The sequence below is a fragment of the Marmota flaviventris genome, chromosome X (assembly GCF_047511675.1).
Source record: "Marmota flaviventris isolate mMarFla1 chromosome X, mMarFla1.hap1, whole genome shotgun sequence".
NCBI classification, from domain to species: domain Eukaryota; kingdom Metazoa; phylum Chordata; class Mammalia; order Rodentia; family Sciuridae; genus Marmota; species Marmota flaviventris.
Window position 1 is genome coordinate 38,557,597 of NC_092518.1, and position 144,179 is coordinate 38,701,775.

The window sequence follows — 144,179 nt, forward strand, 5'->3', positions numbered from 1 at the left end:
GCTTCCTCCTCTTGATCCTCATTCTGAGTCTTTGTCCTCAGCCTGGGCGGGCTTATCTGGTGACTGGGAAGGCAAGAACAGGCCAATGGCATGGCTTAGCCTTTGTATTAGACCGCCTTGGGCCAGCTCGAGAACAGGCCAATGGCATGGCTTAGCCTTTGTATTAGACCGCCTTGGGCCAGCTCGGGTTGACTCCATGCCTAAGGCTAATGAGTGAAGCTCAGAGTCAAGGGATCTTAATTCTTTTAAGAGTTGGATCTGGGGCTGGGGATGTGGCTCAAGCGGTAGTGCTCTTGCCTGGCATGCGTGCGGCCCGGGTTCGATCCTCAGCACCACATACAAACAAAGATGTTGTGTCCGCCGAAAACTAAAAAAAAAAATAAATATTAAAATTTATAAAAAAAAAAAAAAAAGAGTTGGATCTGTTCCCGTCTATGTTGGAGAGACTCTCGCAAGGGAACCAGGTTAGGCAGGGGAAGTGGGGAAAAAATATCTGAGGCAAAAGGCAGGAGGGATATAGGAGGGAGGTGGATGTGTAAGTCCTATAGGCTGTGGCAGGGTCCTGAGAGGTGGTGGGTCTTGTGAATGGTAGCCTCCTCCCCAGGGGTCAATGTGTCTCTGGGATTTAAAACTAGATAAAGGCGGTTGGTAACCATTGGAGCCTTATTCATTAGGGTGGGATTTTGAGGGGGACCAGGAAGGTTCCCAGGGTCCTGGGGAGACTGGGAAGGGTCTATGTCTATACTAACTGAAGGGCATGCCGAGGGGGGATGAGAGGTCTTTTGCATAGCCTCTTCCCCAATCCTGACAAGTTTTAAGGTACCATTGTCAAAGGGTGAACTTTTAAGAATTTCATTAATTAAGTTCTAGTAAGAAAAGGTGCTAACAGGCACCTTTTCTGGGCCAAAGGATTCATAATAATCTTTTAAACAGTCTCCTACTCTAAGCCATCTTTTACCATCAATGGTCCCTTCAAGGGGAAACCATGGACACAATTCTCCTGTGTATGAAAAGAATAATTTTAAGTACTTTTTCTTAACACGCCCCCCCCCTCCGTATCTTGAGGGCCTCCTTGAGGCCTGACAAAAACAAATCATGTGACGAAACTGCTTGTCCCATGGTGGGTCACTCACCTTGCGTCGTCCTCACTCTCCTCCTGGATCTGTCTCTCGGTTGTGTCTGCCGAGGCAATCGCGAGCTCCACTTGGCCAAGTCTTCCTGGAGGACAGCGTTCCTTCTCAGTCAAAGGCTCAAGCACACAACGTTGGGCGCCAAATGTCCTGTCCGGCAGGACACATCAACGTGGGCAGTGAACCTAGATGGGCAAGAATGAAGGGACAAGAGACAGGAAAGGTGACAGCAAGACAGGAATTCTGATCAAGCTGCAAACTTTTATTGTTCACACAGGGGTATTTATATGCTGGGGATGGGGAAGCTCTCTAATCAGCAATTGCTGGATGTGGGTGGTAAAACTGCCAGCTGCAAGATGTCTGATGATCCTGATAAAGATGTCTGATGATCCTGATAACCTGAGGATGTTCCAGGGAGATAGGTGGCTGCAGGATGCCTCCCAGGCAGGATGTCTCCCAGGGGGCTGTCAGGCTATTTTTTGAAGGAGAATTTCCTTCTAGTCCCTGACAGCTGGAAACCCCCAAATCATGTCTCTCACTCTTGAGATGACCCACATTCTCCCTTGAATATGTATCTGCTTTCCTAAATAAACCCCTGTCTATATCTCCGACTGGCATGTGCCAAAATTCTTTTCCATCATTATATGCCAAGAACACTGCTGGTCTTGAGTCCAGTTCCCCCTTCTTTATGGGAACACCTTGGACCTTTATTTGGACAAACCTCTTCCCCTGTGATATGCCTCTTTCAGATGGAAGTGCCAGAAACCCAACTTAAATGAACTCAAGGGAAATAGAGTAGTGGGGAGAGAGTACTGAGTCAGTTTCCTAAGCAGACGTGGGCTGGCTTCAGAGACAACTGTTGCCTCTACCCTCTGCTTTTCTCAGATCTTGTCTTTGGGCCTCTCTTATTATAAGTAGACTTAGTTTCTGCACCAGAGAACATGGCTTTTGACAGTTCTGGAATCAAACATTAATGACTTCATCCCTGGAGAGGAAAGGGGGTCATCACTATCCAGGAAGTAAGATGCTCATGGTAAGAAAATTGGATTGCATGCCCATCCGTGGTTCACTGTATCCTTCCTCCTGCCGCCTCACCATTGTGAGGGCAATGGCATCTGAAACAACAAACATGGCAAGGAGAGCCCATACCATGGCCATGGGGAATCATCATAAACCAGAGATCTTTCTAATTTATATCACTTACAGTAACCTTGAGCAAGCAGCCTCTGAAATCTCAGTATTTTTTTCTCCTTCCTCTTGCCTTTGGTGAGATTTTAGTACTCAAGAAATATTTTGGGAGGGCTGGGGTTGTGGTTCAGCAGTAGAGTGCTCACCTAGCACGTGCGAGGCCCTGGGTTTAATCCTCACCACCACATAAAGATAAGTAAATAAAATAAAGGTATTGTGTCCAACTACAACTAAAAAAATAAATATTTTTTGAACACATATGTAGGAGAGGCTAAAGATCATCTTTAACTTTGTTCTTTTTTAAATTTTTTTTTTACTTGTAGTTGGACACAATACATTTACTTTTATTTATTTATTTTGATGTGGTGCTGAGGCTCAAACCCAGTGCCTCACACATGCTAGGCGAGCACTCTACCACTGAGCCCCAATCCCAGCCCTCTAACTTCATTCTTAATTGACATCTTTGGTTGGATTTAGGAACCAAATTGACAGATTAAGAGGAGAAAAGCATACATATTTTTATTTTTACATGTTTATAGTGACCCTTGCAAGAGACTGAGACCCAAATAAATGACCAAAGCAGAAAGCTTTTATACTTTCTGGCATTCATTCTCAGTCTACAGTGATAAGGGTTATCTTCTCTTGATAAAGAGAAGGCATCTTTTTCATGGAAGTTTTTATGGCTTGCTATAAGAAAGAAAGGGCAGTTTAGATACCCTTTCTGCATCTGCTGCTTCTCAAATGCTTTCAGCTCAGAATAATCAATTGGCCAAATAGGCATAATTTGGGATGGCACATTCTCAACTCCTTCACATACTATGTGCCAGGTACTATACTAGGTACTAGGAACTGTGGATTTAATATGAAGAAGATAAAAATGTCCCTGCCTTCCTTTAACTTGCTACAAGTAAACCTTGCAAAACCCAGAACAACCAGCCCTGATTTTTGGTCCCAATGGACTGATAATCATAGCACAAGGTATGTCGCCCTGCAAAGTAGTCTCCATTTACTGTCTTCATTTCTTGTTCCCTCATCATCTCTATCCTGCAGAATTTTCCCCATCATTCCACTGAAGCCACTCTGGATGTAGTCAACAAAGACCCTCTTACCACCAAAACAAATGCACCGATTTAGTCCTTATTTGTTTTGAACTTGGGAACATTTGATGTTGCTGTCTACTGTCTGTGTTCTAAAACACTATCCTTTTTTTTTTAAACAAACTTTTATTATTCTTGCTGTCTTTCTTTTGGGAATCTAACTTTGGTTCTGATATTTTTATGTTATTTTGTCTTTGTCTTTCTTTCTTTCTTTTTTCTTCCTTTATTTCTTTTCTTTCTTTATTTCTTTTCTTTCTTTTCTTTCGTAGTAGGGATTGAACCCAGGGCCTTGTGCTTGCATGGCAAGCACTCTATCAACTGAGCTATATCCCCAGCCTGTATTTATTTTAGTTTTTTTTAAACATTTTTATGTTTTGGGTTGTAGTAGACACGATGCCTTTCTTTAATTTTTATGTGGTGCTGAGGATTGAACCCAGTGCCTCACGCATGCTAGGTGAACCCTCTTTCTCTGAGCCACAACCCCAGTCCCCCAGCCTGTATTTCTTAATTAAACGTTCTCATAGTCATTTCCCATTCCTCTGGGGATAAAAGGAAAGTGAACCAGATAAAAGGAGGAAAGTAGTCAAGTCATCAGGATACTAGAATGTCTGATTGTTAAAAAAAAATAATAATATATATATATATATATATATATATATATATATATATATATACACTTATACACTAGTGGAACAATATTAACACTCCTTGGACTGGCAGAGTATATGAGAAAGCCTTTTAAAACATTGTCCATTCTTACCTCTAGTGACTTTGGTGACATGTACTCTCCTGGTTCTCCTCTTAGATATCTGGATGAGAGGAAAGTTAATTCTACTTTTAAAGTTTTACTCATGCTTTTTATAAGTAGAAAGTGATGTTGAAAATTGAATTTTTCAAAATATATTAAATAAGGTTAAAAAGAAAATAGTCTAGGATTCAAAAAAGAAGGGATATTAATCTAGCTTTAATAGTGTCTAGTTTTCAAAATAATCTCTACATTTCAATGACCTCTGAGAGAAAGAGGGTATATTGCGAGGATTGATTTATTAAGTATAGTCTGTACATTCTCAGAGAAAGAGAGAGGAAATATATTTACAGTCAGGTGTTGTACAATATGGACATATTCTGATAAATGTGCCATTAGATGATTTCATCTTTGTGCATACATCATATAATATACAAACTAAGCTAGCTCCAATGTTACCATAAGACCCAATCTTATGGGACCACAACTGACATTGAAATGCTATGTGTGTATCTAACAGTAGTCTACCTCATGCATCAAATATAGTCATTCTGCTCTGCCACTGAGGCTTATTTTTAAGTGGTCACGTTTTCTTTTCCTCTTTTCCCTCTCCCACTTCCCAACCTGGGATGAGGGGTGGGTGGAAGAGGAATCTATTTCCCATTCTAGGCTGAGTTACTTGTCTTTGAGCACACAACCACCACAGGAACCAAGTAATTCAGACTTTGGGCAAGGCACCAGAAGATCTAAGAAATAGCTATCTCCCAGATTAACAAATAGATGTCCCAGGTGGAACCCTAGAGCAGCCCTGCTCTGACTTTCTTGGGCAGGCCTGGCATTCCAAGTAACCCCACTTACATGCTGAGGATGTAAAGGCAAACTTGTTGAGATCTGACTGCTGAGAGTTAGGAAACGGGTAAGTTTGTCTCAGGTCCAAACAGAAGCTATTCCTATGAGTAAAGGGAGGAACTAAGGGACTGTTTCAGCCACTGCTAAAACTCCTTTTGCTTCAGGGAACTCCCACCTTCTCTCCCCAAACTGTATGGTTTGCTCTACCATGGTCTACTTTAAGAAAAAGGAAACTGAGCTCAGGAAAGTCACAACACCTTGGCCATCTGGTAAGCTCCCCAGGTGTGTACACCATGACCCTTGATTCTACACATCTGGTTCCCCTTTGTGGGAACCAAACATCTGTTCATGGGACATCTGTGGCACTGTTGGTGTAGAAATCATGGTTAAACAGAAGTTGGGAAAAATAGGGGATTTTCCCCCATCTGGTCTGTTTTAAAGGTTCCTGTCTGTGAGTCATGGTTTTGGGAAAACTCGCTGGTTGTCTCTGTGTTTTTGTTCCTGTTACTGCACCTTTTAAGGTCTGGCCATTACTGCATTGATCCTATAAGTACTTAGGAAGAAAGATCTTAGCTGAATGGACCACCTATAGGTTTAAGCTTATCTAAGAAAAAGATGATGTGTGACTGTAACAATCTAGCCTTTGAATGATTTTCTGAATAATCATACAATTTTGCAGTTGGTGTTGGTTTGTCAGAGATAAAATAAGTGAAAGAAATTCTGTATGTACAGGTATATGTGCTGTTGCATAATCAGGAATCTGAACAGCTAAAAGCTAAGTTGAGGATGCAAAAAGGCACTGCCTCTGGTGTGCAAGGACAGTAGGACACCAGAAGAAAGTGTTACCAAAAGCTCAGTCCTTGTCCCTGATGCCAACCCAATAATGAGGACACAGTTATGAAAAAAGGAAAAAGAAGTTTTATTGCTTTGCTAGCAGAGGAGAAACAGAAAAGACTCCTGTTCCATAGGTAGTGATTCTGCCCATCAAGGGGAAGGGGTGGAGGTAAGGAGATGATTCAAAGGCTACATTCCATGTCCAGAGTTGTAATTCACTTGTTAATTGGGGAGATAGTGATTTCTGAGATCTTCTGGTGCCATCCCCAAAGTCTGGGTTACTTCATTCCTGTAGTGGGTGTGTGCTCAAGGACAGATAACTCAGGCCTAGGATGGGGGGAAAAAAGGTAGTACTGTTTCTCCTGAGATTAGGGAAGGGGAGAGATTAGGGAGGAGGAGGGAGAAAGAAAGCAAGAGAAAGAAACATGGGCCCTTTAAAAATCAATCCATTTAAAAAATAAATTGCAGTGGCAGAGCAGCAAGGGCTACATTCAAAACATAGACCACTATTATAAATCAAGTGCTGGAAGTCCCAGCACTGCTTCTCAGCCTTTTGGCAGCTGAAAATCATCCTGCTGAGAAAATAAAAACCAGGAAAGCTGCTTGGGTTCTACAGAAATGGGCAAAGAGGATCTGGCCTCTGCTCTGCCTTCCAGCCACTTTTCGCCCATGGAAGTAAAACCAGATTTTGAGAACAGAGCTCATTTTTCCACTTCTGCTGATGGGTGGGGTCTGTGTGAGCTACAAGCCTCACTGATTTCTTTCTGGATTCCTGTCTCACAAGTTCAAAGAATGAAATCCATGGATGGTGGCAAAGGGCAAAAATGAAAGGAATAAGATTTGTTTGAGCAAGAGAAGATGGAGCTTCCATGCTGCAGGAGGGAAGCTAATGGAAGGTCTTTCCACTTGGGTGTGCTAGTCCGGGACCTATGGCTTCTGGATAAAAGCATTGATATGAGTCAATGCTGAACCGCTATTAAAATGTATTGGGGTTAATGGTTGGAATCTATGCTGTACAGGTTTTGGAAGGATACCAAGGATATTGGCTTGGCCCATGACTTTTTTTGGGTGTGTGGTACTGGGGATTGAACCCAGGGCCTTGTGCATGCAAGATAAGCACTCTACCAACTGAGCCAGATGCCCAGCCCCTTGGCCTATGACTTTGTAATCAAAAGTACTTGAGTCTGAATTTTTCTGTAACATCCATTTGGTTCAAGCTCCACTTCCATTTTCCTACAACTTCAGGACAAAGGAGTTCATAGAATGTTTAACCTCATAGGGTGGCCTTTATATTTAAAAAAAAAAAAAAAACTTAATTAGGGCCCATTGCTCTCACTGCTTGAATATTAACTTTTTTTTTTTTTTTTTTGGTGGTGAAGGCTGTCAGTCACAAAAGACTGAAAGTAGGTTCCAGCACTGTTAGATTATAACCTGGGGACAAAATGTTCTCCCCTTTTAAGATCTGACTGGATGCCCCGTTGGGCCAGAGGACACTTCTGGGTAGATCCCTGCCTCTTGCCCACAGAGCTAAAATACAAGGGCCTCCTAGAGTCCCCAGTGCCTATATCTTGGCCCTGTTGATTTCTGCAAAGAGAGAAACAGTCTTTGTATGGTCAACATGGCCTTCATTGGACAGAATGCCCTGGATGTTTAAAAAAAAAAAAAAAAAAAAGAAGTCGTCGTCTCTGGGTATAATTCACATTGGAGAACTCACTTAAAGTCGATGCCATTGTAATAATGATAAGGGAGACAGGTCAAGCTCAACAATATTCTGTGCTCCAACCCCCTGAATGTAAACTAGGCAAAAAAGATTAAGGCACAGTTTTTGTCTTATCTCTCTCCTGGAATAAAATTTGTTGTGTAAATGTACAGATAACATTCTCACCCCAAAACAACAACTTCATTTGCAATTGCCTCCCAGGAGAAGGTAGCAAAACCTGCTCTCCTAGAAGTCTACTAAAAGTAAGTAAGGCCATTTGCTAAATGTGAATTTAACCTAGATTTTGTTTAGGAGGAAATAACTTGCCTCAGGAAGAAGGGAAGAAAAAAATACCCCCTTAAGAGAAAATTAATGGGGATCTATTCTCTTCTGGACAAATTTTTAAAGTATGAATTGAGTCAGCTTTACCAGACACCCTAAATAAATGTGACTAGAGATATGTATACATCTGAAAATAAATGTTTGTAAGAGCCTTGACTAAATGTTCTATAAAAGTTTATAAAATTAGGAGTGGGAGGGAAAGGGAGGGGGCAGGGGATTAGCAAGGATGGTGGAATGTGATGGACATCATTATACAAAGTACCTATATGAAGACTTGAATTGGGTGTCAACATACTTTATATACATAAGAGATAAGAAAATTGTGGTATATATGTATATTAAGAATTGTAATTCTTAATTGTAATGCAAGAAAACAAAGTACAGGTATAAAGGCATGAACTGGCGTGAACATACTTTATATACAGAGATATGAAAAATTGTGCTCTATATGTGTAATAAGAATTGTAATGCATTCCACTGCTGTTGTGTATTTAAAAAAATAAAATCAATAAAAGATTTTTTTTTTAATTTATAAAATGAATGTTCATGTAGGTTTACAGCGAAGTAACCAATAAGTGTTCTCTTTTATACATTGTATCTGGCATAAAAGGACCACACTGCCATTGAAAGAACTGGCTTTTATCTCTTTGCTTTGACCAAATCTATTTCTGATCATTAACTCTGTTTCCTAAATGTGTAAGATATTTAAGACCATTATTTGATTTTTGCTAGTGATGCTAAACTATACAGACCTGTAATTATCATTATCATATACTATGGATTCTGAATTTTACTTTAAAAGTTAAACCTAGGGTTGGGGCTGTAACTCAGTGGCAGAGCACTTGCCTAGCATGCATGAGGCACTGGGTTCGATCCTCAGCATCACATAAAAATCAACAAATAAAATAAAGGCATTCTATCCATCTACAACTGCAAATTTTTTAAAAAATTAAACCTAGTTAACATAAAGATGTCTGGGTGATTGTGACATTAACCATTATTGGCTTCTTTGTATATATGTATTCATATTCTTCTGGAATTCAAGTCTTTTAAAATGTAAAATTTAGAAGAGTACTTTAACAAGCTAGTGGTCTCCAAACTAAAGTTGTCTTTAGTGATAATCTCTTTTAGACTTACATAGAAATAAATTTAATTGGGCATTTATTTATGTTATTTAATGTTCAATAACTATCCAAAGGTAACCTCTTATCAATAAGATATATGCAAAATATTTGCTACCTTTTACACTGGGAATTTAAATGTATTTTTAAAAGATAATGACAGCCTTTTTTTTTAAAGGTTGAAATGTAGAACATGGAAACATTCTGCAACTTTTTCTACAAAACAAAGTTAGGAGCTCTCTTAGCTTTTGTCTGGTTCATGTTTCAGAAGTAATGTTGTACTGTATTTTTTTTGTCAAGAGCCCTGCCTCTTACCTCATTCCCTGTCAGGATGGCTCCAAAATATGCTAGCTCATTTAAAGTTATGTTCAAATGATAGATTTTTGTTGTAAAGTTCCCTGTGATATCAAAATAAACAGAAGATATAATACTAAATTAATTTTAGAATTATAAAAATCATGTCTCTTGGTTCATAGTTATTATACAAACTGAATGTTATTGTTCTTGTTAATTTCATTTTGTATTTTCCTGGTATACTTTATAACTGGTGCCTATTGGTGTTTTGCAGAGGTACTGCTTCTAATAAAACAACCTGAGTTAATTTTAAGCCAATAAACTATCATCTACATTACATATGGGATATAACGCTGACTTCCAGTATTAATACTGACCCAATTAAATATAAGGAGTAGCTATAATATTATAGACATTGAAGTTAATACCCATTACTCCCATTTGAAGACTGGTGAACTGGCCTGCTGAATGTTTAAAACCAAGAACATAGACACCAAAGTCAAGAAAGTAAAAGGGCCAAGGAAAAAGCAGCCAATATCTTGGCTCTTGCCCTGTAACATCAGCCAGGACCCAGGGAACAATGGGACCCCTCTAATGTTCCTGCAACTCTGAGTCACCCAACCTCCACATCAGGGAAATCACGAGGACCTAGACAACAGGAAGCCAACCAGTGCACAATCTGCAAAGAGGAGAGTCATTGAAGAAGAAAATGTTCCTGATGCTTCCAAGGGATGTCAAGTATGGTCAGGAAGACTTTGACCCATTCTGCCGATGGCATGACTAGTAGAGGAGAGCTAAAGGAGCCAAGAGACTTCTCACATGTTTGAAAGAGTAATCTCTGAGGCACTCTGCAGAGAGAAAAACAGTCTCTGTATGGTCAATGTGGCAGCCAACCCTAAGAGTAAATAAGAAAAATAAATCATTATCATTTCTTTTATATGTCCATGTATGACTTTGCTTTGGTTATACTCCTCTGCCAGGTATTTAAGACCAAGTTGGTCAAAATTGACCTTGTTCTTATTTTATTATTTGAGACAGGGTCTTGCTAAGTTGCTTACGGACTCACTACATTGACGAGGCTGACATTGAACTTGTGATCCTCCTGCCTCAGCCTTCCAAGCCACTGAGATTATAGGCCTGCATCACCACACCTGTCTTATTTGATCTATTTTTTTAAATATGTGTTATAAAGTAGTAAGCCTCATTCTCTCCTATAAGATGCATCATAGTTATCTATTAACTAATCGGGGTTAAATACCAAGATATATGAATTATTTACTTATGCAGAATCCAAAATTATCCCAATAATAACGTTTTTAGCACTATAGCAGACACCGTTAATTCCCTACCCAAATTCCTATGGCCTTCCCCTCTACATATTAAAAACTGCTTACTAGCCTGTTTTGGTGAAAGCGTACACCTATAGTCCCAGCATTTGGGAGGCTGAGGCAGGAGGGCTCAACTCCTTGAGCTTAGGAGTTCAATATCAGCCTGGGCAACATAGTGAGACACTATCTCAAAAAGTAAAATGAAGGGGTAGGGGATACCTGAGCTCCTCAGATGGTTTTGAGAGGAAGGAAGTAGCAAAGCTGAGATGGCTGCTAAAGAAGAGGAAGTCAAAGGAAAAATATGAAAATATGCCTCATGGCCACCTTTATGGGCACACTACTTATGCAGTCTCAGAGGATGCCATACCTAGAAGGGTCCCGTGTTTGGTTTAAAGCCTTACTATTTCTGTATTGGAATTTTTAATAATTGTATCATTGATTTTATATTTTGTAAGTGAAATTGGATGGGATGAGAGAGTGAGCATAAGCAGAGAGATCTGGGCAACACGTGTGTTCACTAGTCCTTGTCACCCCATTTTCATGTGACATTCATTATACTTCATAAGCCCATAATTCCAGTGGATCCGAGATTCATACAGAGTTCAGTGAGGCTAAAAGGAACTCAAGATAAGTGTGTTTATCTATGACCAAGTAAGCAAGAGGACTGGCAACCCCAAGAAACCACATTTACCATTTGAACCAGAATATGCTAAGGCAGCAATGGTACCCTAAAAAGCACAAACAACCAAGAGACCCTATTATGTCCTTCTTACCATTGACACCTACTCTGAAAATGATGACATAGAAGAAAAGAAAAGGCAACTCATATTTCCTTTTCTTTATTTTTTTGTTTTACATAATACCTTTTTTTTTTTTTGCAGGGTACCAGAGATTGAACTCAGGGGCACTTGACCACTGAGCCACATCCCCAGCCCTATTTTGTATTTCATTTAGAGACAGGGTCTCACTGAGTTGCTTAGCACCTTGCTTTTTGCTTAGGATGGCTTTGAACTCACAATCCTCCTGTCTCAGCCTCCCAAGCTGCTGGCATTACAGGTGTGCACCACTGTGTCCGGCCAATACCTTTATTTTATTTATTTATTTTTTTTTTATGTGGTGCTGAGGATTGAACCTAGTGCCTCACATGTGCCAGGCAAGTACTCTACCACTGAACCACAACCCCAGGCCCAACTTTTCCTTATTAATCAGCAAGCCAAAGGTAAAGCATTGGTAGAATTAGTGCATATTAAAATTCTCTTATATTTTAATTGAAAATAGCACTGGGTTAAATATAAAGGTGAATAGTCAAATTCATACTAAGAATTCAAATTTTTATTTATTTAGAACCACATTAGATAGCAAATTAAAAGCATGTTAAATTCAGAGAGAGATCATAGAAGAAAGGATAAAGCTTTATATTTGAGTATCTTTGATGGTATTTTGTTCCTGCTTTTTGAATAAGGGAAACTGCATTTGTATTTTGTACCTGGTGCTGCAGTACAATTGCTTTGATTATACGCATTTGTGGTTTTTAAGAAGTCTGCCACTACAGAAGCCCACACTTTATATTGAAGTCATTGTGTGGGTGTACACTGTGTGAGTGAGTGTGTTTTAGCAAGGGTAGAGGAAGAAGAGGAAAACACTTGAGATTAGGCCACAGTTTCAAGGCCAAATTAAAGAACCCAGAAGTTTGGATGTGGTGATACACTCCTAAAATTCTACCTAGTCAGAAGGCTAAGGTAGGAGGATCACAAGTTCAAGGCCAGCCTCAGCAACTTAGCAACACTCTGTCTCAAAATTGAAAATACAGGCTAGGGATATAGATTAGTAGAGGAGTGATCATGAGTTTAACCCCCAGTAAATCTCTCTCTCTCTCTCTCTCTCTCTCTCTCTCTCTCTCTCACACACACACACACACACACACATACACACACACACGTATACATGCACACATAAATAACAGACAAGTACATAGAGGTTTCAGAAAAGAAAGTGGTTATTGGATTCTCTGAAGGGCTTATTGTCAGTATTAAAGTCACGGGAAAAATGCCAAGACATATCATCTTAAACTCCAAGTTAAAGGGTGAAGAGAGGAGGGGTGGGGAAAGAAAAGGAGTTTTTGCTTGAGAATGGCAGGAAAAAGGTTTTTAGAAGCCTTAGGGAGGCAATTCACCCTCAGAGCTAAATGCACAGAATGTGAAAGACAACCAGAATTGGTTGTTTGTGAATGTCACTTGTGAAATATAAAGCAATCTAAGCTTTTCCCCATGTTTAACCCTTGGCATTTTTGTGGAAAAGGGTTTCTGTCTTCTATGCCCATGTAGTAAATGTTTTCAAACATCAGCTCTCTCATTGCATAAAATTAGTTTTCTTTTTTTAAAAAATATTTATTCTTAAGTTTTAGGTAGACACAATATCTTTATTTTACATTTATGTGGTACTGAGGATCGAACCCAGCACCTTGTGCATGCTAAGCAAGCACTCTACCACTGAGCCACAACCCCACCCTGCATAAAATTAGTTTTCAATTATTTTATCTCTCTGTCTTAACATCTACTTGAGGAGCTCAGTTATCTAATATAAATTTTCCTGCAATAGGTATAAAAGATTTTTAAAATGCAAATGCAAAAATTGAGCCTCAGTGAAATTGAGTACTCTGCTCAGTGTCACACAAAAAGCTGAAGAAAATAACATACTGGATAAAGTTGGAACATGGTTTACTAATTTGGTGTTGGTTATACAGTTGTATGGTTTTGTAGGCAGGACAGGCTGATTTATTTTTTTTTTCCTTTTTAGTACTGGGGATTGAACCCAGTGGTGCTCTACCACTGAGCTATATCTCCAGCCTTTTTTTAAAATTTTTATTTATTTTTTTTAGTCATACATGACAGTAGAATGCATTTTGACATACAATACATACAAGGAATGTACATACTTCAATCATATTGTCTATTCTATTCTGCTGCCCTTCCTATCCTCCCTACTCCTCCCCTCCTCTCCCATCCTTTCTCTCTATCCAATCTAATGTGACACACTTTTTTTCTTTTTCTCATCACAACATCATATATGTAGTCTGTATAACAATGAGATTCTCCTTCCATCTTCTGTGCAACTCTCCTTCTCCCTCTTTTTCCCTCCCACCTCTCTTCTCTATTTAGTGGTAGTCTTCTTCTCATGCTCTTCCTCCCTATCCCATTTTGAGTCACCCCCCTTATATCAGAGAAGACATTCTGCATTTGTTTTTTAGGGATTGGCTAACTTCACTTAGTATAATCTGCTCTAATGCCATCCATTTGCCTGCAAATGCCATGATTTTATTATTTTTTAGTGCTGAGTAATCCAGCCCTTTTTATTTTTTATTTTGAGGCAGGGTCTCACGGAGTTGTATAGGGCCTCACTAAGTTGTTGAGGCTAGATTTGAATTTGTGATCCTCCTGCCTTAGCTTCCCAAGTTGCTAGGATTATAGATATACACCACTGCACCTGGCCTGATGATTCATTTTTTTTTAATATTAATTTTTCAGTTTTAGGTGGACACAATATCTTTATTTTATTTATATGTGGTGCTGAGAATCAAACCCAGTGCCTCATGCACGATAGGCGAGCCTGCTATCACTTCAGCCACATCCCCAGCTCCTTAATGATTCATTTTTGACCAAGGACTACTTCATATATTGTTAAGGTCAGCTAATTAACCATCTCAATTCCATCTGTAAACTTAATTCTCTTTTGCTATGTGACATAACATATCCACAGATTCTAGGGATTATGGCTTTCAAAAATTAAAAGAATGACAGAAAATCAGCAAGAATATATAAGACTTGCTGGTGTGTGTGTGTGTGTGTGTGTGTGTGTATAAACATATATCAAACAACATACCCTAACTGACATCTCTAGAACACTCCATCAAACATTAATATTATATACAAATACACATTCTTTCTACATTAATATTATATACAAATGCACATTCTTTCTAGTACACATGAAGCTTGCTGCAGACTAGACCACATTCTAAACCTTAAACCTTGAATCAAAAATTGGAAAGAATTGAAATCATGTAAAGAATATTCTGTGAACCACAATGGAAATAAAAATAAAATTCCTGGGCTGGGGATATAGCTAGCTCAGTTGGTAGAGTACTTGCCTTGCATGCACAAGGCTCTGGGTTCAATCCCCAGCATCATAAATAAAATAAAATAAAATAAAATTCCCCAAACTGGAATTATTAAAAACAGAGATATTATAAAATCCACAAATATTCGGTAACTAAATAATTACTTTTCTAAATTACCCTAGGTCAAGGAAGAAATCAAGGGAATTAGAAAGTGTTTTTGAGCTGAATGCACATGAAATCACACTATAATGAAATATATGGGATATTGCTACAAAAGTGCTAAGAGGGAAAATTATATCCATAAGCAGATGTTAGGAAAGAAAGATCTTAAATCACTGTAATAAGTTTCTACTTCATGAATCCCCCAAAATAAGAGCAAATTAAACACAAGGCAAGCAGAAGGACGGAAATGGAAAATATTAGACTGGAAAGAATAAGGTAGAAAACAAACAATTATTAAAGAAAAATCAATCAAACCAAATGTAATTCTCAAAAAAATCATCAGAATGGACAAAGCTTTAGCTAGACTGATCAAGAGAAAAGAAGACATAGATCACCAAAATCAGGAAGAAAAATGGGGGATATTACTATTAACCTTATAGAACCTAGAATAATAAAAAATATCATGAATAACTTTATGACAGCCAATTAGATGATTTAGATGAAATTTACAAATACCTAGGAAGACATGAATTAACAAAAGTCACTGAAAATAGAAAATCTGAAAATAGGGGCTGGAGTTGTGGGTCAGTGGTAGAGCACTCGCCTAGCATGTGTGAAGCACTGGGTTCAATCCTCGGGACCACATAAAAATAAATAAAATAAAGGTATTTTGTCCAACTACACCTAAAAAATAGACATGTTTTAAAAATCTGAAAATAGACCCTATACGTAAAGAAATAGAGTAAGTAATTTAAAATATTCCCACAAAAAAAATCCAGGACCAGATAGATTCACTGGTAAATTCTATGAAAACATTTAAGGAGGAAATAATATAACTTCCTATACAAACTCTTTCAAATAGAGTAGGAGAGAACAGTTCCCAAGTCATTCTGTGAGGCCAGTATTACTATGATGCCAAAGCTACACAAAGCCATCGCAAGAAAACTACAGACCAATATACTTCACGAATATAGACATCATAATCTCAAAAAAATATTAGCAAATATAATCTAATTAGACATAATAAAAGATTATACACCATGACCAAATGGGATTTATCCCAGAAATGCAAGGTTGGTTTAAAGCCAAATTCAATTAATGTAAGAGATACAGAACGGGTATTTCACAAAATCCAATATTTATTCATGGCAAAAATTCTCTACAAACTTGGAATAGAAATGAACTTCCTCAACCTGAGAAAGAATATATGTGAAAAACTTATAACTACCATCATATTTTGTTGTGAAAGACTGAATGTGTTTTCCCTAAGATCAGAAACAAGGAAAGCATGTTCTTCTCACCACTTCTACTCCACTTTGCATTTTAGGTCTGGCCAGTGCGATAATATAAGAAAAAAGAAGTAGAAAACATTCCAGTTGGAAACAAAGAAGTACAACTTCACAAATGATATAATCTTGTAAATATAAAAAGCTTAAGGAATCCTCAAAACATCATTGGAACTGATACAAGTTTAGCAAGGTTGCAGGACACAGTACCAATATCTGAAAATTGGTTGTATTTATACAGATATGAAGAATGAACAATCCAAAAGTGAAATTTAGAAAACAATTCTAAACACATCACCAAAAGGTCAATTTTGGAGGTCTAGGGGTTGAACTGAGGAGCACTTGACCACTGAGCCTCATCCCCAGCCCTATTTTGTATTTCATTTAGAGACAGGGTCTCACTCGGTTGCACTTCACTTTTGCTGAGACTGGCTTTGAACTCGTGATCCTCCTGTCTCAGCCTCCCATGTTGCTGGGGTTACAGGCATGAGCCACTGTGCCTGGCTCAAAAGGTCAAAATTTAGGAATAAATTTAACAAAAGACATACACAATGAAAGCTACAAAAGACATATACAATGAAAATTGCAAGATATTATCTTTATATGGAATGTCCAGAGAAACAAATTTCTAGAGACAGAAAATAGGTAGTTGTCTGGGACTGAAGGTGAGAATTAAAAGTGATTATAATTGAGTATAAGATGTTCTTTCAGGGTGATGAAAATATTGTAAAACTGAGTCTCAGTGATAATTTCACGACTCAGTAAATTTACTAAAAATCATTGAATTTTTCACTTAAAATGTATCAAATTTGTGGTATTATAAATTATGCCTCAGAAAATTAGTAATTCTAATACAGACAATATTTCTCACTTATGTATGGAACACACTTTAGCTACTTTGGAGTCTTGGTTTCTGTTTGTTGCCCATGAGGCAAGGCACATCTCTTTATATAAAGATAAAATCTGTATGTTATAGTATTTATTGAATTCTTACTATAAGTCAGGCATTATCCTTAAGATCTTGAAATGTGTTTTTTCCTATAATGTTCATAATAAGTTAATGAGTTAGGTTAAGTAATTTGACCAAAGTTACATACATGGCCAAATCCTATTCTTATGTTCTTTAAAGAGGTCTAGAAGAGGGACTGGGGTTGTGGCTCAGTGGTAGAGCACTTGCCTAGCATGCGTGAGGCACTGGGTTCAATTGTCAGCAACACATAAAAAATAAATAAATAAAGGTATTTTTAAATATGTCTAGAAGATTTAAATGCTACTCAACAAACTGTCAAAATAGAAATTGTCTTAGTTCATTTTCTGTTGATATAACAGAATACTTGAGACAGGGTAATTTATTTTATTTCATTTTTTTTGCATTACAATCCTTATTACACATATAGAGCACAATTTTTCACATCTCTGTACATACAGTATGTTATACCCACTTATGCCATTATATATGTACTCTTTTTTTTCATTACAATTCTTAATACACATATATACCATAATTTTTCATATATCTGTTTGTATATAAGGTATGTTGGCCCAAATTCAAAATGGGATGGAGTCAAACTAAAAAGTTTTTCTCAGTAAAAGAAATAATCTGTGAGATGAACAGGGAGCCTACATCCTAGGAGCAAATTTTTACCCCTCAGACATCAGATAGAGCACAAATCTCTAGGGTATATAAAGAACTCAGAAAGCTAAGCACCCAAAAAAAAAAAAAACAAATAATCCAATCAATAAATGGGCCAAGGACCTAAACAGACACTTCTCAGAAGAGGATATACAATCAATCAACAAATATATAAAAAAATGCTCATCATCTCTAGCAATCAGAGAAATGCAAATCAAAAGTATTCTAAGATACCATCTCACTCCAGTCAGAATGGCAGCTATTATGAAGACAAGCAATAACAAGTGTTGGCGAGGATGTGGGGGAAAAGGTACACTCATACATTGCTGGTGGGACTGCAAATTGATGTAGCAAATTTGGAAAGCAGTATGGAGATTCCTTGGAAATTTGGGAATGGAACCACCATTTAACCCAGCTATTCCTCTTCTCGGACTATACCTCAAGGACTTAAAAACAGCATACTACAGAGACACAGCCACATCAATGTTTATAGCAGCACAATTCACAATAGCTAAACTGTGGAGCCAACCTAGATGTCCTTCGTCAGATGAATGGATAAAAAAAAAATGGGGCATTTATACACAATGGAATGTTATGCAGCACTAAAAAAGAACAAAATCATGGCATTTGCAGGTAAATGGATGGCGTTGGAGAAGATAATGCTAAGTGAAGTTAGCCAATCCCAAAAAAACAAATGCCCAATGTTTTCTCTGATATAAGGGGGGTGACTCAGTGAGGTAGGAAGGGAGAGCATGGGAATTAATTCTAGATAGGGAAGAGGGGTGGGAGGGAAAGGGAGGGGGAAGGAGATTAACAAGGAAGGTGGAATGTGATGGTCATCCTTATACAAAATACATATATGTAGACAGGGTAATTTATAAAGAAGTTTCTTTAGTTCATGGTTCTGGAAGATAGAAGTTCAAGATTGCATGGCCACATCTGGTGAGGGCCTCATGCTTAAGGACTATATACAACATGGCAGAAAAGTGAACATGTATGGAAGAGGTAAAACATGGAGGGGAAGCCTCACTTTGTAACCACTCACTTCCACAAGAACTCACTTACTACCAGGAGAATTCAATGTCCTTTAAGAAAGGTGTTAATCCCTCTTAAAAATCTGACCACTGCTGGGAGCCATTAGCCAAGTAGGTATGACAATTTCCTTGCCAGTGTACCCCATGTTGCTGACATGTTGCAGCGACATTGAATGTAGGTGACCTTGCTCAAGGACCAAGGCAGATTAGGGTGTTCCCGGTTTTAAGATAATCCTGTTTAGGGCGTTCCCAGTTTAGGTTCCAGGTTTAAGGTTTAAGATTATTCCTGCTGGGAATAGGGCGTATCCTGCTGCCTGAGTTCCCCTTGAGTTCTCACGGGATTCAGACAGTATATTTTGGAGATAGAAGCCCAGTGGAGGTGAATTTGGGCAGAGGACGGGGATTTGGGCAGAGAACGTGGATTTCCCCAGAACGTGATTGTAGACGGCTGGTGTGAGTTCGGGAATAAAGAGTTGCTGTTTGAATCTACAAGCTGTGTGGTGGCTCGTGATTGTGTGCCCAGCCAGACTGCGGCATTTGGCGTCCCGTGCGGGGAACTTCTGAAGCTTAAAGGTAAGTGAAATTTCTCACCCCTGAGGAAGAGCGAAAGAATGGGTGACCAATTCAAAAAACAATGTGTTATTGTTTTGATTTATTTTGTTTTTATTTCAAGTTGCCTGTTCCTAGAACTTTCTCAGGCAAACTGGGAAAAATTGTTGACTCAAGGTTTGAAGTTGTTCGCCTCCGAGCAAGAGAAATTGTTAGAGGAAGAAGGCACCACAGTGAGACCAAGAACAATTAGGGCATATGTTGATACAATACAAAAATGTAGCCCATGGCTTTTTAAAGACGAGTTATTAAGTATATCAATGGGACCATCATGGTATCCTGTAGAAAGATTTTTCTTCAACAAGAAAGAGAGGGCTAGTTCTGTTTGCTACACTTGTCTAAGATCTTGGTTTCTACAAAGTTCTGATTAATTTACAAAGCTAAAATGTTGAAACAACAACCACTCTTTACTTATTAAGTTCCATAAGGTAATATATTTGAACATTATGTGTGTTTTCATAAATTGGTAAATGGAAAAATGTTTAATATTGCTTTGTGTCTGTGTCTTTGCTAAAACAAGGTTACTAAGAGTTAAGATTCTATTATGTGTAATTTATATACAAAGAGTAGAAAAATTTTCAGTTGGGTTTCAATTATAGTATTATAGTATCATAAAAAACATGAAAGTCTTTCATCTTATTAAAGTGGAGTAATTTGTCTAAATCAGAAATTTTATAAGAGTTGTTTCAAAATGTAAATTTATAAAAAGGGTTAACGGTTAAAAAAGAGATAGAAAAAGATTCAAGATGTGGAAATATATTTTAATATAAAAGGTTAAAGGAAAAAGAAATGATTCTAGATGAGATAATCTGTGTGGTAAAGTAAAAAGTTGTAAAATGCCATTTAAAAAGATTTTGAGGAAACTAGACTTAATTTAAAAGCTTGAGAAAGAAAGAAAGAAGAAAAAGGTATTTGTACATGGCAGATTGAGACAAAGCTTCTCAATGGAGTTAAAAAAAAGCCTTTGGTTGAAGGGCAGCCATGTAAACTAACATTGAAGCGATTTAAACAAAATCTAAGCCTCGTTTAAAAGAGTGAAGCTGTAGGTGGTGAAAAAGTACATTTAAAAGTACAGTATAGATGATAATTAAAAGGCTTTAAAAGGTTAAATTGAAGGTGGTCGAGATACCTTCATGGCGGAAAAAAGATTGCTTTATTGCATCATTCGAAGCCTAGTTAATCTTAAAGGCATTACTTTAAAAAAAATGGGAAGATAATAGGATAAAATATACTTAGATAAAGAAGATTAAAAATTTGAAGTGAAAAACTTTAAAGACAGAAGAATAGAAAGTTCAAAAGAAAAAAAGATAAAGAAGATGTAGAAAGATAAAAAAAATGTAGGAAGACAAGAATTTTAAACCCACAAAATAGGAAGAAAAAAAAAAACTAGGAGGAAAATAAGCAACTAAGGGTAAAAATACAAACCTTAAAAAAAAAAAAACTAGAAGATAGAAATAAGATAGAAAATGGTTGAAAATGTCAAGTAAGGTATTACACAGATAGAAAATGCAAAAAGCTAAGACAACTATTAGATACAGACATATACTTATTAAAGCAAAAAGAGGGAATTGGAAAGGGGTATATATCCCCCAAAGATAAACTTAAAATAACGCTTTTTACTCTAAACTTTTTAAATTTGGATTCATCAGGACTTAGTGCTGCGGAAAGGCATATGTATCCAAAAAAGTGTACATAAGCCTAAAGTACTTTGGAAAGATATTCTAACAGGACAATGGAAAGGTCCTGACCCAGTGATTGTCTGGAGTCGGGGGTCTGTTTGTGTTTTTCCACAGGGAGAACAGCAGCCCATTTGGATTCCAGAGAGATTAACTAAAACAGTCTCTACAGATCGAAAAGAAGATGATTTGACTCAAATCCATAACAGCTGATATCCAGAACTCCAGCTTGGCCATTCTTACATCTGCGACAGTGATTAACCAGGATGCTTTTTTCGATAGCTATTTTATTATTGCATTTTTCCACATCATAAGGTTCTATTTTTATTTTTTGAGCTCATACAAACCTAGGTTAATGTTTTTCTGATCAGTTTTATTTTTTGACTGTGGAGTTTTTAAACATTGCAATGGAGATTTCACCCAGGTAAAGCTACAAGGCCTTTACTATTTTCTTATGTGTTGTACGTTTGTGTACACTCTTGTGTTTTGTGTTGTATGTCTGTATGTGCGTATGTCCATATTTCTTATATGAGGAGCGCTCATGAAAAAATGGATCCGAATTATTATTATTATTATTTTTATTCACGTGATTTAAATGGTTTAATTTAAATTAGGTAAACAGCTGTTAAGGATTGTTTTTAAAGTAGGTTAACAGATCTGTTTGTTTACTTTCACCTTTCTTTTTCATTATATTTAATAATTCTTTTCAGGATAATGTCTCTTTAGCATCATTGCCAGAATTCCTATCTTCATCCCAGTGCCGGTGAAGACAAAGATACAACCAGACTACAGCTTCTATGATAGCTATCACAGTAAACTGTATAAACTGATGCATCAATGAATATAACTCAACAAGTAATGCTCAATCAAGGAGTTAACTTACTTTAGGAGGAAACGGATTTTGGGAGGAAATGGACATATTGATAGATTCCTCTGCTTTGAACTGCTTGCAGAACTTGCCTGGACTATGTAACTATCGTTTGGTGCAGCGAATTGTGGTAATGCTGGCATATCTTTGCTGATGGTGTCACTAGTGATGCAATTTTTATTTCCTTGCCAGCGCACCCCATGTTAATTGTGGTAGTGCTGACATATCTTTGCTGATGGTGTCACCAGTGATGCAATTTTTCCCAAGGAGCCGTCAATTGGCTTGGTGTTGTGGCATTTCTGTATCCTCCTCCCTTCTGCTAGTGATGGTCTAAAATTTGGGGGCCAATGGCTTATGCTGGACCGGTAGTCAGTGACGGGTATGATCCAATTGCAGTGGTATCAACCTAAGACAGGAGGCTGACGCCTAAAGGTCAGTTTTCCGATGACGGGTAAGAACCATATGTTGAATTGGACAACCTACCAGGCACGGTCCTTAAGCCACATTGCTTGTTGTTTAATTAATCAGAAGGGGGGAGATGCTGGGAGCCATTAGCCAAGTAGGTATGACAATTTCCTTGCCAGTGTACCCCATGTTGCTGACATGTTGCAGCGACATTGAATGTAGGTGACCTTGCTCAAGGACCAAGGCAGATTAGGGTGTTCCCGGTTTTAAGATAATCCTGTTTAGGGCGTTCCCAGTTTAGGTTCCAGGTTTAAGGTTTAAGATTATTCCTGCTGGGAATAGGGCGTATCCTGCTGCCTGAGTTCCCCTTGAGTTCTCACGGGATTCAGACAGTATATTTTGGAGATAGAAGCCCAGTGGAGGTGAATTTGGGCAGAGGACGGGGATTTGGGCAGAGAACGTGGATTTCCCCAGAACGTGATTGTAGACGGCTGGTGTGAGTTCGGGAATAAAGAGTTGCTGTTTGAATCTACAAGCTGTGTGGTGGCTCGTGATTGTGTGCCCAGCCAGACTGCGGCAGACCACTTCTTCAAGTTCCCCATTATGTTGCAACGTTGTTACACTGGGAATCAAAAATTTCAACATGAGTTTCAAAGGGGACAAACCATAGTAGCAATTATGATCACAGATTTTAAAACAAGGAAAATGTCAGTTTAATGCTGTGTAAAAAATCACTGTGGACTTGGTGTCTTCAAATAACAATAAACATTTATTTTCTTCCAAAATTTCTAAGAGTATGGTTCTAGCTCCATATTTCTCATGTTATACACAAATGTCCTCATGTCATGATTGCTTATTTCCTCCATAGCAAACTGTCCAAGATTGGCAACTGGGTTGTCTTTTATTATCTAACCTTAGAGGTCACACGCCATCATTTTGCAATGTCCTACTCACTTTAGGGAATCTTCATAAGGAATAGAATATAGAGATTATCATGGTCCACATTGGAAGCTGACTAGTACAGCAAATGTTTAGCTCATTCTGGAAGAACTGAAAGAGCTGGAATTGCCAAGCATTGTTCCCAAATCACAAATATTTGGTCCAAAATCATGGACAGCAGCCTGTCCTGTTGGTCTGTCCTGCCCTACTCAGCGCACATGGATGCTTGTGAGAGGTTTTATCATCTTCTGGCAGTCGAGATACTCTTCAGTTTCTTCATACCATACCAAGTTGTTTGAAGCCATACCTTCATGCATTCATTCAGTTGATCAGCCAACCAGCATTTATTGAGTACCCACTATGTACCAAGCACTTTCCTAGGTTATATATAAAGCATGTCTTGGATACTAAAAAGAATACCAGTGAAACATTAGGTCCCACAACTGCAGAGTGTAGAAAGATCAAACATTGAGCTCCTGCCCTAAGGTTCCAAGGGAAGAGAAGAAACATACAGAAGCATTTCCAAGCACAGCACCCTATAATAGACATATATTAACTACTGGAAGTGTAGATTTGTTAGCATCTCACCCTTACCTAGGAAAATTTGTGAGCCAAAGAAAAACCCAAATTAGTTCCTTTAATGCAGCATTTTAACAGTACATTTAAAATACCACCCCCATGAACACTTCAAAAGGTACATTTCTGAACCCTATGAATATGAAAATATAATTCACATCTAAGATTTGATATTCTGCCTAAAATAAGGCAGCTAACAAATGTTTCTTCCTGAATAATTAGATATTACCAGTGCTAAGAGCTACCAGGGCAGGGCACCATGGTTTTAGAAACCAGTCAATTAAAAATATATTACATTTCTGAACAACTTAATTTTTTCCACTAACAAAGGGAAATTGAGAAATGGATCATTTATTCAATCAATAAAAATTCCTCAGTGCCCACTCTGTACAATAACCAACTGCACTGAAACCAGGAATACAAAGGTAGATTATTTAGAGTCCAGCATCATTAAACTTAAAACCAAGCAGAAAAGCATAAATGAAATAAATATTACAGAAATGTATTCACAAGGGCAATGAGTACTAGGAAGGAACAGATAGTCCAAAAATAATTGATGCAACACTGCACTTCAAAAACAGAAAACGTCTTATGACCAGGACTCTACTCCTATTTTAGCATACAGGGAAACAGTATCACATATTCATCTTGACAAGCAAGTTCTAAACTCTGACTACTTAAGTTCAAACTTCAACATTTAGAACCTATAAGAGCAGTTGTACCACTTAGAATCTGCAAGATTTTTGAGTATCATAAATGCTGAGTTCCATTTTCCTCATCTGAAAATAAAGCCTACCATGTGGTGCCCTTGTGATAATTAGGTGAGCTGATACATGAGAAATAGTATGCCACATAGAGGATTTTTCATTTTATCAGCCATGGCTCATTTGAGGTAATATTAAAATGATTTTCCATGAGGACATACTACCATCATGAAAGGAAATTTGGGTTTATATTTCCTCCATATATCTACTCAGTTATTTAAAATTTTTTTTTAAATATTTTTTTAAAAATATTTTTCCCTTAGTTGTTGATAGACCTTTTTTTTAAATTTTTTTTATATGCAGTGCTGAGAATCAAACCCAGTGCCTCACACATGCAAGGCAAGTGCTCTACCACTGAGCCACAGTCCCAGCCCTTATTTATATATTTTTTCCAAACATTTATTTTTTAGTTGTAGTTAGACACAATACCTTTATTTTATTTATTTATTTTTATGTAGTGCTGAGGATGGAACCCAAGGCTTCAAACGTGCTAGGCAAGCAGTCCACAGCTGAGCCACAACCCCAACCCCTTTTATTTATATCTTTGACATCATTCTTAACCAAACTAAGGAGCACATAGGAACCCAACATTTTTTTTTCTGTACTAGGGATTGAATCCAGGAGTACTTTACCTTTGAGCCACATGCCCAGCCCTTTTTATTTTATTCTTTTTTTTTTTTGAGGCAGAGTCTCACTAAATTTTCCAAACTGACCTTGAACTTGGAATCCCCTGGCCTCAGCTTGCCCCAATGCTCTCTTTAAATGCCTTATTTGGCTATACTTGGATTTTGCTCACATCAGATATTTGAAAGTATGTGTCTTCATTCCCACAACTAACCTCCATTTCTCTCTTTTACTCCCCATTTTTTTCTCAAAATCATCCTGGACTAACAAATGAATTCAACTCTTGGTCCCCTTTTTTTGTGGTGCTAAAGATTGAACCCAGGGCCTCATGCAATGCTAGAGAAGCACTCTACCACTCAGCTACATCCCCAACTCTTTTTATTTTGTTTTCTAAATTTTGAGACAGGGTCTCACAAAATTTCCCAGGTGGCAAAATTTGTAGTCTTCCTGCTTCAGCCTCCTGAGTAGCTGGGACTACAGGTGTATCCACTGTGCCCAGCTTAAAAACAACTTTTTGAATGCTATCATAGCAGCCAGAGAGACACAAGTTCTTACACAATAGCACTTGGTCTATTTGTTTTCTGAATGGCTTGGGTATCCATTTTAGAAAGAGAATTTTTGGCTCTGGAAAAATTCCCTATATCTGGCAGAAAAATGATCTTTTGATTTACAGAGTCAGATCTCATCTACCACTCTATATAAAAAAGTCAGTACAAAGCAAATAGCTATTATTCACGTTAGGAGAAAAGGCAAATGTGTGCCATTCTTTCTTTTATTGCAGTTTCTCATGTCAGTGAATAATAATAGCATTTACTCCCTTCATCTTCAGTTCTTTATCCTTCCATTTTAAATTCACCTGGGGGTTGTTCTTAAAAAAAATCTTGCATAACTTAAGCATCTCATATAACTCTTAATAAGTGATTATGTTTGCAGCTTCTCAAGGTTATTATTAACTTGAAATCTATTTCCAGGTTTAGATGGTTTATATGTGCACACTCATTCATGCACATGTGTTTCCTGCTATTGGTAGGCAGTGTAAAATAGTATGTATGGGTTCCCAATTTAGATAAATTAGGGCTTAAATACCAGGTCCACTCCCATACTAGCTGTGTACAATAAATAAATCATCTCCATTCATCAAACCTCAGTTTCCTCACCTATACGTTGGATTTATCACAATGAAGAAATGAGATACATAAGATACTTGGTATGTGTGGTTCATAAACATCAGATGCCTCTTATGGAGGAGGTATAGGAGGGGAATCATGTAATCTAAATTTCCACAGTCTGCACAATTCTTTGTATAAAAACAGTAAAAACTCAAATCCCACTGGTTCATTCCCCTCATCTGCACTAAGATACTTTTCTCTCGAAAGTCTCCCTAATTATTTCTGGGAAGTCCTGGGAGGATTTTGTATGTGTTCATAAAATCTTCCACCACAATCTAGGTTTTTAGAATCCCAGCCCCATAGAGCCCCAACAGGCCTCCCCTCACAACTGTCCAGCTTTCAATATTCTCTAGAAGATCATAAATTTCTATGTCAGGGGGAGCAGTTTGTGCTTCACCCCAAATCTGTGAACCATGAAGTATTTGAACAGAACTGTTTTGAGACCTTACTCTGATATCGCATACTATGTTCTGGGCATTAATGGGGAGAAAGACCTTCCTCCCAGATATGTGCTGCATTTTGTCACCTGGCCCCTAAGAAGCACTATTTGTTCCCCAAATGCTATGTCCCCAAAAGGCCCATATGTTAAAGGTTTAATCCCCATGTTGGTATTATTGGGAGGTGGGGGAAACTTTAAGATGTGGGGCCTAATAGGAGGCCTTTGTATCATTAAGGGTATGCCCTCAAAGGGAATAGTGGGGCCCCAGCCCCTTCTTTTTTAAAATATTTTTTAGTTGTAGATGGGCACAACATCTCTATCCTACTTGTTTTATTTCTATGTGGTGCTCAGGATCAAACCCAGAGCCCCACATATTTGAGGCAAGCACTCTACCACTGAGCCACAACCCCAGTCCCCCCAGCCCCTTCTTTATCCTTTCTTTTGCTTCCGGGTCATGAGGTGAAAACTTTGGCCTCAACACATGCTCCTGCCATGATGTGCTGCCACAGGCCCAAAGCAACAGGCCAAGCAACCATGGACTGGAACCTCCAAAATGTTATTTGATTACTTCAGGTATTTCCTACTAGAACAGAAAGCTAAACAATATGAAAAAACCTCCTTTACTTTATGCTAGAAACTCTCCTTACCCACAAGGCCTCAGACTTTGTCGCTGGGAGAATATAATGTTTTCTTCCTGAATAAACATTCTGCCTGTGCCCTAACCATATCTCTTGGGAAAAATGCTCACATCAGCACCTCTTTGCCTGCATCTTCTACAGGAGTCTGCCTGCCCTGCTTGTGGGTAAGCTTCTTGAACACAGTCTTCAACCAATAACTTACAACAGTATGTGTGGATAACTCTGTTGCTTGTGTTCTCCATCGCCTTCTGGAGTTCCCCAGTACAGTAAAGCTCCAGTTAACCAGTGGTATCTCTCCAGATATCTTTATTGGTTCTTCTTACCTGTCTCACTTTTCCATTCCCTTTTTTGTGTTTCTTAGATTTATCTCCCAAATATAATACTTGTGATAAAAATCTTATTCTTAGGGTCCATTTCTTGGGGAACCCAAATTAAGATGCTTCCTCATCTGCCAGACTTTCTCTACAGGAACAAAGAGCACACAATCTTCTCACAGGTCCTCATCCCCCAAGCAAAATCAACACATACCAGTAGATGCTGGAGGATTTACAGGTTGAGTATCCCTTATCAGAAATGCTTGGGATTGGAGGTATATTGTATTTTGGATGTTTTTTGACTTTGGAATATCTACATAAAAATGATGAGATATCTTGGGTTTAGGACCCAAGTCTAAAAACGAAATTCATTTATGTTTCATATACATCTCATACATATAAACTGAATGTAATTTTACCAACATTTGTAGTACATCTGCATTTTGACTGTGACCCAACACATTAGATCAGGTGTGTAATTTTCTACTTATGGTATCAGACTGGCACTTGATTTTGTTTTTCTTTTTTTTAATCACCTATTTTGTAGTGTGTGATACAAATTAAACCCTCAATGAACATGTCAATTTCAACTAAATTTCTAGGAAATGATAAAGTTTGACACCCCAGGCAGTCTGAAACCAGAGAAAAAAGAATAAGCTCATAAAAATTAATAATACTCACCACTAGCAGAATATCAGCAAATGCCTGGCCCTATGTTAATGGCATTATTCCATTGGACACTCACACTAATCCTGTGAGACAGGTCTACTATTCTCATTTTTATAACAATGAATCTGAAATATAGTGAAGTTCACCTTCTATAGCAAAATTGGAATCAAACTCAAATCAGACTCCAAGAGTTAGCTTATTAAGCACTACACTACTCTGTTGACAGTTTCTCAACACTGCTCTGCTTTGTATGGAGAAAACACCATCACAGGAAAATCACTACTGGTTGGATGATGTTAATAATGAGGATAGTGTAATGACCATTGAAAATGAAGATTGAATGGCAGTCCCCCCAAAAATATGTTCACGTCACTATTCCCAGAATCTATTAAGGTTACTTATTTGGAAAAAGGATCTTTGCAGATGTAATTTAGGTAAGGATCTTGAAATGTGGAGCTCATTCTGGATCATGCAAGTAGGCTCCAAATCCAATGTCAAGTAGCCTTTCAAGAGACACACAGAAGACAGAAGAGAAGGCAGTGTAACCATTGATGCTGAGATTACAGTAATAAATCCCCAAACCAAGGAATGCCTAGAGCCACCAGAAGCTAGAAGAGGCTAGGCACATGCTTCCTAGAGACTTCTGAGGGAGCATGGCCTTATTGACACCCTGAATTCAGACTTTTGGTCTTCAAAATTCTGAGAAAATTAATCTCTGTTGTTTGCCAGTGGAAATCTTTGAATGTTCATAATGTGTTTCTCCTACATGGGATCTGTGTCGTGAAACTTAAAGAGATGAGAGGGTTGTTGAAGATCATGTGGTTCAATCTCCCCCTCAGTGCAGGAATCCAATTTCCAGAGTTCCTGGTGGTTGGCTGTTTAGACTTTTTAAGCATTCCCCTAATGGGTAGAGTATCCCTACCATGCCCTCTTCAATTATAGGAAACTTTCCCTGTATAGTTCTTATCTTTACTATTTTGAACCCTAATTTTCCAATACAGTTTTTTATCCAGTTATCAAAATTCTATCCTGAAGACCCATAGAAATAAGTCCAATTCTTCAACCAGGTGTGTTGGTTAATGCCTGCAATCCCAGCTACTCAGGAGGCTGAGGCAGAAGGATCACAAATTTGAGGCCAGCCTGGGCAACTTAGTGAGATCTTGTCTCAAAAAATAAATAAATAGGGGCTGGGATTGTGGCTCAGCTGTAGAGCGCTCGTCTATCATGTGCGAGGTCCTGGGTTCGATCCTCAGCACCACATAAGAATAAATAAACAAAATAAAGGTATTGGGTCCAACTACTTCTAAAAAATAATAAATAAATAAATGGGCTTGGGTGGCAGGTCAGCGGTAGAGCACTCACCGAGCACGTGCAGGGCCCTGGGTTCAATCCTCAGCACCACATAAAAATAAATAAGTAAAAAGGTATTGTGTCCATCCACAACTAAAAAATAAAAAATAAGAACTGGGGATATAGTTCAGTGCTAGATCACCCCTGAGTTTAATCCTTAGTTCCAGGGGGAAAAATCAATTCTTCTTTCATAGAAGATGCCCTCAAATTATTGAAAACACTTGTTATTTCCCCCAACTATGTTCTCTTACCTATCAAGCAACTAGGCAATTTTTAACTTCCCATTCCTTAGGTGAAACCTCTCATCATGTCATATCCTTCTCTAGACATAGTCTCATTTATCCATTCAATTTTAAACATTTCACTGTGAACAGAATACCATTTACGCAGAACTCAGGTAGGGCAGAGTAAGACCATTATCTCCTTTGTTATGGACTTAATTCATGCATCCTAAGACTGCATTTACATTATGGAGAATGATGTCATATAACTGATTCATTCTGACCTTCCTGTCAACTGAAGCCTAAAAATTGTGTTAAATCTGGTTGCTTTTGGAATCTATGGGTAGTTTTATTTATTTCTGGAAATTGCCTCTTGTTTGTTTCAACTAATTTTTCAGGCTGTCAAAATATCGTTTAATCCTGACTTATCATCTGGCATATTAACTTGCTTTGGATGCCTCTCATTCCCAAGCTCCCTATCCCTGGAATTGAACAATGTCTCCAGGCTCTGGTTTAACTCCTTCCTTGATGGACTCTTAGAACCTATTCACACAAATTTTTTATAAGTCATGACTGTTCTCAACAATCAATTTCTGGGGCTAGGACTTCAATCTGTAAGGTATGCTAAAACTCTGATCTTTTTTCATTCTATTATATTACAAACTTGTAGATAATCAAAATTGTTAAAGCATGATGGGATGCATGTATGTTCAAGGGGCAGCTAGCATCATATGAGACCCAAAAATATAGCTAACATTTTATAAATGGCATCAAAGCAGCATACTGGGGATGCCCCTTGGAATTATGGCATCTTCAACAAGGTTCACAGTAAGCCTTTGGTAGCCTTTTTGAATTCTATTCTCTGAGCTGCAGGTGTGAACCTGAAGAACCCAAAAGTGGGTCTCATGAGCCTGGCATTATCCAAACTGATTCAGTAAGAAGGGCCCAGAGTTCACTAAGACTGTTGGGGCATAACAAACAGTATCTTGTCAACACTTTGAGGTTGCTTCTTATTGAACTAAAAGACATGTTGATAAAACAGGTGAATGGGTAAGATAGGGAGAAATGACATGTTTGGAAGAAAAGAAATGCTATTTTATGCCATCTTTCCTGATGATTTTTCTTCATTTCTTTTCTGAAAATTTGGGTGATGTAAGAAAAATAGAGGGAAAACTACCAGTTAAAAATTGCTCTTGTGCCCAGCAATCTGTGCAAAGGACCCAGGCTTCATTCCCTTTATGCCATCCAGCTCTCTTGAACAGGCAATTTAGTCTGTGGTGAAGCTTCTAGGTGGTGGGTACTATTGAAAACTGCAAGTGGAGGTGTCCCCTTAGGGTCTGAGACTCTGGAATATGGTGGCTGGTGATATACAACAACATGGACTAACCCTAGAAAAGACATCCCCAGGCAGAGATAAGAAAGAGAGCAGTCAGATGTATCTGTTTCTCCTAGAACCTCAAAACATCATTATTCAAGATCATGATCAAGCTCAGGAGAAAGAATGAAAATTAGATAATAAAGGAAGAAAAAACAGGAGCCAAGTAGAAGCAAAAAGGGTGCTAAATGTGCATAGAGACTGAACTGAAGATGCTCCAGACTCAGATAGCAAAATAATAAGCTTACTTTGTGATAATAACCAACTTCTTTTTTTTTTTTTTTTGTGGTGTTGGGGATTAGAACCCAAGGCCTTGTGCATGCAAGGCAAGCACTCTACCAGCTGCGGTATATCTCCAGCCCAAGATCACACTTTTAAAGGTTGGAACTTTGTAGACTTCTTGTTCTGATATCAGGCCCTTGTTCACCAATCAGCCAGCATTTTCACTTGTGTGGGTGTTGCATTGACTTTAATTTACTTTAGTGCAATTTTTATATATATATCAGATTAGTGATACTGCTGTTAGTGTTGTAATCAGGTTAGACTCACTTCCATTACATTTCACAGGAATGCAGAAGGACTTTTTTTTTTTTTTTTTGGTATAGAGGATTGAACCCAGAGGTGCCTGTTGCTGAGGCTGGCCTTGAACTTGAAATCCTCCTATCTCAGCTCTCCTGGGTCAATGGGATTACAGTGGTATGCCACCATGACCCAGATCCCAAGCAGTATTCTTTACTCATGATACAACTATTCTTTCATTTTGAGGGGAGGTACCAGAGATTGAACTCAGGGACACTCGACCACTGAGCCACCTCCCCAGCCATATTTTGTATTTTATTTAGCCACAGGGTCTCACTGAGTTGCTTAGTATCTTGCTTTTTTGCTAAGGCTGGCTTTGAACTCGTGATCCTCCTATCTCAGCCTCCTGAATCGCTGGGATCATAGGTGTGCACCACTGGCACCCAGCCCACATGATACAACTATTCTGAGCAACAACCAAAAAAAAAAAAAAAAGAAAGAAAAAAGAACTAATATTCACTAGCATATCTCCCTTGAAAAACTGATTTTCTTTAGATTCCATACTAAAGGGGTAGACATTCCCTTGGGTTATATATAGATAAAATAAGCTAATAATTCTATACGTCTTCCATTTTCAATTTATCTCAGTCCGTAAAGATGTCTCTAATTACTGCAATTTAACGTAACATGTTTAGGAAATTGATGCAAAGAATGCTGTATTACAAATTACCCCACAACTTTATATTTTAAGACAGCAACCATTTATTATTACCCATGATCACATGGATTGGCTGGGCTCAGTTGGGTAGTGCTTCTTCTCAATTGCCATTCAATAGTCCCAACACTAACACTAGTTTCAATGAGAAGGATTAAAATAGGAAAGAGTCATACAAGTGAGAGTCTAAGAAAGAACATGGAGTTGTGAGGACAGCACTTACTTTTGCCAGCAATGATGTGTAGCAATGTACATGGAATATTGTCAACCAGAGAAGCTAACCTGAGCCTTGGCATCCAGAGGTTTTATAGGGGCTTAGCCACTTAGTCATGGATCCTGAATAACTGACTTTAGCATGCAGCCCCTCCCAAATGAAGTTGATACCATATGGCCCAAAGTATCCACCTAAATCATATATAGCCCAAAGTATCACCAATAACATTATTAGAAAAAAAAAAAAAACATGTGGTATGGCCCATAGAGTCTGAGTTAACAGTCTTATTAAGCAGGACATTTCAAAGGCTTAGAGGTTAATTCTCAAAAGTTGGGCAAAGACAAAACATTTCTTTTGGCCAGGTTAATCCTTTGCTGCATATCCATACAGTGTCTGCTGGGGTGGCAGCAATCTGGAGCCTGATAAGATTGAAACATCCAAAATGAGTTACTCACATGATGGCAGTTGGTGCTGGCTATTGGCTAAGATCACAGCAGGGGCTGTCAATTATTTACACATATCTTCTTCATATAACTTGGCCACCTCATAACATGGGCAGGTAGGTTGCAAGAGGGAACCTTCCAAGCATACAAAAATGGAAGTTGCAGATCTATGAGGGCCCAGCCTCTGAAGTTGCACAATACCACTTTTGCTATATTCTACTGATCAAAGCAAAGTCACAGACGAGGCCATATTGAAGGAGTCCTATGTTCTGATGGGAGGAGTAGAAAATAATTTATAGCCATATTTAATGTACAGAGAAGTAGATATGTTTCTGTCTCAAGGGACAAAGTTCTCCAAACTCTAGTGACAGTGGGAGACCCACTGGTGGACCCTTGTTGGAACAACACAGCTGAAAGGAAATACAGCTTATATTCTGGATTCCACTCGATCTCAGAACTTCAAGAGAGTTGGTGCCAAGAACAGACAACACATCTATGGCAAATTTGTAAGAATCCTACAATCTATATGACATGCTAAAGAGATCATAAGTGTTTTGTGGTCTGCAGTTGTTCTCTATTTCCATTCAGTAGTCCCAATACCAACACCAGTTTCAATGAAAGGATTGAAGTAGGAAAGAGTGAGTCACATAAGTTAGAGTCTAGGAGAGACCATGGAGTTGTGAGATAAATAGATACATATATACACATATATACCTATTAAACAACCACATAAAATCTGCTACCTCTGCAATGTCCTTGACCCAGAGAAGCCCTCTCTATGCTCCCTTGCTGGGACATGAACCAATTGCTAGAAACTTTAAATGGTTGAGTTTTAATTTGGCAATTCTGTACCAATGAATTGGTTCCACTAGTCCTAAATTTAGCCTTGGCCATGGAGAGAAGTCCTTGAAGATTAACTGTGCATGTGACAGCTCCATGAGACAAGATGTTTCAGGATTCCTTTTAACTCTAGAAGGACTTAGTATTCAAGACACTATGTTTTTATTTCTAGTTTTAAGAGTTTTTTTTCATAGCTTTAGTTAGTTGTACCTTACCCCATTGAAAAAAGAAAATAATTTTTCAAAATAAATGAAGAGGACTTTCTAAACATCCTAGCATCAGCGTGTCAAAATCTGATAGATCTGAAAGAAGCTACAGATAAATCCACAATTATAGTTGGAGGTTTTAACATCCCTTTCTAAATAATCAATGGGAAAAAAAAGATGGAAAATCGGTAAGTATATAGATGATAAATTGACCAGCCAGCACATGCCGGTAATCCCAGCAGTTAGGAGACTGAGGCAGGAGGACTGTGAATTCAAAGTCAGCCTCAGAAAAAGTGAAGTGCTAAACAACTGAGTGAGACCCTGCTTCTAAATATAAAATAAAAAATAGGGCTGGAAATGTGGCTCAGTGGTCAAGTGCCTGAGTTCAATCCCCAGTACTACTACTACTACTACTATTACTACTACTACTACTACTACTAATAATAATAATAATAATAATAATAATAACTTGACCAAATAGATATTGAATCCATTTAGTATTAGAGTAGTCTTTCTGTCAAGAGAAGAATACACATTGTTCTCAAGTGCACAGGGAACAGTCACCAAAATAGAGCACATTCAAAGTCATATAATAAACTTTAAAAAATAACAAATATGGGCTGGGGCTGTTGCTCAGTGGCAGAGTGCTTGCCTGGCATGCATGAGGCACTGGGTTCAATCCTCAGCACCACATAAAGGTAAACAAATAAGCTGTCCATCTACAACTACAAAAAAAATTAAAAATAACAAATTGTAAAAAAATAGAAAAGATACATTCTTAGACTATAACAAAATTAAACTTGACATCATTAACAGAAATATATCTGGGAAATAACTGGATATTTGTAATTTAAGCAATATACAAAAGTTATTTGACTCAGTAACCCATTAGTCAAAATAAGAAATCTAAAGGAAATGTTAAAATACATTGAACTGAAATAAAAATACAATAAATAAAAATGTATAGTGTTACAGCAAAAATGAACCTTTAAAGCATTATTTTTAAAATTTTTAGTTGCAGATGGACACAATACCTTTATTTTATTTATTTATTTTTATGTGGTGCTGAGGATCAAACCCAGGGCCTTACACATGCCAGACAAGTGTGCTGCCACTGAGCCACAACCTCAGCCCTAAAGCGTTATATTAAATGCAATGTGCCAGCCACAAAAAGACATATATAATTCCACTTACATGAAGTATCTGTGATAGACACATTTATAACAATATAAATTAGAATAGAAGTTACCAGAGTTAGGGGTAGGAAGGAATGGGTAGTTTAATAGGTATGAGTTTCTGTCTGGGGTGATAAAAATAGTTCTAGAAATAAATGGCAGTGATGGCACAATATTGTGAATGTACTTAATGCCACTGAATCATATACATAAAAATGATTAAAATGGCAAATTCTATGTTACATACATTGTGCCATAATTTTTTAAAGTCTAAAAAATTTTGTGGGATACTGGGCTGGGGATGTGGCTCAAGCGGTAGCGCGCTCGCCTGGCATGCGTGCGGCCTGGGTTCGATCCTCAAGCACCACATACCAACAAAGATGTTGTGTCCACCGAAAACTAAAATAAATAAATAAATATTAAAATTTAAAAAAAATAAAAATAAAAAATTTTGTGGGATACTGATAAAATACCATATGAAGCAAAAATTATAGTACAACATTAAATGCAAATATTAGAAAAGAAGAAATATTGAGCCTTAGGCTCAATCCCCAGCATGACAAAACCATTAAAAAATGGAAAACTAGAGAAAGAAGAGCAAATTAAACTTAAAGCAAGGAGAAGGAAGAAAATAATGAAAAATAGAGAAAAATCAATAAAGCCAAAAGCTGACTCTTTGAACAGTTCAATACATTGGTAAATCTTTAAACAGTATAACCAAGAAAATAAGAAAGACTCAAATTATCAACATAAAGATTAAAAGAGAGATCATGGTCAATCACACAATCATTAAAACATTAGTAAAGGAATATTATGAATATTACTATACTACAAATTCTATAACATATCAACTGGAACATTTTCTTCAAAGACACAAATTACTAAGTAGGAACAGGAGTAAATCAATATCTTTTTAAGAAATGTAACTTGATAGTTTAAATCTTCACTCCACAAAACAACTCCTGGTTCACATGTTTTCACTGGTGAATTCTACCAAACATTTTGGGGAAAAAATAACATGAATACTATACAATCTTTCATGGAAAATAGAAAGGAACACTTCCCAACTCATTTCATGAGGTTAGCATTATTCTAATATCAAAAATAGACAGTGACATTACAAGAAAACTACAGACCACTCATGAATATAAGTATAAAAATCCTTAACAAAATATCGAGTGCATCTATGTGCATATAAAAAAGATAATATATCAAGAATAAATGAGGTTTACAAGTACAGGAATATAAGGCTCCTTCAACACTCAAAAATTAATTTTCATTTTTTGAAGACTAAAAAAGAAAACCCATATGATCATATCAGTAGATACAAAAAGAACTTTCAAAGAAACCGTGTATTCATAATAAAAACTCTTAACAAAGTAGGAATAGAAGGGAACATTCTTAACCAAACCAAGGTTATCACCAATACCCCCATTAACTTGATAAGTAATGATCGAGTGAATAATTTCCTCCTAAAATAAGGCAAGGATGTCTTCTCTCAACATTCCTATTAAAAATTCCACTTGGAACCAAATATGTTGGTGCACACCTGTAATCCCAGTGACCTGGGAGGTTGAGGCAGGAGAATTATAAGTGCAAGGCCAGCCTCACCAATTTAGCGAGGCCCTAAGCAACTTAGCGAGACCCTGTCTCAAAATAAAAAAATAGGAAGGGCTGAGGATATGGCTCAGTGGTCAAGCACCCCTGGGTTCAATCCCTAGTACCAAAAGAAGAATGAGATGGAGAAGGAGGGGGACAGGGAGGAAGAGGAAAGGGGGAGAGGGAAGGAGAAACAAACGGAAAGTTTAGAATTGAGAAATACATGGCCAAAATTAAAAGCTCATCAGAAATCAATAGTAAAATGGACATGACTGAGGAAGTAATCAGTGAATGTCAATATAGAGCAAAAGAACGTACCAAATCTGAAAAACAGAGAGAAAATACATTGGAAGAAAAGGAAAGAGAGCTTATATACAACTCCCCCCACATGTGTGTAACCTGTGGAAAAATAACAAAAGATCCAATATTCTCATCATCAGAATTCCCAAAGAAGAAAAGAAAGATTGTGAAGCTGAAAAAAAACATTAAAAGAAATAATAAAGTGCTTGCCTAGAATGCACGAGGCCTTAGGCTCAATCCCCAGCACAACAAAACCATTAAAAAAAGAAAGAATGGCTGAAATTTCCTCAAATTTGGTGAGATACATAAACCTAAAGATTCAGAGAGATCTGCTTAACTGTCAAGCTGATTGTGGAAAATGAAAGGCAGAAACAAAGATGCAAGGCATGAACCCATGTTCATTCTTATTTGGTTCAAATTGGAATATTTACATTTATCTTTAATATCAAAACAGCATTTAAAACCTATTTTTTATTCATTCATTTATGTCCTGCCTTACTCAAAGAAACATGAGACCAATCACAAAGCAAATACATTCAAATATTTAAGACAGCTATTTTGGTTTCATTAAATCTAGAAAGATCTCAAACATTATGTAGCTGGTATGGGAGGCAGGATAATACACCCCTCAAAAACATCCACTTCCCGATCCCCCAGAACTTGTGATTATGTTATGTCATATGACAAAGGGGAATTAAGATAGCTAATCAGCCATTGTAAAATAGGGAGAATATCCTGGATTATCCAGGCAAGCCCAACATAATCACAAGCAGCTGGCTTTGAAGATGGAGTGTGGGAAACATGAGCCAAGGAATGTGGGAAAGCTCTAGAAGCTGGAAAAAGCAAGGAAATGAACTCTCTCCCAGAGGCTTCAGAAGGAATACAGCCTATCTATACTTTGACTTGAATTCAGTGAGACCACAATGGACTGCTGTGACCTCCAGACCAACAAGGTTACAAACTTAAGTTGTACTACTGAGTTTGTGCTAACCTGTTACAGCAGCAATAGAAACCAATGCAGCTGGGGAAATGATTTTCCAAGATCATATTTGAAGTTAAGAGAAATGTGTTTGTTTTCTGGGCTGGGGCTGGGGCTCAGTGGTGGAGCACTTGTCTAGCACGTGTGGGGCCCTGGGTTCAATCCTCAGCACCACATAAAAATAAATAAATAAAATAAAGGTATTGTGTCCATCTACAACTAAATTTTTTTTAAAAAATAAAACAAATTTGTTCTCCAGTACTTGGGGTTGAGTCCAGGAACACTCTACCACTGAGATAAATCCCCAGTCAAGGCTGCGGATGTGGCTAAAGCGGTAGAGCGCTCGCCTGGCATGCGTGTGGCGGCCCGGGTTCGATCCTCAGCACCACCTAACAAATCCCCAGGCATTTTTTATTTTTTATTTGGAGACAGGGTCTCTTTAAATCCTGAGGCAGGCCTTGAACTTGCAACCCTCCTGCCTCAGTCTCCTGAGTAGCTGGGATTACAGTTGTGCACCATCGCACCCAACTGAAGTTAACAGAAATTTAAGTCAACCTTATCTTTTATGATCGAACATTTTTAGTATCTTATTTCCTTTCCTTGTGACCTAACACATTAGATACATATTTGTTTTGCAAACATAATTTGAATCAGTATTTTTTTCAGGTTAAACTTTTAAGAAAGCATTGTATTACAATTAGCCAACAGGCAGATTTGAATGGTTTTCTTAAAGGTCATCTAGTGTTTAGATATGGAAATAAAGTTTGTAGAAAACATTAAGAAAATGACTTTGTTGTTATAGATGAATATCTTATAGTTGTTGGGAATACCTTTAGACATTCTGAACTAGAAACTTAATGAAAATTATATTACTTTTTGTTTATTTGAATAATGCTAGATATTACTTCTACAAAACTTTCCCAGATATATTTGCAAACTGGGGAATTAGACTAACCAAATCATGTTATATGAATATACAAATATGGCATAAAAAAAATCACACCAGGGGCTGGGGTTGTGGCTCAGTGGTAGAGCACTTGTCTAACACTCGCGAGGCCCTGGGTTCGATCCTCAGCACCACATAAAAATAAAATAAAGGTATTAAAAAAAACTAAAAGCAACTAAAATGAAAAAATAAAACAAAAAAATCACACCATTATATATAATTGTAAAGTACCAATAAAAAATGCCCCCCACCAACAAATCACAGAACAAAGAACTTAACAGCTTACTGAATGGGCTTTGGTCACGTTTAGAGTTTAATACCTTCCCATCCTACAGTTATAAACACACACATAGAAGTCTTCTTCAGGAAAAAAGTCATAAATTTCCGAAGAATTAAAATTGATTATTTTAAATAAATATATTAGGAAATAATAGAATCTCAAGAATCTGCTGTGATAATGATAAAATGGAAATTCACACGGTTCAAAATAACTGATAAGTCTGTAATCTTTAATATTTATTTGTGAAATATGCTATATATAATATTACATATGGAGTATTTTGGCAAAAAAAAAAATATTCCTCAGACTTGAATCTGATCAAGTCTCTATTTCAGTTTCCTCTTTCTTTATTGATTTTATTATTTTTTTAAATACATGACAACAGTGGAATGCATTACAATCCTTATTATACATATAGAGCACAGTTTTTCGTATCTTTGTATATAAAGTATGTTCACACCAATTTATGCCATTATACATGTAGGGGTTTTTTGCATTACAATTCTTAATACACATATATACCACAATTTTTCATATCTCTATTTGTATATAAGGTATGTTGACACCCAATTCAAGTCTTCATACATGTGCTTTGTATAATGATGACAATCACATTCCACCATTCAAGTCTCTATTTCAAATAACATTTTACAGGCAGTACAGAGGACAGAGGAGTGTGTTAAATGATAAGCCAATGCAAGAAGACAGTGAGAGATTCGTAGGTTTAAAGACACCTAAAATCCCATTAACCAATTATAATATATGGCTGATTCTAGTTTTTGCTATTTATGAGAAAATTGTAAATTAGAACACTTATTGGATACCTGATGACATTAAGGAATTTTTATAACCTTTATTTTCTCTTTGTATTGGGAATTGAACGCAGGGCCACTTTACCACTGAGCCACATCCCCAGTGGACCTCCCCTCTTTTATTTTGAGACAGAGTCTTGCTCAGTTGCTTAGGGCCTTAGTAAATTGCTGAGGCTGGCTTCAAATTTGCAATCCTCCTGCCTCAGCCTCCTGAGTCACTAGGATTACAGGCATGCACCATGTTCTACTTTATTAACTGTTTTAAAAGTGCAATAATAGTATTATTCTTATTTTTAATTTTGAGACAGGATCTCACTAAATTGCTGAGGCTGGCCTCAAACTTCTTGCCTTTTAGAGGTACATGCTGAAGTATTGGATAAAATAATGACACTGAGATTTGCTTCAAAAAGCATAAAAACACATGTGCAAAAGAAAAGGGGACCTATTAGAGTTTCAACTCAAAGTTCCCAAGTGGGGGGAGGGAAACATTTGGGAACAGAGGGTCTATGCATGTAGTTCATCCCTCTGAAACTAACATTGAAATTAATCCCATTATAGAATATTAAAAGGTGGGACCTGCAATAGTGATTAGGGTTCTGCCTTCATGGATTTATTAATCCATTCATTCAGTGAGTGGGTTGTCTCCAAATGGGTCTGTTATCTATAAAAAAAAAAAAAAAAGTTTGGCCAGTTCTCTGATATTCCCTGCTTCTTACCATGTGATTCTCTGGGCCACCTTGCTTCAGGACTGGAGCAAGAAGGCCATTACCAGATGTGGGCCCTTGACCTTGAACCAGAACTGTGAGCCAAAATAAACCTCTTTATAACTGTGTGTGGTATTGTGTTACTAGCAGCAGAAAATGTTCTAAGACAGGCTGGATGAAGGGTGTCTGCTAGCAATGACAAGGGTTGTTTGTTTGTTTTGTATTTTCTTCCCTCTGCCCTCACTTTTTTTTTTCCAGGAGAAGAGAAAGGAAATATAATGACTGCAAAAGAAAGAACGAAGCTAAGCTCCTTCTGTCCCATCAGCTCCCTCCACTGCTTACACTGTGTGTGTGTGTGTGTACACGTGTTACTGGGGATTGAGCCAAGGGGTACTCCACCACTGAGCTACATCCCCAGCCCTTTTTAATTTTTTTTAGACAGAGCCTCACTAAATTGCTGAGGCTGGCCTCGAACTTGCAATCCTTGCAATCCTCCTGCCTCAACCTCCCAGATTGCTGGGATTAAAGGTGTGCACTGCTCTGTCTGGTCATGGCCTTAAAGCTATGGTTCTCACAGTGCATCATAATCACAAGCAGAACTTGTCAATACTTGCTGGGCCCCATCTCCAGAGTTTCTGGTCCTGTTGAGCTGGGGTGGAGCCCAAGTTTTGCATTTCTAACAAGTACCTAGTGCTGCTGCTGAACAGCTGCTCTAAATTTGAAGAAAGCCACCTGAAAGCCCCCAGCATTGGTACTTGAAGGTGGAAGACTTTGAGCTTGGGTCCCAAGAGGACTGCCTTGGTGGGGTGGGGTGGGGTGGGGTGAGGGGGATACAGTATCAAAGTCTTAGATTGATGAACAAACCAGGAGCAACTGAAGTAAAGGAGAATTTGGCTGGATTTCAGCTTCCATTGTTATCACAAAGTAAATGCTTTAAAGTGGTGGGTGCTTTTTTTTAAGTTGAAGATAATAAACATTTCTTGAGCATCTGCTATGTGTTATCCCCTGTTCTAGGTTCTCTAATCAAATCTTAATCCTTAATTGGATACAGTGGTGCACATCTGCAATCCCAGCTGCTTGGGAGGCTAAGGTGGGAGGATCACAAGTTTGAGGCCAGCCTCAGCAATTTAGTGAGATCCTGTCTCAAAATTAAAAATAAGAATAAAAAGGGCTGTGGATGTAGGTTAGTGGTGGAATACCCCTAGATCCAATCCTCAACACCACAAAATAAATGAATAATCTTAATTCTTATAAAAATTTTAGGGTTTTTAAAAGTTTTTTTAAATTGGTGCACTATACATAAACATGATGGTGGGATTCATCATCTCATAATGATTTTTTAAATATTATTTTTTAGTTGTAGTTGGACACAATTCTTTATTTTATTTATTTTTATGTGGTGCTAAGGATCAAACCCAGGGCCTCACACGTGCTAAGCAAGCACTCTACGCTGAGCCACAACCCTAACCCTCATAAAGATTTTTAAGGCAGTATTATTGTACTAGTTTTACACAAGAGGAAACTGGTTAATTAATTAGCTGAGAGGTTCATCAAAGTACATCTACTACTGCTGCATCTAATAACATTGAACTATTACAACAGGGCTAGGGTTGTGTCTCAGAGGTAGAGTGCTTGCCAACATGTGTGAGGCACTGGGTTTAATCCTCAGCACTGCATAAAGTAAAATAAAGACATTGTGTCCACCTATAACTGAAAAATAAATATTAATAAAAACTATTACATGGGGCTGGGGCTGGGGCTCAGTGGTAGAGTGATTGCCTGGCACGTGTGAGGCACTGGGTTCGATTCTCAGCACCACATAAAACATAAATAAAATGAAGGCATTGTGTTCATCTACAACTACCAAAAAAAAAAAAACTTAAAAAAAAAAAACTGTTACAACAAATGTTAGTACTAGTCAGGTCATTAGAATCCTGAGATTTGAGGAAGTATCAGGTTGCCTAGTCTAGTTAGCTATTTCCAGGGTGTTCTGTGAGGCTGGGTTCAAGTAAAGTAAGATTTTTCCAAAGCAGATCAAGATCACTAATGTGGCCACTGGATGCTTTTTGGTTAGCATAAAAAGAATTAAAACCGGCCAGGCAGAGTGCATGCCTGTAATCCCAGTGGCTCAGGAGGCTGAGACAGGAGGATTGCAAGTTCAAAGCCAGCCTCACCAATAGCAAGGCACTAAGCAACTCAGTGAGACCCTGTCTGTAAATAAAATATAAAATAGGGCTGGGGATGAGGCTCAGTGGTCGAGTGCCCCTGGGTTCAATCCCTGGTACTCCCCACCCCCACAAAAAAGACTCAGAACCAGAGAAAAGCCAATCTTCTGGGACATTGCAGAAAAGAAGCCTTTGGGTGGAAAGGTGTATGGGCACACCGCCCAAGAATTGAATGAAGGTTTTCTCATTTTTATTGCTATATATGTTGCAAATTTCACCAGGACACAGAAGAGAGTCTTTCCTTTTTAATACACTGGTTATGGAAGAAGAAACAACTTCCAAAGAATTTCATTGATGAGTAGCTTTTAAATCAATCCTAAAAGTCAACCATTCACATTATGATCTTCATTTCCCTAGTTATTGGTTGTCATGAATCAACTTAGGACCCATTCCTTCAAAAATTAAAGGTCATATTGGTTTCCCAACCACCTGATTCCTACATGTTCTATCAGAGCTGCTGGGCTTTTTTTCTATTTGGTTTAGTTACTGCTTTGAGTCAAGTCAAGCAATAGCCATGCTCAGCCTGAGAGGATGTGAGGAAATGCAAATCTTTCTAATCTGGGAAAACAACTACCATAAAGAACACAAGAGCACTGGCACAGTGGTGCTCACCTCTAATTCCAGAGATTCAGGAAGCTGAGGCAGGAGGATCATGAGTTCAAAGCCAGCCTCAGCAATGGCGAGGCCCTAAGCAACTCAGTGAGACCCTGTCTCTAAATAAAATAACAAATAGGGCTGGAGATGTGGCTCAGTGGGCCAGTGCCCCTGAGTTCAATCCCCAGTACCAAAAAAAAAAAAAAAAAAGAACAAAAGATGTGGGAAAACCAAAGCTCAGCATTTGCTCAAGTGAAAGAAATAGAAGGAAATGTAGCAGGTTGACTGTGCTCCTTTGCATGTGCATATGGGCAATGTTTTGTAACTCTGATGAAGACACAGTTGCTTTGCATTTTTCAACCACAACAACCTGCCTTGACTTTGTAGGGTTTTGTGAATCATTAGTGAAGCTGATGTTCATTGGAGCCTAGTGTTTTTCCTCCCTGTTGCAACTGGCATCTGTTCCTCAGGTTGAGGCTGGAGATGTGAGGCATCCACACACCAGTGGCAGTGTCCACACCTGGTGACAGTGCTAGGGACCCCCGCCTCCAACTTCCTTCAGCCACACTGCCTGTCCAAGAAGTAGTGCTGTCTCCAGTTTTTATGCACTATGATGTTTCTTTCTCAAAAGAAAACCTCTAACTCGATTTTGTTGGATAATTTGGAGATTTAAAAATGATCAAATGTCAGCTATTTTGTATGGTTCAAATGAATAACATGGAACAATCTGACTTCAGTGATATAAGGGAAATGGCTTTTAAGAAGAGAGAATTGGTAAAATTGGATTTAGGGCCATTTGAGGGTGTGAGGGAAGATTCCAGATCAATTACACTAGCCCAGAGCAATTTTATCCTAAAAGCTGGAAGTTCCTTGACTCAGCAGTTTCACAGATGCAGTTGCCCCTGTCTAAAAAGTAACTGTGACCCCCAATGCCGCAGTCTGGCTGGGCACAAATGCCGCAGTCTGGCTGGGCACAAAATCACGAGCCACCACACAGCTTGTAGATTCAAACAGCAACTCTTTATTCCCGAACTCACACCAGCCATCTACAATCACGTTCTGGGGAAATCCACGTTCTCTGCCCAAATCCACCTCCACTGGGCTTCTGTCTCCCAAAAAATACTGTCTGAATCCCGTGAGAACTCAAGGGGAACTCAGGCAGCAGGATACGCCCTATTCCCAGCAGGAATAATCTTAAACCTGGAACGCCCTAAACCCAATTATCCTAAACCAGGAACACCCTAATCCGCCCTGGTCCTTGAGCAAGGTCACCTACATGCAATGTCACTGCAAAATGTCCTATTTCCATGAGTCCTTCCACTAAGCAACATGGGGTACACTGGCAAGGAAATTGTCATACCTACTTGGCTAATGGCTCCCAGCATCTCCCCCCTTCTGATTAATTAAACAACAAGCAATGTGGCTTAAGGACCGTGCCTGGTAGGTTATCCAATTCAACATATGGTTCTTACCTGTCATGGGAAAAACTGACCTTTAGGCGTCAGCCTCCTGTCTTAGGTTGATACCACTGCAATTGGATCATACCCGTCACTGACTACCAGTCCAGCATACAGCCATACTTGTGGATAGGTCTATGCACCAGTGGGGGGGTGAGGTTCTTTGCCTCACCTCTGTTGGCCCCCAAATTTGGCCTTGGTGCCAGTGGGGGAGTGAGGTTAATGTGGCTTATGGACCGTGCCTGGTAGGTTGTCCAATTCAACATATGGTTCTTACCCGTCATCGGAAAACTGACCTTTAGGCGTCAGCCTCCTGTCTTAGGTTGATACCACTGCAATTGGATCATACCCGTCACTGACTACCGGTCCAGCATATAGCCATTGGCCCCCAAATTTTAGACCATCAACAGCAGAAGGGAGGAGGATACAGAAATGCCACGACACCAAGCCAATTGACGGCTCCTTGGGAAAAATTGCATCACTGGTGACACCATCAGCAAAGATATGCCAGCACTACCATAATTAACATGGGGTGCGCTGGCAAGGAAATAAAAATTGCATCACTAGTGACACCATCAGCAAAGATATGCCAGCATTACCACAATTCGCTGCACCAAACGATAGTTACATAGTCCAGGCAAGTTCTGCAAGCAGTTCAAAGTGGAGGAATCTATCAATATGTCCATTTCCTCCCAAAATCCGTTTCCTCCCAAAGTAAGTTGACTCCTTGATTGAGCATTACTTGTTGAGTTATATTCATTGATGCATCAGTTTATACAGTTTACTGTGATAGCTATCATAGAAGCTGTAGTTTGGTTTTATCTTTGTCTTCACCGGAACTGGGATGAAGAGAGGAATTCTGGCAATGATGCTAAAAAGACATTATCCTGAAAAGAATTATTAAATATAATGAAAAGGAAAGGTGAAAGTAAACAAACAGATCTGTTAACCTACTTTAAAAACAATCCTTAACAGCTTTTTACCTAATTTAAATTAGTAAACAAACAGATCTGTTAACCATCTTTAAAAACAATCCTTAACAGCTGTTTACCTAATTTAAATTAAACCATTTAAATCACGTGAATAAAAAAAATAATAATAATTCTGATCCATTTTTTCATGAGCGCTTCTCATATAAGAAATATGGACATACGCACATACAGACATACAACACAAAACACAAATGTGCACACAAACGTACAACACATAAGAAAATAGTAAAGGCCTTGTAGCTTTACCTGGGTGAAATCTCCATTGCAATGTTTAAAAACTCCACAGTCAAAAAAATAAAACTGATCAGAAAAACATTAACCTAGGTTTGTATGAGCTCAAAAAATAAAAATAGAACCTTATGATGTGGAGAAATGCAATAATAAATAGCTATTGAAAAAAGCATCCTGGTTAATCACTGTCGCAGATGTAAGAATGGCCAAGCTGGAGTTCTGGATATCAGCTGTTATGGATTTGAGTCAAATCATCTTCTTTTCGATCTGTAGAAATTGTTTTAGTTAATCTCTCTGGAATCCAAATCGGCTGCTGTTCTCCCTGTGGAAAAACACAAACAGAGCCCCGACTCCAGACAATCACTGGGTCAGGACCTTTCCATTGTCCTGTTAGAATATCTTTCCAAAGTACTTTAGGCTTATGTACATTTTTTGGATACATATGCCTTTCCACAGCACTAAGTCCTGATGAATCCAAATTTAAAAAGTTTAGAGTAAAAAGAGTTATTTTAAGTTTATCTTTGGGGGATATATACCCCCTTCCAATTCCCTCTTTTTCTTTAATAAGTATGTTTTAATAGTTTGATGAGCTATTTCAACTATGCCTTGACCCTGTGGATTGTATGGGATTCCTGTTATATGAGTAATACCAAATGATGAGCAAAATTGTTTAAAAGAGGTAGAGGTGTAGCCAGGACCATTATCGTTTTTTAACTGTTTAGGAACGCCCACAGTGGCAAAATTTTGTAAGCAATGAGCTATAACATCTTTAGTTTTTTCTCTGGCATGAAGGGAGCCCATCAAAAATCCAGAAGAAGTATCAACTGTAACGTATAAATATTTTAATTTTCCAAATTCTGGCAAGTGTGTGACGTCCATCTGCCAAATATGGTTAGGTATCAGTCCTCTAGGATTGACTCCAAGATTAACTTGTGGTAAAAATGTCACACAATTTTGACATTGTTTTATTATATGTCTGGCTTGTTCCTTAGTTATTTTAAAATGCTTTTGTAAAGTATTAGCATTAACATGAAACCTTTTATGAAAATTTGTAGCTTCTTCAAATGTAGAGAAAATATGTATGTCATGTGTAGTTTTATCTGCTAAATCGTTGCCTAAACTAAGGGCTCCAGGCAATCCTGTATGTGCCCTAATATGTCCTATAAAGAATGGATCTTTTCTGTCCCAGATTAGACTTTGTATAGTGGAAAACAAAGAGAAAACAGTAGAAGAAGGGGAAATCCTACCAGCATCTTCAAGAGATACTATAGCATTAACTACATACTGACTATCAGAAAATAAATTAAATACAGAATCTTTAAACATCAAAAAAGCTTGTAAAACTGCATTAAGCTCTACCTTTTGAGCTGATTGTTTGGGTACTAAAAATGTAAAAGTTTGATCTGGGGTAACTACTGCTGCTGTACCATTATTAGACCCATCAGTGAATATATTTGGAGCATTCATGATAGGTGTTTTTCTTGTCATTTTAGGAAAAACTACAGGATGCTTAGACCAAAAAGACAACAAAGGATTAGATGGTAAATGATTATCAAATGTAACATTAGATTTACACATGATTATTGCCCAAGTATTTAACTCATTAGCTAACTCATCAATTTGATCCATAGTATATGGAATAATAATTTTATTGGGAGAAATTCCAAACACTCCCTTCGCTGCTTTTATTCCTTTGAGTATTAATTGTCCTACAGCCTCAGGATACCTAGTAAGAATAGTGTTAGGAGAATAAGATAAATGTATCCACAATAATGGACCTTCTTGCCAAAATACTCCTGTAGGAATATTTTTTGTTGGTAGTACAATAAATAATAAAGGCAAACTTATATCAATTCTATCCAAATGTATATTTTCCATATATGTTTCAATAATTTTTAATGCCTTTCTTGCTTTAGGAGTTAACATGCGGGGTGAATTTGGATCTGATGGACCTTTTAGAATATCAAATAAAGGTCCCAACTCTCCTGTTGGTATACCTAGATAAGGCCTTATCCAATATATGTCTCCCAATAACTTTTGAAAGTCGTTAAGTGATTTGAGTTGATCTACTCGTATTTGAATTTTTGGTGGACAGACCATGGTTGAGGATAATAGAACTCCTAAATAATTAATTGGAAAATTTAATTGTACTTTATCTATTGCTATCTCTAGATTATATTTTTTTTAATAAGTTTGTAAGTGTGGCATAACATTCCAGCAATATGTTTTTATCTTTATGTGCCAATAATACATCATCCATATAGTGAAATATTTGTAGTTCAGGATTTTGATTTCTAAGTGGCTGGATTGCTTTGTTAACATATATTTGACACATAGTTGGACTGTTAGCCATCCCTTGAGGGAGTACTTTCCATTCATATCTCTGATCAGGACCTTCATGATTTAATGCAGGGATAGTAAATGCAAAATGTGGACTATCCTCGGGATGAATTGGAATTGAAAAAAAACAATCTTTAATATCTATAGCTAAAACATGCCAGGTTTTTGTCAAAGCAGACAATTGAGGAATCCCTGATTGAGCAGGTCCCATAATGACCATCTCATTATTAATGGCTCTTAAATCTTGCAATAATCTCCATTTACCAGATTTCTTTTTGATGACAAAAATGGGAGTATTATGGGGAGATATGGAAGGTTGTATATGTCCTTCTGCTAATTGTTGTTTGACCAGATCATGGGCTACTTGTATCTTTTCTTTAGTCAGGGGCCACTGAGGAACCCACACTGGTCTTTCTGATTTCCAAGTACTTTTGATTGTCTCAGTGGCCCTTTCTGAAAATCCAACCCATGTCTGTCTGTTCCTTGATCTATTTGTATTGGTGCTGCTATACCTTGCCCTTGTTTTCCTAATCTTTTTTCTTTCCTAAAGCCTTGTCTAGCCCTAGTAGTGGGCGCATTAAGATCAATGTTATTTGTTAACGTCAAACCTAATTGATCTAGGACATCTCGTCCCCATAAATTTATAGGAAGATGATCCAATACATATGGCTGTATAGTTCCTACACATCCTTCAGGATCCTTCCAATCTAATATCATAGAACTTCTATGGGGATTAGTCGCCACTCCTAGGCCTCGAAGCGTTTGAGTGGCTTGTTGTAATGGCCAATGTTTTGGCCATTCTTGACGAGATATGATGCTAAGGTCAGCTCTTGTGTCCAGTAGCCCATTAAACTCATGACCTTGAATATTTAGTTTTAGCATTGGGCGAGAATCTAAATTTAAAGACAACATAGCCCAATCTACACCTGTGGAGCCTAATCCCCTGGAACCTCTTTTTACACTATGACTAGGAAATTCATTATGTAGGCTGGGTATTATTAACAACTGTGCTATTCTATCTCCAGGTGAAATTACTGATATACCTCTTGGAGAACTAGCTATAATTTTTATTTCACCTACATAATCGGGATCAATTACCCCAGGACTTATCATAAGTCCTTTTAATGTAGATGAACTACGTCCCAATAATAAGCCTACTGTTCCTTGGGGAAGAGGTCCTTTTACTCCTGTGGGAATGATTTGAACTCCCATCTCTGGAGTTAATACTGCTCTGGCAGAGGCGCAGATGTCCAACCCTGCGCTCCCTCGGGTTTGTCTGATGAGGGATTTAATGGACAATGTGTCCTGGGCACTACCCTGATGGTGTTGCTGGGTTCCTCCACTGCCCCGTAGATTTGTGGTTGTGGGCCCCGGAGCATTGGGCCCCCCTGTCCGTTTTTTGGCAATGGAGCCTGATGCCTTTCTCCACGATATCGTGGATAAATACCTGGTCTTTGTCCGTTTTTTGATAAGGGAGTACCCTCTATGGTGGTTTGAGAACGGCATTCATTAGCCCAATGTCTCCCTCTACGGCATCGTGGGCAAATACCCGGTATTCTATTCCTTTGATACCTACTTTTGTTAAACCCTCCTCCTATGGGGCAATTCCTTTTAAAATGTCCTGTTTGTTCACAATCATAGCATGTTTTTGGCCTGGCATCTAAAGCCTGTTGTACTGCAGCTGCCAAGACTTGCCCTTGTTCATTAATATCTCTACATAATTTAATATATGTGTTTAAATCTTCATGTCTCCATGGTCTAATAACCTCTCTGCAGCAACGATTTGCTTGGTCATGAGCCAGTTGTTTTATTAATGGCATTGCTTGTTCTGTATCCCTAAAAATTTTGGCAGCCGTTTGAATTAGCCTATCTACAAAGTCAGCGTAAGGTTCATTAGCTCTCTGTATTACCTTAGATAGCTGACCTTGTAAATCTCCATGTCCTTGTAAAGTCTTCAATGCCCTAACTACGTCTGCAGCAATTTGTGCATATATAGCAGGATCATATTCAATTTGTTGCCGTTGACCCTCATAAGGTCCTTTTCCTAACAACATATCTAGATTTCTTTGAGGGTAACCGGCTGCTGCATTTCGCCTAGCTGTCTCCGCGCAAAATTCCTCATTGGCAACCTTCCATAACAAATATTGTCCTCCATTTAGTACAGATTTACACATGCTAGCCCAATCTGCTGGCGTCATGTCCAAGTTAGTAATGGACTCGACCATGCTTACCGTGAAGGGAGCTTGGGGACCATAGGTTGTTACAGCCTCCTTTAACTGCTTCACTGTTTTAAAATCTAAAGTATGGTGAATTCGCTGCCCTCCTACCTGTTCAAGTACAGGGCATGCTAATCTTTGAGGTCCTGTCTCAGGATCCCATTTATCAACTACGGGGTTTGAGGGCCACTCAGCTGTCTCCATCGGTGGGGCTGTTGGTTGAATTACGCCCTCTTGTGATAAAACGGAGTTAGTAACAGCCTCCTGTTGTGGCCTTTTTCCTAACAACCCCTTTTCCTTTAAATTTTCTTCCTCCGTCTGACTAGCTCGAGAGACCTTCTCTTTTGCTTGATCTAAAATGTCTTTCTCCATGGTCTGAACCTCTAACAATTTACTTAACATCTTTTCGGTTTGTTTTTTACTAATTTATAATCTACTATAAAGATAACGCAACCCAATAAGATAACACAAAACAAAACCGAAACTGAATGAAACAAAAACGGAATAAAAAATCGTTGTATCAATTTTCTCTTCCCCAGGGCCGACAAACTTCAAACTTTTAGTCAACCATTTTTTCCAGTTTGCCTGAGAAATTTCTAGGGATAGGCAGCTTGAAACAAAAACAAGATAAATCAAAACAAGAACACACTGTTTTTTTTTGAAATGGTCACCCATTCTTTTGCTCTTCCTCAGGGACGAGCAATTTCACTTACCTCCAAGCTTCAGAAGTTCCCCGCACGGGACGCCAAATGCCGCAGTCTGGCTGGGCACAAATGCCGCAGTCTGGCTGGGCACAAAATCACGAGCCACCACACAGCTTGTAGATTCAAACAGCAACTCTTTATTCCCGAACTCACACCAGCCATCTACAATCACGTTCTGGGGAAATCCACGTTCTCTGCCCAAATCCACCTCCACTGGGCTTCTGTCTCCCAAAAAATACTGTCTGAATCCCGTGAGAACTCAAGGGGAACTCAGGCAGCAGGATACGCCCTATTCCCAGCAGGAATAATCTTAAACCTGGAACGCCCTAAACCCGATTATCCTAAACCGGGAACACCCTAATCCGCCCTGGTCCTTGAGCAAGGTCACCTACATGCAATGTCACTGCAAAATGTCCTATTTCCACGAGTCCTTCCACTAAGCAACATGGGGTACGCTGGCAAGGAAATTGTCATACCTACTTGGCTAATGGCTCCCAGCACCCCAAGGTTAAAAATCCCTCCTATTTTTCTTTGTATGCATAAAACAAGCAGCAACAACTTGCTGCCAGGGGAATTCTTGAACTGTCACATGCTTTTTGGTCTCTCATCTTTTAAGAAAAATGGTAATGTAGAATCTGAAGCTGTGTGCCCTGTGAGCCTGTAGATGAGCCAATAAAATAGTCACAGAAAGAGCTACACTTTCCAAAAGACTCATCCACATGATCACTTGGTAGAAGGGAAAGTTGTGAAGTTACCATGGTAAAGGTAATACATAATCATGTACAAGGCAAATAGAAAAAGATAATGTCAAGGCTTTGACCAGGGATATACAATGACTAGACTGGTGATAGTCTTCATCTCTGAATCCCCCCATATGTCTAGTTTAGGCCTATCTGACTTGGTGCCACTCTTCTAACATTTTCAAAAAGCTAAAAATTACCCTGGTGTGATAGCACATATCTGTAATCTCAGCTACTCAGGAGACTGAGGTAGGAAGATCACAAGTTCAAGGTCAACCTGGGCAATTTAGTGAGACCCTGTCTCAAAATTTTATTTATTTATTTATTTATTTATTTTTATTGGTTGTTCAAAACATTACAAAGCTCTTGACATATCATATTTCTGTCTCAAAATATTAAAAAATGGTTAGGGATATAGCTCAGTGATAGAATGCTTCTGGGTTCAATTCCCAGTATCTCAAGAAGAAGAAAAAATAACTAAAAATTTTAAAGGTAGTTGTAGGCTTCTAGTTTTAACCTTTCTTTTCTTTTTATTTTTTATTTTGGTGTGATACAGGGTTTCAAACCCAGGGCCTCACACATGCTATGCAAATACTCCACTACTAAGCTACACCCTCCTCAACTTTAAATTTTAAAAATAGAAAGAAAACTGCAGTTTTAAAAATGCATTGCTGCTAGGCACGGTGGAACACACCCATAATCCCTGTGATTTGGGAGGCTGAAGCAGGAGGATCACAAGTTTGAGGCCAGCTTTAGCAATTTATTGAGACCTCATCTCAAAATAAAAAGGGACTGGGGATGTAGCTTAGTGGTAATGTGCCCCTAGGTTCAATCCCCAGTACAAAAAAAAAATGCTGTTCCACCACCAAGAAGTTAAGTTTAAATAGCAAAAGATTTCAGGCCTATAAATGATCCAGTTCATGACCAGAGCAGCTCAGCCTCAGGAAGTTTCCCTGGCAATTCTGAGAGGGGGGAAATGGGGAGAACCTCAAGCCCCCAACTTCATTACCACTCCCAAACCTCTGAATAAAATGACTGAGCCATACATAGACTGACACCTGAGAGATAGTGCTGTTTCAAAGCCTTAGAGTCCGAAACTATTGTCTCCCCAACATCAAAGCAAGCACAGCAAGCTATTTTCTCCCCTGCACACTTAGGCTTTATACTATTTTATATATTATTAAGACTATGTTTGGTTGCCTTTTCTGCTGTTGATTTTTTTTTCCAAATTGTTATTCTCCTAGCAAATATAGTTTAGCAAACATTTATTGAGAAACCACTTATACTCTCTGAGTCTGTTTTCTCATTAGCAATGTGGAAATGATAATAATAGATACTACATAGGATTAATGTGAGGATTAAGTAAACATAATGTTTTTATAGTTTGGATCTGGAATGTTCCCCAAAGGTTCGTGTGTTGAAGGCTTGGTCCCCCACTGGTGGCACTATTGGGAGGTGGTAGAAACTTTAAGGTGTGGGGCCTAGTTGGAAGATGGGGGTCACTGAGGGTGTGCCTTTGAAGGGTTAATATTGTCCACAGCCCCTTCCTCCTCAACCTTCCTTCCTGGCCACCATGAGGTTACCACCTCTGCTCCACCCAATATCCCCCCCCCCATGATGTTTTGCCTTGCCAAAGGTCCAATGTGATGAGTCCAAGTGACCATGGACTGAAACCATAAGCCAAAGTAAATCTATAAATCTTTGCTCCTTCAAGTTTTTTCCTTAGGTATTTTATCACAGCAACAGAAAACTAACACAGAAAATGAATACAAATGAATAGAGTGTTTGGAACCATTCCTGAGTCATAGCACTTAATTTTAAATATTCTTGTTGATTGTTTACGCTTCTGCTTATTTCATGTCAGACTTGCAGCCCTTTTGAGGAAGAAATGCTTAGCTTATCCAGGAGACTGTTGTTGCTGTTGTTATTGTTGTTAGTATTAGTATTATGCTTTAGCTACTACTATCATAAATATAGACATCTCTCAATATCTGCAAGGATTGGTTCTAAGACCTCAGGCACTTGCCCAAATTCCAGGATAGAAACTGAAGCAAGTCTCATATAAAAGGGTGTAATATTTGTATATAACATATTCACACTTTCCCATATCCTTTAAATTGTTTCTAGAATATTTATAAAACCTAATATAAGTACCATGTAAATAGTTGTCATATTATTTCATTTAGGGAATAATGACAAGAAAGGAAAGTCTGCACATGTTCAGAACAGTTGCAATTGTTTTTCAAATATTTTCAATCCATGGTCAGTTGAATCCAAGGATGTGGAACCTGCAGATATGGAGGGTCAACTGCTCTACCACTCCCATTATATACCAGACAGTCTCCTAGATAAGATAAGCATTTCTCCCTCAAAAGTCTGACATGAAATAAGCAGGGGCATAAACAATCAATACCAATATCGATTGTGTGATCCCTATTGGACCAAAGGTAACTGGAGTGATTAATCCAGGCCAGTGACAAGAGAGTAAAATCCATGAAATTGGGCCACGGAGGCCTAAGTGTGTCTGCTCATTGTACTTGTTGCAGTGCAGGGTACCATAAAAGGGTATGGACAGTCTTTTGTCATCAGGTTGTTAGGTTTCTCTGAGCTAGAGATGCACAAATTCTATTCACTCTGCCAAACACTTGTAGCGGAGAAGCAAGGCCAATATATTAGGGGTCACTAAAAAAATCTATTTGGGCTCCACAGTCAAGGATACAAACAGCATACTTCACCGGGGAATGCAATGAGACAGAGCTAACCTTCAAATTTCCATAAGAATTCTTATATTTTCCTCCAAATTTCATGAAAATTATGCTTTCACAGAGCAGGAAGTATTCAGCTGTTGCTGTCAAAACACCTTGGGAGAGAAAGTGGGACTTCTGTATAAAGAGTTTGACAAATCATCTTCCCAGAGAAACAGGGATAACACTAGAGAAAACTGTCAAAAACAACTATTTAAAGACATTGGGAATTGACCAAATGGGCACCCAATAAATTGAGAAACATTAGTTCAAGAAAATCTACTAAATCCCATCAAAAACTATGGAAGCCTGCAACACATGAGCTAGAGGCTGTCCCAGCCCCTCTATATCTATGTTATTGCAGATCTGTCCTGGGTGGATGGGGCTACCTATGGAGACCAGCAATTCTCAGCTTCCAGCTCTGTTTCTACAATGTGGTAATTCCACTCTAGGTGAGGTGGAAAAGGAAGACTAGTCCTTCCCCCATTTCACTTCCACCCCACAGCTCTGGCCAGATCTATCGTGCAGAAGGTTGACTCTGGGAAGGAAGAGAAGGCCATGCAGAACAGAAGCTTCTCTGTGTCCCTTTGTAGCTCCAACTCTCTCTATGGTGTGGAGGCATTAGAAACAATGAAGATGGACCGGGCATGGTGGTGCATCCATGTAATCCCAGCGGCTTGGGAGGTTGAGGCAGGAGGATCACGAGTTCAAAGCCAGCCTCAGCAAGGAGGAATAGCAACTCAGTGAGATCCTGTCTCTAAATAAAATACAAAATAGGGTTGGGGATGTATCTCAGTGGTCCAGTGCCTCTGAGTTCAATCCCTAGTACCTACCTCCAAAAAGAAAGAAAGAAAGAAACCATGAAGATGAGTAGATCTGAGACCTTGCCCGAGAGGGATACCTTTATTTGGAACAGAATGTGGAGAAATTTGGGTGCATTGTTGAAAACAGTAGAGATCATACTGGTTAATGATTAGAGAAAGCTATCATCTCTGCAATATTAATAAAGGCAAACAGGATGACAGACCAAATGGAAGTTTAATATGCAGATCTGAGGAGAGACAAAGAAACACCTACTAAGGTCACAGTCATACCTGGTGCTCCAGAAATCTGTGTCGAGGCATGAAACTGTGCACTATTGGGATTAGCCAGAGAAACTACTGGTGAGCTCCCAGTTCCTGAAAACACAAACATACTTGTAAATTTAGAACATACTTGTAAATCCTCTGCACTTTGAAAGTAGTTCCCAAGCCTCACATAGATCTAACAGCAAAGGGACATAAGCATAACCCCTGGCCTATTGCAGACTAACGTATAAATTATTAAGCCAAGCTTAAAATAAGAACAACAACAACAAACAAAAAAAAAACCTGAGCAGTCACATTATAAGCTGCACATTGCAGAAGAAAATATTTCATAGAATTAGCCCAAGTAAGTGACTAAATAAATCAGCAACCAATAAACAAAATATAGCAACATCAACAAGAAGCCTGAATGGGAAAAATGAGGAACAGGGAAATTAAAATTCAGGGAATATATTCCCTGAATGTCCAACTTCCCAAAAATGAACAAAGATCCCACCCTAAGTCGTATTGTTAGACTTTCTACCATGGTCTGCCCTGAACCCAAGCAAAGAAACAGGAAACTGACCCATACACAGGGAAAACCAGGCAATTGGAAATGCCACTGAGGGAGCCAAGATATTGGACTTCACAGAAAAAGACTTTAAACAGCAATTATAACTATGTTCAAAACACCAAACCAGGGGCCGGGGTTGTGGCTCAGTGGTAGAGCGCTCACCTAGCACGTGTGAGGTGTTGGGTTCGATCCTCAGCACCACATAAAAATAAATAAATAAAATAAAGGTATTGGGTCCGTCTACAACTAAAAAAAAATTTTTTTAAATACCAAATCAGCTGGGTGCAGTGGTACACACCTGTCATCCCAGCGACTCAGAAGCTGAGGCAGGAGGATTGCAAGTTCAAAGCCAGCCTCAGCAATTTAGGAGGCCCTAAGCAACTCAGTAAGACCCTGTCTCTAAATAAAAAATAAAAAGGACTGGGAATGTGGCTCAGTGGGAAAGCCTCTCTGAGTTCAATTCCTAGTACCAAACAAAGAAAACCTAACAAAGAAAGCATGCTTAAGGAAATAAAGACTACCAGTAAAGAGACAAAGGTTTTTAAAGGAACCAAAGGGAAAATATAACATGGGGGGCTAGGAATGTGGCTCAGTTATAGGGTACTTGCCTAGTCCCTAGTTTCCATCCCCAGGACAGAAAGAAGTGGGGTAGGGAGAGAGGAAGGAAGGAAGGAAAGAAGGGAGGAAGGAAGGAGAGATGGGAAGGGAGGAAGGAAGGAAGAGAGAAAAGGAGAGAGGGAGGGAGGGAGGAAGAAAAAAGAAAATATAGCATTGAAAAGTACAATAACTAAATTTAAAAAGTTACTTCAAGGACAAAACAGTAAATTTAAGTGATAGAAGTAGGAATCTGGAAGATTGAAGATAGATGAAAAGAGATTATACAATCTAAATAACATAAAGAAAAAGGAAAATGAATACAACCTCAAAGACATGTGAGACACCATTAAGCACACCAAAATATGAAAAATGGCAATGTTAGAAAGGAAGGAGAGGGCTGGGGATGTGGCTCAAGCGGTAGCACGCTCGCCTGGCATGTGTGCAGCCCGGGTTGGATCCTCAGCACCACATACAAACAAAGATGCTGTGTCCGCCGAGAACTAAAAAATAAATATTAAAAAAAATTTAAAAAAAAAGAAAGGAAGGAGAAAAGAGAAAGAGGCACACAAATACTTGAAGAAATGTTTAAAATTTTCCCAAATTTGATGAAAACATCCAATTTTCAATGATGAAACTCATCCAAGAAAGTCAGTGAACTCTGAGTAGGATGCACACCTAAATACATCATAGTCAAAAGCAAAGACAAAGAAAATCTTAAAGGCAACAAGAGAAAATGATTCATGAAGTACAAGGGAATCACAATAGCATTCATAACCAACCTCTCATCACAAATAAAGGAGCCCAAAAGGGGGGAAAGACACAAAGGGCAGAGAGGAAAAGAAATCTGTCAACAAAGAATCCTATATGCAGCAAAACTGTCTTTCAAACACAAAAGTGAAACAAACATCACCAGATAAATAGACACCAAGAGAATTTGTTGCTAGCAGTTTTGCCTTCTAAAAACTGCTAAAGGAAGTTCTTCAGACTAAAAGGAAATGACAGAAGACAGTAATAAAAAAAAAAGCACTGGTAAAGATAATTATGTTGTAATTATTTTAAAGATAATTATATAGCTTCTCCACTTCTCCTTTGTTCTCTGAACATGTTTGAAAAATAATAGCATAAAACAATAATTAAATATTACAATATGCAGAGAGATGATACATAATATGACAATCACAGGACAAAGGAAAGAGAAGGATAAGAAGTTATATAGGAACAAGGAATTCACACCAGAGGATTAACTCAAAGCTACAGGAAGGAATGAAAAGTACCAGGAATGCTGAACAAATAGGCCAATACAAAATGCTTCATAAATATAGACTGTCTTTACTTTTCTGACTTTTATTAAAAGATGAGATTACATGAGCAATAATTATAATACTGAATTATTTGGGTTGTAACTATTGGTGTGTCATGTATAAAAATACAAACAATAGAAAGTAGCCACTGGTACAGTTAGAACAAGTCATACACACAAGAACCACCCTCACTTTTTGGGGGGAGATACCAGGGATTGAACTCAGGGACTCTCGATCACTGAGCCACATCCCCAACCCTATTTTGTATTTTATTAACACAGGGTCTCACTGAGTTGCTTAGCATCTCACTTTTGCTGAAGCTGGCTTTGAACTTGTGATCCTCCTGTCTCAGCCTCCCAAACCGCTGGAATTACAGGCCTCAACTGGAAAGAACCACCCTTACTTCTGACATCGATTGCAAGTTTGGGGGTTTCCCACAAACACTGCCAGGTTTGAAATTCACTACATAGATTCACAGAATTCACCAAATCTGTTATACTTATGGCTTAGTACAAGGAAAGCACACAGATCAAAATTAGCCAAGAAAAGAAGTGCATAGAGCCAGTTTGGAAAGTTTCAAATGCAAACTTCTGTTGTCTTCTTTCTATAGAGCCATGAACAGTGTTACTTCCTCTTCATTGATGTATAACACACACATAAATTAGCACCATCCTGGAAAGCTCACCCTGAAACTTGGTGGCCAGAGTCCTTATTGGGAAATCAATACATAGGCACCATTGAGTGCCCACCTAGCTAATGACAATTTCCAGTACCTCCAGGAGGTCAAACTAATACTGCTTCCACCTTAAAGCACATCACTAGACTTTCTAGCATGACCAGCCCCCAGCCTAAATTTAAAAATTCTCCCAAGCATGACATTCCGTGGATTTAGACATTACCTCCTAGAAGTCAAGGTCAAAGACCAAAAGTCTCTCGGGGAAAAGTTAAATTCTTTCCTGTACCACAATACAAAGAAAAAGGACAGAAAGGAGCTCTGGTATAGAAAAGTTACTATGTTTACTAGAATTAAGTTAGGAGAAATCTGAAATGCAATGTAATAAACTAAGATATGTGTTATAGTTCCTAGATTAACCACTTAAAAAAAAACACCTCTCTGGGCATGGTGGCACACACCTGTTATCCCAGCCACTTGGAGACTGAGGTAGGAGGATCACAAGTTTGAGACCAGCCTCAACAATTTAGCAAGAACTTCTCTCGAAATAAAAATAAAAATTAAAAAGGAATGGGTGCTCACTGATAAAGCACCCCTGGATTCAATCCTCAGTACCAAAAACCAAAATAAGATGAATTTTAAAGATTCAATATAGCTTTTTTTTTTAAAAAAAAAAGGACTTAAGATGGTATATTTGAAAATAGCCACTTAATAGAAAAGCAGGTAGTACAGGGGGAAAAGGATCTAAATGCAGATAGTTTTGCTCAGGAAGATAAACCCTGCTTCTTCTAACACTGAGCCTATCTTTTTGAGTATGTGTGAATACTCTTGGTTTTTATTTATTTGGTGCTGGGGATCAAACCCTGAACCTCATGCATGCTTGCATGAGTACTTTTGAACACATGGCAGGTTTATATTCCTTTGGGTTTTTTTTCTACCTCTGATTACATCTTAATACTATTTGCACCAGAAATGTGGAGAAGTCCAGGTCCCCTGCATGATCATTCTAAACCTTGGCCTTACCCTTTCATAGTTGAGAGGGAGATTATGCGCTCAGTTCTTAGCCTGTGAATCTCTGCATATTCAGGGTCGGTAGAAGCTCCCCATGAGTTATTAATTGAAACCAATGGAAGGAAAATAATACATTAACAATTTTTCTGCTATGTAGGCTGGCTACCATGGTAACCGCCAATTTCTTCCAGATCTGGGCAATTTTAAATGCAAAGTGGATTGAAAAACCCATTTGTATTTACAGGATTCAACGCTCCATGAAGGGTCACAGGTGGCAGATGCTACAGATTAACCACACAGCTAATAGTGATGTCTCCATCTGTGAAATATCCCCCTCTCATTGATTTCATCTTGGTGGAGCAGGCAACCTTTGATTCTCATAACAGACACAAAGCAAGATAAAGCTTCCTTATATACACCTGGAGGTTGTTCCTCCATGACAGGTTTTGCTCAGATTCTGGGGCTCTGATCCATGCTTCAAGTCTCTGTGTGGGCTCTGGCATGGGGCCCTGTGCCATCAACAGGTTGAAGGACTTCATGGGAAATGTGCTCAACCAATCAGACTATTAGCCTGGTGCACCTTGAGAAGGTATATTCTTAAAACCCAGGGTAATGACTATGCGGAATCGGAAATGTCTTCAAATGATTAGGTACAAATTGCATATTTGCTTAAATGCTACATATATGTTGATGATTATGGACCATGGGTACCAAGTTTTACTTTACTCTTGGAATAGTACAAAGATTCTGGAGTCAAACTGCCTATTCAGGCGAGAGTTCTTCTAATACTGCTTATATGAACTTGGACAAGCTACTGGACTGTTTTAGCTTTAGTTTCTACATCTGCACCTACTTCATTGGGTTGTGAGGATTAAACAGAATTAAGATCATAGTACCTGGCATATAGACAAAGATGCAATACATGTCTCAGTAAATGTAAATCCAAGGGGCTATGAGAGGGGCCTGGGGATATATCTCAGTGGTAGAATGCTTGCATTGCCTAGCATATGTACCTGGGTTCCATCCCCAGCACTGCCAAAACATAAATAAATAAATAAACAAACAAACACAGGGCTATGAGAACAAAGAGAATCTCAGATACCTCTGAAAGGCCTCCTGCAAGCCTTGCTGGGACCTCAGTGGTAGAGGACAGACAGAAACCTTGAACCAGTTCAAAGGGACCAATGAAAGAAGGATAAAGGGAGTTAGAGAGAACATTTTGGAAGAAAGTTGCCACTCCATTGTGAGCATCCAGAAAGTAGAAGATGCTTCATGTCTGTGTCCCTTAAACCCATCTGAGGATCTGAGCATATTATGTATTTAATGTCTGTGGAATTGAATAAAACCCTATTGAATAGAAAGGATCTGGAAGCTTCCTGGAACTGGAGTCAATGCAAAGGAAGACAGAACAATTCTGTTGCTTGATCACAAAGTGAAGGAAGGAACAGTTAGTCACCGTCACAGGTGTTGCTGGGGGTCACTTATGAGATGAGTCATAAGTCCTTTGTTAATAATAATAAAGAATGGAAGTTTCTGAATGATGTGCTCTTTCACAGATTAGAGTATGTGTTAGTCAGCTTTCCACCACTGCAACAAAATACCTAAGAAAAACAAAGGAGGAAAGATGTATTTTGGCTCACAGTTTCAGAGGCTTCAGTCAGTGATCAGCTAGCTTCATTGTTTCTGCACCTGTGGTGAGGCAGAGCACCATGGTGAAAGGATGTGGCAGAGCAAAGCTGCTCATGGCATGGTGGCTGGGAATCAGAGAGAAGAAGAAGAAGATATACCCTTCCAGGGCACACCCCCCAGTGACCTACTTCCCCCAAACATGCCTCACCTACAGTTTCTACCACTTCCCAATATCCTGTTCAGCTAGGAATCCATCAATGGATCAATCCATTGATGGGGACAGAGCCCTCATGATCCAATCAATTGCTTCCTAAAAGCCCCAACTCTGGAAATTGCTGCATTGGGACCAAACCTTCAACACATGAGCTTTTTGGGGACAGTCCAGATCCAACCCATAGCATAACAGATTTAAGGTTACTGCTGTAATCCAGTGATGAATTGTTGACTGGGAGTGTGTTGCATATATATGCATGCCCATTGCAGTGTAGATCTAGGCAAATAAGAAAACTTGGGAGGCAGAGCCAAGAGGATCATAAATTCGAGGTCAGCCTGTGCAATTTAGCAAGACCCCATCTCAAAATAAAAATAAAAAGGCTAGGGATGTAGCTCAATGTTAGAGCACCCTGAGTTCAACCCCAATACTGCAAAAACATAAATCAGTAAAAACAAATGAGAAGCCGGGAGCCGTGGTGCACCCCTGTGATCCCAGTACCTCTGGAGGCTGAGGCAGGAGGACTGCAAATTCAAAGCAAGCCTCAACAATTTAGCAAGACCCTAAGTAACTTAGCGAGAATTTGTCTCAAAATTAAAAAGAAAGGGGGGGGGTTGATGTGGCTCAGCGGTTAAGCCCCCCCTGGCTTCAATACCGGTACAAAAAAAAAAAAAAAAGGAAAGAGAAAAACAAATGCGAGTAACATCAGGATCACTTTTGATTTCCACTGTGAACCAGAGAAAGTCTTTTCCCTTACTCCAACTTTCCCCCATGACCCACAGTGAGGAGTGAGGATAGGCAGAGGGAAGGGGGTAGCACTGCCTTTATAGGAAACAGCAGAGAAATCACTTTTGAAAGATTGATCTCAATAACATAAAAACTGAAGTCATATATTATTCATATTTTCTAAGCACTTATGGATTATAAATGCTTTCATATGCATTATCACTTATTATATTATCAACTTGGCTTAAGTGAGCAGCCTGTAATTGAAAGCTAACTATGATAGTAAGCTATATAGATTCTGCAAGGATGTCATCTAAATAGGATATGAGAAGTAGTCTTTATGGAATGTAAATCACTTATGTTGGTGATTTAGTGATCTACACCTTCTCAACAACTCACCCCCACCCAGATATTTCAAAAAAAAAATAAGATTTAAAGTGGAGGGGACCAGAATATGCCACCCCAAAGTATGCCACTTTGGAATAAGGATTATTTTGAGCTAAAAAGCAATTGAGAATCCACAGATGCAGGAAGTTTTCTGCCATCTCCTTATCTGTCAAGAGGCAGGATATAAATTTCTTGTGACAGAGGTGCCCTCTCTCTTTCAGGAAGAGAAAAGCAATTCTTATCACTACAGATGAGCGGTCAACACTAAGACAACTCTGCATAAATATACCTTACTAAAATAATTGTAGTCTTTCATTAGTTTCCCATCTATTTTCTATTGACTTCGCCTCAATTTATTGCCCTTTGTTAGAATGATACATAAGGCCCCTTATTTTCTGTAGACTGCAGTGCATATAAACACACCAAATGCAAATTTTACCTTTTCCTTTGTTAATTTGTCTTTTGTTGTTTAATTCATAAGACCCAAGTATTGAACCTAAGGGGAAAGAGGAAAGCTTTTTCCTTCCTGACAAAAGGAAGGGAAGAAGGAAGGAAGAAAAAGAAGAAAGAAAGAGAAAGTTTTTCTTTTTTAATTTGTTTTGACACTCAAGCTACTTGGAGGTTGTATCTTTTGGGTTGTAGTCTGTCCTCTAGTCTTATAAGATAGGTCATAGGAGGAACGCTTTGGATACTGACCCACCGGAAGAAACCAGAAATACATGGTCAAGGGCATGATCACTCAGTTGAGATAGGCTCAAAATCCTCTGCACCATGGGTTGTTAGTTGTGACAAATAGGTCCCAGGTAGGTCCTGTGACTTTATTTTTTTTAATTGTTTTTAGTTGTAAATGGACACAATATTTTTGTTTTATTTATTTATTTATTGTTTAATGTGGTGCTGAGGATCAAACCCAGTGCCTCATGCATGCGAGGCAAGGGCTCTACCACTGAGCCACAGCCTTAGCCCTGGTCCTGTGACTTTACTCAATGACTTTTTCAAGTGGTTGCTCTGCATTGGTTGTACAAATGATACATTTATCAGTAACAGGAAACACATCTCCATTGAGTGAGAGAGAGATGGTAGAAGTATTATTTTAAAATTATTTTTTAATTACAGAATTTTAATGGGCTTAGTTAGTATCTGCTAACCTCAATGGAGGTTTAACTTCACAAATGAAGTTTTGTTTTATTTTGGTGCTGAGGATTGAACCCAGGGCCTTGTGTATGCTAAGTAGGTACTCTACCACCGAGCTATACCCTCTCCTCTAAAATGAAGACTTCTTTATAACCTTCAATACTTTTATGTCCTTCAATCCACGACCACAGTTATTTTTCTAAAATGCAAATCATGTCATTCTCCTACTCAAAAGTCCTTCAAAAGTTAATTGCCAGGCTGTGGCTGTGACTCAGTGGTAGAGCACTCTCCTAGAATGTGTGAGGCCCTGGATTCGAACCTCAGAACCACATAAAAATAAATAAAAAATAAAGGCATTGTGTCCAACTACAACTAAAAAAATTTTTTAAAAAGTTAATTGCCCATTGTCCACAAAATAAGATTAAAACTATTTTGCTTGACATCTAAATCTCTTTCAATATTTGAATCCTGCCAAATTTCTAGCCACAACTACTATTGTCCTACTCTATTCTACTCCACCTCCTGTGATAATGTATCATTTCCAACCATAATATATTAGTTGGAATATATTATGAAAAATGCCATGCTCTTAAGATAAAATCTTTATTCCCATTTTAATGGAAATTATTTACTTTAATACTTTCATCCCATAACAGGAGCATAAGCATCTTGAGTTCATTGATCATACCTTTTGCATTCTTTACAATGTCTTGACCAGTGCTAGACACATAATAACAGGCATTAACTCAAATGGTTATCTATACGAATATTGGCCTTGTTTGATTTTATAATATCCATTTGCTAAGTTTGGGTTGCTGCTACTGCTATTGTTTTTAAGGCCACTTTTTTACCTGAGTTCTTTCTATGGAGACACCCCAGCCAGATGAAAGTATATCATTGGTATCTATTTTCAAAAATAAATAAATCATCGAAATAAAATCCAGGCAAGCTGAAACCAGATGTATCACTTATGCTAAAGGTAGGTACAGGGTACTGTTTGCAAGGGCAGTTACAAAGTTGTAATGTCTTATCCAGTAATATATTTACAATGAATCCTTTGTAGCAAGAAATCAAAGGACAGCTTTTATTGACCTATATCCCTATTTGATTGTATAGCAAATTAGCACCAACACACACCCAGAGATCAGTTTCAGTTTCCTCTTGCTACACTGACTTTCTAAAGAGAAATAAAAGTTCTGACCTAAAACAAAGTTTTGGAAAGAGGATCCTCAGTAAAATAAGCATTTGTAATTGATGTTAACAGAATTCAATTTGAAAACTGACCTATTGGCTCATGAAAAATCATAATTCTTTAGAAAACTACTATGAGCAAAAGTGGGTGGGGCAGAGTAGAAAAAAAACAGCAGAAGTTTCGAGAGCATGATGAATGAAGCCAACAGAAAGACACACATATGTGCGTGTATGTGCGTAGACCTGTACACAAAACCTCTATTATTTTATGCTTTCATTTCTAAAGGGCCAGATAATGTCAGGTAAAAGTATAACTTATGACTCAATCAGAGCAATGCTTTTGCTTTGATAAATCAATGTTGGCTCAGTCAATTAAAGGTGGGGGTGGCAAAAAAAGATGATAAGCAGTGGAAAGACAGAATAATTTGGCTCTCACTTTGAAGAGCTTAGTTCAGAGGTTTCAAAGGGCACACAGGAAATGCTCCACCAGCATAAACTGTGCCCTGAGCGTCATTCCAGCTAACTTTCAGCCCTCCACGTGGCTTTATCTGATCTCATGATTCTCTATCTTCAGAATCAAGGCACCCACAAAGAAAACTGGCTTTGTGATAAAATCTGAAGCGTGGGGCTTCAATCACCTTGATAATCACTAGAGACCAGGAGGTATACAAATGAGAAGGTGAAAGACAGAATCTGGAGAGTCTTTCTGAATTTTTGGATTCTTTATTTTTTGTCTGTTTTTGGTTCCCAAATGTATTTACACATTCATGATACCTGTTTTCATCACAGCTATAGCAGGTTGAGTGACAAACAGAAAACTAGATAGAGCTCTGAGGCAGGTCTGTAAAACATGACAAACTCATCTCTATCTTTCAAGAATAAGGGTAAGGCAGCCTTTGATAATGTGATACACATGAACTAAACCTTGATTTGTCATTTTGCTTCTTTGAGTTTTTTCTTTTCCTAAGGGCACCAGCCTGTGGGACATAGTGGCACATGCCTATAATCCCAGTGACTCAGGAGGCTGAGGCAGAAGGATTGCAAGTTTGAGGCCAGGCTCAGCAACTTAGTGAGACTCTGTTTCAAAATTTTTTTAAAAAATCAAGTTAAGGGCTGGGGACGTGGCTCAAGCGGTAGCGCGCTCTCCTGGCATGCGTGCGGCCCGGGTTCGATCCTCAGCACCACATACAAACAAAGATGTTGTGTCCACCGAAAACTAAAAAATAAATATTTTTTTTTTAAAAAATCAAGTTAAAAGGACTGGGAAAGTAGCTCACTCGTAGGGTACCCCTGGGTTCAATTCCCAGTGCTGAAAAAAAGGCACCACTATGAAGTTATTATGAATTACACCCAGGAGATCAGATTGTTAGTGTTAGTATTCTCTCAATGCAGAATAATATCTGCAGAACAGGGAGATGGAATTGGATGGAAAGTCTTCATGGAAGAAAAGCAATGGCCTTTCCTCTCTGCTACCCTGTGATTTGCCCTTATTGTGTTGGAATTGGACTCAATATAGGAAAATAGAGTGTATACATGGAAAGTTATAGTAAAACAGAGTCAAAGATATCATATGGGAGAAGAGAATACTCTAGATTTATATCAGATTTGACAATCAGGTACCACAGGTTAACATGGGAAGTGTCAGAGAAAATTGTTTATGCCATGGAAGTTGATTTCCAAGTTTTCAAACATCCTAGCTATATAAATATTCAGGGGAAAATCAATGCAGACACTACAGATAATTCTCAGGAGGTAGTTTATAATCAAAATTGGATATTTTCATATATATGTTTCCTTAAGATAAACCATAGAAATTAAAGTTAGTTATAGAATAACTGGTCATGATGGTAAAAATGTAACCCTCAGAAATGTTCCAGAAGAGTCAGGCACAGTGGTGCATACCTTTAGACCCAGACACTCAGAAGCCTGAGACCGGAGGATCACTTGAGCCCAGAGTTTCCTCCTGGCAACATAGCGACACTCTGAGACCTAGTCTCAAAAAGAGAAAAGAAAAGGATAGAGGTGTAGCTCAATGGTAGTGTGTGTGTTTAGCATGCACAAAGCACTGAGTTCAATCCCCAGCACCAAAAAGAATTTTTAAAAGATACAGAGATTTCTTGCTTCACTTTTGTTTCGCAAGAGAAAAACTCTTATTTACAACCTGTCAGGTATTGCAAAACTCCAAATATGCACTTTCTTAGAAGGCCACTACTCATAGAGAAAAAAGCTGTGGCTAACAATGCTGTGGTTTATCACCTGCTATATAGAACCAGTGGGAACATCACTTTTTTGATTCATAGAATTGAATTGCAAACATAAAAGTCAATGATAGGTATGGTTCTCCTAATGATGGCTCTCTTTGCTTGGTTTTACTGGGAAATTAGCCTACCGCCTCCCTCTGACAGCTCAGAGTCCCTGGAATTGTATGATTAGCCCTGGAGATTTGGGATGGAGAAGTTATTTTCTTTAACTGACCATGACTTTATAGTTACGGTATATGGTCACTTTGTCTAAGAAGTTCCATGTGGGAGAAAGGAAAAATGAATTTTCAGAAAAAATGAGTATGCCTGTATCTAGAGAATATTCTGAATTTCTGAGACTTGGTAAGGCAATGCAAGGAAGGCATGAAGCAGTGATCCTTGGGGTTGTTTATAAGGTTTGTTATGTATACCTTGCACACATGACCATTGAGAGTCTTACTTTCTATCTTTCAGAATAAGCATCATGCTAAATGGGCCTCTATGGAGAATGAAAAATCACTGTTCTTTCAGCATAAAGCTAAAACACATGTTGAATAGACATGGGTGAGACAAATCTTATAACTCTTCTCCTGAGCAGTCAAAGGCTACTAAAGTACTACAATGGTGACAATTGCATCTAGACCCATCTAGGCAGGGAAAAATACCTTTTTTCTGGACTTATCCTAGGTTCATAGCCAAGGCCTTTTAACAAAAAACATGTTAGCAAGAGAACAGCATAGAAATTTATTTACAGGACAAATTTAAGTTTTATAGGACAGGAGAGCCTTCATATGGAAAAGACCAAAAGAAACAGGTAAACTTGAATATTTTTATGCTAGATGTGAGGAATAGTAGACAGTAATGGAGAAATATGATAGGGCAAAGAGAATCTACTGGGACTCATCTGCAGAGAGGGCTTATTAAGGCCTGTTTGTTGAGGGTTTTCTGTGTCCCTGTGTCTTTGGAGATAGGGGTATTCCTTCCTTTCCTCTGGATCTAAAGAGAGCACCACCCATATGAGGGTCTTATGACTTGCTTCAGGGTAGAAGCGTGGGAAAAGTGACAGTGACTTTCTGCTTCTGCCATTTTCTTCAATGTATCAAAGTGCCATATTAAGGGATACCCCATCCTGAGCCCCGTCACCTATGTGGCAGTAGGTTTCATCTTTCCTTTGCAGAGGATACAGAGCAGCAGGCCATAGATGTCAATGAAAAACTCCCAGGAAATACAGGCACAAGAGGAGGGTCATATCATATGACTTCTTTCTCCCTCCTCTCCTCTCCTTTAGCCTCTTTTCAAGACTCAAAATACTACATTTGGGCTGGGCAAGGTAGCACATGCCTATAATCCCATCTGCTGGGGAGGCTGAGGCAGGAGAATCTCAAATTCAAGCCAGTGTCAGCAACAGTGAGGCACTAAGCAACTCAGTGAGGACTTGTCTCTAAATAAAATACAAAATTGGGCTGGGGATGTGGCTCAGTGATTGAGTGCACCTGAGTTCAATCCCTGGTAGCCTCCCTAAAAAGATACTAAATTTGGGGCTCTCTTTCTCAGGCCATTCCTGGAGCTCCATCCTTGCTTTTGACTCCTATAGGCCACTGAGTCTTCCACTCAAACAGGGAAAGATATCCTATCTGCCATGGTCTCTGAATCTCTAAGCCACTTCTAGAAGCCCACTTCAGTTGCTGGGGCCCACAAATCAAACTGATAGAAGATTAACAGGAGGAAAAAACAGATTTATTTTCATACATATGCACAGGAGTTCACCAAGAAAGTTAACTCGAGGAGATTGTTAGAATTTGGGGTGTTGGGGATATGATCCCCTTGTCCATCATAAGGGTCACAACCAACACCCCATAATGAAGGACAGGTTAACAAGAGAAAACCTCAATAAATTTATTTAATCAAAATTTTACATGACACAGATGACTTCGGATTAAAGGGTTAAAGTCCCAGGGCAAAAGTATCCATTTTTATGCTTAGATTCAATGAAGAATGGACAGCCTTGTAACTTGATAAAAGGGTATGGTCTCATGTAATAGAGAGAGGAACCCATTGAAGCCTATCTGTTCAGATTCTTCTTAGCCTCTCTGTGTAGCTTTTATTCTTCCTGTGTATAGAGAGGACCCCTCTAGAATAAGGAACTTCAAGGATGAAGGAAGAGAGTATCCTTTCCAGTGCTTTGGGGGAGAGGGCTTCTAATTCTATGACCCACCTTGAGGAAGAAGAATTTTAGTTTCTGGTACTTGCTTCAGGAGAGAAGGGCCAGAGAAGGTCAGAGAGACCTTGTTTCTGAGGCTCTTTCTGAGGCCTTACAATCTCATTTAATTCAAAGAACTTAGGGGTTGGCAATGTGACTCAGGACTAGGCATTTGCCTAGCATACAAAGCCCTGAGTTCAATCCCCAGCACTATAATAAAATAAAATAAAGGAGAAACAAAGAACTCAGTATGCCAAGGCACCATACCTTAGAATATTATTTTCTGAGCACCTAAAGTGTTACCAGGCAGAAAGAGGCTAGGCCATAACTCTCTCTGCTCCAGAAATATCTGGAGACAAATAGATAGTAAAATAGGGTCTATTCAAAATCTGCTTTGAAGGATAAACAAAACTTCATTGTTTCAAAAGTTCCATCTGCAAAATCCCTGAAAATTAGCAAAAAAAATTATTTATTTTGTAGTGTGGGGACTGATAGGAGAGGATGGAGGTTAGTCAGATAATAAGTAGGAAATGTACACTTAGTTAGCCAGTGTTAGAACAAGACAGGAAGCAACCTTTGTTCCCATCTTCTTTAGCACCTGTCAGGGTAGGGATTTCCATAGCCCCTCCAGCCTCCTTCTCTCAGAAGGAGAAGTTCCTCTTAAGACACAGGAGTAGGTGGACCCAAATTCACTCTGTTTGAACAGGAGCTATATACCAACTTAAGCTAGACAAAGGAAAGGATTTGGGGGACACCTGCAGAGGAGGTAAATTATGGAAGGGAATAAATTATGGAAAAGTGACTAGTGAATATATGGTGAATAAAGATTGTTTAATAAGGTCAGCACACAGATAAAATATATCACAAGTGCAAAGAGTTTTCTCTGGAGTAATTCTCTTCCTGGTGAAGGGGAGGGAGATGGCTTTACAAATGGAAGTTTATATCACCTCCATAAAGGGAAATGTATGCATGTATGCCCTGCTATATGGAAAGGAAGAAGACAGAGAGCTAATTGCCTTCAGATCAAAACAATCCTTACACCAAAACAGAATATTTTGGGGTATCATCCCCTTTACTATCTCACAGTCTGGTCTATAAATACATGTTGACCAACAGACTGATAGAAGAGCATATGTGTACCAAAGCTAGTGACAGGTAAGAGCTCCCAGCTCAGTGGCAGCTGTGTCATGCCCATTTAAAAGAGCTTGGGGGCCTGGAGTGGTCATGCATGCCTGTAATCCTAGTAGCTCCAGAGGCTGAGGCAGGAGGATTGTGAGTTCAAAACCAGCCTCAGCAATTTAGTGAAGCCCTAAGCAACTTAGCTAGACCCTGTCGCTAAATAAAATATAAAAAGGGATGGGGATATAGTTCAGTGGTAAAGTGCCTCTGGGTTAAATCTCCAGAACAAAAAAAAAATTAAAAAACAATTTGAGCCAGGTGTGGTGGCACACACCTGTAATCCCAGGTACTGCCAGACTAATTAACTATTTTCTTCTCCTACTGGTATATAAAACATATCTTACAATAGACAGAATATATTACATATTCTTTCATTTATTGAAGGACTCTACATCATGTACAACCATAGAAATAAAAAGTTGTGCTCTATTTGTGTAAAAAAATTAAATGAATTAATAAAAATTATATATCCTTTATAAAGCTTATTTACCCAGACAAAGCTAGGTTCTAAGAAAATTTGGAAGCTACACTAGGCACTGTAACCCCAGCAATTTGGAAGGCTGAGACAGTAGGATGGCAAATTTGAGGCCAGCCTGGGCAATTTTGTGAGACCCTGTCTTAAAATAAAATAAAAAGGGCTGGGGACATAGCTCAGTGAGAGAGTGTTTGCCTAGCATGTGAGGCCCTGGGTTCAATCCCCAGTACAAAAAAAAAAAAAAAAAAAAACAGCTTGGCAGCAAGTCTCAACAACCAGACACAAAAGGAAAGTGCAAAAGGGGCACAGCCAGCTTTTCTTTGGAGAGTGCCAAGATCCATCAATCTCCATCCCAGCCCAGGGAAAGCTGGAAAAAGTGCCTCAGGCACTCAGGAGGTGGGGGCAGGGGCAGTGGGTAATGAGTCAGAAAGGAATGTGTGCTAACCCAACCCACATACCTGCCGGCCAGTGTGAAGAGAGCCCAGTGAAAATTCCTTTACACATACCAGGGTCTCACATGCACTCTTAAGGGCAGTTTTTCCATGTAAGAATCTACCCTGGGGCTGGGGTTGTGGCTCAGTGGTAGAGCACTTGCCTAGCATATGGAAGGCACTGGGTTTGATCCTCAGCACCACATAGATAAATAAATAAAATAAAGGTATTGTGTCCATCTACAAAATATTAAGAAAAAAAGAAAAGAAAAAAGAATCTGCCCTGTACTTTTCAGAACAGTAGGTCATTTATTTGCTCTTGGATGGAACACTGCAGAAGTGTGCTATTGTTGCCGAAAGCTTCGTCCTTGTCCCTGATGCCAATCCAATAATGAGGACATGGTTTTGAGAAAAAGGAAAAAGAAGGTTTATTGCTTTGCTAGCAAAAGAGAAACACGGGACTCCTGTCCCAGAGGCTGTGATTCTGCCCATCAGCAGGAACAGGGGGCTTTTAAAGAGGTGACTCAAAGGCTACATTCCACCTGTTCTCTGTTGGAATTGTAATTCACTTGTTGATTTGGGAGACAGTCATTTCTGAGATCTTCTGGTGCCATCCCCAAAGTCTGGATTACTTCATTCCTATGGTGGGTATTTACAGGGGACAGATAACTCTGCCTAGGATGGGAAAGAAAGGTAATCCTGTTTCCCCTGAGATTAGGTAGAGGGAGAGATTGGGGAGGATCAGGGAGAGAAGAAGAGAAAGAAATAGGTTCATTTTAAAAATCAGTCGCAGTAACAGAGCAGCAAGGGCTAATTCAAAGCATAAAGTGGGCCACTGCTACATTTCCCCACAGTCAATTTCTACATTCCATTTCTATGGAAAAATGGGTGACAACACCTCCAAACTGATTCCTGCTAAAAGGGGGCAAAGTCGTGGGAAGTAACCCAAAGTCCTTATTCTCTATCAAGTGGGGCATGAGCCTGACCTTATCATCAAAATGCCATCCACTTTTTTTTTTAACATTTTAAAAAATATTTTTTAGATGTTGATGAACCTTTATTTTATTCATTTATTTATATGTGGTGCTGAGAATCGAACCCAGTGCCTCACACATGCGAGGCAAGCGCTCTGCCACTGAGCCCCAGCCCCAGCCCCGGAAATGCCATCCACTTTAAGTGAGTTCTCCACTGTCAATTGTACCCAGAGGCTCCTTTTGGGCCTTTTTCTTATACTAGGCATAGTTATATGCAACAGAGGAGGTCCTTTCCTTTCTTTTCTTTAGGCTTCCTTGAAGATCTCTTTGCAGAGGCTGCCTATGAAACACAGGTTGGCCTTAGTTTCTTTTCTGGGTGTGGTTATTTATTCTGCCAGTCTCCCCAGGCATTCAGTTTGATGGGACACTGTTATAGCAAGAACTGCTCTGCCCCAGTGATGAATATCCCCTGGCCAAATAGGGTGTCCTGTCAGATCTTAAAAGGGGAGACTATTCCTGTCCCCAGGTCATAAACTAACAACGCTAAAACCTGCTGCCACATCCTTTGTGGCCAGCAGACTCCACCCTCCTTGGGAAAAAGGGGCTGGGAGGTAGAATTCTGCCAAGTTCTCTTTGACCATTTTTTCTACAGCCCAGGCAGCTTTATTTGGGATTTTTTTTTTTCCTTTAGGGTTAGTCCTTTGCCATAGTGAGATGATCTGTGGCTGCCTGGGGCCAGATGAGTAACAGTGCTGGGAGTGCCAGCACTCAACTTAAAAGACTTAAATCTTTTTAACCCTTTCTTCTGGTGCCCTGATATCCCCGGAACCCAGTGGTAGTGCATTTGGCACCTTCAACTTAGTGCCTGACTATTCAGACTCCTCATAATGCAACTGCATAAATGCCTGTACATACAGAATATCTTTCATATATTTTATCCCTGACAGACCAACTTCAATGTCAAGATTGTATGATAATCCAGAAAAACCATTCAAAGTCTAGATTGTGTTATAGTAAACCCTCTTTCTCTTAGACAGGCATATACCTATAGGTGCCCAATTCAGCCAAGATCTCTCTGTTCAAGAGACTACCAGAAAGGTCAACACATCATGGCCCATGTCTTAAATGGCCAGTAACAGATACAAAAAAAAAAAATGCAGATGAAAGAGGATCACAAAACCCAAGGTTGACAGACAGGAAACTTTAAAAAAGACCTGCATATACAAATTTCTTCCACTTACTTTACTTTTGACAGACCAATTCCAACTGCAAGATTGTATAATAATCAAGAAAGCTATTCAAAAGTCAGATCATTAAAGTATAACATTATTTTAGACTTACATCATAGGTGGCCCTTTCTTCAACTCACTTTACCTCTGATGGACCAACTCCAATTGCAAGATTGTACAAAAAGAAACAGAGAGAGACAACTAGAGAGGAGCCCCCAAAACCATGGCCAACAGATGGAAACCTTTAAATTGACCAGCCAAGATCTTTCCCAAGAGACTACCTAGAGAATCAATGCAATACTGGCCATGTCTTAAAAGGGGCAGCAACAGATACAAACAGACCACCAGAGGGAATTCACAAACCAAGGCTAACAAACGGATGAAAACCTAGAACACATCAGAAGGGAGTAAATATCCCTAGGTTCTCGAGTCCCACTTAACCTTAATGACTCCTACACCAGTGGTACCACAGATGATCCCAGAAACAGGGACCAGATGTGTGGAATTGAGGGCCTCAGTGTGCACACCGGGGTACTTACCCAATGGCCAAAGTTGTCAGAACTTTCCTGAGTTCAGTTTACTTTTACTCAAAGTGGACCATGATGGAGCAACCTATACAGTTCAGGGAGAGAAGGTATGAGTTCCCTGAAGCAAAAAGGTTTGCAGCAGCTGCTGGAACAGTCCCTCAGTCCCTCCCTCTAATCACAAGAATAGCCTCTCTGGTTCAACAGGAGGCAAACTCACCCATCTCCTAACTCTCCTGCAGTTGGCTCTTAACAAGTTTGCCAGTACTGTGAATCCGCAGCATGGAAGTGGGGTTCCTTGGAGAGCCAGACCTGCCCAAAAAAACTGGAGTAGGGACTGCTCTCAGGTCCCATTGGGGTACCAAATTTGTTGCTGAGAGCTCAGTCCTTGTCCCTAATGCCAATCCAATAATGAGGACACAGTTTTGAGGAAAAGGGAGGTTTATTGCTTTACTAGTAAAGGAGAAACACAGGGGACTCCTGTCCCAAAGGCTGTGATTCTGCCCATCAGCAACAACAGGGGGCATTTATTTATTTATTATTATTTATTATTTTTTTGTGTGGTGCTGGGGATTGAACCCAGGGCTTACCTGTGAGGCAAGCACTCTAGCAAATGAACTATATCCGCAGCCCAAGGGAGGGGGGGCTTTTAAAGAGAAGATTCACAGGCTACATTCCACATGTTCTCTGTTGGAGTTGTAATTCACTTGTTAATTTGAAATAGTTATTTCTGAGATCTTCTAGTGCCATCCCCAAAGTGTGAATTAATTTCTTCCTATGGTGGGTGTGTACTCAGATAACTGTGTTACGGTAAACCCTCATTCTCACAGATAACTCTGCCTAGGATGGGGAAGAAAGGTAATTCTGTTTCCTCTGAGATTAGGGTGAGGGAGAGATTAGGGAGGAGCAGGGAGAGAGGAAGAGAAGGAAACATGTCCATTTTACAAATAAGTTGCAGTGGCAGAGCAGCAAGGGCTAATTCAAAGCATAAAGTGGGCCACTGTTACACTGTCACTGTGATATCTTTTGCTCTCAGGCTTTCTCAGCATCACCAGGCTTGGCTTTGTTCATGGGATAATAGACTAAAATTCCTGCAGTGGCCCCACAATCACTGCTCCAGAGGAAACTGGGGGAAGGGGGTAGAGGTATGAATAAAGGCCTGAGCTAGTGGGGCCAGCATTTTTGTTTGTCTGTCTTTGAATAAAGGCACCTACCTACAACAGGATTTTTTAAAGAGTAGATTTTTTATGGAACAATTATAAAAATAAGAAATCAAGTCCAGAGATGCAAATCAATCCTTCAACATGATTTTTGTTTTGAATCTCAACCTCTTCACTATGTGTAGGGGGAAGACCTCCATCTAAACAGACAAATTTCCATCTAGTATTATTAGAGTAGTAGTACCATGTATTGAACCCAGGGGCACATACCCACTGAGCCATATCCCCAGCCCTTTTTATTTTATTTTTTTTATTTAGAGACAGGGTCTCACTGAGTTGCTTAGGGCCTCACTAAATTGCTGAGGCTGCCTTTGAACTCACAATCCTCCTGTGTCAGCCTCCCAAGCTGCTGGGATTACAGGTGTGCACCACCACACCTGGCTCCATCTCTTAATAAATATATTAGTTGTCAATGGACCTTGTTTTTTATTTATTTATATGTGGTGCTGAGAATTGAATCCAGTGCCTCACACCTGCCAGGCAAGTGCTCTGCCACTGAGCCATAACAGCAGCCTACCAGTACTTCAGAAAAGCTCAACAGACCCATTTGAAGCAACAGGAAAGAAAAACAGGCTCTCTAAGCAGAAAAGCTCACGACATCCCTGTTCTTTGTTTTATATGGTACAGCAGCTCACTTTGGGGACTCTCAGCAAAATGAGCCCATGGTGGCTACCCAATTAGAGCACATGCTAGCCAAAACAGAGAAGCAGAGCAAGTGGCTTCTCAATTTCTGGTTCCCATTCTTCTAGTGTTTTCTCTTTAGAGCAAGAGGTCTGCCAAATGTTGAGAGAGAGCACACAAGGTGAGCAAGGCAATGAAGCCTCTCTATAATCCTCTCACCCACCCATGATTATATACTTTATTTATTTATTTGTACTGGGGATTGAACCCAAGAGCACTCTATCACTGAAACCAGAGTTGAAATGAAACTAGATTCTCTGCTTCACCGATTTCTTCCTGGGTTCTTGTCTCACAAATTTGAAGAATAAAATCCACCAACAATAAATAACGGAAGGAAAGGGTAAACGGAGTAGGATTTATTTAAGTGAAAAGAGAAGAGCTATAACTCCCACAGTGCAGGAAGGGACCTGATAGCAGGAAAAGGCATTTTGTTGTGCTGGCCCAGGGGCTTATGTGTTTGGGGGGATGAGCATTGACCAAAATCTGTTTTAAACAGGCATTGAGAAAGTACCAAAGCCATTGTTCAAAAATCTATGTTAAACAGGTTTTGGAAAAGCATTAAGGCTATTGGGTTGGTCCTTTCGCCTTAGAGTTTTAATCCTTCCTGTAACTCCCATCTGGGTTCATCCCCAATTTCCATTTCCCCCACAGCTCTGAGACAAAAAGAGTTAGCTAGAATGTCTCCACAGGTAAATCTCAGGGTCTTTACATATGAAAAAAGGCCTTAATAGGAGTCCATTATCCTAATTGCTGACCATTGACTATTCTTATTCACCACTGGGCTACATCACCGGCCTTTTTATACTTTTTTTTTTTTTTAATTTAGAGTCAGTTTCTTACTAAATTACCCAAACTTGTGATTCTCCCGCCTCAGCTTCCCCAGTCACTGGAATTACAGCCAGGCCCTACCTCGCTTAGTGACTCAATGCATTTTTATATGACAGGGAAATAAAGTGAGGTTAGAACACTATGGAGGTTTGGGAGTGAAATTTAACCAAAGATTCTCAACTCCACCTCATTCTGTTAAATGATATGAATGGTTATTTTTGCAGGGGTGGGAGATGAAGGGGGTGAACAGGACACTACTTTCCAGGTCATATTTCAAAAGCAAAATTTCTTGCCCCTAAGAGAAAATTTGTACAATAGTGGAAAACTCTTTATTGCCGATGGAACATGTTTCCTAGTGTTATCTGATTCTGATTTTACTGGAGCTGTTTTACCACTCTAAGTTATAGGTAACTGGTAGATATGCAAATTGTGCCCTGTCTGGCTCAAATGACTTCCTTCTTCCTGTGAGAAAAAAAAAAAGTTTGCCTCCATTTGCAATTCATCTCAGCATTCCCACATTCCTTATAATGTGGGCTAATTATTCTTTAAACCAGTTACAACATCTACATGGTTCCCTCAATTATAAGAGTCAAATAAAAATTTTAACACTTGTTCATTTTATATCTCTGAGGGCCATGATATTCCCTTTTCTGGAAATTAATGCCCTTGTAAGATTTCTTTCTTACAAGGTAGCAGGAATTTTTCAGTCTAGAGAAATCAGTATTGGGTCATGTGATCCACAGGGACAGATGTCTCCCATAGAACTGTGCTCCACGAAGGGAATAAAGTGGCCCTTGGAAGGGGACATGCCTCTTCTCCCACCTGCCTCCCTTCCAGCCTCCCAGGTTAACACCACCATCTAAAGCAAGAATTTGGTCACCCCTCAGGAGAAGGCATCTTTCTCATTTTAGAAGGTGTTGTTTCTGGGTCGTGCTCAACTTGCTAGTTTCCCACGCTCTCGATTTGCAGGTTGCTGCGTGGGAGAGCTGAGTTTCACCCAGTGGGCAGGGCTGGGTTTCTGTTAGCCTGACTGCACCCCCCTGCACCCTGCCAGCACACAATGATCAGTGGCATTCCTGGAATTCCTGACATAGCAGAGAAGCCAGGCTTGGCCCTGCAAATGCCCTTGAACCGTGGTTCTGACCCCAGTGGGGCATTTTATCTTTTATTCACAGCCAGAGGTTAGGACCTATTTATGTAAATCCTCTGCCAAGGGTCAATTCATCTTGACCCTCTGGTTTTCATTTCTTTAATTGTCTCAGGTATTTTTTAGACCCCTTGGAAACTCTCTCCATTCAGTTAAAAACTTTGGGGTCAGTAAGAATTCAGTAACAAAGGAAAGGGGGTAGGGGGCTGGAAGAGTCGAGGAGGCTTCCTTTGAAGTGTTGTAAGAAGCTTTCAGAGGCCACCCAGTTTACAAAGTGAACCAAGCCATGACCTCATGCACCCCATTTTATTCACGGAAAATAGGCTTTCTTGAAATGGTATCTTCACCTAAGAAGTTTCTTAGAGCACACATTGTCCAGTTCCTAGAGCACATATTGTCCAACCTCGGTGGTAAAAGTTTGAGGAAGGAGCTGTCAGAATTGCAGACCTAGGGGCAGGTGCTGGCTCCTCAGACAATTAATTGTTCCCACTAAAGGGGCCCAGGCACCCTCCCAGATTTGCATGTTAAAAGGGGGCACCCTGCCCCGCTGGGAAGAGTGAGAAAAAGCTTGATTCCTGAGAACCCGCCCAGGTTACAGAAATTTCAGACCGCATGGGAAGCCAGCAGGGGGGGTATTTGGAGGTCAGCAGGGCCTTTGGAAACCCTCAAATCATTCTGGTGCTCTACACTCCAACTCACAGTCATAAAGCCTTTTATTTTAGGGAAGGAAACACTTGGGAACCAACCCAACTGTGTAATAGCCCGGGCAGCTTTTTTTTCTGTTTTATTTTGTTTTGTTTTTCACCAATCTGAATCTTCATCCTAAGTCTGTTGCATTTTTTTTTTAATGCTCTATTTTCAACAGGCAAAATCTCCCTAAAAAACAATTTTTTTTCTGCTTGCTGTCAACTTTTTATGGTGGACAATGTGAAGCATACAGAAATATTGAAAGAATAGTACAATGAATGCCCCATATATCTACCATTTAAATTCAACATATGAGAATATTTGGGTATATGCTTTATTCCTGAACACAACTATGTACAAATTGAGCATCTATAATCCAAAATTCGAAATGCTTCAAAATCCAAAAATCTTTGAGGGCCTACATGATGTCACAACTGGAAAATTCCACACTGGCCCTCGGGTCATGGATCACAATCAAACACAGGTCCACTAGATATATTGTATAAAGTTGCTTTAGGCTATGTGTATACGAGTATATGAAACATGAATGAATTTTATCTTTAGACTTTGGTACCATACTCAAGGTACCTCAACAGTAGGTATATGCAAATATTTCAAAATCCAAAAAAACCCTGAAATCATTAATACTTCTAGCCCCAAGCACTTCTTTCTTCCTTCCTTCCTTCCTTCCTTTCTTTCTTTCTTCTTTCTTTTTTTTGGCAGAACTGGGGATTGAACCCTCTACCAACTGAGCTATATCCCCAACCCCCTCCCCCCAAGCATTTCTGATAGGGATAGTCAACTTATAAGCAAGTTGCTTCTTATGTGTGTGGGAGGGGGTGTGTATTTTGCTGATCTATTTAAAAGTAAATTAGAGGGCTGGGGTGGTAGCTCAGTGGTAGAGCACTTCCTTAGCATGTGTGAGGCACTGGGTTTGATTCTCAGCACTGCATATGTATAAATAAATAAAGGTATGTTGACAACTAAAAAATTTTTTTCCAAAAAGTAAATTGGGGACATTATGACACTTTACCCCAAGTAATTCAGCCTATATCTCCTAATATAGGTTTAGCCCTAAGAAAATTTACCCCTAAGAAAATCACCAATAAATACCTAATATTATTAAATAGAATATCCAGTTCATATTCGACTCTCTGAAAGTTCCACTATGTCTTATAGCAATTTTCTATTTAAACCAGGATCCATTCATAATTCATACATTTGGTTTCTTCAGTGTTTTGAATCATCTATTTCTTTAACTATATTTCCTTTTTGAAGAAACTTTATAGACAGTTCCACATTCTGTATTTGTCTGAATAATTATTTGTGGTAGTGTTCCTCTATCCCCTAGATTTCACGTTATAAATGGAATTGTATCAATCCACCAAAACTCACATATTGAAATTCAAACATCCAATACCCCAGAATGTGGCCTTATTGGGGAAAAGGGCCATTTCATAATTAATTAAGATGACTCACAAGGTGAGTCCCTACTATAATATGTATAGTGTCCTTGTAAAAAGTGGAAATTTGGAGAAAGACATTAACACACACGGAAAATGTCCTGTGATTGTGAAGGCAGAGTTCAGAGTAATGCCTCTGTGAGAAATAGAAAGCTTTTTTCTATGGTGATCCATTTTCAGAATATTGCCTTAATTGGATCCAATTGTAGCTCTTTTAATTATAGCCTTTCCTTTTGCCCACCCCAATTTTAAAATTAGCCAGTCATGTAGATGTACTCTAATCAGGTGAAGGATAGTGCTACAGTAGGGATAGGGATATAGGTAGGCAGACTGTTCTGCCCAGGTGCGCTTGCTAGCCAAGTTCCAGCATACCCTTCTGGAAGTAGTAAAAGTTTGGCTTGCCTACCTACCTTTGAGCATGTGTTTGATTTCTTGTGACACCTCTGTATTTCTTTTCTTTTTCTTCTTCTTCTTCTTTTTTTTTTTTTTTTTTTTTTTTTTTTTTTTTTTTGTTATCAGGGATTGAATCCACTGAACAACATCCCCAGACCTTTTTATTTATTTTTTTTAATTTTGAGACAGGGTCTCTCTAAGTTGCTTAGGGCCTTGCTAAGTTGCTGAGGCTGGCCTTGAATTTGTGATCCTTCTATCTCAGCCTCCCAAATCGCTGGGATTACAGGCATGCATCACCACACCGGGTGCAATTCAATATTTCTAACACTTCTACATGTCAGGGAACATAAAAGATTGCTGATGAGCCATCAGAAAAAAGCTAGAAGCAGAAATAAATAAAAAAAAAAGAAAGAAAAAAAGAGAAAGAAGCTAGAAGCAGAAATAAATTTTAAAAAAATAAAAAAAAAAGAGAAAGAAGCTAGAAGCAAGTGAAGGAGACCAGAATATGCCACTTCAAAATATGCCACTTTGACCAGGTAAGGTGGCACACTCCTGTAATCCCAGCTATTCAGGAGGCTGAGGCAGGAGGATTAGGGTTAGGGTTAGCCCAGCCTCAGCAATTTAGTGAGACCTTGTTTCAAAATATTTTTTTAAAAGGTCTGGTGATGTAACTCAGAGATAAAGCACCCCTGGGTTCAATTTCCAGTATGACAAAAGAAGATAAAATGAGCTCTCTGTTGGCCCTCTTTCTGTCTAAAAGCAGGGTATACATTTGCCTTCATAAGGTGTCTCTCTCCTGTTCCAGGAAGACACTTAGCACCTGAGATGTCTCTTATGTGTATAACAAGACCACACTTATTTACCATATATTTCCTTCCCTCCTCTTCCCATAATATTATCCCCACAACATACCCCAAATACTTTTCCCTTGTCTAGCCTGAGATGCTAGACCACCTTCTTGGGTCACATTTCTTTGTGAACTCTCATGTGTAAGTATATGTGTAATTTGTTTTTTTTTTTTCCCACTTGGCCATCTGTTTTGGTTAGTTTAATTCACAGAACCCCCAGCCACTGGGGGACTCCCCTGCTAGAGATCTGAAAGGAATCCTTCCCTTTCACCCTTTAGAAGGAATCACCCTGCCATCACCTTATTCCAGACTTCCAGCCTCCAGAACAGTGAGACAATCAATTTCTGTTGTTTATTCCACTTGCTTTGTAGTACCTAGTTTCAATAGCCCTATAAAACCAAGACAGTCATAAACAGGATTACAGGAGTAATTAGATTCATTTTTGGCAAGAACACAACATGGCTTATGTCAGGTTCTTTATTTTGCATCACTCAGGAGGCACATAACCCTTGGCTGTCACACTATAAGTGATACTAAGTATTATTATCACTGGGTTAAGGTCATGACAACCAAGCTAAGCTTTCCCTTTGCAATTAAAAAGTACCTTGAGAAGTGATACTTTGGCACCACATAAGAATGTTGCCTCCTTCAGTTGTCACCCACTTTTTAAATTTTTATTTATTTATTTTTGTTGGGCTGGGTCTTGAACTCAGAGCCTCATGCATGCTCAGCAAGAGTTTTATCACTGAGCTACATTCCCAGCCACCCAATTTTTTTAGTAGTCATCGATGAGCCTTGACTTAATTGATTATTTTCTTAGAAGATGGCGAAATGATGATATTGTTAGCTGGCATTGTTAGCTGGCATTCCTCTATAAAAAATGGGGATGATTTCATGTTTTTTCCTCAAAAGTCAGGATAAATGTTAAATCTTTCTTTTAGTTACCAATTTCAGAATCAAATCTTGGTATAATTATCATCACAAATTGCTAATCCGTTTTTCTCTTTTCTGAGTCTAATGATGGACTCATGGTTTTAATTTTGGTGGGGGTAGAGGGGTTAAACCCAGGAGCACTTAATCACTGAGCCCCATCTCCAGCCCTTTTTTGTGTATTTAGAGTTACAGTCTTACTGAATTGCTTAGGGCCTCACTAAGTTGCTGAAGCTGGCTTTGAACTCATGATCCTTCTGCCTCAGCCTCCAGAGCTGCTGAGACTATAGTCATGCGCCACCACACCCAACTCAGTTTTAATTTTACACAACGATTATAAGCAGTTACTGACATTTTTGTTGATGTTCAATTATCCCAAATTTGGCCAATGAGAATCCTTTTGAGTTGTCACCTGTGTCCTTTTGACACACCTTTTGATGCTTTTATAGGAAGCCCCAGACTCATCTTGTAATTTGCCTATACCAAGCCAGGAATTATCAATTTCTTCAAGAAGCATTGTTTATTTTTACTAGGGAATGATATTTAGAAACCAAGATCTGACTGGGTGCAGTGGTACACACCTATAATCCCAGCAGCTCAGGAGGCTGAGGCAGAAGGATCATGAGTTCAAAGCCAGCTTCAGCAAGGGGAGGACACTAAGCAACTCAGTGAGACCCTGCCTCTAAATAAAATACAAAATAAGGCTGGGCATGTGGCTCAGTGGTTGAGTGACCCTGGGTTCAATCCCCAGTACCAGGAAAAAAAAAAAAAACAAGATCTGGTTTCAAGGTATACTTATTGCTAGTAGGATTAGTAGGATGCCATTTCTTCTAAGCCAGAGCACTGCACCACACTAGGAACTATGAAGGGCCAACTTCACAGGCATGTTACCATTAGAGTCACACAGGTGCTTCCACTCAGAGGGGCTTGGGTTTGAGGTTTAATACTCTGTAATCACCGTCTTGAAACTGTTTGCAATTTTATCTTTATAGTTGTGTTTTGCAAGTGGGATCCAATAGGGTAAGGGAACATGTACCAGGCACTTGGAAACTTGGCTCATACATAGCTTTCTGATCTCTTCAGGTGGGTGCTTGCTCGCTATTTCCCCACCTCTTAGCACCTTTGAACCTACCCAGCCTCCCTGTCTCCAGACCTTCCAAACAACCACCATTGCCCCAACACCACTGGGAGCCTGAGTGTGAGTGTGGGGAAAGTAAGATTGCATGTTTGCCCTGTAGATTCTTGGGACCAGGCATAGTGGTAACATCGCCATGCTGAGTGCCATATCAAATTCAGCAAGTGACTAGGCAGGGATAGCCTAATATCCACTATCATTGAGGAACCTAATCTAGTGTACAGAGGTTACAATCTGCTTAGAAGTCTTCCATTCAGAGTTAGGGTGGGACAGTGGGCGGTGAAAAGAGGAAATGCCTAGCTAACTTCCCTGCTCTCAGCAGGGGCACATCACATCAATCTATCTGCCAGGCAGAAGGGAAACCTGGCAACTATCAGGCTCAAATGAGAGTATGTATGCCATGTGTCACAGGACAGGGCCCCAAGGTGCCTGTGAGCATCTATACTTGTCTCAAAAGTATCTCATACGAAGGGAATGTCCTGTGTCTAGGAAGAAAACTTTTTCCTCCTTCTTTTTCCTGAATCTTCTTTTTGTTAGTCTCTTCTGGCCAACTCCATCCAGTCTCCAGGACAACTCACAAAATACAAATTGTGAAATTTCCATTATTCCACATAGGAATTAAGTGCTCTCATATTTGCCTTTAAAACTAAAGTTATACAATATAAGGATGCAAGATAAATTTCATATTAATAGAAAGTTATATATATATATATATATATATATATATATATATATATATATATATATATGTGTGTGTGTGTGTGTGTGTGTGTGTGTATCAGGGGTATTGGGAATGGAACCTGGGGCACTTAACCACTGAGCTATATCCCCAGTTCTTTTCATTTTTTTTTTAAATTTTGAGACAGGGTCATGACAAGTTGCTGAGTATCTTGCTAAATTGCTGAGGCTGGTCTTGAATTAGCAATTCTCCTGCCTGAGCCTCCCAAGTGGCTGGGTATAGGCATGTGCATACACACACACACACACACACACACATATTTGATACTAGGGATTGAACCCAGGGGTGATTTACCACTGAGCTAAATCTCCAGGCTTTTAATTTGGGGACAGGGTCTTGCTAACTTGCTTAGAGCTGGAACTGGCCATCCTCCTACCTTAGCCTCACTAGTTGCTGTGATTACAGGCATGTACTATCATGCTGAGCATATTTCTTTTTTTTTTTTTTACAATGAAAGTTTTGGTTCCTTGTATCATTATTATAGTTGCTTACTTGCTTTATCTCTAACATACACACACATGTCTATAAGTTTCAATTTTCTGTGTGTTTGTTGCTGGGGTGGAACCCAGGGCCTCACACATATCAGGTGGGTGAGCACTTTACCACTGAGCCATATCCCCAGTCCAAGTTTTAAAATTTTAATACCAATGTTACCACTAACAATAGAACTACCAAATGGTGTTTAAGATTTATATTTACTTCTTTTTTTACTTAAGTGCAGTCTGACTACTGTGTTAATAAGTTATTTGAAATAATTCTTATCTCTATGTGACTCTGTTACCTTTGATATATAGTTATTTTCATTTGTTTTGGAATTAGGGTTTGGTTTGTCTTTTTAAATTTAGTTTTTTAGATGCTAAACATATTTCTTAAGTCAAAACTATATAAAAACACTGGGCATGGTGGCACACGCCTGAAATCTCAGTAGCTTGGGAGGCTAAGGCAGGAGGATCACAAGTTCAAAGCCAGCCTCAGCAATCTAGTGAGGCCCTAAGTAGCTTAGCAAGGCCCTGTCTCTAAATAAAAAATTAAAAAGGGCTGGGAATGTAGCTCAGTAATTAAGTCCCATAGGTTCAATCCTCAGTACCAAACAAACAAACAAACAAATAAAACTATTATCAAAAGGCATATTCAAAAAACTGTCTTATCCTCTCTTCCTTAGCCACCTTGACTCCAAGCCCTCTATAAATACCCATTTCTATTAGTTTCTGATTATTCTTTCAGTATTTGTTGGGTAGAGGAAATTAGCAAATACACACACATATATATATTCTTTTTTTTTTTTTTTTTTTTGTATCCAGGGATGCTCTACCACTTAGCAAAATCCCAGCCCTTTTTAGTTTTTATTTTGACAAGGGTCTCATTTATTCAGGGCCCCACTCTGAGGCTGGCCTTGAACTCATGATTCTCTTCCTTCATTGTTCCGAATCACTGGGATTACAGGTATGTGCTACCATGCCCAGCCAACACATATATATTATTTTCCTATTTTCATATACAAAAGATAAAACTATATACATGCTCTGTACCTTTTTCTAAAGGAAAAAAAAAAAGTAAAATAGCCTCTATGTCAGTACATAGACATCTTCTCATTCTTGTTATACATCTGCAAGTACTTCATTATGAGGTCATATAGGTTATTCAATAAGCCACTTGCAAGTGAACATTTCAGATACTCCAGTCTTCATTATTTCAAGAATGTCACAATAAATAATCTCATGCACTCATTATTTCACAAACATGAAAGCATACTTCTGGAGTGACAGGATTGACTCCATAGAGTTAAATATAGTTTTGGTAGATGTTGCCCACTTACCGTCTCTGAGAATTGTACCATGTTACCCTCCCACTAACAATGTATGAAAAGTACTTGTTTCTCCTCAGAACAGTCAATACAGTCATTTGTCAAATTTTAGGGTTTTGGCCAGTCTGATTTGTATAAAATGGTTAAATGAAGTTTATTAAAATATCTTTTAGTTGTTGATGGACCTTTATTTTATTTATTTGTATGTGGTGCTGAGAATTGAACCCAGTGCTTCACGCATGCTAGGCAAGCACGCTACTATTGAGCCACAACCCCAGCCCCCAAATGCAGTTTTAATTGATATTTATATTATTTAAGCATCTTTCAAACATTCATTTGCATTTCTCTATGCGTTGGGACCATTTTTTCTATCATGGCCTTGGTCTTTTTCTCCCCTGCCCCCAGCCAGTGGGAATCAAACTCAGGAGCACTCTATCAATCACTAAGCTACATCCCCAGACCTTTTTGTTTTAGAGATTTTTTATTTGTTCTTTTTAGTTATACATGACAGTAGAATGTATTTTGATATATTATACATACATGGGGTATGACTTCCAATTCTTGTGGTTGTAGAGGAAGTGGAGTTTCACTGGTCGTGTATTCATATATGAACATAGGAAAGTTATGTCTGAGTCATTCTACTGTCTTTCCCATTCACATTCCCTGTTTCCCTTCATTCCCCTTTGTTTAATCCAGTGAATTTCTGTTCTTCCCTACCCCTGCCCTTGCTCTGTGATATGTGTTAGCATCCACATATCACAGAACATTCCTCCTTTGTTTTTTTGGAATTGGCTTATTTCACTTAGCATGATAGTCTCCAGTTCCATCCATTTGCCAGTAAATCCTAGCCCTTTATATTTTTCTTTTTTTGAGACAGGATCTTGCTGAGTTGCTTAGGGCCTTGCTAAGTTACTGAGTCTGGCTTTGAACTTGTGATCCTCCTGCCTCAGCCTCCCCAGCCACTAGGATTACAGGTGTGCATCATTGTGCCCAGCCAGTATTTTTTCCTATTTCTTAAGATCTCCTTATTGACTAGGGAGATTAACCTTTTATCTGTCAAACATTTTGTGCAGGCTTTTCATTTCACATTTGATTATTTTCATGTGTGGTTTTTTTTTTTTTTTTGTATTTGTTTTGTTTTGTTTTTGGTATCAGGAATTGAACCCAGGGGTGCTTTACCACTGAGCCACATCCCCAGCCCCCTTTTTTAAATTTTGAGACAGGATCTCACTAAGTTGTTTAGGGCCTCACTAAATTGCTGAAGCTAACCTTGAACTTAGAATGCTCCTGCCTCAGCCTCCCAAGTACCTGGAATTATGGGTATGTACCACCATGCATGGCATGATTATGTGTTTTTAATGTAAATAAGCTTATTAATATTTTATTTATTGATTCTGAATTTTGAGACAGAGTTTGAAAAGTTTTCCCTATACTCATGTTAAAACGAAATATGGGGAATTTGGGGTTCAGGCCAAAATGAGGCACTCATTTTTTTCCCAGGGTTTTCCCCAATGAAACCCTGAACATAGCAGAGCAAATAATTATAAGAAGGCTCTGAAACATTGAAAGAAGAGGGCAGATTTCACAGGGAACTTGGATTTGAGGGAAAACACATCAGTGAATCCCTTTGGTTTCTTTACTGCCTCGCTGATATCCCAGACTGGTCGCTAACTGAAGCCTCTAACTCAGAATGGTCAACAAGCATAGATTTAAAAAACGAACAATTGCCAAGAAAAGTCTGACAGCTGTAGTCAAAGGACCAGGAAAACGACAGCAGCATAACAGGAAACTTTTTGGCAATACCCACCCTACTCCAAACAAGCACCAGTAGAAAATATGTATCCCTTCCCTCAACCCCATGGGATTTTCCAATGCTCACCCAGAGCAGATGGTTCTCTGATTTTCTTGCCAAAGTGCCAGTAAGGCTAAGCAGAGAGCTGATTTTCTATTCCTTCCCAAATGGGAGCAGACAGTTCTCTGATTCCCCCACAGAGTAGTGTCAGTGAGGTCCAATAGTGAGCTACATCCCCACCAGGCAGTAATGAGACTTAAATAGAGAGAAATGGGACTAGTCCACACTATTGCCTCCTCCTATTCCAAGGGTGAGCAGGCTTAGCAGTGGGGAGACCTTGTTTCAAAATAAAAATAAAATAAAATAAAAAGGGCTGGGAATATAGCTCAGTGGTAGAGGAAGGCAATATCCACTTCCAAAATCAAGTATATAGGATGAACTATTGTATGGATACCAGTCAGTCTCCTTTCCCAACCACCCCCATATTTTATTTGTGCAGAGTGCATCAATAAGACTGAGCAAGGCCATGCCCATTAAATCTAGTTAGCATTTTACTACCAACTCTTCCCCAGCCCCTGTAGTTAGCAGAGCGCTGTAGGGAGCTGAACCTCCATGCTGACCCAACAACAAGACTGAATAAGTTGATGTGAAATAAGAGACTCTTGTTCCCACTTTCCCCTGGTATTATCAGGTCCCAGTAGAGAGCTAAGCCACCACCTCCTGCCAACATTAAGGAGGCTGAATAAGCTGGTGTGAGGTAGGTTGATCCTTGCTTCTTCCCCTAGTATCAGTGGGGCCTAGTTGAGAGATGAACCTCCATCCCCACTAGGCATCAGCAGGGCAGAAAGAGCTGGCAAGAGATGGGGTTTTCCTTTCCTTGCTGTCTACAAGACCCAGCACAAAGCTGAGCTATTGCCTCCCCTCTGTCCCAAAAAAGCAGAATGCATCAACCCTTGGCTTCCTTCCTCATTGGTCTCAGTGAAGACCAAGGGGGAGCTGAACTCACATTTCCACTAGAGGTAGCATGATGGCACTGCCTCATTTTTTTAAATTTTTTAAAAAAATATTTATTTTTTTTTTAGTTTTACTGCCTAATTTTTGTTGGAAAGATATTGATGGGGACAACATCTTGCACTCTGCACAAATAAAATATGGGGGTGGTTGGGAAAGGAGACTGACTGGTATCCATACAATAGTTCATCCTATATACTTGATTTTGGAAGTGGATATTGCCTTCCTCTACCACTAAGCTATATTCCCAGCCCTTTTTATTTTATTTTATTTTTACTTTGAAACAAGGTCTGGCTAAATTGCTCAGGCTGTCCTTGAACTTGCAATCATCCTGCCTCAGTCTCCCGAGTCACTGGGATTAAAAGTGTGTATCACGGTTACCCCACTTTTGTTATTTTTTTAGTAAAATATAGATAATGTTAATTTTAGAATCATGACCATTTTAAGGATACAGTTCAGTGGTGTTAAATATATTCACAATGCTAAGCATCACCACCTCCTATTTCTAAAACTTTTCTATGACTCAAAACAAAAATCCTACAATTAAGTAAAACTCCCCCAACCCCTAGTATCTCTATGAATTTGCCTATTTGTACAATAGTTTTGCAAGATGTTATAATTGGGTAAAACTACATGAAGTTTGGTACACAGGATCTCCCTATATTATTTATTTTCTTTTTGGTACCGGGGATTGAACATGGGGCACTCTACCAGTGAGCCACATTCCCAGCCCTTTATATTTTTATTTTGAGATGACCTCATTAAGTTACTGAGGCTGGCTTTGAACTTGCACCTCCTGCCTGAGCTTCCTAAATCACTGAGATTACAGGGATGTGCCACTATGCCCAGGTTCTGTGTTATTTCTTAAAGCTGCATGAGAACCTCCAATTATTTCAAAATTTAAAATAGAAAATTCATTCAGATTTTCTTTTATTTTATGTTTATTATTATTATTTTTATTATGATTCAAATTTCTAATGCATCTACTAATCAACCTCTTTATCTCTATATATAACTAAGGTTTGAACCCCGGGGGTGCTTAACCACTGAGCCATATCCCCAGCCCTTTTTATTTTTTTATTTTGAGACAGGGTCTCACTAAATTGCTTAGGGCCTCACTAAGTTGCTGAGGCTGGCTTTGAGCTTGAGATCCTCCTGCCTCAGCTTCCTGAAACACTGGGATTACAGGCATGTGTCACCATGCCCAGCTTGGCTCAAATAATTTTGGTTTTTCAGCTTCTCTCATTCATGCTTTCTACCCCTTAACCATTTTACTTGATGCTACCAGAAGATCATATACTTTAAAGGAAAGACAAAAATTATAACAGCTACAAAATAAATAAACATTACATTAATACATATCAATAAAAATGACAACAGGAATTGCTATAATGATTTATTGCCTGCTAAGAGTTCTATGTGATTATGTCATTTATTCTTTACATCAGTATTGCAGGAAAGATGTTAGTCCAAATTTATAAATTAGGAAATTTAATCTTAGGTTAAATAAGTTAAAACCACACCTTTATTCAAATGATGGAGCAGCTCTAAGAATGCAGGTGCATTTGGCATACAAGTTTATATGCTTTCCTTCATGAAGATCTGAATTGAATCTAGGAACTCTCAGGAAGTGGCAGGATTATTCAATTAGTCCAGATCCTTTCTTGCTGTAGGTTCCAGAAATAGATCAGTAGATTTGACCTGTATTAGTCCGTTTGGGCTGCTATAACAAAATACCACAGACTGAATTAAAAGATGGAAATGATTGGCTTTATGACAGAAATTGTCTCACAGTTGTGGAAGCTGAAAGTTACAAGTCAAAGAGTCAGCAGGGTTGGTTTCTCCTGAGGCCCCCTCTCCTTGGCTTGCAGATGGCCACCTGATTACATAGTCCTTTCTCTATTACATACATCCCCAGTGTATATTTTTGTGTCTAAATGTCCTCTAATATCAGATTGGATTAAGGCCCAACCTAATGTCTTTCTTTGAATTCATCTCCTCTTTCAAGGTCCTCTCTCCAAATACAATCACATACCCAGGTACTAGGAGTAGAGCTTCAACATATGAATTTTTAAAATATTTTTTTAGTTGTAGCTGGACACAATACATTTATTTAATTAATCTATTTATTTTTATGTGGTGCTAAGGATCAAACCCAGTGCCTCACACGTGCTAGGCAAGTGTTCTACCACTGAGCTACAGCCCCAGACCTCAACATATGAATTTTAAGAAGACAATTCAACTCCTAACAGGCCCTGAGACTGAAAAAGAAAGGAAAAAAAAAGTTTATAACCAAGATAAACACCTCCAGAAAAATCAGGTACATGTGATTCAAGCATATGTGATCATTCTCATGCTTCTTACAGCCCAATGTCTTTCAAAACTTTTTTTTTTTACGATGTGGGTAAATTAAAGTTTAATTTTCCAAGCATTCATATTCTACCTATTTACATGTGTTATCAAATAATTACAAAAATACTTTGTCTAATAGTCTCACTTCTTTATTATTTTTTAAAACCTTGTTATTGCATATATGGGAAAGAAAACAATTTGTTAAGAGGGATGTGAATCTGGCTACAGAGCTCAGATAAAATAAATTTAGTTTTTGTTTCCCCCACCCACTCCCTGTAAGTCCCCCCACCCCACTTCCTTGGGGTTGTTGGCTTGAGAGCACAGGTTGAGGAGAGAGAATGGGCTTGTGTTGCAAAACCTTTTTTTTAAATCATGATAAAAACTTTAGAACACATACATTTTGACTTGTGGCTCAATATATACATACATGTATTTTTTAAATATAGCCAAATAAATTTTACCAATTCATTCTGATCTGACAATTTTCTCTTCCATTCTATTCTATTTTATTCTATTGTCTTTTAACCAAAAGCTTGCTGTTAGTTGCTCCTCACCAAATTGATGTTAGGAACTACTCTTGTTTACCATCTGCAGTTTGGAAAAGCAACATTCTAATTTGCACTGTCAGCTGTGATTGTCAACTTTTTTTATGTGTTCTATCCCTTCATCATTTTCAGGGATATTTCCAAGCCTCTGTAGATGCCTGAAATCGCAGGCATGATACTGAACCTTATATATGCTATGCTGTTTCCTATACTTGCATACATCTCTATGATGAAGTTATGAATAATTATAATAAGAGATTAACAGCAATAACTTGCTATAGATTTTAGCAATCTCAGCATAGGTTTTATCTCCTTTCCTTCTTAAGTTGAGAACTTTCACCTTTTCACTTAATAGAAGTACTTTATGGCTTCTCTTGTGTATGTCTGAATTGCCAACATCATTAAGGGCCATTATTATGTAAAATAAGGGTTATTGAACATAAGTATTATGATCCTAGGACAGTGGATATAGTCCATCTGATAACTGAGACTGGTACTGAGTGACTAGCAAGTGAGTAGTGGTTAAGGTATGGATGTGAATATGCTGGACAAAGGGGAGGGAACCCGACAGCTCAAGATTTTGTCACACTACTCAAAATGGCAGGCACTTTAAAAACTTATCAATTGTTTATTTCTGGAATTTTCCATGTAATATTGTCATATCAGAGTTGGCTTCAAGTAACTGAAACCACAGAAAATGAACACACTACTGTGGACTACAATATTCTCAAAGCCCTGATTACCCTCTCCCACCACCCCACATAAGTATTGAATCTGCATTTTGTTATTTTCAAATCCTCGATCCACTCATTAGTTTTATGCATTTGTATTATCAACTGCCCAGGAAACCCTGGTGCCATTTCCTCTATAACAAATAGGAAATTGCCATCTCATGGTAGAAGGGAGACAATACAGGCCTACAGTTAGCATCTTCCCTTCCAACCAATTATTTCTCTCCACAGTTCTCCTTTCCTTCTTTCTTTTCTTTTTGCTTATTTTGGTACAAGGGATTGAACCCACAGTGTTTAACCAGTGAGACACATCCCCAGCCCTTTTTAAAAAATATTTTATTTAGAGACAAGGTCTTGCTTAGGTCCTCACTACATTGCTGAAGCTGGCCTCAAATTTGCAATCTTCCTGCCTCAGCTTCCCTAGTTTCTGGGATTATAGGCATGCACCACCACACCTGGCACCAAGCCTCCCTTGTGATGCAATTTTATTTTTTTTTTAATTTTTTTTACTTTTTTATTTATATATGAGAGCAGAATGCATTACAATTCATATTACACTTATGGAGCACATTTTTTCATATCTCTAGTGTATACAAAGTATATTCACACCAATTTGTGTCCTCATACATATACTTTGAATAATAGTGTCCATCACATTCCACTATCATTGCTAACCCCATGTCCCCTCCCTTCCCCTCCCACCCTTCTGCCCTATCTAGAGTACCTCTATTCCTCCCATGTTCCCCCTCCCTACCCCACTACGAATCAGCCTCCTTATATCAGAGAAAACATTTGGCATTTGGTTTTTTGGGATTGGCTAACTTCACTTAGCATTAGCTTCTCCAATGCCATCCATTTACCTGCAAATGCCATGATTTTATTCTCTTTTATTGCTGAGTAAAATTCCATTGTGTATATATATATACCACATTTTTTATCCATTCATCTATTGAAGGGCATCTAGGTTGGTTTCATAATTTAGCTATTGTGAATTGTGCTGCTATAAACATTGATGTGGCTGTGTCCCTGTAGTATGCTGTTTTTAAGTCCTTTGGGTATAGACCAAGGAGAGGGATAGCTGGGTCAAATGGTGGTTCCATTCACAGATTTCCAAGGAATCTCCATACTGCTTTCCATATTGGCTGCACCAATTTGCAGTCCCACCAGCAATGTATGAGTGTACCTTTCTCCCCACATCCTCACCAACACTTATTGTTGTCTGTCTTCACAATAGCCACCATTCTGACCGGAGTGAGATGAAATCTTAGAGTAGTTTTGATTTGCATTTCTCTAATTGCTAACAATGATGAACATTTTTCATGTATTTATTGATTGATTGTTATTACATTGTATAAATTGTGTAAATTTGGCTACTCCTTTCCTTTCAAAGAAGTTTGAAGATTTAGGTGTTAGATGCATGTTTTAGTTACCTTTTGTGATGTTGTAACCAAAATACCTGGCAGGAACAACTTAGAGGAGGAAAGTCTATTTGGGGCTCACAGTTTCAGAGACCTCAGTCTGTACAGGCCCAACTCCATTGCTCTGAGCCCAAGATAAAGCAGCATATTATGTGGGGAGTACCCACAGGAGGAAAGCTACTCAACTCATGGTGGGGACAGGAAGCAGAGAGAGGAAGAGTAGAAGGGGCCAAAGGGAACATGCACCCTTCCAAGGCATGCCCCAAATGATCTATTGACTCCACTCATGCCCCACCTGCTTATAGTCACTACTCAGTCAGTCCATTTAAACAAAGACAGAAGGCCAGGCATGATAGCACACACCTGTAATCCCAGCAATTTGGAAGGATGAAGCAGGAGGATTGAAAGTTTGAGGTCAGGGCTGGGGTTGTGGCTCAGTGGTAGAGTGCTCACCTAGCATGTGTGAGGCACTGGGTTTGATCCTCAGCACCACATATAAATAAGTAAAATAAAAAAATAACTCAGAAATATTAAGAAAGAAAGAAAAGAACGAAACTTTGAGGCCAACCTCAGCAATTTAGGAGGCCCTAAGCAACTTAGTGAGACTCTGACTCAAAATTTAAAAAAAAAAAGGACTGGAGAGATATAATTCAGAAGTAAAGCATCCCTGTTCTCAATCCCCAGTGCCAAAAAAACAAAAACCCCTGCAAACTAGCATGGACTGATTACAGTATGGGTCTCATTTTACATCCAATATTCCTGCATTAACAGGAGTTTTGGGAGGATGACTCATATCCAAACCATAACAATGCAGTTCTGTCCTATACTGGCTGTGTGACCTTATACATCCTACTTGCCTTTCTGAGTCACAGTTGTTTTAACTACAGTGAACGTAATATGATATGTCCTGACAGCTTCTTTAGATTGCCTTGAGGTTCGACAAAGAAAACACAGCTTAGTTCTGTACCTTTCTCCTTCTGTCTGTTTTCAACTCATCAGCTGTTAAAATTAAATCAGACCAGCCAGGCACAGAGGCGTATGCCTGTAATCCCAGCAGTTTGGAGGCTAAGACAAGAGGATCGTAAGTTCAAAGCCAGCCTCAGCAACGGTGAGGCACTAAGCAACTCAGTGAGACCCTATTTCTAAAAAAAATACAAAATAGGGCTGGGGATGTGGCTTAGTGGTTGAGTGCCCCTAAGTTCAATCAGCAGTACCCCTCAAAAAAATTCAGATCATGCCGTTTCCTGCTCCAAATACTCCATTGGTTTCTTCAGAGTAACTGTTTGATTGCCTTATTGGCCCCATCAGTAGTATCTCCTGCCTTGGCTCACTGTTGCAGATATCTGTTCTTGTTTATGTCTCAGTACCTTTGCACTAGCTATTGCTTCTGTTTGATATATATACTGAGGATTGAACCCAGGGGCACTTATCCACTGAGCCACATCCCCAGCCCTTTTAAAATATTTTATTTAATGACAGAGTCTTGCTAAGTTACTTAGGGCCTCACTAAGTTGCTGAGGCTGGCCTCAAACTTGCAATCCTCCTGCCTCAGCCTCCAAGCTGCTGGGATTACAGGTGTATGCTACCACACCTGGCTTATGTTTGGTATACTCTTGCCTCTAGATATCCAAATGGCTCACTCTTTCTTCTTCAGGTCCTTATTCAAATATCATGTATCTCGGAGGCCTTTTCTGACCACTATATTTCTAAGTACACCCCCAGGACTCCCTAGAGCATTTCTTGCTTTATTTATCTTCATAATACTTTTTGGCATCTCACATATGATCAGGACACATAATTGTGATCTGGTTTATTTGCTGCTGTATCCTTTAGCCTAGGATAGTGCCTGTCATGTATTTGCATACTTGACAAATATTTGTTGACTAAATGAATGATTGGGTGAATGAGTGCATTTGGTTCAATAAGCATGTTTTGAGTAGCAGCTAGGTACCAACACTCTGATCAGAACGCAAGAGATAGAGGTTACTAATAAAGATAGTTTTTGACAGACGAACCTTATGTTTTAATGAAGGGCAGCAAGACGAAAAGATACCATTGTCATATAATAGAAATAACTGGGGTCTGTGAGGCCCAATATGGTGTTAGTGCTTTGGAGGTATGAGGGGATTCAGGAATCCCTCTGAAGAAGATGAAAATGAGTCTTGAAAAGATGTGAAAAAGTTAGCCAGAGTGAGAAGGGAAATGTGCTGCAGGCAAATTAACATTAATGCTATGGTGATAGTGTTTAAGAATGAAAGGTTCCATAAAAATTGGGTGCTTGCAATTTAGAAACAATTGTAATTAGTACCTCTGGAGAGTTGAAATAGGCTTTTAAGTTTTCATATCTAGAGAATTTTAAGAGCTAAATGTTAGTTGAATTATATAAAAAAGACTCTATAACTATCTTTCCCAGATATGAGCAAGAAATCACTATATGTGATACTATAACTTACTCCTATATTCTTACAAAGCTTATGTCTCTATTTCAGTTAAATAGCCATTTGCAAGACACTCATGTGGAAAGTATTAATGTCACAAGACTGTCAACATACAGTTAGGCGAGTTGTGTGCTGTATAGTCACAGAGGGCACATTCACTGACTAGGACATACAACCTATACCACCATTAGATAGAGACCCTGTTATGGGACAAAATGAGGAATAAGAATCCTGAACACAGGGGACTGGGGTTGTGGCTCAATGGTAAAGTGTTTGCCTGGCATATGTGAGGCCCCACACTGCAAAAAAAAAAAAAAAAAAAAAAAAAAAAAAAAAAAGAAGAAGAAGAAGAAAGAAAAAGAAAATTCCCTGTGCAATCCATTTTTACTTAACCACTCCTTTACCCCAACCTCTGACAACTGCTAATTACTAATCAATTTTCCATTCTATAGTTTTACATTTTATAAAGTGTCATATAAATGGAATCTTTTAATTAGTAGCCTTCTGGATCTGGCTTCTTTTTTTAGTTGTAGGTGGATACAACACCTGTATTTTATTTATTTATATGTGGTGCTAAGGATCAAACCCAGGGCCTCACACATGCTAGGCAAGCCCTCTACCACTGAGCCACAACCCCAGCCCCTGGATCTGGCTTCTTTTATTTACCAAAATGCATTTATGATTCATTCATGTTGTTGCATGAGTCAAGTATGTTCCTTTTTTATTGCTGAATAGTATTCTATCATACAGATATACCATCCTCCCATCACCTGTTGACAGACACCTTAATTATTACCAGTATTGGGTGATTATGAACAAAGCTGCTCTAACATATAGGTTTTTTAAATTTTTTTAAGTTGTAGATGAACACAATACCTTTCTTTAAATTTATTTTTATGTGATGCTGAGGATTGAACCCAGTGCCTCACACATGATAGGAAAGTGCTCTACCACTGAGCCACAATCCCAGCTCTAACATATAGATTTTTTACATGAACATAATCTTTCATTTCACTTGAGTAAATGCCTAGCGGCAGGATTGTTGAACCACATTATAAAACTGTTTCACTTTATAAGAAACTGCCAAATAATCTTCCAAAGTGGTTGTAGCATTTTGCTTTTGCACCAGCAATAAATAATATTCCTATTACTTTGTATCCTTGACAGTGTTTGCTATTATTATTGGGAGAAGACTCCCAAGACTATCTCTAGGTTCAATAATTCATTATAAGGATTCATAGAAACTGAGAAAATCTGTTTAACTCATGGTTATAGCTTACTATAGCGAAGGGATACCCATTTAAAGTCAACTAAGGGTTCAGCAGAGTTCCAAGTTGAGAACATTCCAGTTGTTCACTCTCAGTGGAGGCACCAATGGTGTGCAACAATGCACACAGAATATTGCTAGCCAGGGAAGTTCATCTGAGTCTTGCGTTCAGAGTTTTTATTGGACTTGCTCATATAGACATAGTTGATGACTTGTGTGGTTGACCCGTTTCCAGCCAGCCCTCCAGAGGGGAGCTGATTTTACATGACCCAAAGTGTCCACCATAAATTACCTTGTTAGCATATCTGTAATGGGCAGCAGTACCCTAGTAGGAGAGTCAGAACAGTCACTGCTCTGCCAGCTGATGATGAAATTAATCAGGAAGCGAATTCTCTGTCCCTCCCCACGTAGAATCAGGAAGTGCTCCCATTCCCCTGCTAGAAGATGAGTCTCTGCCCCCACATAGGAGATACAAAATATAATGATGCTATGTCCCCATTATGCTTGATATTCATCCATTGTGTGAGCAGATTTGAGTCAAGAGCTGAGCCTCCAACCACAACCAGTATCAACAATGCAGAATAAAGTGATGGAAGATGGGGCCAGTTGGCACTCCACTCTCCCCTAGCTGAGCAGGTGAGGGATCTCTGAACAGTTGATCTACCTCACGCAAAGGCAATGAGGTAGCATCAGTCAGTGCCACACATTTGCAGGGCAGGTGTCAGTGAGCCTAAGAGGAGAAATGAACTTTCACACTACACATCTGCCATGAAGTCATATGAGTCAGTAACCCACATTTTTTGGGATGGGAGATCAGCTTTCCAATAAATCCCACCTTCAAGGCACATCCCAACAGTGGAACTGCCCGCTGAAAAGAAAAACTAAATAGAATTTAGAGTATCACGATATAATATTACACATTGTTCAGGATACCATAGAAAACCACTCGTCATATCAAGAACCAAGAAACTGGGGTGGGGTGGCTCAGTGGTAGAGGGCTTGCCTAGCACTTGCGAGGCCCTGGGTTTGATCCTCAGCACCACATTAAAAATAAATAAAATAAATGTATTGTGTCTGACTACAACTGAAAAAAAAAAAAAAACAAGAAATTCACCACATGAACAAGAAAAGACAGTCAACAGCTGCCAACATCAATATGATACAGATGATGGAATTGTCTGACAAGGATTGTAAAGCAGTCATAATAACCATATTTCAATGAGAAATTTTAAAGTCTCTTGAAACAAATGAGAGAAATATACAAAATTTCAGCAAAAGTTGTGGAAAATATCAAAATGGAAATGATAAAACTAGAAATATCAACATCTGAAGTGAAAATCTTGTTGGATGGGTCTGATAGTTGACTGGAGATGAGTGGATAGAATCCACGGAGTACAAATCAATAGAATTCATGCACTCTGAACAAAAGAGTGAAAAATCAGTGAAGAGTTGCAGGGACATCAGGACAAGAACAAAAATACCTCCTATTCACATCATCAGATATTGGAAAAAGAGGAGAAAGAGAGGGACTTAAAAAGTATTCAAAAAAGTCAGGTGTGGTGGCACACAATCAGGAGGCTTCGTCAGAAGGATCACAAATTCAAGGCCAATCTCAGCAGTTTAGAAAAACCCTATCTCAAACCAAAATACAAAAGTTGCGGATGTAGCTCAGCGGTAGAGTGCCCCTGGGCTCAATCCTCAGTACCACAGAAAAAAGTATTCAAAGAAATAAGGGCTGAATACTTCTCAAATAATCTTGAAAACATCTAGAGAGATGATGCATTATTGGCAGAAGCAAACCAATTCAATGATAGCAGATTTTTCATTTGAATTCATTGAGGCCAGAAGATAGTGGCACAATAATTTTCAAATGTTAAAAGACAAAAATGCCAACCAAAACTTCCAAATTGATTAAAAAGTATCCTTAAGGAAATGAAGAAGAAATAAAAGCAATCTTAGACAAAGAGCAAGTAAGAGAATTTGTCATGAACAAACCTAACTTCAAAGAATGGCTACAGGAAATTCTGTAAACATAACGAAAATGATCACAGAAGATAGTTCAGCAATTCAGAACAGATAGAATGTCAGGATGGGTAAAATAGGGGTAAATATAATAAACCACCTCCATGATAATTTTAAAACATAATTGATGGTTGAAGCTAAATTTATAATATCATCTGACATAGTGCTCAGTTTATGTGGAAGAAACACTAAATGCAACTGTTTTTAAAAGTGGAGAGGTGAAGCTGCATGCAGTGGTGATTCCTACAATCCCAGCTATTCGGGAGGCTGAGGAAAGAGGATTCCTTAAGCCCAGCAGTTCCAGGGATTGAAAAACAATAATAAATTCCCAAAAGTCAATACCATACTGGCCTAGTACTTCACAACATGCAGTGAAACTAGACATTTAACAACAAAAGCGGGCTAGGGATGTGTGAGAGATAGAAAATCTGTGGTCCATTTTTAGAATATAGTATTTAGCCTTCATTGGGATATAAGATCCAATTGTAGCCTTTGGAGCTCCTCAACCTGCATCCAATTGTAGCCATTTTAAATATAGCCCTTCCCTTTGCCCGCCCCAATTTTAAAATTAGCCAATCATGTACATGGTAACCCTGAGCTCCTCCTATCAGAGTAACAGACAGTGCTGTGCTCTGGATAAAAATAGGCGGGCTGCCCACCCAAGTGTACTACTTGCTTGTCAGACTTTGTTCTGTAGCACATCATTCTGCGGAAGTTAGTTTGCCTTGCCTCGCTACTTCCAAGCACGTTTTATTCCTTGTGGCACCTTGGTATTTCTAACAGGGTGTACCTCAGTTGTGGAGCATTCACTTAGCATGCAAGAAGACATGGGTTCCATCCTTAGTACCATAACAAAGAAAAGAAAGAAAAACAACAAAAAAAGAAAAGAAAGAGTAACAAAAGAACAGCCAAAAAAGAGCTATGCACTTAGAAACTATAAATAATTAAAAACAAATATAGGTGGCTGGGGTTGTGGCTCAGCAGTAGAGCGCTCCCCTAGCATGCGCGAGGCCCTGGGTTCCATCCTCAACAGCACATAAAAATAAATAAATAAACAAAATAAAGTTATGGTGTCTAACCAAAAAATAAATATTTAAGAAAAAACAAAAACAAATATAGGGCTGGGGTTGTAGCTCAGTGGCAGAGCGATTGCCTCGCATGTGTGAGGCACTGGGTTCAATCCTCAGCACCACATATAAATTAAAAAAAATAAAGATATTGTGTCCACATACAACTTAAAATATTTTTAAAAAAACCAAATGTACTTTTGGCATTTGTTTTAGGGGGATTGGCTTATTTCACTTAGCATGATAGTCTCCAGTTTTATCCATTTACCAGCAAATTCCATAATTTCACTCTTGTTTATGGCTGAGTAATATTCCACTCTGTACATATACCATATTTTCTTTATTCATTCATCTGTTGAAGGGCATCTAGGTTGATTCAATGTTGACACACAATGGGAGGAGGGGAGAATAGAAGTTCATTGGATTAGACAAAGGGGAGGGAAGGGAAGGGAGGGGAGATGAGAATAAGAAAGTAGAATGAATAAGACATATTTTCCTGTGTGCATATATGAATACACAACCAGTGTATCCCCACATCATGTACAATCACATGAATGAGATCCTAATTAGAATAAGTTATATTCCATGTATGTATGATATGTCAAAATACACTGCACTGTCATGTAGATCTAAAAGGAACAAATAAAAAAATTAAAAAGAAAAACCAAAATGTATAATTTCACATTAAAGAGGAAATAAAAACTGACACCATAAAATATTTATAAATATCTTGGTATGGTGACACATGACTGTAATTCCAGTGGTTTGGGAGGTTGAATGAGGAGGATCACAAGTTTGAGGCCAGCCTCAGCAACTTAATGAGACCCTGTCTCAAAAGAAAAAACAAAAAAGGGCTGGAGATGTCGCTCATTGGTAAAGTGCTCCTGGAATCAATCCTGTGCAAAAAAAGAGAGTGATTTCAATCCTGAGCACCATCAAAAAAAAAAAAATGAATAAATAAATAATTAAAAAGAATAATATAGTTGTCTCCCAAGAAACTCCAAGGCAGTCCTACTAAGACAGCTGAATAACTGCTTTATACAAGATAAATATACGAAAATCAATAGTCAATTATAATCAAACAAGAGGCTGGGGATGTAGCTCAGTTGGTAGAGTGCTTGCCTTGCATGTACAAGGCCCTGGGTTCAATCCCCAGCACCACAAAAAAAAAAATTATAATCAAACAGAAACTATAAAGACTAAATATGCCATTTATAATGGAAGCAAGCTTATTTTGAAACCTAAGAATAATTTGACCAGATGTGAGAATAGTGCCTGGCCAGTAGTAAATACTCAATAAATATTTGTTGGATGAGTGACTAAATAAAGGGCAGACATATTACTTTCATGTAATTAGCTATATTAACAAAGTGTTGAGTAGGAAAAGTCTTTAGGGGATCTGCTTTGAGGAAAAGTTAAGGTACATTTGTAATTTGCACAATTCTAATGAGAGGCAATTGAAAATATTTGATATTTTTATTTCTTTACTATTTCACATACCATTCTTAAGTATTATAAAACTATTACTGGTAGTGTCCAACTGAATATAATGGTACTGTACATGGATGAAATCCATAATTATTTGCTTTTGGATGTTTTCCAATTGAATGAATTCATAGCTCAATTCATGTTGCCAAATCTATGCCATAATTTCCTTAGTGGAAAATTATTGATTCACAGTTCCTTAATTTCTCAAATCCCATAATTTCTTCTAATCCTGCCTAACCTGATTGTCAACTCCCTATTCAAACAGCCTATAAGCTTTCTTCATTATGATGCTCAAAGCAAGGGGCAAGTAAAACATCATGTTCTTCTTTGATATTAATAAAACCCTCATCTCCCCAGTAGGAATGGATGTGAGAGCTTGTTTACTGGTCAATAACCATTTCTATGATCTGTACGCTTCCTTCAAGGGCTCAGTACCTCTTCTAGGAAATGTTAGTCAAAGGATGCTTTCATCTTATGAAAGGATCATTTCCAGTTGATTCTGTGATGAAATAAGAGACTTTTGAATCCCTTGCCTGATAGTTTAAGTAAATAATCCTTTAAGTCTGAGTGGAAAAAAAGAAGGGAAGATAAAGGAATATACTAGAAAAAGTGTATACAGCAGAGTCTGTCCTATAGGATGAAAAGCAGCCAATAAGAAAAAAAAAACGGGTGCTTGCCTTGCATGCACAAAGCCCTGGGTTCAATCCCCAGCACAGAAAGAAAGAAAGAAAGAAAAAACATGGGGCATCACTTGTTTTGTACCACTTTCTGAATCAAATGCTGAGGCCTAACACACCAGCCTTTCCCCATGAGCCGTCAATCTTCTTGGCAGGCTTTAAAAGCGAGAGAGTATTCATTTCTGTTTGATGCACTCAAAAATATGAGTCCTTTATCTCCTACTAGTCTTCCACTCAACCTCCCTTTGAAATACGATCTCTATCTTCTCTCCTTACCTAAATTGTACCTGTCCTTCTAGTTACAGATCAAGTCTCATCTCCTTGAACCCTTCTCTGACCTTACCCATGGCATCCCCCTGTCTTCTCTGAATTCCCAAATCACTCCTCAGAGTCAATGTACAGCAAGGAAGTCACTGTGAAGAATACAAATAAATATACCATGCCTGCTCCTCACTGCCTGAGGGTTTTCCTACCTATTAGGCAAATAAAGCAAAAATATACCACAGTGAAAGAAATGTCTCTGGCAATTAATTGCCTGAAAGTTTAAAGAAGGGAGAAATCACTGAATCCTAAAGTGCTTTAGAAAGGATTTTCCACAGAGACACTTGACCTAAGGGAATGAGTAGGGTTTAGGTAGAAAGAGAGGAAGCCATTACAGCTGAACAGAACAGAAACAAATGAAAAATTAAGATGTTTTTAAAAAAAGAACAGAGCATGTTCCAGGAATAGGAAACAGGAAAAACTCAACCCTACATTTTTTGTTGTTGTTACTGAGGATTGAACCCAGGGGTACTAACCACTGAGCAACATTCCCAGCCCTTTTTATTTTTTATTTTGAGACAGGATCCTTAGGTTGCCTTGAACTTGGAATCCTCCTGCCCCAGCCTCCCAACTCACTGGGATTATAGGTATGTGCTACCACATCCAGCTTCAACTGTATTTTTAAATGTTCCTGGTCCTGTGCTTCACCATAGTAGGTGTTCAGAATCTATCATTGATTGTATGTATTGAGAAAGACAATGATTTTTTTTTTTCTGGTAATAATCTGTCATTCAGTTAATAGATGATCAGAAGTAACTTCATTTAAAAATTTTTTTTTTAATTATAGGTGGACACAATGTCTTTATTTTACTTTTTGTGGTACTGAGCATCGAACCCAGTGCCTCATGCATGCTAGGGGAGTGCTCTACTGCTGAGTCACAACCCAGCCCAAGGTACCTTCATTTTAAGGAAGCATAAGAGCATTAACATCCCACATAATATCAAAAAGGAGCTTGTTATCATATTTTATTTATAGACAGCATTAATAAGATAAACTGAAGTACCTCATCTTTTTAAATGATTTGAAATTAATAATAGAGAAATAAATATGATATCAATCAATATTATTGATAATGGTTGTTCTCTATTTATGTTTATATTCAGTGGTCCAAAAGGTCAGTATTTAAGTCAATTATCTACATAAATATATGCAGTGGATTTTAGCATAGTTCCCTTTTATTAAAAGTGTTGACAGGCAGAGGTTATGGCTCAGCAGTAGAGCTCTCGCCTAGCATATACTAGGCCCTGGGTTCGATTCTCAGCACCACATAAAAATAAATAAATAAACTAAGGTATCATGTCCAACTACAACTTAAAAAAATAAATATTTAAAGAAAAAAATGTTGACTCTTTCTTTTTGAAAATGCCTCTTTTGAGATAATGCTTTACAATGCCTTCTATAAATAAAGACTTTTTGCACCCAGTAAACCACTGTATATGCTGTTTCTATGAGAACAAGCAGTGATTACAAGAAGAACATTTCTCCTTTTGGTTCTCAGAACCACTGTTCCACAATTGCTTGAGGCAATATCACAGCATCCTTGAGTCAGGCTCTTCTGCCGAAATCTGCAACATGTACCAGCAGAAGTCAGGATAGCTGCTGTGGACTTGTGTGACCTGTTCCCTCATGCCTGCCTTGGATCACCAAACTGATCACGAATCAGCCTTTGTCCTCCTAAGGATCACACAACCTGTATCAACTTTGAGAAACCTAACTGTGCCGTTGCTTAATTTCATTAATCAAGTGAACTGGTTCATGTTATGTGGATGTGTTTGTACATGTGGCATGTATACATAAGCGGAGAGGGATGTTTACAGACTGTAAAAACACAAACTTGAAAAGAAAACTAGGTCTCAGGGAATAGAAACCAACATGCCCAAACCATGAGTGACTGTGGGGAAGTTGTCACATTTTCCTCCATATAAGGCAGCTCTGACAAGATCAGTTTCTTTACTCCTGTGAATAACTCTTGGTGGGTCATTTAATTAGGCCTTTACAAAATAACAAAGAAATTAATAAGAAAGTTGGGTATTAAATTAAAGAGATGGAAAAAGAATTATCTCTCATTAAGAAAGAGCAAAGCTATTTTCATACTGTTAAACAAATGAACTGAAGTGTTTTGTTGAATTAAATACAGGTTTAGTTAATTCACACAAAAGTACCTTGGAAAAATAAGGATTTTTTTTTTTTAGTAGAAGTGTTATTCTCGAAGAATATTCACGAAGAAGAAAAAATGTAAATGAAATCAAATTGGAAGGGAAAATTAATACATACAATTGCTACAATAGGCCAGCTAATATTCATCTCAAAACTCAGTTATGAGAACTATATGAAAGCCAAACATACTTTTATTAATACAAGAGAGAGTGAACAGAGTCACTTTCTCTTCACACTTGGGCCAAGATCCCCTAGTGAAGAACATGCTCAAAATAGTACAGAAAAAAGAGATGGGCAGAGAAAAAAGGTTTGCCAATTTTCTACCCATTCTCAAACATACCAGCTTCTGAACCTAAGGTAGGAATGGGACATGAAAATCCTTCCAGATCATGTCTAGAGACACTTCTTTTTCCTTTTTTTCCCTCTTTTTTTTTTTTTTTTTTTTTTTTTGGCATTGGTAATTGAGCCCAGAAGTGCTCTACCACATCCCTAGCCCTCTTCATTTTTTTTTTGTTTGTTTTTATACAGGGTCTTGCTAAGTTACCCAGGTTAGCCTTGAACTTACCATCCTCCTGCCTTAACCTTTTGAGGTGCTAGGATTACAGACATGTGGCACTACACCTGGCCAGCCTCCTAGCCTTCTTCTATTTTTTTTTTTTTGTCTCAGAGCAGAGTTAGCTAGTTTTCAAAATGACATGGCTTTCAGGTACACAGATCTTTCTCTGCCCTCCCACACTCCTCATAGCACAGTGTCAAGAGTATAATTACCTGCCCATGGCAGATAGCCCCAGATTGCTTGCTTATGAATTCCCAAACCCCATGGAAACCAGGCCAAAAGGACCTAAAAAACTAGAAGGGAATGCATTTCCAAAACAACCTAACCAAACAAGATTATCTTTGTATATATTTTGCAAGCACTATGCCTGTGCTCAGGAGATGATGAAAAGCCTTATTATCTGGGTTAGCTCTTACTTAAAGGAATTTCTTCCCCTATAAAACACACAATTGAAACTAAAAATCCTTCAACTAGGTGGCCATATTTTTGTAGAATGTGAAAAAAAATGTCATGTTATATCACCTGGTAGGTATACCCTCAAACTTCCAAGGTACAAAGTAACTATGGGAGAGGATGATTCATATTGTTCAAATATGCTTAGAGAAGATTTATAAACCCACCATAGACTTTGATAAAGCATCAGTCATTAGATACCTCATCCTGACCCCAGCCTCAGATTCATCTTCTGAATCCTAAGTTTCAGTAAGAATGATCTCCAAGCCATACTTGGAGATATGGAACAGAACTCTACTGAGAAGTGAAAAATCAAATTTGTCAAGGTAAAAAAAACCTTTTAGCTGGGTTTGGTGGAAAATACCTGTAATCCCAGTGACTTGGGAGGCTGAGATGGGATAATCTCAAATTTGAGGCTAGCTTCAGCAACTTACCAAAACCCTGTCTCAAATTTTAAAAAATAAAACAGAAACTAAGGCTGGGGGTGTACCTCAATGGTAGAACGTGTCCCTGAGTTCAATTCCTGATACCACAAAGAAAAAAATCAAAACAAAAGAAGAAAGATCTCTTTCCTGTATTAAACAATTTCCCTCCAAAGAGACAAAAGAGCTAACACAGTATCCTTGAAGGAGAAAATTGAGGACCCAAAAGGTAACATCTTTAAAAAGAACTTCAGTTTTCACACCAAGATTCCGCATCACTACATTGATGACGTGCAGAAAACAATTTCCTGTGGGTTGACTGAGCAAAGGTACACAGTGCCTCACACGTGGAGGAAGAGCCTGCGTCAGCAACAGCCCTGCTCATGGAGCAATGGCTGAGCACACCAACAGAAATAAAACGATCACTGGTGTTGACTACACACCAGGCCCTATGCCAGCTACTTGACCTGCACTTTATCACTTAGCTCTCATAGCAACCATCTGAAATAGGCATTTTTATTTTCCAGCTTAAAGACGAGGGGAAAGAAGCATCCAGAGGCTAAGTAACTTGTCAAGCTGATCATGTGGAGGCTAACACAACTAGCAAAAGGCAGAGTCAGGAGCCTAGAGCTTTCTGCCTCTTCCCCTTAAGCAACATTGCCTCCCTGTGTTCAGAGATGACTGACAGTTCCCTCACAGGTCTTCACAGCCATTTCATACACAGACACCCAAAGAAGAAAGCCATGGTTAATTCAAACCACATGGAAAAACACCATTATAAGAATCTATCACACTGAAGGCAGAATATCAGTGTGAAAAATAAAGTCCATAGTAAATCGTGTGTCAATTCTTCATGTCTTAAGGATTGAGTGCTGGGTTTTTTTTGTTGTTGTTGTTGTTGTTTTCTTTGTTTTTTAGTCTGGGGATTGAACTCGGGGGCACTCAACCACTGAGCCACATCCCCAGCCCATTTTGTATTTTATTTAGAGACAGGGTCCCACTGAGTGGCTTAGAGCCTTGCTAAGTTGCTGAGGCTGGCCTCGAACTTGCAATCTTCCTGCCTCAGCCTCCCAAGCCACTGGGAATACAAGTGTGCACCACCGCACCCAGCAAGTACTGGTTTTTTGTTTGCCAATATATTTGTTATTCAGCTTTCTCAAAAACCTGAGATAATCAACATATAAAGAGAAAATGTTCAGGCTGGGGGTGTGGCTCAGGCGTAGAGTGTTTGCTTTAGCATGTGTGAGGCATGGGTTCAATCCTCAGCACCACATAAAAATAAATAAATAAAATGAAGGTATTGTGTTCCTCTATAACTTAGAAAGTATTTTTTAAAAATAGAAAAGATATAGGCTTTAAAACTGTTAAGGATATCATGACAGGACTCAAATTTGTTTTTTGACAAAACCAGAGCTGAGAATAGCTTGTTTGAATCATTAAAAAATAATTAGCCTTGTAAACTTATCCAGTTGAAGCTCACATCTTGGCATCGTGAAGTTCTGAAGGACACTTTGACAGAAGGAAGGAGGGAGATATCTGTTATAATCCACACCCCAACTTTCTCCTCCCATCCTCTGATCTCTTCAATAGCAATAACTTTTCTCTTAGGCTTAAAACTTCTGAAACAGCTCTGTGCTCTGTCAATTGCTAACTACTTTAATTCTATCTCTGCAATTTTTTCTCTCTTCCTTTTGTTGCAACTGCCTACATCCCAATTCAGCTCCTTCTTAACTCTTGCCTCTGAAGTGGCTTCTTTCCCTGCCCCCAGTTCTTCCTGCTCTATCATATTAAGCCAGAGTTTATCTTCTAAAGCACATCAGTCTGTTAACATAAAGCACAGATCATCTTCAAAACCTCCAGTAGTTTCCTATCACCATGCCAGAAACAAGAAAAACAATACAAACCAAAATGAAAAGCAAAACACACTTGTCAGTTTGGCCTTAAAGGTCCTTCCCAATCTGACTTCTGTTTACTTTTCCAGACAACATGGTTTCCCAATATCCCAGCTCCCACCCCCATATTCTCTTCTGCAGCCACAGAAGACAATGTAGCATCTCCCTCAATGCCTTATGTTCTTATTCCCGACAATTCTCTGCTTCCAGGCCCTTATTGTAATCTGACATGTAAGTCCCACGAAGACAGAAACTTTGATGCACCAAAAGTATCCCCAGTATCTCAGCATGCCATAAACATTTGTTAAATGAATGAGTGAATAAATGATGTTCTTCCCGCAGAATGTCCTTTTCTCCTATTCTTACCTGTCTAGGGACTATCATTTCGTCTGTGCATGGTTTTGTAAGGGTCCGGCGAACGACGGAGGAAGAGACCACCAAGAGACCGACTCATGCAACCGCAGAAGGGGGTTTATTGAGAATCCAGCGCGCTGGGGCTCCGTGCTCACTCAACAAGGGAGAGCGGCCCAGAGCCCCGAGCAGGGGTTGAGCAGTGCTTAAGTACACTTTTTGGGGAGGGCGGGGACTTTACATACATCACAGTTTCCTTTAACAAATCACCATACACCGCGGGAAAATCAAACAACAACTCTTGAACATGATTAGTACATTCATTGGCGGGAACAGGTCGGGCGGGGGTGATAGGTCAGTTCTAAAGCGGGGTACACATTCAAACTGATTGGTTTAGGCCCTGAGATGCCTACGTGCCAAGCTGCACAGGGTCCTAGGTTATTAAACAACTAAATGGTCAGGGGGAATATCTACTGGGCAGTCCCGGGAATTGTCCTAACAGCTACAGGAATTTCAGGTTTTGGGTGTAGCATAGGAACTTAACAATACCTGGTCCTTTACATTTTAACTCAGGCTTTGCAGCTTAGAAACTTTACAATACCCGGTCTTTTACACTTTAACTTCAATTTCTTTTACTCTTACAGTTTAAATCATTCCTTCTCCACAGTGCTTCACTGCTGATCCTTACCTGTCAGTTTCTTGCCTGTCTGCTGCTGTGTTCCAGCATGTTTATTGGCTGTCTCACATCACACGCCCTCTTGCCTCTGGTCCTCCAGATAGAAAAGCCTCTGGATGGGAGAGGGTGTGTCCAAAGCATGGACTCTGGCACTTAGTAGGATCTTATACAAAGCATCATGTATCTAATTGAGCTTTATTAACAATAGCCAGGCCATCCAATACATTCCTGTATACCAGGGTTTTATCTATATGAGATTTTATCTGAAGGGACAAAATGGGGAGAATATATATAATATATGTAATAAAATCAGGGATCAGTAAACATTTTTTCCAAAAAGGGCTAGATATTAAATTCTTTAGGCTTTAGGGGCCATAATGTTTCTGGAAGGCCTAAAAAATACGTAAACCAATTGGCATGGCTGTATTCCAATAAAACTTTATTTATAAATGCAGGCAGTGGGCCAGATTTAGCTCATGGGCCATAGTTTGTAGATGTTGTATTAAATCTTAACATCAAATTAACAAGAACAATGGCTGCTATGTTCTTTAGCTTCTCCTTTCACTAAGGTAGGCAAAATGCTGTTTCCAATTAGGATCAGAACACAGTTGTCCATGAACTTCAATAAAGGGCTTCTCAATGTTCACATCTATATTCCTGTTGGGGGGATACAAAAATAAATATGTGAAAAGTCACTTGTGAGGGTCTAGTACATAAATATTTGGTATTTTCTAGTATCATTTCCTTCCTGTTTCCCAATTGATATCTTGTTGAGTTTTAAACTTCATTTGATAATTTTCTGGCATTAAAAATAGATCATTTCCAGAGCAATTATATATAAATTCATCACTTTCCCCTTCTATAGAATTCCTTTCTAATTGAGGGGGGAAAGCACACAAAAATTAGAATGCTGAATTGAATATTCATTATAGTCTTAAATATATGACAAATGTTTATAACTTGCTAAGTGAATATTCTTTTAGTATTGTAGAGAAAAAGTTTGTTTCAATAGAAAACTCTGGATCATTTTCTGTATTATCAGATTCCAGTCCTATTTATTATCTTTGAAGTATAATGCATCTCTGTAAATTTCAGGAAACTATAGATATGAAAACTCTGATATATTATGGAGATTTAATTGACTCCCACTTCCTCTGAGAAAACCAGTTAGGGTTCCTAACTGTAAAATTGGACTGATTCTGTGAACTTACTCAGAGTGTCAATTTGTACCAAATTTTCAGTCATTCTAGTTTTCTTCAATATCTCTGTACAATTCTCCAAACTAACATTCCCAATTTTTCTCCCTCATGTTTTACTCAGCACATCACCAAGAACTAAAACTTGACTGTCCTTATCCCTATTGTAACATTGGTCCTCTTTATACTTTTGAATGTAGCCCTTGCTACTCTGCGGTTGTGACTTCTTTCTTTAAATTGACATGTTTCTTTTTCTTCCTCTCTCCTTGCTCCTCCCTATTCTCCCCTCCCTAATCTTAGAAAACAGTATTACCTTTCTTCTCCATCCCAGGCAGAATTATCTGTCCTTGAGCACACACCCACCACAGTAACAAAGTAATTTAGACTTTGGGGATGGCGCCAGAAGATCTAAGAAATCTTGACTATCTCCCAAATTAACAAGTGAATTACAACCCTAGACAGGGAACACCTGGAATGTAGCCTTTGAATCACCTCTATAAAAACCCTGTTCCCCTTGATGGGGAGAATCACAGACGCTGCCACAGGAGTACCCTATGTTTCTCCTTTGCTGGCAAAGAAATAAAACTTCTTTTTCCTTTTCCACAAAATCTTGTCTTCATTATTGGATTGGCATCAGGGAAGAGGACTGGGCATTTGGTAACACTATGGAGACTCTAGGATCCCTTATAGCTGGCCTTTTCCCCAGAGCCCGAAAAAAAACCTTGAAAGTTAAATATTGAATGTGAGAAACATGCTCACCTGTCCAAACCCAAAGAATGGACTAAAAGACACAAAGTATAGCAAAAAAGCAAGGCTTTACTTTAATGATTGTCTTGGAAGACTGGATGTGTGGGAGAAGTGGGCTCACACAGATTGGGTACAGTCAGCACTTTATCCTCTAGAGTACAAGATCCCTCCTCATTGGCTGAGTACTATGGGGTGTACAGTCTTTCTAAAAAATACCTTGGCTTAACTGTCTCTATTGGATTATTTAAAGGAATATAACTTTAGTCATTCCTACCTCCCTTTGTTCTTTAGTGGTGGGAAAGCTTTCTTGGGGTGAGTGCATTCTGACACAGACACAGCTCTTACTTCTTTTTGGGGGATGGATACCAGAAATTGTACTCAGGGGCACTCAACCAGGGGCACTCAACCACTGAGCCCCATCCCCAGCCCTATTTTGCATTTTATTTAGAGACTGGGTCTCACTGAGTTGCTTAGGGCCTCGCTTTTGCTGATGCTGGCTTTGAACTCATGATCCTACTGCCTCAGCCTCCAGAGCCACTGGAATTACAGGCATGCACCACTATACCCAGCTACACAGCTCTTACTTTTTTTACCTAAGTTACTACTTCTCTTTCTTAAAATATTTTTAGTTGTAGATAGACACAATACCTTTATTTTATTTATTTATTTTTAAATGTGGTGCTGAGGATGCAAACCAGTGCCTCACATGTGCCTGGCAAGTGCTATAACACTGAGCTACAACCCCAGCCCTCCTAAATTACTGTTTCTTAACAGAGATATTTCTGTCTCTGTTGGTTAGGCCAACTCCTTCTCCCACCTTTTATTTATCAGGGAGCTATTCAGGTGCATGGACTTTGGATCTTCCACATCCATAGGCTATGGTGTTATTGTGTGAGTTAACTGCTTGCAACTTTTCATTATGCTCTATTTCCTCTCTAGCCGTCTTCCTTACATCCCAATTTTAGGTTTAAGGCTAAATATTGTATTCTGAAAATGGACCACTGGAATTTATATTTCTCACACTGAAGACTTGGTTAAAAAAAAAAAAAACTTCAAAAGATTCAGTATCATGGCAAACCATGCATGAATGCATGGGCCAGAATCCTGACTTAACAAGCCATTGTCTGGAACACTAATTAGTCTGAAGAAATACATGTCCAATAACCAAGACTGTAGACATCACTAAACATGGACAACCTAGCTGGAGAGCTTCAAGAAAGTCAATGAGCTGTGCTGCCTAACCAACCAGTGCTCACATAATTTTGGCCTCCAGAGGGGGTGCCTGCAACAGTATTCAAAAGTAACTGCTATATATTTTATTTCTCCAAACTTCTCTGACATCTTAATTTCTTTCAAGATGCCAATGAAGAAACTTCCTGAATATCTACCATTCTCTTGATCCCTGAGCTAAATATTTTTCTCCATCCACTTCTTGGAATTCACGGAACTAGTTACCGTTGGGGTTCACATCTTAGCTTTTTAGGTTAGTATAATGTTTATTTTTATATCAATGCTTTTCTCTTTTCACTTTAGGCAACACTCTTAAAAATATCTGATCACTAGAACCCTAAAACAACTTACCTTTACCACCACCTCTCAACAGATGGATCCACGGGTTTTACGGGGACAGTGCTGTAGAGGAAAACATAATTTTCTCTCTACCTTTCATTGTTCTTAAGTGGGACTCCCTGTAACAAAAGACGGATTAACGAAAGCAAAACAGGAGTTTATTATCATGTAAGTCTTTTGTGTAGAGGAGAGAAAACCCAGAGAAATGAGTAACTCTTTAGAGTGGAGCTCAGAATTTCGACTTCAGGCTTCAGTGCCATCATTTTCTGAAACAAAGAAAGGGTGTTAAGGAAAGGCCCTAAGACGAAATAGCCAGCAAGTCTTGGCCTTAAACAAAGGTAAGGTTTGTTGTGCAGATTAAGTCATGCCTTCTCCATTGTTTAGGAGTCTGTGGTGATTTAATCATCACACAGCAAGGGAGAGACCCTTACAAATGGAGATCTCCTTTATAGATGTAAATTTCTCTCACAAAAGGGTCATTTTCCAGAGCTTCTCCTATGGCTGCACTTGCTCTAAATAACCAGCTCCAAACAATCAATATGCCAAAGAGGCATATTTTGAGGTGGAATATTCTGGTGTGCCACAGTCATACAAGGGAGGAGCGTGTCCTGAGGTACAATAATTCCAACAAGAGTCCTGGAAAGATTATTTCTTAGATCCAGCCTCCCATACTCCATTGGTTTATGAGAACTGATTTGTGAAGCAATTTATGATGCTCATTCTGAACAAAAAGGTGAGGCTGACTGCACTGAATTTTGTCTGAGCTTCATGCTTCTAGATTGTAGCAACATTTACTCAATTCTCCACCTTTTTATATTTTAGGAAATAGTAAATGTGAAGCACCACACTGATATTGGTCGTGAGAGATTATACCCACCTCTACCTTTTCCCTGAGGTCCTCATGACTTCCATAAGACTCTCTGCCCATCTTTCCCATGATTCCTTTGCTTACTTGCCTCTGTAAAACCTCAGGTGTTCTCCTTCTCCTTTGATGAAGAATTAATTAATGAACATTCTCCCTGTTGCAATAGCCTGAATAAAATCATCTCCTTGATTGTTCAGTGCACTTTGTCTTTGACAGTATTTTTAAAATTTCTACAGTGAGCATTTATTATTCTTATAGCAATAAAGAATTTAAATAGCACAAGAGATCTTTTTTTGTGTGAGTTCCTTTTAGAGGGTGTTTGGGGCTTTCTTTGATCAAATGATATTTTTCCAGTGGAAGAAAAAGAGCAAATAATTGTGGAGCTTTGTATCAGTTACAACTATGGTTTGTTTCCCAAAGGTTCATGGTCTTCAATGTACTCAATGTCACAGCATTGAGAGGTGGTAGGACCTTTAAGAGGTGGGGCCTAGTGGGAGGTGATTAGGTCATGGGGGCTCTGCACTAATGTCCTTTTCTACAGACTGCGTTAGTTTTGTCAAGACTGAATTAGGGTTTAGAGGAGTGAGTTAGATCTCACTGAACTGGATTAGTTACTATAAATATGGGTTGTTATAAAGCAGGTCAGCTTCTCTTCTATCTCTGTCTCATACACATGCCTCTCTCCCATAGGCACTTGCTTGTTCTTTTGCTTTTCCACAATTCATGGAACAACATGAGGCCCTCGCCAGGAGCTGACCAGTTGCTGGTGCCATGCTCTTAGACTCTAAGACTGTGAACTACAACAAACCTCTTTTCTTTGTAAACTATCCAACCTATGGTCTTTTATTACAGCAATACAAAACAGATGAACATGTTAACTTTGCATACTTTGTTTTGGTGACAGCTGTGGTTGTAGATATTATGATCTCTATTTTTCTGATGAGGACCAAGTTCAGGAACATAATGCTTTGCTGTGCTGGACATAAGCTGAATTGGTACTAGCATTATTTGTACCTCCTTCTATGTTCTCCTGCTTTTCAGGGATTATATGTCTAGGAACCACATTTTCCAGACTTCCTCATCAGAAGGATTCTAGATTCTGGATTCATTTTGGATTCCCTAATGAAAAACATTTCACAAGATTTGGAAGATATCATCAGACAGACCTATATGCTTCCAGGCATTTCTCTGCTAATTATTCTCCTTGATATTGCTGTCAGTGGTGACCATTATCACCTGCAATTTTTCCTTTAGAAACAAATTTCTGAGTCTCTCAAAACTAGCAGTGAGTATAACAGCTAGCAACCTTCCCTGACCTTCACTCCTCTAGCCTTCCCAATAAGCACATAAGCACCTAAATCTGTTATCACTTTTTTTGTACTGAGGCTTGAACCAGGAACTCTCAGAAGCTGGGCAAGCACTCTACCACTGAGCTACATTACCAGGCCTTTTAAAAAAATTATTTTGAGAAAAGTTTTCATGAAATTACTGAGGCTGGTCTGGAACTTGCAATCCTCCTGCCTCAGCCTCCTTAGTAGCTGGGGTATAGGCGTGTACCACCACTCTCAGCTGTCACCCCTTCTGATTGAAATACTGAGAGTAATTTCTGTTTTGTTATCCTAACTCTGACTGGTATAAGGTACGTGATATTATACACTTTGTGAACACAGAGCTAAACTTGGTCCAACTCTGTTTAAGTCCATAGCCCAAGTTCTTTGTCTATGAAGGATACGAGAATATGCCACCCCAAAATATGCCTCTTTGGCACATGGATTATTTTGAGCTAAAGGGTACTGAGAATCAGCAGATGCAGGAATAGCTGTCTACCTCCCCCCACCTACCTAAAATAGAGTATAGATTTCCCCCTTTTAAAGGAAGTTTGCATTTTAAAGAAAAATTCCAATAAAAAATATCTTACACCAGGAAAAGAATCACTCAAGGAAGTAACTGTATCATCAGGACTTCATCTGCATAACAAAGAACCTTTATTTATCATGCATTTCCTCCTCACCCCTTTCCATAATTTGCTTCACCCTCTCCTCCTCCAGAAGCATAAAACCCCTTTTCTTTTGTTTAATCTAAAATAAGCCTCAACTAAGCAACTCTTTGGGTCTCATTGCTCTGTGAGACTCACTCTTTTATTTTTCAGTACTCCCATATGTATGTAATTAATTTTTTTCCTTCTGGTTAATCTAACTTTTACCAGTTTGATTTACAAGCCTCAGCCCATTAAACCTAGCAGGGTAGAAAGAAAAGGCTATTTCTTCCCCTTCGTCTACTACCTCTCTGGCTCACCTCCATTTACCTGCATTGCAGATTTTCCACCCTGGAATGACTTCATGAAGGTTCCTCAGTTCTAAGGGTCAGCTCAGTGAAGTCTTGAGAGCAGGAAGGAAGATGAGAGAAAGCAGGAGGAGAACTCAAAATGTAACCCAACAGAGTGAAAAAACACATTCTGTAGCTATTGGAAACATGAGAAGTGTCAGAACAGAATTGGTAAATGGTTATTCTATGTGATATAAAACAAACATAAAAAGTTTCATCAAGTGATGCCACAATAGAGCCAGTATCTAGTTTATGTAACCTGAATCTTACCCAAACCCTCTTCCACCATCATGCAGGGCCTGCTGTGTCTGCAGGGAAGGAGAGGGCTCCAGGCCAATTTGGAAGTGGTCAAAGTCGGCCCTTTGGCTCCAGTCCACCAGTTCTGACATCAGCTCCCCCTTTTCCCTCCTCAGTTCCCACCCCACCCATTCTTGATGTCAATCTCATTAATCCCTGTTAACTGATCAGTATTTAAAATGTGACAGGCTCCCAGGATATTTGAATTTCAATACCCAAGCAAAGCCTTCTCCAGCTCACTCCCCCCACCCTGCTCTTCCATTTTATATATATATCTCAAAACCCTGATTTAGCCCACACCCACAAAACTTTATAACATAGACACTATTCCTGTTAAGATAGGAATCTACTCTTTCCTTGGAAATCTTCAGAGAGAGTCCCTCTGCTATCAGGTTCTAGTTTGAAATATTTTAGACATAAAACATGGGAGTTACGACTAAGCTCTTATCACATCAAGGTAGAAAAGGATTTCCTAAATGCACAACTATAAGGTCGTTGGTCTCTCTGTTCCTGTAAATGCATAAGGACTGGTGTCAGGGAATTTAAGAAAGCAGGAATGCTTTAAATTCCCTCCCCTGTTTGCAACTTCTCCTAGATCAAGTAGGTTTCAGACTGGTATCAGACTGCAAAAGGGAGTATATTGTATACATGTGAACACACACACACACACACACACACACACCCTCTTTTCCACCTCCAGTCTTTCTCAATTGTGTTATCTAAAATTACATAAATATTGAATCTTCCCATACACATATCACTATGCTCAAATATATTTAAGTTAAATTTCTAGCTGCTATCAGCATTAGGGGTGCAGTTAAAGATGGCCCCTAAGGTGAACCTCACCAAACCCTCTCCCCTGATGTATGAAATCTTTGGTAGTTTGAATCATTTCCACTTCAAAAGGGTTTTAAGAGATGCTTGCTGGTCTCCTCTGACAAAAGCCTTTTGAGCCTTTAACAGAGTGTTTTATTTCTTCAAAGATCAAAGTCACACAACCCCATGAATAAGTGAATTCAAGATTAAGGCATTCAAGTTCACTCTAAAAATCTAACCTCTGGCCCAAATTGGGCTCTCGATTTAACAATTTTTTTTTTAACTTACACTGAATTTTTTTAAAAAAACATGCCTGCCTGCAACTCTCCCCGCCTCTTCTTTCTCCTTTGTTGTGTCTTTTACCACATCCCACAACTACATTTATGATTTCTTTTGTTTGCACCCCAGAAGTGTAATCTTTGTTAGCAATCGTAAGACTAAATTCTCCCAATTCTAGCCCATATATGAGATCATTTAACACCCTGTGAATTTTTTACATATGATGTTTAATATTCAAGTAGAAAATAGAAGCTCAGTGACATCAAAGGTTTCATTCAAAAAGTAGCAACATCACCAGGTGTGGTGGCATGTGGCTGTAATCCTAGCTACTCAGGAGGCTGAGGAAGGAGGATTGCAAGTTCAAGGCCAGCCTCATCATCTTAGTGAGACCCTGTCTAAAAATGAATGATAAAAAGGGCTATGGATGTAGTTCAGTGTTAGAGCACACCTGGGTTCAATTCCCAGTATCCAGTACTGAGAGAGAAAAAATTTTCAAAGGAGGATAAGAATCAGTACATCTGATTCCAATATCAGCACTTATTTAAGGAGTTTTTCAACAAATATTAATAAATGACTCCAAGTCAGGTATTATACTAGACACTGGAAATACTATAAGGAGATTGGCAGTTAACTCATGGACTCACTACCAACATTTACTCTAGTTGTCCCCCACTCATTTCACATTTCCTTTATTTTAAGGCAAAGTAAATGTTCAATACATACTTGCTGAGTCAAATTGAAAATGCACTATTGCACACATGAAAGATGAATCAGATGGCCAGTGGTTAGATTCTTGACTGAGTAGATATGGATTTTTGTAGGGTATATCTGTTGAGGGATGAGTTTAAAGCTTAGGGTTTATTTATCAAGCAGAGAGTGACAGAGTCTTTCCTTGACCAAAGCTTAGTCAGGCTCCTCTGAATCTTCTTCCAAACTAAGCCTCAACCTTTGGGCTTCAATGTGCTTCTCTGTGTCACCCAACCTTAGCAAGGATACTGTTAAGTCAGCTTATCCAGAACTCTCATTCCTCATGTGAATCCCTCAATATCTGATGGGGTTCCTCATCTCTCAGTATTCCCCAATTGGTATCTGATGATTCTGGCCTGTTTTCAATAAGAATGTTGGTTTAGACAGAGTCCTCCTGATGGTTCCTCTTAGTAATTTGCCATCCACTGGCCCTACCCTACTGCTTAACCATAAATTCTCACTATTCTGTGTTATATTTGGAATTGAGTCCAGTCCTATACTGAGGTTTCTTTTCTGCTTAGAGCCATAGCTGAGTAGGAATGACGCATGGCATTTTTGGTTGAAAGGTGACACCAGCAAGCCATTGAGATGATAATGATTATGTTAAGATGTGCATTCAATTGGATATTAGACCCCTGCTGTCCGCTTAGGCCTGCTACTTTGGAGCTCTCGCGGGACTCCTGGAGAGTTCCCATTGGTTGGGGAAGTGCGGTAGGAGGGATTTCCGGAGGAGGGATTTCCCGGTTGGGGTGGTGTGGCCGGAGAGAAGGCCGCGTGTGTAGCGTTCGAGGAAGTTTTGGAAATAAAGTTTTCTTCTATTGCAATAGTGGTTGCCACTTTAACTATGACCAGTTCTGGTTTGTCTTTAACAATAACAGAAAGAAATCTTACATTCATTCCCAGAAGTTCATCCTAGACTAAAGATTATGGTCTCTGCTTTCTTTACTACTAGAAGTCTGGTTTCCAAACAGAAACCAAAGGAACCTTGTAATCATACAAACTGTGATAGTCCATTTTCCATTGCTATAACAAAATACCAGAAGCTAAATACCCTTTTTCATTTCATTTTGCTTTCTTCCCTAAGCTAAATACTTCATAAAGAAAAGATTGGTTGTCTTTTGTGGGTGTCAGAAGGCACAGAGAGAGTACCATGCAGGCTTTAGGATTCTTCATGAGCACAAATTAGTGGAGCACTGCCTGCCCACCTCCAAATGCTCACCACCTCCCTACCAAATGCAAATTTTGCACCCAATTACACTGTTGCTAATTTCTGCTTCTAGTATTTTGTATCTCAGCTAAAGAAGATGAAGAAGTCTACTGTCTACTGTGGGCAGGTGTTGGAGAAGTCCCCACTATAGGAGAGAAATTTTGGCATCTGGCTGGGCTACAACTCCCACAGCAGCACCCACAACATGTCCTGGGAGTACTGTGACCTGACTACCACAGAAGCCATCATCACTGCTACTGAGATATGGGTGCATGGCACTGGTCCCCGGGCCACTCCATCCAGATCACAAAGGTAGAGGAGATTGTGGCCAGCAAGTGCCATCAGCCAACAATCAAGTAATTCCACAACTCCAAGATCAAGTTCCCACTGTCCCATCAGGTCCTCTATCACCAGCACAAGCCACACTTCAGCACCAAGAGGCCCAATCCCTTCTTCTAGGTGCAGAGCCTCTCCCCAGGTCTGCCCAAATAAACTCCATGGGAATGCCCTGGTTAAAAAAGAGATTTATTTAATAGCTTTACTTAGATTAGGTGGCACCACTGATTTGATTCTGGTGAGGGCCTCCTTGGCTACATTACATCATGGTAGATGCCATCATGGTTGGCAAGCAGGTGGGCATGCCAGAGGGAACAATCACAGAGCAAGACAGGAAGCCAGGGAGTGGGGAAGGGTCAGGCTCACTCTTTTATAATAAGCCCTCTTGTAGGAACTAGCGGGTGTCTCACAAGAACTAATTAATCAGACTCAAGAGCAGCACCCCCAATGACCTAATTACCTTGATGTATGCTTCACCTCCTAAAGGTTTTGTCAGCTCTCACATTGCCACACTGGAGATAAAGATTTTAACATATGAACCCTTGACCCACACTTAAATCATATCCAAGCTAAAGCACAAACTGAAGGCAAAAAATAATGCTTTCCTTCTAGCCTTCTGGGTTCTTTGACTAGTCTACAAGTTAAATTGAATTAAACAGATGAACAGGAGAAAAACTATTTTTTTTATATAAGTTTACATGGGATTCCCACCAAAATATAAGACTTGAGTAAGTGGTCAGATTATTAAGGCTTATATATCATCCCAAACTATAGAAAGAAATAGAGATTTAGGGGTTCTAGGGTGCTGCAGTATGGATATGGTTTGAATGTGTCCTCCAAAGGCTCATATGTCAGAAGCTTTGTCTCCAGGGTGATGACTTTGAAAGGTGGTACACCCTTTAATAGGTGAGGCCTAGTGGAGGTAATGAAGTCATGGGGCAACACCCTTAGAAGGGATTAACACAGGTCTCATCGAACTGGATTGTTTCCAGAGAAAATGGGTTTTTATAAAGCCAGTGAGCTGTCTCAATTCACTCTCTGTTTTCCTGTCTCACCATGTGATTTTTTTCATGCTTTCTCCCACCACTGTGATACCATTTGCCATGACTCTACCAGCATCAAGTAAATGCCAGCATCATGTTATTGAATTTCCCAAACTATGAGCTAAATAGAACTCTTTTCTTTATACATTACCCAGCATCAGGCATTTTGTTATAGCTACAGAAAAATGGACTAAGCCATGGGGGATGTTACAAATGGATTTCAGAAAGGGGTTTAGAGGAAATATATGGTGAATAAAAATCACCTTGTTATACAGATAAAAGTCCCGCAGGTGATAAAAATTGTCTCAGCAGTAGGTCTCTTCTAGAACAGATACATTTACTAATGAAGATTTCTCTTGTTTTTAATATTTATTCTTAAGTTTTAGGTGGACACAATATCTTTATTTTACATTTATGTGGTGCTGAGAATCGAACCCAGTGCCTCATGCATGCTAGGTGAGCACTCTACCACTGAGCCACAACCCCAGCCCCATGAAGATTTCTTTTATAAACGTAAATTTCCTTTACAAAAGAGAAAATTGTACTTTATTTTAGGCAGTTGAGAAAAGAGATATAGAACTTTTCCTGCATTAGCTGGTTATCTTTTTTTAACCTCAAAATAATCAATATGATAAAATGGCATATTTTGGGATGACATGTTCCAAACCCCTTTAAAAGCAAGTATTAAACCTGCTTAAAATCCTGCTTGAAATATCTTCAATAGTTTCCCATTATTATTGAAATAAAATCAAAACACCTTCCTTTGACCTAGCAATAATTGTTATAAAAAGCAGTCCTTGAACCACTAGCAGTAGCAACATCACTAGCAAACTTGCTAGAAATGCAAATTCTCAGACTCACCCAAGGTTACCAGAATAAGAATCTCTACGGATGAGGCCCCAAAACATGTGCTTTAACAAACCCTCCAGGTGATTCACTTGCTTTCTCAAATTTGGGAACCATTGCCTACAGGCTACACAGTCTAGTTCTTAACAACATTTCTGACCTCATCTAGTTCAACTCCATCCTTGGCCCACTCCATTCAAGCCACTCTGGCCTTCTTTCAAGCCTTCTGAATACTCCAGGGACAGGAGTTCCTGAGATCTTGGTATGACCTATGTCTTTTCACTTACTATGAAGTAAGCTGTCATCTCATCAGAGGAGCCTTCTATAACTACCTTATCTACAGCCACTGCTATAATTTGGATCTGGAATGTCTCCTCAAGATTAAAAGAAGAGGGGCTGGGGTTGCGGCTCAGAGGTAGAGCACTCGCCTAGCCTGTGTGAGGCACTGGGTTTGATCCTCAGCACCACATAAAAATAAAATAAAGATATTATGTCCACCTATAACTAAAAGATAAAAAAAAAAGATTGAAAGGAGAGTTGGTCCCCTGGGCAGCAATGTTCAGGGATGGGGCTTTTGAGAAGTGATTGGATCATGAGGTCTTTGAGTTCATCAATGGGTCAATCCACTGATGGGTTCACAGCTGAATGGAATATTGGAAGGGGGTGGAAAATATAGGAGGTTGGACCAATTAAAAGGAGTGGGTCCTTGGGGTTGTGTCCTTTGGCTGTGTCCTTTTATCTTGAACCCATTCCTCCTACTTCCCAGCTACCATGAGGTAAGCACTATCCTCACACCATGCCCTCTCCACCATGATGTTCTGCCTCACCACAGACCCATAGCCATGGAGCCAGACAGCCATGAACTGACACCTCTGGAACCATGAGTCAAAATAAATCTTTCCTCCTTTATTTTGCTCAAGTGTTTTGTCATGGCAGCGAAAACCTGACTGATACAGACACCTTCTTCAATCCACTATCTCATTACTTCCTTTTATTTTTGTCATAAGTTATCACCACCACAAAGGAGGGAAAAAAATTTCCTGTACCTTCATATGTTCAGTAGCTGGAGCCTGTGAATTAAACTGACAAAAGACAATACCAGGTGAAAAGGCATACTCGCTTAATTGATGATTGAATTTTTTTATGCATGGGTGGGGCTACACAGGAAACATGTGAAAGCCCAAAGAGGTTGTTAGATCCAGGGCCTTATATACCAGTTTGACATAAGTGTGATAAATTAAGGGAAGTGATTACACAAAGGAAAGGGGATTTGGGGGCAGTAAATTGTGGAAAGGTAAATGTATGAGGAAACTAATGGTAAAGAAGGGATGTTTAATAGGTTTGTCATGTAGACTCAAGTTAGTGTTGTCTCCAATGTGAACAGTTGTTCTCTTCTTGGTTCAAGAGAAGGGGAAAAAAAACTTTACATATGGAAATTTATTCGCTGCTTTTAGCAGAAGGAGGAGAGCAAATAGTTCCTCTTGTGTCTGCTGTTTCTTAATTGCTTTCAGCTCAAAATAATCCTTATGCCTATGTGGCATATTTGGAGATGGCATTTTCTGATCACCTTCACCACCCTAAATTCTTATTTAATTAAGCTTTACTTCTTTTTTTGTTGTGGGGAGGGTGGCCCTGGGGGTTAAACTTAGGGGAACTTGGCCACTGAGCCACATCCTTAGCCCTATTTTGTGTTTTATTTAGAGACAGGATCTCACTGAGTTGCTTAGGGCCTCACTATTGCTGAGGCTGGCTTTGAACTCTCAATCCTCCTGCCTCAGCCTCTGGAGCCACTGGATTACAGGAGTGCACCACCATGCCTGGTTTAAGATTTACTTCTTAAATCTCTATCTACCACTCCCTCCCACCACACACACACTAGAATATAAACTCCTTCAAGACAGGGAACTTATCTGTACAGCTGACTCAGTAATTTGTCAAATGAACTGACCTGGATCACCTCTGTCCCTGCCTAAGTATTCCTCTAGGTGTGTTTCACCTCAAGTAATGCATAAAGGAATATTGCCTGAAATCATATGGAGGGGATTTTCCTTAAACTTAAAAAGGCAAAAATATGTGCAAAAACTGCAAAATCAATGACGTTGACAAAACTACTTTTCAAGAGAAATTGATAAAAATATTTTTGTAAGGAATACTTTGAATTAATAATACTTATTTCCCCCTTTGAATTTATCAATCTGGAGAAAACCTTTCTTCTCAGCCCACACTAGAAGTTGCTCAAAATGAAAAACACAAACTTCTAAATCAAGATCCATATTACATATCCAGCAAGGTCTTTCTCATTCCAACCCTCTTCCAAAATCATCATCATGCCCCTCCTTGTCACTGTTACCCTGTGCTCTTCTCCTGGATTTCTCCTCTTATTCACATATTGAGTTTTGGATATTTGACCAGGTCTATTTTTTTCTCAATGGGACGTTATTGATCTGCACTGTTTGTGCGAAATGGGGATAATAACTCCTTTCAATTCATCCATGCACGTGCTGTTTCAAAGAGCGACAGTGCTATATAAATGAAAGGTATTATCATCATATTATTTCAAGGACATCTGCGTGGGAGAAGGAGCAGATGCTTCTATTCCTTTAAAGATTTGCTACAAGTCATTCCCCCATCATCTATATCACCCAAATGCATTGATTTTACATACAATCAAGTAAGATTGATTTCTTCTGTAGAGGTTCAACCTTAACTAAAAGATAGAAGCTAGGTGGCACAAAATCCAAGTCAGAAGTCTTCTTTATGAGGGATCTGAAGGAAATGGACATCCAAGAATGAACTCCAAGTGCAACTATGAGCCACCCATCATCAGAGCAGGCTTTGTAGTCATTACATCAATACCTAAAAAGTAAAGACACATTAGAAATTCTCTCTCTCTCTCTCTCTCTCTCTCTCTCTCTCTCTCTCTCTTTATCTATCTATCTATTTCAGCACTAGATATTGAACCCAGGGACTATCTATCACTGAAATACATCCCCAACCCTTTTTGTTTTTTTATTTTAAGACAGTCAGTTACCAAGGCTGGCCTTGAACTTGGAATCCGCCTTCCTCAGCCTCCCAAGTAGCTGGGATTATAGCGTGTGCCACCCACTTGGCTTTACAAATTCTTTTTAAAAATATTTTCACACAAAGGCCACACTACTTCCATTTCACAGATAAGAAACCTCTAAAAAACATGGCAATTCTTTTTGTCACTAGGATTCTGTTGTGCAAGCTGCTGCTTAGGTGTAGCAAGAAGTCTGAATCTTATCCAAGGCCCCACATCCTCCACAGCATGTATCTAACCTGCAAAGAGAGAACAGCTATGTTTCAAGGGAGTATCTTGGATTCTGAAAGAACACAGTGCAGTGTCTCATGTGGTTTCCTTCTCCATGGTAAGGATTTGCACTGGTGACTGCAAGGCCCACAGTACTTTGCCTCTACCTCAGAGCAAAGCCTGTCCAAGGAAGGGGGCGTGACCCTTGTCCTTGGAAAGACCCACAGAGCACTCCTAGGCACATACCCACCCTGCTGAGTTGTTTATCTACAAATAACAGGAGAGATCTGCTGTGCCAGGTGTCCCTGACTCAGTCAGGCTACGAGGACCCATAGCAACCCCCTAGCAGCCACCAATCAGCATGAGACAGGGAAATACCTGGGATGTCAGATGACCCTCCCAGTAGTTTATGGTGGTTAATAACATGTTGGGAAACCATGTAGTTCAGCACATACACCCCTCATGGCTTAAACCAATCAGTTCAAACGAATCTCCCTCTTGTACTGACCAATCACCCCTACCCAACTTGTTCCCGCCAGTGACTGTGCTAATCATGTTTTAGAGTTGTTGTTTGATTTCCCCGCAGTATGTGGTGATTTGCTAAGAGATGCTATGATGTATGTGAAGTCCCTGCCTTCCACACATGGCTATGCAGAGGGGCCTGAGCCTGTACCAAATGGAATCATTTTCTTCAGACTACTTCCTGGGAGGTCACATTACAAAGCAAGTGCAACAATTTACTTTCAGACTTCAGCAAAGATCAGAAGTACCTCAGTTACTGTTGAGAAGTATAGCTTCCTGGCTTCCAACCCATGAGTTTGATTCAGTGGGTCAGAATAAGGCTTGGAAATCTCTTTAACAAGACCCTCCCTCATCCCTTAGTATCCTGATGCAGGTAGGTGGCCTGAGGGAAAAATATTACCATGTAAGCAAGGCCTAGATGTCAGATCTCTGGTGAACTCAGTCCCTGGACATCCACCGGCCTCTCTGGAGGTCAGAGTATGCAGTGCATCCCTAACGGTGCCAAACTCAGAGTGAGGAGCCAGTGGTGAGTGGCCTCTCCTGTGCTTACCTATCCCCCATGTGTGGGTGAGGGCAATTACAGGAAGCTCCTTCAGGAGAGTAGATGCAAGTTCCACCTTCCAGGCAGGGTGTAGAAGTGCAGTTCTCCCTTCCACGTTCACAGTTCTTTCCAGAGAATGGCGGGGGGCACTTGCAGATGTAGTCTGGAAGAAAAGAAAGGCAAGAGAGTGACTGACTTAGCACTTAGGGGAGACAGTGGCATGTTTGCAGACCCATGTGCTCATGCTACCGTTCAATAACCATTAGTGATGTCATTGAGTTCCCTCCTCTATGCAAAACACCACACTGGGCACTGGTGTCCTGCTGACTAAGAACACTTAGGCCCTGCCCTCAAACTACTTAACAGTCCAGGAGAGAGAGCAGACATCTAAAGAACAGCAATGAACGTCGTCGTTGTCATCATCATCATCATCATCATCATCGTCATCATCAATTTATTCTGAACCAGTACCTTGCTGTTTTGGTTACCATAGCTCTATAGTATAATTTAAGTTCTGATATTGTGATGCCTCCTGCTTCATTTTTCTCACAAAGGATTGCTTTGGTTATTCTGGGCCTCTTATTTTTCCAAATGAATTTCAGGACTGCTTTTTTCTATTTCTATGAAGAACTTCATTGGAATTTAAATAAGAATTGCATGAAGTCTATACAGCACATTTGGTAGGATGGCCATTTTGACAATATTAATTCTGCCTGTATAAGAACATGGGAAATCTTCCCATCTTCTAAGGTGGTCTTCAATTTCTTTAGTGGGTGGCAACACACAACAAGGGGGAGAGAGAATAGAAGCTTAGTAGATTAGACAAAAGGGAATGGAGTGAAGGGAATGAAGACAGGAATAGAAAAGACAGTGGAATGTTCTGACGTAATTTTCCTGTGTACATATATGAATACACCACAGGGAATCCACATCACGTACCACCACAGGGCTGGGATCCTAATTAGAATCAGTTGTACTCCTTATTTGTATAAATGTCAAAATAGACTCCACTGTCATGTATAACTTAAAAAGAGCAAATAAAAAAAATTACTCAGAAAAAAAAAAGTCCCTGCCTTCCCCAAAAAGTGTATAAAACTGCTGCAAACCCTGGGCTGGGGGCCTCTCAGCGTCACCAGTTGCTGTGTGCGCGCGGAGGACCAAGCTAGCTCTCAATAAACACCTCTTTGCTGCTTACATTGATCTTGGTCTCTGGTGGTCTTTTGGGTGTCCCAAATTCGAGCATAACACATGCTCCTTATACATCATATAGCACCACCACAGAAGAATTGGCCCAGAAAACCATCAATGTGATAGTAACTCACAGGACAGAGGTAAAGTCATAATCATAGGTAATATTGTGGCTCCTGCCACCAAAGGTGCCTCTGGTGCTTCACAGGCATCTCTTTGTGCTCACCTCCTGCTCTGCTAACCAGCACAGAGATCGCTTCACCTCACCTCAGCAGAGAAAGCAAAAGAAATCTTGTCCTTACTGTTCCTGAGCTGGCTCTTCAGAACAGAGGCCCCTGCATTCGTTTTTTATTGTTGGACAAGAGATTGTCACAAATGCAGCAGCTTAAAACAGCTGTAATTTATTGGCTCACAGTGTCTGGAGGTCAGAAGTAGACCACAGCACAGCTGATTCTCTGCTTAGGGTATAACATGGTTGAAATCAAGGAGTTGACCTGCTTGTGTTCCTTACTAGAGACTTGGGAAAAATCCACCTCTGGTTTTATTCTGATTGTCAGCAGAATTCAGTTTCCTGCAGCTGTAGGACCAAGCCCCCATTTCCTTGCTGGTTCTCAACTGGGAGCTATGCTTTACTCTTAGAAATGCACCCACACTCTTTTTCACACTGCCCCCTTCATTGTCATGCCAGCTAGGGTGCATGGAATCCTTTTTTGTACTGTAAATCTTTGACTTCCTCTTCTGCAACTCACCAGAGGACATTCTTTGCCTAATTAGGCAAGCCCACCCAGGGTAATCTTCCTTTTGCTATCAAACATAAATAACATCAGCCAAAGAATACTATCACATTGACAGGTTCCAACCACACTCACAAGAGAAAGGATTATACAACATCCAGGCTCACTGGGAGTCACCTTAGAATTCTGCCTACCACAGCCTAAAGAGATAAAGGTGATAGAAACAGTGAATGAGGCCGACATGATTATATAACAAGCTTCTAAGGTCATTTCAAAGGAGCCCATCATTCCTCCAAGCCTGCTTACCACTCCTTGTAGACCGTGATATTGAACTTGGAGCACAGTACCAGGGAGCAATACTATCTCCAAAATGTATGATTCCTGGGGTACTTTCCCAACCCCTCCTAATTCAAGAGACCCTCTGGTGTTTACTTTGTCATATAGTTTATCACAAGGGACACTGACAGGCCTTTGTGTTTTCTCCACCAGAGCCCATCTTAAGGGTAAGATTTTGTCTTTGTTGCTGTATCCTCACAGTGCCTGTAAACAGTTAGTTTGAAGTACATATGTGTTAAAACAATAGCATATGATAATGATAGAAATGTCTTCAGCTTCACCAGGTATGAAGGTACACACCTATGATTACAGCAACTTGGGAAGCTGAGGCAGGAAGATCACAAGTTCAAAGCCAGCTTGGGAAACATAATGTGAACCTGTCTCAAAATAAAAAAATATAAAATGCTGGGGGTGTAGCTCAGTGGTAGAGTGTCACAAAATAAAAAATAAAAAGTTCTGGGGATGTAGCTCAGTGGTAGAGTGTCCCTGACTCCAATTTCCAGTACCGAAAAAAAAGTAAAGAAAGAAATGTCTTATGATTTCTCCATGACATATTCTGTTTTAATCATATTTGATGGTTTATTAACCATTGTTTTGAAAAATGTACATGGTATTTTTTGGAGGGGGTCCTAGGAATTGAACTCAAGGACACTCAACCACTGAGCCACATCCTCGCCCTATTTTGTATTTTATTTAGACACAGGGCCTCACTGAGTTGCTTAGCATCTTGCCATTGCTGAAGCTGGTTTGAACTCATGATCCTCCTGCCTCAGCCTCCGGAGCCAGGAGGGATTACAGGTATGTGCCACCATGCCCCACTGTGCATGGTATTCACAAAGCCTCATGTAAGTCAACCAGCATTTATTAAATCCCTATTATGTGCAAAATTTCATGGAGGATACAAAGAATGATAAAGATGAAATCCCTCTCAAGGATTTCCTGCCTATTCTCTGGTAGGAAAAAAAACTGGTGTATAAATGACTAGAACAATGACATAACTCTGGCTCTGCCACACTCCTGATTAAAACTTTCATATAGTCCCCAGTTACACATGGGTTAAAATCCAAAATCCTTATTCTGGTCTCCCTCCTGCCACAGTTCTCTAGGATCCAGCCTTTTTGTGTACTCAAGACCTTCGACTTGGCAAATGCTGGTAAATGTTTAACAACTGACTCTTCAAAAGAAAAATACATAAAAATTCGAGGAATATGTCAGTTTCTATGGTGCAAATACTCCTTCCATGATCAATTTCAAATCATCAAAATAAAGTCAACCAGAAAACCAAACTGTTGAAAATGTAGCAATTGGGTCTGCTATTGTTTTTGTTTGTTCGTTTCATTTTTCTTTTGGAGGGGAGTGAAACATGGTCTCATTATATGACCCATGCTGGCCTCAAACTTCTGGAGTCAAGCAATCCTTCTACCTCAGCCTCCCAAGTAGCTGGGGTTACAGGTGCATGCCATTTTTCTGGGCTTAACAATTGACTTTTTTTTTTCCTAGTCCTGAGGAGCAGTTGGCTCTCGAGAACAGGTATGAGTCAGCTGCAGCACACCACTGCTTCAAACTTAAGTATTTCTTTTGTTTATCCTCTTTGGTGAGTTGAGTGGTGTCCCTCCTCCAAACTGATTCCATTCAGAGCTTTAGAATGTGACCTCATTTGGAAATAGCCTTTGCAGATGTAATTAGTTAAGGATCTTGAGAGGAAATCATCCTACACTTAGGGTGGGCCCTAAATCCAATCACTGTGGTCTCCTTATAAGAAGAGAGGACACAGAGATTCACACAGAGTCAGAGTCTGAAATTACACAGTCACAAGGCAAGGAACACCTGAGGCTGCTAGAAACTAGAAGGGGCAAGAAAAGGACTCTTCTCTAGAGCCTTCAGTGAGAGCATGGTTGTGCTGTACCTTAATGTCTCACTTCTAGCTGCCAGAGCTGGGAGAGAATTAATATCTTGTGTAAAGCCACTCAGCTTGTGGAATTTTGTTACAGCAGCTCTAGGAAACTAATACACACCTCAAGTTTGATCTTGGAAGATCCTTTTCTTCCTTTAAGCTACAATTTAAATATTACTTCCTCTGAGAAGCCTTTCCCAACTAAATCAGATCCCCTATAACTTTTTTCATTGTTTCCTTCAAATATTGTACTTCATAATAAGATGTGTGTGAATGTGCATGTGGGTACACATGTATGATTCTTTTACACAAATGTCTACTTCACTTGTCATAAGCTTCCTGAGGGCTGGGAGCTAGTTGATCTTTTTCACTGCTGTATTGGGGTATTCCCAATACCAAGCAGATTTCTTTGTAGGTATCTTTCTTTGTTCTCATTCTTTCCTGGGACTCTTCCTACTTCATCATCTGCTCTTCTTCAATCTCCTCGCTATTTCCTCTTCATTTCTCTAACCATTAAATGTTAAAAGGCCCCACAACTTAGTCCTCAGATGACTTCTCTTTCCACACTCACTTTTTTTTTTTTTTGGTACTGGGAATTAAACCCAGGAGTGCTCTACCACTGAGCAACATACCCAGCCCTTTTTATTTTTTATTCTGAGACAGGGTCTTGCTAAATTGTTGAGAGCCTCACTAAGTTGCTGAGCTGGCCTCAAACTTGCTATACTCCTGCCTCAGCCTCCTGAGTTGCTGGGATTACAGGCATATGCCACCAAGTCCAGCTTCCACACTCAATTTTGAGGTAATTTCATCTCATTTCATGGCTTTAACTGTTACCTATATGCTGACAAAACTCAGCTTTCTATCTTTCCTAACTATAAACTTGTATGTCCAAAGACCTACTTGAAATCTCTACCTCATTGTTTGTTAGAGTGTCCTGATCTGTTTTCTATTGGTATAACTGGACACCACAAATTGGGAAATTTATAAAGAATAAAGTTTTATTCAGATAACAGTCCTAGAATTTGGGAGGTCCATGATCAAGAGGCTGTATCTGCTGAAGACCTTCTTTCTGGTGGGGACTCTGCAGAGTCCCAAGGCAGCACAGGACATCGCACGGTTAGAGAGCACACACAAGAGACAAAGCCCAACTGAATTTTATAATAAACCCACTTTAGAGATAATCAATTAATCCACTCATTCATTAATCCCTGAATGGATTAAGGAGGGCTCTGCCCTCATGACCTAATCTCCTCTTAAACATCCTACCTGGCCATACTTTAAAAAAATTTTTTCTTTTTAGTTGTAGATGGACACAATAACTTTATTTTATTTGTTTATTTTTATGTGGTGCTGAGGATAGAACCCAGTGCTTCATATATGCTAGGCAAGCACTCTGCCCCTGAGCCCTGGTTCCACTTTTTAATACTTCATAATGGAGATTGAATTTCAACATGGATTTTGGTGAGCACATTCAAATCAGAACAGTGTTTTATTTCTGTCTAGATAGGTAATAGGCACAGCCACTTTGTGAACTTTTAATGAGCACTTGTCTGTTAGAATGCTATAGTTTAATTAAGAATGGTTTTTAGAACAAAGCATTTGTGTGTGTGTGTGTGTGTGTGTGTGTGTGTGTGTGTGTGGTGCTGGGGATTGAACCCAGGGCCTTGTGCATGCAAGGCAAGCTCTCTACCAACTGAGCTATATCCCCAGCAAGAATCATTTTAAAAGTAAAAACAAATTAATAAGTCCAAAAAACAAAACTCTTCACCTGCTCTTGGCACCATCTTCTCCACCTTGGTACCCAGCAACTCCATTCTTCCAGCTTCACAGGGTAGAAACATTGGAGTCATACTTGACTTCTGATACATAAACCTATGTCCAATTCTGCTTTACCTTCAAATTATATCCAGAATATAACCACTTCTTCCCACTTCCCAGTGTAAACCACCATTATCTCCTCCCTTCACCTACTCACAGACTATTCTGCATCCCTGTCACTCCTCTGCTCAACATCTTTCAGTGACTTCACATCCCACTCAGAATAAAAATCCAAGTCCTTTCCATCGCCCAATCTTATCCCCTCTGCTTTCTCCCTCACTTGTTCCACATCACTGTCCTCCTTGCTCAAGCATGCCAAGTATTGGGACTGGGGTTTTAGCTCAATGGTTGAGCGCTTACCTTGCATGCGTGAGACACTGGGTTTGATCCTCAGCATCACATAAAAAAATAAATAAAATAAAGATACTGTGTCCATCTACAACTAAAAAAAATATTTATAAAAAAGCATGCCAAGTTTCATCCTGCTCTGGGCCTTTGTACTTGTTATTGTCTCTACTTGGAATGTTTTTCCCCCAAATACCTGCCAAGCTCAGTCCCTCTGTTCCTTAAGATTTCTTCTCAAATGTCACTTTTCCGGGGAGGCATTTTTCAACCACATAATATTAAAAAAAATAGAACTTAGCCAGGTGCAGTGGTGCATGCCTGTAATCTCAGAAGCTCTGGAGGCTGAGGCACGAGGATCACAACTTCAAAACCAGCTTCAGCAACTTAGTGAGACACTGTCTCAAATAAGAAATAAAAAGGGCTGGGGATGTGGCTTAGTGATTAAACATCCCTGGATTCCATCCTTAGTACCAAAAAATGAAATTTACAAAAACAGTAATTTACCTTTTCCTGGTACCCTCTAACTCCTTTACCTTGCTTTGCCCCCTCCCAATATTTATTTGTTGTCTGATATACATCCACTTCAGTCCACAAGACTGAAGACTTTGTCTATTTTTTTTGGGGGGGTGGGTATCAGGGATTGAATTCAGGGGCACTCAACCACTGAACCCTATCCCCAGCCCTATTTTGTCTTTTATTTAGAGACAGGGTCTCACTGAGTTGCTTAATGCCTCGCTGTTGCTGAGGCTGGCTTTGAACTCTGGATCTTCCTGCCTCAACCTCCCCAGCTGCTGGGGTTACAGGCGTGTGCCACCAGCTGACTTTGTCTATTTTGTTTACTGTTCTATCCCAAGGCCTAGACAATGCCTGGCACATAGTAGGAGAACAACAAAGAAATTAACATAGAAGGCACATTTAACCAGTTGCTAGGAAAGCTGTATAACAAAATAACTTTCAGAATACTGTAAAAGAAGGAATTTATTCTGGTACCTATGGAGAGATCAAAATCAATAATACAGTAAAAAAGAACTAGTAGGGCTGGGGCTGTAGCTCAGTGGCAAAGCACTTGCCTAGCATGCATGAGGCACTGGGTTTGATCCTTAGCACCATATAAAAATTAACAAATAAAGGCATTCTGTCCATCTACAACTACAAAAAATTTTTTAAAAAGGAACTAGTATTTGAAAATAGTCATAGAAAATGAGTAGGATTTCTATTCTATAAGAAAGGATAGAAGCTATTCCATAATTTCTATATAAGCAAAAATATCACATTATGACTAGAAATTAAAATATGAAAGTAAATGAAATGACTAAAAGGAATTGTCACATATTATAAAACAGGATCTTTCCCTATCAATTGTGAGACTAAGGTAGTTTAGGGGCATCAAGATGGCAAAGGCAGGGTACAAATAAAATGCTGACTGGAGAACAAGATGGATGAGTCATCATGTTCCTGTTTACAATAAGTCCTATTACCATGACAATTTCTGCCACTGAGTGCTTATCATCCATGGCAACTCCTGCCACAGGTTCTGTATTCTAATTAGACAGAAATAAAGTACCTAATGGGAATAAATGAAGCAAGATATTCAATCAGGTCCATGCAGAGAGGGGACAAGTGGCTCAGCTCAGCATGTAAGACCAGACTCACCCAGACAGCAGGGCCTGGAGCCACTCCTTCGCTCAGCCCACTCTGCTCTACTTTACAGAATGTTATTCTCACTTTCATTTTCAATAAATCTATGCTCTGCCGGCTTCTTCTTTGTGTCTTGCTCAATTCGTTGTTCAGGAAAATCTGGACCCCAGCTGGATACCCCACTAGTATTAGGACTAGTTGAAGATAAAGGGCAAAAATTATGCTGGATTAAACAGTCTTAAGAAATGAATTTTTTTACTACTGGAGATTGAACCCAGGGGCGTGTTTTATCACAGAGATATAGCCATTATTCTTTTTATTTTTTATTTTGAGATAGGTTTTGGTGCTAGGGATTGAACCCAGGGCCTTGTGCATGCAAGGTAAGCACTCTACCAAGTAAGCTATACCCCAATCCCCAATTGAGATAAGTTTTGGTAAGTTGTTAAGGGTCTCCCTAAATTGATAGGCTGGCCTCAAACTTGTGATTCTCCTGCTTCAGTCTCCCATGTCACTGGGATTACAGGCATGTGTCACCAGGCTGGGAAGTATCATTCTTGTTTCTCCTTTTCTTTCTTTCTTTCTTTTTTTTTTTTTAATCAGGAATTGAACCCAGAGGTGTTTAACCACTGAGCCACATCCCAGACCTATTTTGTATTTTATTAGAGACAGGGTCTCACTGAGTTGCTTAGCACTTCACCATTGCTTAGGCTGGCTTTGAATTTGTGATCCTCCTGTCTCAGCCTCCTCAGCCACTGGGATTATAGGCATTTTGCCATTATGCCCAACAGAAATGTGTCATTCTTAATGGAATCTGTTTAAAGGTAAATGATTCACTAACTTAACTGTTCTTCAGAACAGAAATGTGTTAAGATTACATCATCAATGCCTCTTGAACTTGAGTTCATAAGTATGCCTCAATCTGGTTTCAGTTTATTCTAAGACCATGCTATAGGAAAGCAAGCTTTTTTGACTACTGGCTTGAATAGTAGTTTCTTATAATAAAACTAGATTAACTAAAAAAAAAACATGAACATTTATAAACATGTCTATTCTTCTAAGATTTCTAAACCTACCAATGTAAAAGCCACATAAAAGCAACTTCTTTAATTTCATATGTGCTTCATGTAAATAACAGGGCAGAAAATGGAATTGCAACATTTCTTTGTTATACCAGTGTTGGGAAGAAAAGGAGAAAAACATAAAACCAAATGACTCTAACATAGAACTCATTTGATAAATATATCACCTCAAAATTTAACACTGTTTGTGTGGCCAAAGTGGGTAAAACTTGCTCAGAAGACAAAGACCCACATTCCAATAGTCTAGTCTTGGGTTTGCCACTTATTCGTTTGGACAAGTCTCTGGGCCTCATTTGACCGACACTATTTACAAAGTCAATTCCTGCTCTTGCGTTTTATCTGTAGGAGGTAATGCATTTGGAATTAAATCAAGCAGTCATTACGGAAGCTTAAATGTTTTGAAATGCTGGTGCAGAAAATCATATACTTTCCCAAGGTAATCTGAGATTCAAGAGGAAGTTATTTTAATTGGTACAGATTCTGATGTTGACGTGCCTATGGCCTTACACCATGGGTCATTGTTTTCACTTCTATATTCTTCCCACAATGAACCATGGAATGTTTCCATCCATCACTGAAGTCTTAAAATAATCAATTCATATACCTGGTAACTGGATTGTGAATCTGAGAACCCCTATATGATCAAGATAAATTAAAAGATGCCAGGCTACATTCAGTGAAGTTAAAGTAAAATCACATGCTTTCTGTTTCCCCTCTAATTCATTTTCATGTGACAGCAGGTGTGGGGGGGGCACCTCTTCTTTATGTTATGTCCCTACAGATCCGCTTCCTAACTGGTGTGGAAACAAGCGTAAGGGCATTATTCAAGTTGACACTTACTGCTTCTCTTGCCTTCTGCTTAGAAGACAGTACATGCAACAGCCTGAAACCCGACCTCAGACATGGTCTCTATGTGACCCATGAGCCTACCCTGGGATGGTTTAGTTACAAACATTTATGAATCATGCAGCTATCAGTTTCCCCTGTCACAGCTAGTTAACCTCAGGGAATTACCATGGGAATGCTCTTGCCCCATCAAACACTCCCAAGATCTAGTGTAGATACCGTGTACCTGCCCCAGTTGAGCTCCTGGGAAAATGCTGCTCTTCTCCAAGCCTGTGTCTCAATAAGAGGAGAGCTTTGGGGCTGGGGCTATGGCTCAGTGGTAGAGCTCTTGCCTCATACGTGTGAGGCACTGAGTTCGATCCTCTAAAAATAAATAAGTAAATAAATCGTGTCCTTCTACAACTAAAAAGTATTTTTAGAAAAAGAGGGCAGGCTGGGATTGTGGCTCAGTGGTAGAGCATTTGCCTAGCACATGCAAGGCCCTGGGTTTGATCCTCAGCAACATATAAAAATAAATCAAATAAAGGTATTGTGTCCAACTGCAACTAAAAAATAAATATTAAAAAAAGAAGAGAGCTTTGTGAGCCACCTATGCTCCCCAAGACTTGCACATCTGTAATGAATTCTGAATCCCCAAGACTTACTTCCAAGTTTTCCTACTGTTTAGATTTGAACTGGGATCTTTGAAACCTAGAAGTTTTCTCATTATTATATTAGCTTAGGAATTTCAAATATATTTTAAAAGATTTTTAATATATATTAGTTGTCGATGGACCTTTATTGTATTTATTTTTTATATGTCATGCTGAGTATCGAATCCAGTGCCTCACACATGCCAGGCAAGTGCTCTACCACTGAGCCTCATCTCCAGCCCAGGAATTTCAAATATTTTAATCCAGGTGCATCACAGGGATAACTTCAATCCAGAGAGAGGGTCCTTCCTGGGTACTGAAGCCAGGATCATGCCAGTGGCTTCAGCATGCTGAGAACTTACCGTAGAATTTCCAATGGCGCATCTACAGGGGTACAGTGCAAAAGAAGATCCTGAAGACCTATAGTCCCCTGATATTGCCTGGGTCTGGAAATAACCTGAAGTCTTTTGTTGCTTGAGTTAAGAATATGCTTAGAAAAGTGTATCATTCAGCTCTCAAACAGAATGATGTAGGTGCTAAATAGCTCCCATGACAATCTGTCTCAGAAAAGAATGCATTTCACAGAAATATTCAGGGATTCCATTTTAAAGAGTTCTTGTAAGCCAGCAAGAACTGCACAATAAGATATTAGGAAAAAAACCATGGAGAAAACTCCTTTAAAAGGCATTTCTGGGGCTGTGGTTGTGGCTCAGTGATAGAGCACTTGCCTAGCATGTGTGAGGCACTGGGTTCAATTCTCAGCACCGCACATAAATAAATAAAGGTCTATTGATAACTAAAAAATTTAAAAAGTGGAGGGAACTTCTGAGAAATTCAATTTAGAGTCTTTAAAAAATTACCACCATTCACCACAACCAGAGATTTTTTAGAGAAGAGAAGGTCCAGTTTGGGGAGAATTTCAATTCACTTTAGGAATATAACGCAAAAATCAATATTGGTGGCATAGGTATTTACTTAAGATCATGGCCATCAATTGTTATAACCTTTACTGAGTATTAAGTGTCCACAACAAATACTTAATGGCAACTTTCTCAGCAAGTGGGACCAAATAGCTCCTCAAGTCATCAAGGCGGTTCTGGAAGGCTCTGCCAAAGAACACATTGTCAAGCCACTTCTAAATTCATAGACTTTCACTACTACCTGGTTCAACAAGGCTTTTTGGAGATCAGAGACACAAATCCAAGTTAGAAGGAGAGTTCTTTGTCTACAGATAAGCATCCAACAACTGTGAGTCACCAAGGATGAAGGATGATGGACTGTGAACTTTTATGTTTACAGAGAAGACAGCAAACAAAATAATTTTCTTCCCCCATGATGCAGACTTTAAACACTCTGTTGCCACTCATTCTTAAAAATGTCAGAGAAGATGTGATGAAGATAGTTCATGGGTAAACATAGGTTAGAGGGCAGAAAGAAAATATATGGGTAGAGATAGAAAAAAATGACTAAATAAAAAAAGCATTATTCATTCCAGAAACCATCTTCACTTATGTCAGGTTTCTTTATTCCAAAATCAGGCATGTGAGAATTCATTTAAAAGTAGAAAACCACCTATTCCCCACTAGATCATAAATTCCAGGAAATGCCAGGTGCTTTGATTATTATGGACCATATGCCACGAATTCATTAAAACACAGACCTGTTTAAGTTACAGGAAGTACAACTTTGTGGAATGAGCACCAGGCTGATTCCTGGCTTGACTGTTCTTTTTAAGTGATGCAAGGCAATTCACTTAAACTTTCTCTGTGTTCTGTCTCTCCAACTGTAAGAAGAATAGTGGGAGGGGGAGAAAAAGTGAGAGGGGAAGAAGGAAGGAGGGATAAGAGAGGAGAAAGAAGAGAAGGTAAGGAAAGAAATTCTCCATTTCTCCTCCTTGTCATTCAGGGATCCTGTGGGAATTGAATAGCATCCTTACCACACTGAGAAGCTTCTGGAAGCTATTCACCTTTATGCCACAACATTGGCTGTTGATGATGTAGGGTCTCTCAGAGCTGCATGCCTGGAGCTGGACCATATCCCCATTGGACCCCACAGTGCCTAAGATTTTGACAGAGATTCACACTACAAACTTCCTCCCTCAGCAAGTCTCACTTGTAAATGATGGTTCATTGGTATTCTATGATGTTCCTTGTGTAGGAGGTAGAAGCTGACTGCTTATTTTTAAAATAATTTCCTAAGAAGAGTTTGAAAAAATATATCAAAGCATTTTAACTGGGGAAAGAAAGGGAAGGGAAATATCTCATTCAGTGATAAATGGATTAATCCATTTACTCATTCCACAAACATTTATGCTACAGCTCTAATGTACCAGAAACTCCTAGACTCTAGGGATGCAAAATCAAGTGAGGCAGGGCTCTGACCTCAGGGAGTTTATGATCTCAAAGGAGAAAATGAACAAGACTCTGATCCTAGTACTATGTTGAGGATTAAGACTGGCTGCTATAGGAGTCCATTGGAGCTTCGTCTACATTGTACTGGGGCTTCCAGAACAGGTCATGTTTTTTTTTCATTCGTTCTGTTTAGATATATATGACTCTAGAGTCATGTATATGACATATTATACATACATGGAATATAACTTATTCTAATTAGGATCCCATTCTTGTGGTTGTATATGATGTAGAGATTTACTGTGGTATATTCAAAGGCCATGTCTTGAGCTGGATTGTAAAGACAAATAGGAACTATATTAGGGGGAATTAGATGGAAAAGAATAAAAGAGTATTTCAGGCAGAGGGACAAGCATATGAAAACAAATGAAGGAAACAGCTTTGCTACACAGCAAAACATTAAATGAGATCATGTATGAGGTACACCCAAGGAAGAGTAGGTATTTAAAATACATTGAGGGGCTGTGGCTGGGGCTCAGTGGTAGCGCACTTGCTTAGCATGTGTAAGGCACTGGGTTCGATTCTCAGCACCACATATAAATAAAAAATAAATAAATAAAGGTCTATCAACAACTAAAAAATTAAAATAAAGAAATAAAAATACATTGAGACAGAGTTGCGAGTGTTACCACAGAGTTCAGTGGTAGTGTGCTTCTTTGCAGGCTGAAGGCTTTGGGTTCCATTCCCAGTACAACACCAAAACAAAGCAAAACAAAACCCCACTGAAAGAAATGGGGGATGTTAATTAAAGGGCCAGGCAGCAGCCAGTGCTGACACAAGTGTCTCATCTCATCCCTGAGGCCCTGAACTTGGACTACTGGGGAGTGCTATCCATAGGATGCCAACCCTGCCCCTGACACCTCATCTTTCACTCCCAACCATCCAACTGGAGTCCTGCCCAGCATCATGTAGGGGGGAAAATGACTGTGAGCCAGGCTCAGTGCTGCACATCTATAATCCCAGCTACTGGGGAGGCTGAGGCAGGAATATCATGATTTTGAGGCCAACCTGGGAATCTTAAGAGAGACCCTATCTCAAAATAAAAAATAAAAAGGGCTGGGGATGTGGCTCAGTGGAAGAGCACCCTGGATTCAATCTCCAGTACCATCCACCCCTGCCACCCGTCACACACAGTGTGTATCAAATATGCTTTTTCCAGAATTATCAAATCACAAGGCACTGTGAAATGCTGGGTACTGAATCATATTTAGATTCATGAGGGTAGAACTGTAGAAAATGTGCAGTTCTGCTGGACAGTGTGAGCACCCTTAGTTAAAGAGATGCAGCCCCCACTGGATGAGGTGATCTATATAAGAGATTGTGCTTTAGTGATTTGGAGCAGCTGCGTTTTGAGAACACCAAGGACAATTCACATTTATTGAGCTCTCACTAAATGAGGTGTGATAACTAAGAAACAGTTCTGGACCCTCAATGACCTCTGAGAAGCTAGCCATCAGAAGGGCAAAAAGCAAGGATTTGAGGGCTGGGAGTATTGCTCAGTGGTAGAGCACTTGCCTAGCATGCAGGAATCCCTGGGTTCCATCCCCAGCACCAAAAAAAAAAAAAAAAAAAAAAAGCAGCAAGATCTTACCAACCACTGATGAGCATGCGAAATTTCTGGTGCTGATATTTTAAGGATAGTCATTTCTCCCAGTTGGGCAGTCTGGAAGACATTTAAACCAAAGAGAATCATGTGGAAGGTCTCCATTTAGTATAGTTCTGAGAGACAGTTTAGGAAAATCAGGTATCTGCTGCCCCCAAGTGGCCATAGACATCAATTGCTTTCTGCTGTTACATGGAAGTACACCATCAGAAGCGTGAAATTAAGAATTTTGATGAATAAAGCTACAGCCTTCTCTAAGAAGTTTTTCCTTTTCCGTGTCCCTAGGGAAATCCTATAATAAAAATAGAAAAAAAATCTTTCCAATACAGCCTAGAAGATCCCAGTGGTAAATTCTGGTTTATTCTTTTTGAATTGAAGACCTTATTCTGGCTCTTTAACATTTTCTGTAATGTCCAAACTATTAAAGCAGTTCATTTTCATGAACTCAGTAAACAAATTCTGGAAGCAATTTCAGTCTCTGTGAAAACTGAAAAGAATTTCAACCACATTTCAATTTGGGTATTTTTTAGGTCTTCAACTCTCCTCTCCATCCTACACACACCCCTTAAAAATCTGTCACAGAATAAACTTAGCCAGACAAATACATTTGTCTTTTTCCATGCATAGGTTATCAACTACCAAATCAAATTTCCCCCCACACTTATTTCCTTTTTTCTTGAAATATTTATTTGTTTTACCACACCAATTCCTTCTATTCTAGGAAATTTCTACCCGGCAATTAATCTGACCGACCCAGAAATTGTGCCAGACTTCACCTACAAACTTTTAGTCAAGCCAATGACTTCAGCATATTCCACCTCAAGGTAAAAAACTAGGGACAGAGAAAGAGATTTAAAAAAAGAAAGAATGATAGGAAGTTTTCTTATTAATATACCTGCATATAAAATACTCAAAAGCAAGAACTACTTCTAGTCTTTCCAACTTTATCTTTTCTTACACTATTTTACACACACACACACACTCACAGAGACTTTTTCCTTATTTTTTTTTTTTTGGTGCATTATGGTTGTACATAAATGGTAGGATTTATTGTTATAAATTCATACATGCATCCAATATAGCAATATAATTTGGCCAATTATCATCCCTCAATAGTTCCTCTTTTCCTCCCCTCTCTCCTGCCTTGGGTCCCTTTACTCTACTGATCTCCCTTTGATTTTCATGAGATCCCCCATCACACCTTGCTTTTTCTTTTCTTCTCTAGCTTCCTTTCATGTGAGAGAAAATATAGGACCCATGACCTTCTGAGTTTGGCTTATTCCACTTAACATAAAATGGTCTCCCCTTCATGCATTTTCCTGCAAATGGCACAATCTCATTCTTCTTTATGGCTAAATAAAACTCTGTTGTGTATATATACCACATTCTCTTTATCCATTCATCCACTGACAGACACCTACACTCCTTCCATGGTTTGGCTATTGTGAATTGTGCTGCTAATAAACATGGGTGTACATGTATCACTATAGTATGATGACTTTAATTCTTTAGAATGAGTGGTACAGCTTAGAGAAAGGAAGATTTCATGAGAGCATAGTAGTTCAGGATGCCACCTTTTCTAAGAATTTTGGATTTTGAGATCAGGAATGAAATGTAATGAGGAAGACGAAATAATAGCACTTTGAATATACACATACAAATAAAATTAGTTCAAAATATTACATTGGTTTGCAGGTATGTCTTCCTCCTCTGTTAAATAGGCACCTTGCACCAAGTAAGAACCAAGCTTCCTCTTTTTAAAAACTGATTTGTAGATGAATAATTTATATGCTGCAAAATTTAAGCATTCTGAGTGTACAATTTCATAATTTTTCATAAATTTATAGAGTTGGGACCTAATCAATACAATCCAGTTTAAGAATATCATTTTAAGAATTTCCATCATTCCAAAAGGATCCTGTATGACATTTTCAATTGATACTTCTACCACTTAGGCAGCCATTAAATTGCTCTCTGTCCCTATAGATTTCCTTATTTTGGCTATTATGTCATATAAATGGATTCATACAATATGTGGTCCTTCGCTTCTGACTTCTTTCCCTTCATATAATATTTTTGAAGTTCTTCATTTCTTTATTACTGAATAATTTTCTATTGAGTGATATTCCATTGTATGGATATAACATATTTTGTTTCTCCATTATCAGTTGATGGACATTTGGATTTTTTCCACTTTTGGGCGATTACTTAAAATATTTCCATGAATGTTGGTGTACATATTTTTGCATATTATGATTTCATTTCTCTTGAGGAGATATCTACAAAATTGCAAGATTTTAAAGTGAATTCTTAAAA

General features: G+C 39.1%; 1 pseudogene; it reads left to right on the forward strand.

The window, feature by feature from the left end:
• The first annotated feature begins 118,554 nt into the window (after positions 1–118,554).
• Positions 118,555–121,239, forward strand: LOC114086056 (large ribosomal subunit protein eL20 pseudogene; annotated as a pseudogene).
• The last annotated feature ends 22,940 nt before the right edge of the window (positions 121,240–144,179 follow it).